We start from the raw sequence: 143682 nt of genomic DNA on the forward strand, positions 1-143682 counted from the left end.
TTCTTTACAAGAGTTATTAACTATTTTAGGTCGAAACGTCAACATTGCATAACTAGACGACATAGATGGCTGCCAGAACACAACACTTACTTTAATGAAGCTATGGACACAACAAATAGCAATGGCTGCATTGCTAAGGCAGGCTTTTCAAAACCTTTATTCGGGGTGATCTTGCAATGGAGAAAAACAATTTTTTTTCATATATATATATATATATATATATATATATATAGCTGAGCTAAACCAGTCAAGAGAGACTAGTATTGACGATATTATTCCCTTTTTTTTTAAGCCCGTGCTCTTTGGAATCTCATTTCCGTTGGAACAGATTAACAGTAATACCTTTGGATCACCGGCAACGAATATACGCCCTTCCACTTCAGCCGAATCCATCACTCTCAGCGAAGAGATGAATCAACTGCGTTGAGGAAACCGAAAGCAACGATAAGAACAACAAAATTAAACCCCTCACCCAAACTAAAATCCTAATCCCTCGAAAACCAGCTTCCAAAATTTTTTTGGGTTAAGAAAGAGCACAACTGCAAATACAAAAGGTATCATCTCAGATCCAAAATCAAAAAGATATTTTTTTAAGCATGAGAAACACGGACAGGAGGGTGCAGGTCCTCCCATGCTCCAGAACCAGAGAAATCCTCGAAAGAAAGAACACCAAGCTCGAAATCTCATAAAGAAAAATTTTTCGGCTAGTCAATCCAAGACCTACCAACAAAATCAGAATGTCCCAATCATCAGCACCGGAACAGTCGACTCCGCTGAATCTCACGCATTGAATGACATGATCGGGATCTCATCTCCTCCACCTCCCTCGTTAGGGAAAGGGTTTCGAGGAACGTACAAAACAAAACAAAAAACAAACGCCCTTTGCGAGGAGGAGGGAGAATCGAGCGATGCAGAGAAGAGTGAGCACAAAGCGAGAGAGATTCCATCAACCATTCCCCCATTTCGCCTCTCTCTCTCTCTAATATATAGCTGATAAACTTATCGCCATTGATTAACACTGCTAATTAATAGAATATATTTATTGATTAAACAATTATTAATCACTTAACTAAATTAAATTCCCATCAGATCTCTTCACCACAACACTACAATTCTTTTCTGACGTCGACTTACTCTACCTGAGTCTTACCTGCACTTCCATTAGGTGAAAAGATGGGCCTCCTTGGTCTGCACGTAGACCACGTGTTGGGTGAGTCGAAATAGGACGTGTCTTGTTTTGATTCATCCTGACCGTCGACTAGCACCGTATATCAATGATTGATGTGGGGACCTGGGAAACTAACGGTCAGGATCGCATGGATGAGCCAATTTCAAAGCACAATTTGCAATTGTCGGTTGGATTTAATCATTTATTACCGCCTTATGTCTCCCACTACTGAACTTGCCGACCTGCTCGTCGTTTTCTCGGCACGAAAATGCCACTTGAGGTTATTATAATAACAGGTGATTTAATATGGTATTACGTATATTTACCAAAAACATATGGGTAAAATTGGAAACTCAATTTCCAATCACTGGGTACGAAGACCCGGAGATTACGCTGTCGGCTGCCATCGGTTCCTTCAAATTGCTCTATCTGCCACGTGGCATCTACCTCGTCGCCTGTTTTGGCGGGGATCGTTCCCTTTCGTCGCCATCGACGCGCGGATTTCGCTGGACGAGTACGGCTTCGATCGGACGGCTGGCGGTGCAAAAAAAGAATCTGCTTCTCTTACGTAATTTTTCCGTACTTACAAGGTTACCCGCATCGTGATTCCCGAACCAAAGTCGGCCTGGGAAACTCAACCAATTCCGAGGCGGGTTTGGCTTCGAGTGATCGGATTTTGTTTACCGTTAATACTTGGACGCTGAATCTCGGCCGTTCATTTCGGAGGTGGGTCCGAGATCCGAACAAGTACATGTGTCCTCCATAAAGGCGCCCTTTGTTTGTGGCTGTGGGAGATTAGTTAGGTTAAACAACATTCATAATTAATTAAGTTGACCCATTAAGATAAATATTATTTTTTATTCTTTGGTGATTTAATAACCATATTAGGGGAGATGTTATGTCAATTCTCGAAAGCAAGATGCCAACAAATCATTTTGAAACATCATGTATTTGAGAGAAACTATAATAATAATAAAACTTGAGCTTGATTTCCTTTCCCTTTTTAGTTAATTTTCCTAAAGAATTAAGTAAAGCATAGTTATTTGCTCTTTTGAAGAAAGATAATAAATTATGGTTAGTAAGCTCTTATCTATCCTCACTTAGCTTATACTTGATTCAAGCATATAAGAAATGAATTTGAGATTGGGGATATGAATTTCTTAAATAAGAAAATTATATATTTACATTGTTTTTTAAATTTATTTGGCCTACTCATGAGGAATGAAGTGGTTTCCTTCACAAAGTGTTTTTGGCATTTTACTTTTGGAGGGAAAAGTAGCATCCATCACATGAAGTGTGAGATTCATGCAATTAAATTTATGGTTTAATTAAAAAGGGTTTGTAATTATTTAGATATGTCACATGGAAGAATTAGGGATTAGGCAACATTTGGTGCCAAATCGGGTCATTGTTCCTAAGTAAGTATGGCACCAAATGTGCCACCACAGTTGTTTTAATGGTTGATACATAAAAACATATTAATTTTGTTTTAATTATTGAGGTTCATGTGAGTGCCAAAAGATTTCATATAATGGTGGTACATGTTAGGCAAATGGAAGGACATCAATAGATTCAAACACAAGTTTATTTTATATCCCAATAGGTCGCTCGAGCCACATGATGACCAAGTTAGAGTAGGAGGCAATAGGCATGACCTTTCTCGTGCATTCCTTCAAGCATTGGAACCGAATGTGGTTGAAGGCGCGAAGTTGGAGAGCTTAGCAATAAACATGAAAATCACTTTATGAGATTTCGGAAAATAGAATAAGTGCTTAGATATCACATTATAGCACACCAACTTATTCATGTTCCATGTGAGTAGCTATAGACCAAGAAGTAATTAAAGATTCATGACATGTGTGTGAGAGAGAGGGAGAGAGCGAGATAGAGGCCAATCAATTTGCGGTTCTTTTAATTTTAGTGTTTGAGGAATTCATTAATGGCTTTGAGCTCCATCACCATGTGATCCATATGATCATGTTCCCCTTGCAATTCATCCATCTCTCCATTTTCTACATGAATGCCCATCTATCTTTCAATCAATTTTATTTTATATTTTTTATTTTTTGAAATAAAACTTTAATCAAGATAAATTAAAGGAATTTCAAGCCTAAATTGTAAATTGCCATATATGTCTTTCCCCAACTCCTTAGGTTACCAAGTATTGGGCCTAAATGGGCTGGGAACGTCGCCGCAGATTGCAACTTGTTTATTTTTATTTTTTCAATTTTTTTACTTTTTAAATTGTATTTAATTGGTTAGCCAGTCTAATATTTATAAATTTAATTATTTATTTTGACAAATTTTTAAATTTATTTATAAACTTAATCAAAGTTTTAGTAATAAATATGATTTATATATATTTTAAATATTATTCCTAAATAATTCATAATATTTGTATACTTTAAATATACTTATGAGTTATGGATATAAAAATTAATTTATCACATGTATAAAATGCCTAAGTATATGAGTATTTTTTTTATTCACTGGGAGATGATGACCCGACTCAAATTTTCTATTAGCCATCGGATAAATCTGAGAAGTACACATGAGTTATGAAGGGCGATCCAACAACCCGAGTGATTTAAGCATGACATGCGTTTATTTAAACTAAGTGGGAATAAAAAAATATTTAATAGCATATAAGATATGATAAATATATAAGATCCAAATGAATGAAATAGGAGAGGTGAATCTCGTTTTAAAATCAATCAGAGGCGCCTCTTGTTGGCACACATTTAGAGTTAGTATATTGTGTTTCTATACACTTTTGTACAACGAAAAATTAAATATATTTTATGATTTAACAATTCAATCAAAGGATTTAATAATTAAATCAGATGAGTGTTCGTATAGAATTTCGAAATAAACACAAGCATGATCTTTAATCAAGGTATGCATTGTCCTCAAGATTGGCTCAGCTAGTGGCTGCATGGGTAATAGTCGTAGAGGTTAGGAGGGTCAAATCTTGACAGGAGATTTCATCACCCTTTGATGGACCTCCGTCCATGCATTTACTAGTTTGAGTTCTTATATTTACCTCCCCCATATCGGAACTGCTCCATAGGGATGTTGATGTGGTAGTTCTGCATTTTTTAACCAAGGTATACATCGTCCCAAGGATTGGCTCAGCTGGTGGGTGCATGAGTAATACTCGTAGAGGTGAGGGGTCAAATCTTGACAAGGGATTTCATCACCCTTTGTTGGACCTCTGTCCATGCATTTATCAGTTTGGGTTCCTGTATTTACCTTCTTCCATATGTATTAGACCAACTTTAAGGGGATGTTGATGTGGAAGTTTCATATTTTTTTTAATCAAGATATGCATATCAATCTAACCATTAAAGGAAAATCATAAAACACATAATAAAGATAAACTATTGTATAATTTATTCATTCAATGCTAATTTAATCATTTTAATTTAGACATACTAAACTATCTAATTTAAATATACTAGATAAATTAAATATAACCTAAATAAACTATGAACACATGCATTCACATGCATATGAATCAACATATATGTGAAGAATCATATATACCTCCTAAACAACTTTTGTTTACAGATGACTCTAACTATTTCAGGTTCAGAAAAATAGCTCTTCGATGTTTTATCTTGAATCCATGCTTCTTTCTTCTAATTCGGTCGATGATCAGATAATCTTTCTTTCAACACTTTATCACACTAATGATCAAGTGTCATTTTTGTTAAGACGATCGTAATGACTTCCTCAAAATTGAAGAAAATGTTGCCCAATTACCCTTTAACAAGGGGTTGTCCAAAGAGCCCTCAATAAAGACGACGACAATAAAATCTGCAAGTAAAGTGGGTGGCAACCGTCCTTCTTTAAGAAGAAAAATAAGAGACAAAGAGATGAATTTCTCTTGATGGAAAAAGGAAGATCTTTTTTTTTTCCTTTTGAGGAAGGGGCGGGCCTAATATGAACCGCCACCAACAAATATGATGAACCCCAAGACAACGATGGATAGAACCCCAGGAACTAGAAGACAAGAGTGTGAGCCTTGACCTGCAACTAAGAATCAGCACGAACCAAGTCTACAAAGGAAAAAGGAAATGCCACATCCAAGGGCGATAAGTTTTGATGAGTTGAACGTCATGAGAGTAAACTCAATAAGTTTAGAAGTTCTTACAAGAACTTAGAGAGCACCTCCCTTATATAATGGGAGTGACCAAGGAAGATTACAAAATGTATACAAACAAGTAAAATCCCAATATCGCATGCTTCATGCAAAAAATCTAGGACTAGGCCATGCCTAGCACTTGGGATTATCTTGGTCTCTCCTTCTTCATAATCTACCTAATATTTTTTAATTATTCCATTTAACTCTTCCTTGAAACGCTTTGCCTGAAGTCTTATAATTGGGTCTTCCGAAAGTGACAAATGATCTCCAGTAGCTTTAGTACTTGGGCATACATCATTCTCCCATTTTTAAAAATGATTTCCCTCAAATCATCACTTGCATCAAATGAGGACAAATTAGCAACATTAAAAGTAGAATGTACACCATACTCACTGATGCGAATGTCTTATATGGCATAAGGGAGATTACATAGAAGGAGGGGGGGGGGATTTTTGTCGTTAGTGTTGGTGCAATCATGCCCTGGAAGTTTCAATGTGTTGACAATTATTTAAGTTTAGGTTAATACGGTGGAACTAACATGCATTGTGAGTTTGTAGGAGGAGTTTCTTGCAGGTCAGAAGACCAGATGAAAGAGAAGACCAAGAAGGTCGAGGACTGGATTCTTGGCAAAAAGATTTCTTGCAGGTCAGAAGACCAGATGCAAGGCAAGAGAAGTCCAAGAAGGTCGGGGACCGGATTCTTGGCAAGAGAAGCTCCTGCAAGTCACAAGATTATGTGTGTGATAGGCTCACTGTCAGAGATCGACTGGTATATCGATTCGGACATGGCTGTGCGAAAGATTGACTCTGAATCGATCAGCCGATCGATTGAAGGTAAGGCAATCGATTGGCTGATCGATTGGTAAAGTTCTGCGCAGCACAGAATGCATCTGGATCGATCAGCCGATCGATTCAAGGTACTGAATCGATCGGCCGATCGATCCGAGAACATTCTGTGCGAAGCACAGAATCGTTCTGAATCGATCAGTCGATCGATTCAAGGGATTGAATCGATCGGCCGATCGATCCGTGAACATTCTGTGCGAAGCACAGAATCACTCTGAATCGATCAGCCGATCGATTCAAGGTATTGAATCGATCGGCCGATCGATTCACGCAGCTGCGAATTCCATGAGCAAGCGCTTGAATCGATTCAAACGCTGCCCCAATCGATCCAAGTCAAATAAGAGAATCTGCACCGTTGATCTTGACGCGATGGCTTCCAACGGATAGTTGTGAATCGATTGGAATAGAACCTCAATCGATCCACGGCGACGGCGGCGTGAGAAACGGCTAGTTTTCTCAACGTATAAGACACGGGAAGAAACTGGCAAACAACAACAACGAAAAACATATTGTTCCATTGCTCTCCAAGCCTTTTCAAAGCTCTCAAGTGATCAAGATTCAAAGCAAAGGGTTCAAGCTCCTCTCCACTACGCACTGAAATCTCACCTGCAAAGAAGAAGCTGGTTAAAGCTTGTAATCCTTCTCTACTTCTTCCTTGTAGCGTTTGTGATATTTATTTTGAAGAAAAGGGAGAGGTGTATTTCTGTTAAGGTTTCTCCACCTTCGGTGTGATTCCGAGAAGGAGGGTTTTTGATAGTGAAAGAGTGTGAGTGGTGTGGATCCTTGGACTAGTCACCTCCTTGAGGAGGTGGATACCAAGTAAATACCGGTGTTAGCATTGCCTTCAGATTTCCGCTGTGCAAAACAAAGTTGGTCAGCAAAAGAAGTGAGCCATTCACCCTCCCCCCTCTAGGTCAACCGATCCTAACAAGTGGTATCAGAGCGTTGGTTTGCTTTTGAGGATTCATTATCAAGAAAGCACAAGTTAAAGAGCTACAAGATGTCAATGAAGGAGGGACATAGTACTTCACGACCACCATTCTATGAAGGCAGCAATTTTGCTTATTGGAAGAGCCGCATGGAACACTATCTCATGACCAAAATTGATATGTGGTTCTCAATCACGGAGGGATTCATGGCGCCAACTGAAAATGGAAAAATGCTTGAGTCATCCAAGTGGACTGTTGAACAAAAAATGAACGCTCAAGCAAATGCAAAGGCGATTGTGACTCTTCAATGTGGATTAAGCTCGGAACAACTCAACAAAGTTGGACCCTTTAAGAGTGCCAAGGAGTTGTGGGATAAGCTTATTGAACTAAATGAAGGCACCAAGGATTCAAGAATTGCAAAGAGGGATTTGTTGATAAATCAACTTCAAAACTTCACCATGAAGGATGGAGAAACGGTAAGCTCACTACATGGGAGATTCAAGGAACTCCTAAATGGTCTTCATTCAGTTGGAGAGAGTGTGGAGAACCGAGATCTCATAAGGTATGCTTTAAAATCTTTCCCAAGAAACTCTTTATGGTCATCCATGGTGGATGCTTATAAGGTTTCAAGGGATTTGTCAATAGTGAAATTGGATGAATTATTTTGTGAACTTGAATTGCATGAGCAAGCTAACACAAGCCATAAGGAGAAAGGTATAGCCTTGGTTGCAGGTGAAAAGAGCAAAAAGAAGCACAAGGAAAAGAAAAAGGAGAAGAAGGAGTCATCTTCAGAATCCGAACAAGATAGTGATAGTGATAGTGATGAAGAGCTATCATTAAGTGAAATGACAAACTTCGTTCGAAGAATGATGAGACATTCAAAGAAGTTTGACAAAAAGGATGTTAAGAAAATCTTCAATGATGAGAAAAGAAAAGGTAAATCTCTTGTGGATTCTAAGAATAAAACTGATGTAATTTGCTATGAATGTAAGAAAAAGGGGCACTACAAAACGGAGTGTCCAAAGTTGAAGAAGCAAGAGGAAAAGATCAAGAAAAAGAAGAAGGCGTTGAAAGCCACATGGGATGACTCATCATCAAGCTCATCGGAAGAAGATGAAAGGAATAGCTCAAAGCACATGGCTCTCATGGCCTTAAGTCATGTAGAAGATAGTGAAGATGAAGATAGTCATGAAGAAGATGTGGAGTCTTCAAGTGAGTCATCTTCTAGTGATGATGAGGTAATTTCTCCCAAGCTTGATAAGATGTATGCCACCATTGCATGCTTAACCAATGCACTAGCTAAATCAAAAGGGAAGGTCAAAAGATTGCAAAATGAATTGAAATCACTCAAAAATGAAATTGTGCCATGTGAAAGTTGCATGCTTCATGAAAATGACAAAAATGATATTGATGATCTTGAAAAAGAAAATGTATCATTGAAATCACAAGTTGATGATCTTAGATGTGCTCTAGTAAAATTTACTTCAAGCTCAAAATACTTAGACATGATTCTAGGAGCTCAAAGAGGCGTGTACAATAAAGCGGGACTAGGTTTTAAATCTCAAGATAAGGAAGTTAAATTCATGTCCTTAATTAGTAGAAACCATGCTTCAAGGGTTAAGGTTGTTCAAGCTTGGGTACCCAAGCAATTTGTTATTGATGCTACCGGACCCAAAGTGTGGGTACCAAAACATTTGGTTCATCGTGTTTAAACAGGCATGCGCAAAGGGAGAGCATCCAACAACATGGTTTGTAGATAGTGGATGCTCTAAGCATATGACGGGAGACTCATCAAAATTTTCATCATTTAGACACAAAAGTAAAGGTACCGTTTCTTTTGATAATAGTGGTGAGCTAAAAGTTATAGGAATTGGAGATATTAGAATTTCCGAGAAATTTGTAATAAAAAATGTGTTACTAGTAAAAGGCATGGCTTTTAATCTCTTGAGTGTTAGCCAACTATGTGACTCAGGGTATAGAGTTGAGTTCAACTCATCTCAATGCCTAGTCAAACATAGTGAACTAAACACCAATGTTCTCATAGGCCATAGAAAAGAAAATATTTATCAAGTTGAACTATTTGGTGCTACTAATGTGTTTGCTAAGTATCTCATGTCCAAAGAAGAGGAGACGTGGCTTTGGCACCGGAGACTCGCTCACACCAACATGAAGAATATCAAAAATCTCTCAAAGAAGGAGTTGGTGCACGGATTGCCAAAGTTGAAGTTTCAAAAGGACAAAATATGTGATGCATGTCAAATGGGTAAGCAAACCAAAGCTACTCATAAAGGTAAAAATGTTGTAAGTACTTCAAACGCTTTAGAGCTCATTCACATGGATTTATTTGATAGTAGCAAATATATTTCTTTAAATGGTAGTAGATATTGCTTTGTGATTGTGGATGATTACACTAGATATACATGGGTGTTTTTCTTGAAACATAAGGATCAAACTCTAGATACCTTGATTGCTTTTTGTAATAGAGTAGAAAATGAAAAGGCTCATAAGATAAACAAAATAAGAAGTGATCATGGAGGTGAGTTTGAAAATGATAGATTCACAAGTTTTTGTATGGAAAAAGGCTACAAACATGAGTTTTCAACCCCTAGAACACCTCAACAAAATGGAGTTGTTGAGAGGAAAAATAGGGTGTTACAAGAGGCCGCTAGGAGCATGTTAAATGAATATTCACTACATAGTTTCCTATGGGCCGAAGCAATCAATACGGCTTGTTATGTCCAAAATCGAACTTTAATACATAGGTTTCTAGGAAAAACACCTCATGAATTGTGGTTTGTTAAACAGCCTACAATTAAGCATCTTAGAGTATTTAGGTGTAAGGTCTATATTCTAAACACCAAGGATCACTTGGGAAAGTTTTCCGCTAAGGCAGATGAGGGGATTCTTGTAGGTTACTCAAGTCATAGCAAGGCATACCGAATTTACAACAAAAGATCAAAATTAGTTGAAGAATCACTAAATGTTGTATTTGAAGAAAATCCCTCTTTAAACTCTATAAGAACAAACGATGACGAATTACAATTTGAGTTAGAAAAACTAACACTAAATGAGGTAAATCATCAAGGAGAAGAAAATCAAGAGAGTGATGGTGAGAAAAATGAACTTTTGCCACTTGAACCCGAAATTATAACAAATCAAGACTCAAGACCTACTAGGACTCATGTAAATCATCCCTTAGATCAAGTAGTAGGAGACATTACTCAAGGAGTGAGAACTCGATCTTACTTTAGAAATGAAGGAAGTCAAGTTGCCTTAATATCTTAAATAGAACCAAAAACCATTGATGATGCCTTGTTTGATCCGGATTGGATTTTAGCAATGCAAGATGAATTATCTCAATTTGAGAGAAGTCAAGTTTGGGATTTAGTTCCTAGGCCTAACAATCAATTATTGATACAAAATGGGTTTTTAGGAACAAACTTGATGATAAAGGGATAGTGGTGAGAAACAAAGCTAGATTGGTCGCTAGGGGTTTCAATCAAGTAGAAGGGTTGGACTATGATGAAACTTATACACCCGTAGCAAGATTGGAGTCAATTAGAATGATGTTGGCCTTTGCCGCCCACAAGGGTTTCAAATTGTACCAAATGGATGTAAAATTAGCATTTTTAAATGATGTAATAAAAGAAGAAGTATATGTTGAGCAACCACCGGGATTTGAAAATTTGGAGTGTCCAACCCATGTATATAAACTTAAAAAGGCCTTATATGGACTAAAACAAGCTCCTCGGGCTTGGTATGAACGATTGTCAACATTTCTAGTATCAAAAGGGTTTCATAGAGGAAAAATTGATCCTACTTTATTCTTGAAAAATAATGGTAATGACTTGTTTGTGGCCCAAGTATATGTAGATGACATTATTTGTGGTTCCACAAATAAATAATTTTTAAATGAATTCATTAATCACATGGAGAGTGAATTCGAAATGAGTTTGGTTGGTGAGTTGACATTTTTCCTAGGATTACAAATTAAGCAAACAAAAGAAGGCATTTACATTCATCAATCCAAATATGTCAAAGTGCTATTTAAGAAATTTGGAATGGAAAATGCAAAGGAAATATCTACCCCCATGGCCACAAATACTAAGTTGGATAAAGACATTGAAGGGAAAGAAGTTGACTTCAAAGTGTATCGTAGTGCTATAGGAAGTCTTCTCTATCTCACGGCTAGTAGACCGGATATACTTTTCGCCGTAGGTATATGTGCTAGGTATCAATCTTGTGCCAAGGAGTCACATTTGAGTGCCGTTAAGCGAATTCTTCGTTATCTCAAGGGGACTCAAAATGTTGGTCTTTGGTATCCTAGAACCGAAACTTTTGACCTAGTGGGCTATACCGATTCCGATTATGCCGGATGCAAGTTGGATCGCAAAAGCACTAGTGGTAGCTGTCAATTTCTAGGGTCCTCTTTAGTAAGTTGGTTAAGTAGAAAACAACATTGTGTAGCCCTCTCCACAACCGAAGCGGAATATATTGCCATGGGAGAGTGTGTATCGCAATTATTATGGATGACTCATACTCTAGAAGACTATAAACTTACCTATAACAATGTTCAAGTACTTTGTGATAATGTGAGTGCAATCAATTTAACGAAAAATCCCGTTCATCATTCAAGAACGAAACACATAGAGGTTAAACATCATTTTATCCGTGATCATGTAACTCGAGGTGATATCATTTTAAATTATGTTGAATCAAAATCAAACTTAGCAGATATCTTCACCAAACCTCTTCCCGAAGTTGAATTTAGCTTTCTTAGAAGAGAATTGGGAATGTGTTGTATTGATTAAATCAAATCCTCCATGGTCACTTTATAGGTAAAGCTTTTAGGTTCTTCACCTAAATTTTTGCCTCTCACAAACACTTAGGGGGTATCCTCTTTGTGTGATTTAGATGGGGGTGAGAGGTTAGGAGCATTTATCTTGGTCATAATGCTTGTTATGATGCATTAAGTTGATCAAGAAAAATGATTTTAACATGAAACATTCATTTGTCCAATCATAGGGAAAGCAAGTGTACAACTCATGTGCTCGTTGCCCTACGATTATGATTGGAAATTTTCATTTAACCATATAACAAACTTCCTCATATCTTTGAAGGTTGAAGTGTGTTATTAGATGGGGATTATTATGAAACAGATAGATACAAACTTCCTCATATCTTTGAAGGTTTCAATAATTTATGGTTTTGTGTAAGTTTTCACTAAGGCGAGTTCATTTTTATTAAACTTTATTTTTCTTATAATTTGGGACATACATATAGTGTCTATGCAAATTTTCGTGATTTTTGGGGAAGTGTACAATTAGTTGTGTTTTTCCAAATCCTAGGTCTGAAAGTTTTTCAGCTGTGCTGAAAAATCAGGCTTCCCAATCGATTGGTCAATCGATTGGGAGGCTCGCGCTTGACCACAGAAGGCATCTGAATCGATCAATGGATCGATTCAGAGCACCTCGATCGATCAATGGATCGATTGAGACGCCCTTTCGGTTTTCACAGAGGGTATCTGAATCGATCAATGGATCGATACAGCGCACCTCGATCGATCAGTGGATCGATTGAGACGCCCTTTTCGGTTTTCCACAGAAGGCGTCTGAATCGATCCATGGATCGATTCAGCCATTTTTTCGACCTTCACAGAAGCATTGTGAATCGATCGACCGATCGATTCAATTACTCTCAATCGATCGGTCGATCGATCGAGACCTTAAAACCCGTCTTAAACCCTTAGATCCGAATCGATTCGCTCACTCTTGTGTTTTCTTCTTTCTCTCTCTCGACGGGTTTTGCCCTAGGCGATTTCCCAGGCGACTGTTTCTGCCTGTCGTGCTCGTTCCCTCCGACGAGTTTCTCCGGCGAAGGGAGCTCTTCCACCTGTCGTCCGGTTCTGTTCCTTCTCTCTCGGAGAGCGGGCAGCATTCTCTCCTGTCTCCGTGACGCAGACCACATGAGGACTCAAAACCCTAACCCTAAGTAAAGCTCTAAACACTGTCTCTAAGTGTTTTTCTTTGGTTATTGCTTTTATACTTGACCTAATCCATGTGTGTCTTGTGTGTTTTTGTTTTCTCCTCATGCATTGCATTCCGTATTCTGTTCTTGCATTTTTCTTGCCCTCTTTGTTCCGCAAAACCCTATCTTTTGTTCTTTTCTATTTCTTTTTCAATAGAAAGAAACGAAAAGTAGGGGAATCGGGCGAAGGATCGTCTGTCCCTTCCTCACGTCCACAACCTCCCACTGATCCTAGGTTTCCAAATGCTGCAATGCAACAAACTTTCACCAAAAACACCTTCAAACTTATTCCCCCTAGATCAGTGGATTTGCAATATTATAGATCATCTTGTTTTGATACCTATAATAGGTTCAAACATTATAAACTTGACTCCTTGTTGACTTGTGAGAGGGACATCAATATAGGTCTAGTCTCCGAGTTTTATAATAATTTACACACTTCAGATGGTGTAAATTATCGTACTCGTGTAGCTAAACGGAGCCTAGACTTCTCTTATGAGATTCTTCAATCTTATCTTGAATGTCTACCTTCAACTAATGATTTTGTCTTCTATCCCACTCTTCCCGATGAGCTCCCTCCACCTTTTGAGCGTATTAGCATCGCATCCATGCATCAGTTCTTCTTTGGTCGTCCTCGTCCGGATGGGCCAGATGCTCATATCACTAAGTTTTCTTCTCTTGAGTTATCGGCTGAAAATGCCGCTTTGTTTAAAGTGATCATCAACTGTCTTTTCCCCATTGCCTCTCGTGCCCTAGCCATTCTACGACCGCCTCATATGTTTGCTCTCTACGCCATTCGTCATTCCCTCGACATCAACATTTCTCTGAATATCTTTCATTGCATCATCCATTTCACCCAACCCGTGCAGCAGACTATACATATGCCTTTCGGGCATCTGATCACGGATTGGCTGGCGTCTCAGAAGGTTGATGTCTCGCGGGGACGTTTGGAGCACATGCCCGTGGCTTATTCTCGGATTTCTTCACGCTCCTTCAAGAAGTCGGGTCTTATTGGTGGTCCAACTGGAGTTAGATGGATCGACGGCCGTGCTTTTGGGGAGGGACCCCGAGCTCGCCACAGGGGGGAGGCACAGGCCTTGGCTCCTGCGGAGGATGAGGCTGAGGAGGAGTTCCATGGGCCAGCTTCTCCGAGTTTTGAGGAGACAGTTTCCACTCGCCTTGAGGAGCTGACCCTGGAGGTAGCCAGCCTGCGTACCACGATAGATACCGTGGTCCAGCAGCAGACTTCGATGCAGCGGACTCTGGATACTGTGGTCCAGCAGCAGACTTCGATGCAGCGGACTCTGGATACTGTGGTCCAGCAGCAGACTTCGATGCAGCGGACTCTGGATACACTGGTGGACTTAGTGGGCTCGTGGGTGACGGTTCACCCGTCTCAGTCTGGTCCATCCACCGCCCTTGTTCCCCCTGCTGAGGATGCCCCTGATCCTGACTCTGCGGCGGTTCCTGCTCCAGCTACTACGTCCGCTCCAGCTGCTGATCCTGATCCCACTCCTCCTGGAGACGAGCTTATCGAGTTTTATGTTCCTATATGATGTATTTTTATCTTGTTGTATGGATGGTTGTTCTGGAGTCCTTTTTGTGAACTCTCTTTTATTTTGAATGTATGATATATTTTTTTTTGCTACACTCTCCTTTTGATTCTACATATCAGTGTTGTTATGTTCTGTTGATATATGTGTATTTTAGGGGGAGCATTCCTTAGATTTATCGTATTTGCTTTGTGCACTTATTGAGGGGGAGTTATTTGCTTTTAATTTTTGACAAAGGGGGAGATCTATGTTGAAGTTCATGCTTATTGCTTATGCTTATCTAAGTAACTTAAAATCAAGTTTACTGCAATTATGCAATTATTATTTCAGCAAGCTACAATCATTATTGGAAATTAGCCTAAACTTAAATAGATTGTCAAACATCAAAAAGGGGGAGATTGTTGGTGCAATCATGCCCTGAAAGTTTCAATGTGTTGACAATTATTTAAGTTTAGGTTAATACGGTGGAACTAACATGCATTGTGAGTTTGTAGGAGGAGTTTCTTGCAGGTCAGAAGACCAGATGCAAGAGAAGACCAAGAAGGTCGAGGACTGGATTCTTGGCAAAAAGATTTCTTGCAGGTCAGAAGACCAGATGCAAGGCAAGAGAAGTCCAAGAAGGTCGGGGACCGGATTCTTGGCAAGAGAAGCTCCTGCAAGTCACAAGATTATGTGTGTGATAGGCTCACTGTCAGAGATCGACTGGTATATCGATTCGGACATGGCTGTGCGAAAGATTGACTCTGAATCGATCAGCCGATCGATTGAAGGTAAGGCAATCGATTGACTGATCGATTGGTAAAGTTCTGCGCAGCACAGAATGCGTCTGGATCGATCAGCCGATCGATCCGTGAACATTCTGTGCGAAGCACAGAATCGTTCTGAATCGATCAGCCGATCGATTCAAGGGATTGAATCGATCGGCCGATCGATCCGTGAACATTCTGTGCGAAGCACAGAATCACTCTGAATCGATCAGCCGATCGATTCAAGGTATTGAATCGATCGGCCGATCGATTCACGCAGCTGCGAATTCCATGAGCAAGCGCTTGAATCGATTCAAACGCTGCCCCAATCGATCCAAGTCAAATAAGAGAATCTGCACCGTTGATCTTGACGCGATGGCTTCCAACGGATAGTTGTGAATCGATTGGAATAGAACCTCAATCGATCCACGGCGACGGCGGCGTGAGAAACGGCTAGTTTTCTCAACGTATAAGACACGGGAAGAAACTGGCAAACAACAACAACGAAAAACATACTGTTCCATTGCTCTCCAAGCCTTTTCAAAGCTCTCAAGTGATCAAGATTCAAAGCAAAGGGTTCAAGCTCCTCTCCACTACGCACTGAAATCTCACCTGCAAAGAAGAAGCTGGTTAAAGCTTGTAATCCTTCTCTACTTCTTCCTTGTAGCGTTTGTGATATTTATTTTGAAGAAAAGGGAGAGGTGTATTTCTGTTAAGGTTTCTCCACCTTCGGTGTGATTCTGAGAAGGAGGGTTTTTGATAGTGAAAGAGTGTGAGTGGTGTGGATCCTTGGACTAGTCACCTCCTTGAGGAGGTGGATACCAAGTAAATACCGGTGTTAGCATTGCCTTCAGATTTCCGCTGTGTAAAACAAAGTTGGTCAGCAAAAGAAGTGAGCCATTCACCCCCCCCCCCCCTCTAGCTCAACCGATCCTAACAGTTAGGGATGGTTAGGTCTGTAAGGGAGGAACACTGTTGAGGGCAAGAGAGGGAGGCACTTCGTGTAGTTCAGGCCGCCGCCACAAAACAGGAGGGTGACTTCGATGGGTGTTAAGGCAGCCGACTCCCATCCTTCTCCTCTTGGCAGCGTCGTTGACTCCTCTTTTCCTCCTCGCAGTGTCGCCAACTCCTCTCCTCCTCCTCGCACCACTGCTGACAGGAACGAGGAGACCTTTCTTCCTCCTTCCCACATTCCTCGTCGGCCGCCGACGTCGGTTGTTGGCCGCCACCTCTTCTCCTCTCGACTCTTGTGCCCTGAGATTGCCTCCTCGCGGTGACGCCACTGGACGGACTCGACGCCCCTTTGCCCTCACGTACACCACCGATCTCCCTTTGCCGATGCTGCCCGGGTTGTCGACGCTGCCAGGTCGCTTCTCACCTCCGACGCCACCAGCGCTGCTTCCTCCAGCGAGCATTGATGCTTCCTCCAGCCGCCTCACGCCGCCACTGCATGCCGCCTCCAGCGGCTGCGGAGGCCCTTGCCGACGCCCCCGGCAGGGCGTCGACACCTCCTCCATCGGGCGTCGGTGCCTCCCGCCGCTGCCACCGACACCTCCAGTAGCTGCTGACACCGCCTCCAACGAGTGTCGCCTTCGGCAACCACCGTCGCCTCCTCTCGCTGTCACAGCCGCCGTCTCCAGTGGGCGTCGTCACCCTCCGGGCAATCGCCGCCTGCATACTGTTTGTTTGCTCCGACCTTCGAGTCGAGATGGGGTTCCGGCCATCGAGTCGTATTGTGTTTCGCTATTCATATTGTTATCACGCTTGTAAGTTACTTGTATCATCCGACCTGCGAGCCGCTATCATGTCCGACCTACGTGCTATGTGCCGGCCTGTGAGTCTTTATCATATCCCGACCTGTGAGCCATTGTAGTATTCCGGCTCAGGAGTCGCCATCATATTTCAATCGACATGCCGCCTCTGGGATCCATGCTGCACCTGATTCCATGTCGTCGCCCTCAAATCCGACTCCTCAGCTAGCTCACACTCATCTACTCGTTCGGGCCACTACGACTCGATCAGCACCGCGATCAGCTCACCGACCCAGCCGAGGGCACCCTCGGGGCCAGGGTACGTCACTATACTCGTCTTGTATTTATTTAGTTATGCTATTATTATTCGGCTGCTTATATATTTGTGGGACCCGCCTCGAGTATCGGGGTACTAGAGACCGGGGCGGCCCGGTCGCTGGCTGCAGGTAGTGTTAATCAGAGGACATCGGACAACTTGGTCAACACAGAAGACAACTCACCATCCGGGTCATGGAGATGCGATCAACATTCCAGACACGTCATTCCGGCAAGTTCATCTTCTCAGTTTCCCGACAGGAACACTCACCTAGTAGTTTAAGTTTGTAGGCATTATTATTGATGTGCTCCAATACTTGAAATGGGTCATCACCTTGCGATAGAAGTTTAGAATGACATCTTTCCGGGAAATCGCTCCTTTTGGAGGTGCAACCAAACTCATTCTCCCGGTTCAAACATAATTTCTTATGCCCCTTATTAGCTTGTTACATGTATTATTAAATTTTTTTCTCAGTATTCATGAAATAAGTAAATGTATAAATCTACTTTAAGAGGTAAAATTCTCAATCAGCATATCCAAATATAAAACCATAGGAGTTGAGTCCTCTGTAGATAAGGTAAACACCACACTCAAACTTGCATGCACACCTAAAGACATGCATCATACAGGCACAAGTCCACAATCAGCATCACACGGACATAAGTCCACGATCGGACTTATATACACACCTCAATCCATGCATCACACGGACACATGTCATCCGTTGTGATGTTTCTTTATAAGTACATCCAATCACAAGCACAAACACAACTACCTCTTGTTGGTGCGGTTAGCATTAACATTTAACCTAGGTTTTGATGAATGACAAATCAGGTTAAGTTAGTTTGTTGTTGTCTGACACTTTGATCAAGTGTGTAGGAGAAGTCCAGACAGGTCGACGGGCTGACCGGATGTCTGGCACGAAGCCCAGCTAGGTCGACGGGCTGACCGGATAGCTGGCGAGAAGACCAAGCGGGTCGACGGGCTGACCGGACGCTTGGCGAGAAGTCCAGCTAGGTCGACGGCGGCCGGATGGGTCGACGGGTCGACGGGCTGACCAGACGTCTGGCAGGTAAGTGAGGTAAGTCACTGGAGGGGAGTGACTGCGAGGACGCGTTCCCGGGAAGGGAACATTAGGCATCGATCCGGCTTAGATCCATTTCGGATATCTAAGTCGAGATCGTGAATAAATTCCGGTCTCGGAAAGACGGAATCTAAGTCATACTCTTTGCTATTACTTTGTTGAACTTTAATTGTACTAACAATCTGTTTTACAGGATATACATTTGCCTCGGACTAACTCTATTTTGCAGGAGAAGGAGTTCTTGGAAATAGGAGGTCCGGGCGCCCGGAGGTAAGTTTTATCCAAACTCGCGCATCGCCACGTGGAGCTTGCTGGTTGGACCTGCCACGTCCCACCAGGGCGCCCGGAAGGGATCCAGGGCACCCTGAGCCTCATATAAAAGGAGGGTCAGAGGGGAGCTTCAAAACAACAACGAAAAGAAAGTCTTCTACTGCTTGCTCTACTGCTCTGCGCTCCAGCGACGCTAACAGAGATCCGACAATACGCTCCTTTCCTTTAATTCTTGTCGGTATTTTCTTTATTTTGCTAGCATTCCTGTACTTTAAATTGTAATCATTTTCGAATTGCTAGTGATTGCCCAACGAAAGTACTCACGGAGTACGGGCCTTCGAGTAGGAGTCGTCACAGGCTTCGAACGAAGTAAAAAACACCGTGTTCAGTTTGTCTAAGTTTTCTATTATTCCGCTGCGCTTAACTCTTATTAACGCTGTTTTTCGAATCGATATTCACCCCCCCTCTATCGACGTTTCACGATCCAACAAGTGGTATTAGAGCAGGTACCGCTCTGATTTGGTGCAACCACCAATCATACAGGGGGTGAAAAGATTTTTTTTTCTTTTTATTTACGCTTAATTCTAAGTTGATATTATTATTAATTTGGGATTGTTTTCTCGTTGCAATTAAATCTAAATTGGTGCAACACCAACTTAGACACAGCTATTATTTTTTCCCGCACTACTAATCCAATACCAAGTCTTGGAATATTTTTTCGTTGTTTACTTGTGTGCAGAATGTCTCAACTAGAAGGCTTCAGCACAGTACGTCCTCCCCTATTCAACGGGGATGACTTCTCCTACTGGAAGAAAAGAATGGAAGTGTACCTAAAGACGGATTACGATCAGTGGTTCAACGTTATAAAGGCCTACCGAGCTCCAACCGACAACTCTGGAAATCCACTAGACACGGAACAATAGACTCCGGACATGAGGAAAAAGGCGTCGACAGAAAACAAAGCAATCAATACGCTACACTGCGGCCTAACACGAGAAGAGCTGAACCGGGTCGAACCGCATCAGAATGCTAAAGAATTGTGGGACAAATTGATCGAGCTGCACGAAGGAACGAGCGATGCAAAGGTAACAAAAAGAGATTTATTTTTAAATAAAATATTTAATATAAAAATGCAGGAAGGGGAAACGGCAAGTCAACTGCACGCAAGAATCAAGGACATCCTCAACGGACTCCACGCGATAGGCCATCAGATGGAAAACAGAGATTTAATAAGGTATGCACTAAATGCCTTTCCTCGTAATAGCTTATGGGCATCAATCGTAGATGCCTACAAAATTTCGAAAAATCTATCTAAGTTAAAATTAGACGAGCTTTTCTGTGAGTTAGAATTACATGAACAAACTAATGCTGGAGCCGAGAAAGGTATTACTTTATTTGCAGGACCATCCAAAGAAAAGAACAGCAAGTCTGAATCTGAAGAGGATTCCGGTCAAGATTCAGAAGACGAAGAATACCTGGTGAACTTGGTAAGAAAAATGTTCACTAGGAGAAAAAAGAGCTTCAGCAAAAAGGACCTTCAAAAGATCAGTCCTCCCACGGAAAAAAAGAATGTGACTTGCTTCGGATGCAACAAAAAGGGGCACTACAAGAGCGAATGTCCAAGACTGAAGTTCGACAAACCGAAGCCAATCAAAAAGAAGGCCCTCAAAGCAACGTGGGCTAACTCCTCGGACGAATCGGAGGTAGAAGAGCAGAAACACCAGAGCCACCTCGCGCTGATGGCCCGCGAAGCTGAAACGGAAGACGAGTCAGGAGATGAATCGGAAGACAGGTCGGAACCCGAATCAAGCCACGAGTCCGTACTCGTTTCCGAAGGCCCGGATGAGGTATATTTTAATTTAAACAAAAAATTCTTTAAAATTATTTCTTGCTTAAATAGTAAGTTAATTAAAATAGAAAATGAAAACAAATCACTCCTTGAGGAAAATCAAGACCTCAAGGAACAAATAAAAATTTCAAATCCAACTCAAGATCTAATACTTGAAGAGAATTCATCATTAAAATCAGAAATTAATAACTTAAAAGAAATACTAGAAAAATTCACTACAAGATCAAAAAATCTAGACTTAATCCTGAACAATCAAAAAGCATGTTATAATAAAACCGGAGTTGGATACAAGTCGAACTCAAATAAAACCTTTAAGTCATTAATAGCCCAATACAAATCAACTAATCAAGCTTAGGTTCCGAAAGCGTGTTTGACCACGCAAGTAGGAATGAATCAATATTACATACCTAAAGAAAAAATATATTATATAAACTCGAATAAACCAAATCAAAAACCAAAATACAAGTCAAAGAAATCAAAAACTCAACAAAATATAAATTATCACCAAGTTAATTATAATTATAAAAGAAATCGACACAAACCTAAAGCGAAAATTTAAATTAAAAGCCAATAATTTAGGGGGAGGCTCCAGAATAGCTGACACCTCCAAAACTAACTTACCCGACAGGGTAACCTAAACAAACTAACCCGGCAGGGTAATTAGGATTAGTTAAAAAGAGACCAAGTTTAACTTGAATCATGGTACTGGTGAAGTTTTTGGATGATAGTACGTTAGGGAAGCTTGGGCATCGCATGTCTAGAAGGATATGGTTTAGATCTGGTGCATTTGGCCAAGTGGAACTGACCGAAGTTACCCTTAAATAGATCCTAACTAGTTAGACCAAGATTTAGTACTAAGCTCCGTGGATAGGACTATTCGGAAAACCTCGAAAGGTTGGTTACTTCTAATGACGTCCATGTGACTCACCAAGCTTAGAAGTTTATCCGAAGAATGCCTATTTGTAGAGACCAAAGCTAAACCTAAATCTAACACAAGTTAAACCAAACTCTATAATTAAAATCCAACCCATCTCACAAAATTATAGGATTCCCTGATTGAAAACTTAAATCGGGTGAGATGACTAAGGATCAAAATTAAATTTCGAATTAAATTAATTAAAATTAAATTTCAAATTTCAAATGAATTAAAATTAAATTTTGAATTTCAAATTAAATTAAAATTAAATTTTGAATTTCAAATTAAATTTCGAATTTCAAATGAATTAAAATTAAATTTTGAATTTCAAATTAAATTAAATTGAAATTAAATTTTGAATTTCAAATTAAATTTCAAATGAATTAAAATTAAATTAAATTAAAATTAAATTTCAAATTTAAATTAAATTTCGAATTAAAACTAAATTTCTTTTAAACTTTAAAAATTATTTTAAAATTATTTTAACTTTAAAAACTATTTTAAGAATTATTAAATTAACTTTAAAAATAAAAGACTAACCTTAATTCCTACTCATTGTAGGAAATCAAGTGGATTTTGGACAGTGGTTGCTCCAAACACATGACTGGAGATCACACCAAGTTCACTCAACTCACTTACAAAAGCTTAGGAACAGTTGCCTTTGGAAACAACGGCAAACTCAAGGTAATCGGAATAGGTAATATTGAATTAAAAATAGATTTATAATTACAAATGTTCTACTTGTCGAGAATTTTAAATACAATCTCCTGAGTATAAGTCAATTGTGTGATACTAGGTAAAAGGTTAAATTTCTATCCACGGAGTGTTCAATCAAACATCTAGATAATCCTACTATAAGTCTAAAAGGTTTTAGAAAAGACAACATCTATGCTATCAACTTAACCACCTCTTCAATTAAGTGTTATTTAACACAAAAAGAAGAAACTTGGTTATGGCATAGGAGAATGTCACACACCAACTTTAGAAATATAAGTAAATTAAATGGACTAGTGAGAGGCTTACCGAAATTACCTAACCTAGATTCAACCATATGTAATGTTTGTCAACAAGGTAAACAAACAAAATCCACTCACAAACCAACCAATCAGCCACAAACCAACTCGATATTAGAACTTCTACATTTAGACCTTTTTGACTCCCATGGAGTCAAATCCATAAATGGAAACTTATACTGCTTAGTAATAATAGATGACTATTCTAGATTTACTTGGGTTAAATTCTTAAAATATAAAGATGAAACTTTTGAAATCTTTGCAAACTTTTGCAAACAAATTGAAAACGAAAAAGATATTAAAATTAAAAGAATTAGGAGTGACAACGGGGGAGAATTTAAAAATCATAATTTCAACAAGTTCTGTCTTGAGAATGGCTACCATCACGAATTTTCGTGTCCTAAAACCCCCCAACAAAATGGAATTGTAGAAAGAAAAAATAGAACTTTATTAGAAGTTTCTAGAACTATGTTAAATGAATATAACTTACCTAAATATTTTTGGGCAGAAGCTGTTAGTACAGCCTGCTATGTGCAAAACATAACAACATTAAATAAAAGACATAATAAAACTTTCTTTGAACTATTTTATAACAAACAACCCAACATAAAATATTTTAAAGTATTTGAGTGTCCAACCTACATCTTAAATACTAGAGAACACTTAGGAAAATTTACCTCTAAAGTAGAAAATGAAATTTTTGTAGGATATTCTCTAAACAGTAGGGGTTACAGAATATATAATAAAATTACATTAAAAATCGAGGAAACCACAAACGTAAAATTTGAAGAAACCCAAGGACAAAATCAACTTCAACCTATTGAAAATAATAATTCTGAAGAAATCAATCAATCCCTAGATCATGAAGAAGATGAACACACTCAAGCAAATCAACCTCCAAGAACTATAAGAATCAACCCTAACCATCCAACTGATCAAATAATTGGTGACCCAGACCTAAGGGTTCAGACCAGATCATCCTTTAGGAACCTAAGTCAAATTTCTCTAATTTCAAAAATTGAACCCAAAACTGTAGCTGAATCCCTACTTGATCCAGATTGGATCATCGCTATGCAAGAGGAACTAGCTCAATTTGAGCGTAATGAAGTTTGGGATCTAGTACCACCACCTAAAGATAAGAAAATAATAGAAACAAAATGGGTATTTAGAAACAAATTAAGTGAATCTGGGGAAATTACTAGGAATAAGGCTAGGCTAGTTGCCAAAGGGTTCAGTCAAGTTGAAGGACTTGACTACGATGAAACCTATGCCCCAGTAGCCAGATTAGAATCCATTAGAATGTTACTATGTTATGCAGCCCATAAGGGATTCAAATTATATCAAATGAATGTTAAGTCAGCCTTTCTCAATGGACTGATAAAAGAAGAAGTTTATGTAGGTCAGCCTCCTGGATTTGAAAATCTAGAACATCCTGATTATGTCTTTAAATTAAAGAAAGCATTATATGGACTTAAACAAGCACCCAGGGCATGGTATGAAAGGCTAACATCTTACTTAACATCCAAAGGATTCAACCAAAGATAAATTGACCCAACCTTGTTTGTTAAATTACTAAATAATGACATATTTATAGCACAAATATATGTAGATAATATAATATTTGGTTCAACTAACTCAGACTTTTTAGAAGAATTTATCAACCTAATGGAACAAGAATTTGAAATGAGTTTAGTAGGAAAATTGACATATTTTCTAGGATTACAAATTAAACAAACAAATGAAGGAAATTACATTTATCAACATAAATACACTAAAGACTTACTTAAAAAATTCAGAATGGAAAATACAAAAGAAATAAAAACACCTATGGCAGTAAACACAATCTTAGACAATGACCCAAATGGAAAACTAGTGGATCTAAAGTATTATAGAAGTGCAATAGGTAGTCTACTTTACTTAACTGCAAGCCGACCTGATATCATATTTGCAGTTAGTATGTGTGTTAGATACCAAACCTGTGCTAAAGAATCCCATTTGACTCAAGTCAAAAGAATTTTTAGATATCTTAAGGGAACAACAAACATAGAAATTTGGTATCCTAGTACCAATGACTTTGAATTAATAGGATATTCTGATTCAGATTATGCTGGATGCAAATTAGACCGTAAAAGCACAAGTGGTGGATGCTAACTACTAGGCCCATCACTTGTTAGCTGGTTTAGTAGAAAGTAATATTGCGTTGCACTATCTACAGCTGAGTCAGAATACATAGCCATAGGAGAATGTGTAGCCCAATTATTATGGATGATGCACACTTTAAAAGATTTCAACTTAAAAATCACAAATGTCAAAGTTTTAATTGACAATATTAGCTCAATAAATTTAACAAAAAATCCAGTGCATCATTCAAGAACCAAACACATTGAAATCAGGCACCACTTTATCAGGGATCATGTTACTAAGGGTGACATTGAACTCAAATACGTTGAATCCAAGTCAAACTTAGCTGACATATTCACTAAACCACTCCCTGAAAATGAATTTAGCAATTTGCGTAGAAATCTAGGAATGTGCTTAATAGACTAGGAGTTTCAAATTTCAAAAATATCTTTCAAAAATGGTTATTCTCAAATTATAGGTTAAAATATATTTCATTTTCAAAACTTTCCTATTTTTAGATTTTTAAATATATTTTTAGCCTTAGACTAGTTCAAAATCCTTAGAAAGCATGTACCCATAGGACTAGTTTTGAGCATCTCACCAAAACTCTAGGCTTAACTTGCTTGTGATTGACGAACATAGAAAGGGGTGAGATGTATATGTCACTTGCCTAAGACTTAAGATGCTTATTTCAGTGCATCGATATAAGTCTGGGCGTTAAATACAAAATATACATTAATCAAGTTAAGATTGAACTTAACTTGACTAACCAGGTGAAAGCTGCTATCTTCTGATAAGTCAGTCAGTAACAAACTGGTTAGACATTTGAGTTAATGTCAGGTTCAAGGGGAGAAATAAAACTACTTCAGTATTTCAAATTGAATTGTTAAACTTATCTTTGAAAATCAAAGTCTAAACTCAACTTGCTTAAAAATGTGCAATTTTTTTTATTTTTGAAAATTTGATTCTGAAAAAAGAATTTAACAAAATTATTTTGAAAACTCCTTTGTTTTAAAAAAAAAAATATTCTACTTTGAATATTTTTAGCAAATACTTTCAACATTTTATGTTAGTGATTGAAAAATATTTTCTTAAATATTTCTTAAACTTATTTTTGAAAACTAACTCTTATAAAACTAAGTTGTTTTGGGTTTTACTTTTTGTTAAAAAATTGATTTTGAAAATTATATCTAACTTAGTTTTGAAAATTTAATTTTTTTCACTTAATTTTGACAATTTGATTTGAAAGTTAAAATTTTACAAAAATTAGTTTTAAAAATTACTTTGTTATTGAAAATTGTGGAAATTAGATTTTTCAAAACTTAAGTTTACAAACTAAGCTTCTCAAAATCATTTTCCTTCATTTTGAAAATTGAATCTTTTACAAACTTAGTGTTGAAAAATAAATTTCAATCAGTTTTGAAAAATAGATTTTTTCAAACTTAGTTTTGGAATTTTGATTTTGAAAACTTATGTTTGAAACCTTGAATTTTTAACTTTGACCTTAAAAACTATTGATCCTGTCCGAAGCAGGAGTCAACGGACGCTGGGGATGTGGCGCTCCCTGCTGGATCCTCAAGTGCTCCGGCGAACCTGCAACAAAACCGAGCCGGGAGGGGTGTCCCGGCGACGGCCCTCCGACGCTCAAGTCATGCGAGGAATAACAAATAGGTGGCTTCAGAGATTCAGACTTGTGTACCTCCGGTGAAGAAATGGAGACCTTATATAGACCTCTCGAAGGAGCCTGAGCGCGCCAATCAAAGCAATCACCTGCTTTCGACCATGCCCAGGTATGGGTCTGTCAGAAGGGCATCCATAAGGTCATACCGCTACTGTATCAACCTCTCCATGATGTGACGGCAAGACCCTCTATCGTGAAATCTTGTGTACGGCATAATCATCAGACATGCCTTTGCTGACATCCCATATCCCGAGCCGAATGAATAGGCCGCTCGGCTAACCTTTGTATCCTCGCCCTTATCCTGGCCGAACGGACCACCCGCTCGGCCCTTCGGTTCCAGCCGGGCAGACACCCGCTCGGCCATTCAGTCCTCCCGCCTTGGCGTCGGAAACCCAAGCCTATGGCTGGGTTATCTCTAGCTCCGCTCGGACCTGTTCAACTGCTTGACGCGGCCATTACCCGCTTAGTCAGCCCTCCATCCGTCCTCAGGTTGGGACCCTTCAGGAAGTGGGTCCCCCATTCTTACCTCCGGCCGATCGGCTCGGGGGCCTTCGCTCTCGAGCTCCCAGCTCGGTTATAAACCTCCCGGCCGATCGGCTCGGGGGCCTTCGTCCTCGAGTGCTTGGCTCCGATAATTTACCTCCGGCCGAGCGGCACGGGGCCTTCGGACTCGAGCTCCCAGCTCGGTTATAAACCTCCCGGCCGATCGGCTCGGGGGCCTTCGCTCTCGAGCTTCCAGCTCGGTTAAAAACCTCCCGGCCGATCGGCTCGGGGGCCTTCGGACTCGAGCTCTCAGCTCGGTTATAAACCTCCCGGCCGATCGGCTCGGGGGCCTTCGCTCTCGAGCTTCCAGCTCGGTTATAAACCTCCCGGCCGATCGGCTCGGGGGCCTTCGGACTCGAGCTCTCAGCTCGGTTATAAACCTCCCGGCCGATCGGCTCGGGGGCCTTCGCTCTCGAGCTCTCAGCTCGGTTATAAACCTCCCGGCCGATCGGCTCGGGGGCCTTCGCTCTCGAGCTCTCAGCTCGGTTATAAACCTCCCGGCCGATCGGCTCGGGGGCCTTCGCTCTCGAGCTTCCAGCTCGGTTATAAACCTCCCAGCCGATCGGCTCGGGGGCCTTCGGACTCGAGCTCCCAGCTCGGTTATAAACCTCCCGGCCGATCGGCTCGGGGGCCTTCGCTCTCGAGCTTCCAGCTCGGTTATAAACCTCCCGGCCGATCGGCTCGGGGGCCTTCGGACTCGAGCTCTCAGCTCGGTTATAAACCTCCCGGCCGATCGGCTCGGGGGCCTTCGCTCTCGAGCTTCCAGCTCGGTTATAAACCTCCCGGCCGATCGGCTCGGGGGCCTTCGGTTACTAAACCTCCGGCTGATCGGCTCGGGGCCTCGCCTCGAGCTCGGCTCGATTATAAACCTCCCGGCCGATCGGCTCGGGGGCCTTCGCTCTCGAGCTCTCAGCTTGGTTATAAACCTCCCGGCCGATCGACTAGGGGGCCTTCACTCTCGAGCTTCCAGCTCGGTTATAAACCTCTCGGCCGATCGGCTCGGGGGCCTTCGCTCTCGAGCTTCCAGCTCGGTTATAAACCTCCCGGCCGATCGGCTCGGGGGCCTTCGGACTCGAGCTCTCAGCTCGGTTATAAACCTCCCGGCCGATCGGCTCGGGGGCCTTCGCTCTCGAGCTCTCAGCTCGGTTATAAACCTCCCGGCCGATCGGCTCGGGGGCCTTCGCTCTCGAGCTCTCAGCTCGGTTATAAACCTCCCGGCCGATCGGCTCGGGGGCCTTCGCTCTCGAGCTCCCAGCTCGGTTAATTTATATGCCCCTGCTGAATCGGCAAGGGGTCTTCACGCAGTAAGCCGTTCGGCGGAGAATGCTCAATGTGTTCATCTTTTTGCTTCCTGCATTACAAGTATATAGGCGACCGAAATGTATATAAATTTACATTTAGCGCACCTTTCAACCAGCTCGGATAACGTACTCCCGGCCGAACGGCTCGGGGTTTACTTCGTCGAGCGCTTGGCTCGGATATTATACCTCCGGCCGAACGACTCGTGGCCTTCTTTATTGAGTCGGTGGCTCGGATCTTCATCCGCTCGACGGCCCGTCCACCCATCTTCCTATGTAGTCAATTCATCGCTTGACATCAAACTCCCGCTCTTGAGGTTCCAGAAGAGGGGCTTGCTACAAGTTGAATTCGGGAGACGAAGCATCTGCTTTTGAGGGAAATGACTGGGGCAGTCGATGCTTCCGCTCGGCCGCTACCTCTTGGACCACCGGGGACTTCGCATGATGTGCCCAGGATGCCTCAACTCTTGGTCCTCTTGGTGGCTGATGGACAGCGGGCTGCTTCCGTTAGGCTTGGGCCGGACGTTCGGCATGAGTTCCCTTCCGTCGGGCAGCCTCCGCCTCTTCCACATTTATATACTCATTCGCCCGGTGTAGCATGTGGTCGTAGTCTCTGGGCGGTTTGCGAATGAGCGCGCGGAAGAAGTCCCCTTCCACGAGGCCTTGCGTGAAGGCGTTCACCATTGTCTCCGAGGTGGCTGTGGGGATGTCCACCGCTACCTGATTAAATCGCTGTATATACGCCCGGAGAGATTCTCTTGGTTCTTGTTTGATAGTGAACAGGCTGACGCTTGTCCTTTGATAACGTTGGCTGCTCGCAAAGTGATGAAGAAATGCCGTTCGGAACTCCTGGAAACTAGTGATAGAGCCGTCCGGCAACCTCCGAAACCACCTATGTGCCGATTCCGATAGAGTGGTGAGAAATACCTGACACTTTACGCCATCAGAGTACTGATGCAAGGTGGCGATGCTGTCGAACTTCCCCAAATGATCGTCGGGGTCGGTCGTCCCATTGTAAGCTCCGATCGGCGGTGGAGTATAGTATTTTGGTAACGGATCCCGATGTATGGCTTCAGAGAACTGTCGGTGAACCTGCTCGGGCGGTGCGTTCGCTCGGGGAGCTTTGCCCTTCCTATGATCCCGAATGGGAGGCTCATCAGATGAAGATCCTTGCTCCCCGTGAGCGGGCGCGATTTCTGGGGGAGTACGGAAGAGTGCCTGAGGGAACCCTCCTGTTGAAACATATTCCGGGCGGTCCGCTTGCGCCGCCCGGCCTGCTGAAGCCGAGGTTGTTTTCTGTTGCGCTCGCTCAGCTTGTGCTTTCTCCTTTTGCTGCGCCACTATCTTGGCTGCCCTCGCCTCGACTATAGCGTCCAACTCTTCTTGTGAGAGTACCACGGTATGTAGTCTTCCAGCCTCGTCCATTGTCTCTGCTCGGATGCAGGTGCGTTCCCACAGACGGCGCCAAATTGATCCTGTCCGAACCAGGAGTCAATGGACGCTGGGGATGTGACGCTCCCTGCTGGATCCTCGAGTGCTCCGGCGAACCTGCAACAAAACCGAGCCGGGAGGGGTGTCCCGGCGACGGCCCTCCGACGCTCAAGTCAGGCGAGGAATAACAAAGAGGTGGCTTCAGAGATTCAGACTTGTGTACCTCCGGTGAAGAAATGGAGACCTTATATAGACCTCTCGAAGGAGTCTGGGCGCGCCAATCAAAGCAATCACCTGCTTTCGACCATGCCCAGGTATGAGTCTGTCAGAAGGGCATCCATAAGGCCATACCGCTACTGTATCAACCTCTCCATAATGTGACGGCAAGACCCTCTATCGTGAAATCTTGTGTACGGCATAATCATCAGACATGCCTTTGCTGACATCCCATATCCCGAGCCGAATGAATAGGCCGCTCGGCTAACCTTTGTATCCTCGCCCTTATCCTGGCTGAACGGACCACCCGCTCGGCCCTTCGGTTCCAGCCGGGCAGACACCCGCTCGGCCATTCAGTCCTCCCGCCTTGGCGTCGGAAACCCAAGCCTATGGCTGGGTTATCTCTAGCTCCGCTCGGACCTGTTCAACTGCTTGACGCGGCCATTACCCGCTTAGTCAGCCCTCCATCCGTCCTCAGGCTGGGACCCTTCAGGAAGTGGGTCCCCCATTCTTACCGCCGGATCAACTATACTTAAAAAAAATTAGCTATCTTTCAAGACTTATTTTTTTCAAAGATTTAAGAAATAAAAGCAAAATAATCTATGTTTTAAACTCCCCCAGATTAACTTGACATTATTTCTTACTTTGTCTGAAGTCTATGTTTATGCTTACTTAATCCATGCTTATTTTTGATGAATGCCAAAGGAGGAGAGTTAGGTGGTTAAGTTAGCTAAACCAATTTGAAAATATAAACTAACATCTAAAACCACATAAATGCATGTTGTTTCTTGCATATGTTTTCACTAATTTAACCAGGTTGTCATTCCATCAAAAAGGGGGAGATTGTTGGTGCGGTTAGCATTAACGATTTAACCTAGGTTTTGATGAATAACGAATCAGGTTAAGTTAGTTTGTTGTTTTCTGACACTTTGATCAAGTGTGTAGGAGAAGTCCAGACAGGTCGACGGGCTGACCGAATGTCTGGCACGAAGCCCAGCTAGGTCAACGGGCTGACCGGATAGCTGGCGAGAAGACCAAGCTAGGTCACGTGGAGCTTGCTGGTTGGACCTGCCACGTCCCACCAGGGCACCCGGAAGGGATCCAGGGCGCCCCGAGCCTCATATAAAAGGAGGGTCAGAGGGGAGCTTCAAAACAACAACGAAAAGAAAGTCTTCTACTGCTTGCTCTACTGCTCTGCCCTCCAGCGACGCTAACAAAGATCCGACAATACGCTCCTTTCCTTTTCTTTAATTCTTGTCGGTATTTTCTTTATTTTGCTAGCATTCCTGTACTTTAAATTGTAATCATTTTCGAACTGCTAGTGATTGCCCAATGAAAGTACTCACGGAGTACGGGCTTTCGAGTAGGAGTCGTCACAGGCTCCGAACGAAGTAAAAAACACCGTGTCCAATTTGTCTAAGTTTTCTATTATTCCGCTGCGCTTAACTCTTATTAACGCTGTTTTTCGAATCGATATTCACCCCCCCTCTATCGACGTTTCACGATCCAACACCTCTCACAACACTTACAAAAACACGGACACAAACTACATCACACGAACTGAAAATATAGTCAACACTTACAACACAAACCAACACAATAGCACAATCAACAACCATGCTATGCACAGACAATTGTTATACCAAATATAAGTCTATGAACCAATGCATATGGATCTGAATTTTATGGAACATCCACTCAACATCTGGAGCTATTCCTTCATAGCGACATCTATTGCAAGCTTCCCACACAAAGTAGATTCTGCTAGATACATCAAAGTACTGGGTCTTCATCTTCTAGCTGTCACCTTTATAGTGCTTTTCAAAATTCTAATGATACTCACCAACTGAAGGGAAATCATTGCCAATATCCAACCATTGCTTCATCTTGCCCCAAAGAGTACAAGCTATGGGGCATTCAAAGAATAAGTGTTGGTTTGATTCCTCTTGATGTTGACAAAGCATACATGTTTTATTTGGTTCATATTCCATCCTATATGTTGTTCTTAATTTTCCATGTGCTAGCATCCATAAGATAAAGCAATGTTTCGGTATAATTTTAGGTCTCCATACCACTAATGTCCATGTTACCTCAGCGCCTTTAGGCTTGAAGAATCAATATGCTTTTGAAGTCCCTTTACTTTCTGACACAAACCAATCAATCAATCTCAGGTTTGCTGCCTCTACTCCACTTGAGGCCTTTAAAATCATGTTTTAGATGTTAATAAGCCTTTTGATCAACGATAAAACCAAAAGTTTAATATCTTATTGTCAAAAAAATCAACCCCTTTAATATAATGTTGGTGTACCCATTTGACCCATAAGGAATCCATATTGGATTATATTTTCCATAGAGTTTTGCTTAATAATGCTTCATTCCATGCTAGAAGGTCTCAGATTCCATATCCTCTATCTTGCTTTGGAAGGTAAATTTTAGCCCATGATATAGGTGGATATCTGAAAGACCATACAGACATAAGGTAAATAATGTTGATCTTCTCAATTACTCCAGCGTATATAGGAAGTATTGAAAGTCAAAAACACTCTATCCCTTGGAGCACTGTATCTACCAACTCTAATTTACTTGCATATGACAAAGTATGCTTTGGCCACACATTTATTCTTCTTGTAATAGTATCAAGGAGGAGGCATAGTTTGCAATCCGTAATTTTTCCGCCACTAATGAGATCTCCAAATATGGAAAAGGAAAGCTTCCTTCTTGAAAGCCAATGAGATTAAGCAATCAATCTTTCCTGCTTGCATGAACCTCTGCCATGTACACTTGTGACTTTGAAAGGTTAGCTTGCAACCCGGATTCCTTACCAAGAGCTCCAAACAATTTGCAAGCCCCTTGATTGAGGATTAATCCGCTCTAGCAAACAACATTAAGTTATCGACATACATTAGGTGTGTGATTCCAACCTCTTTACACATTGGATGAAAGTGGAATGATGTTAAAGAGGAGGCCACCTACAATCTTTGTGATAACACTTCTAAACATAAATAAATAGAAAGGGAGATAGAGGATCACCTTGTCTTAGGCCTCTTCTTCCATTAAAAAAATCCATAAATACCACCGTTAAGGGAGATAGAATAGGATACTGTTGTAACACACTCCTAAATTCATCCATAATATCGTTGGAAAAAATCAAAACCAACGAGGGCAGTTATAAGGAAATCCCAATCTATCATATCAAAAGTCTTTTTTAGATCCACCTTTATCATGTATCTTGGTTAAATTCTCTTACGAGTATATTTGTATAGTAACTTTTGGGTTAGATTGATGTTATCCCCTATAGATCTCCGATGTATACAAGTCGCTTGTGTTGGATCCAACAAGTTCCACAACACCTCTCCTAATCGATCAGCCAATATCTTAGCAATAACCTTATAAAAAATATTGCAGCAAGAGATAGGTCGATAGTCCAATACACTGACAACATGGTCGGCTTTTGGCACAAGTGAGATTAAAGAATGATTCCACTATTTAAGTAGTTTCCCATATTGAAAAAATTCTTGCATAACTATCATAAAATCATCACCAACAATATCCCAAGTAAAAGTAAAAAATTTCAAATCATAATCATCCAGACCTGGCGCTTTACCCCACCTAATATCATATAGGCCATCCTTCATCTCCTCTATCCTAATCGGTTTGCACAAGTCCATAAATTGGCCATTGGTTGGCCTCCTTCCGAATAGTACATTATTGTCCATAGGGTTGCACATATCCTTTTGGTCAAGTAACTCATGAAAGAAGTCAATGAACTCATTCGTCACTTCACCCAATTATGTTGTTTGGTCACCATTTCTTTTTGTGAGTGTAATGATGACATTTTTTTTGTTGTTTATTTTCACCACATCATTAAAGAACTTGGTACATTTATCGGCACTCTGTAACTAGATATTTTTCATCCTTTGTTGGTAAAATTACTTTTCCACTTCGGCTAGTCGAATGACTTACCTTCGGATGTGACTATACTCCATTGGGCTTGGTCCTCCATCCAAGATGCTCCGTTATACCTCCTCTAGATTTTCTTTAACTTTTCTTGTCTTTTTAGAAATGTATCTAAATTATTTTTTGTTTAACTCTCTCAATTGCCCTTTCAATCTATACAACTTAATCTTAAAAATAAATTGAGCGTTGTCAATAGTCAGGGATGCCCATGAGTCATTCACAATCCTTTTGAAATCTTCATGCGACAACCACATGTTCAAGAACTTGAAAGCACAATTTGAAGGCCGATCTTTCACTAACGTGTACACTATAGTACAAGAGTGGTCCGAAAGGCAACCGAGAGCCGTGAACTCCGCATATGCATCAAAATCTATAATTAACCAAAAAGAATTTACTAAAGCTCCATCCAACTTGCAAAAGACATTACCATTGAACCAAGTAAGCCAACATCTGATGTATCGAAGATCCACTAAACCGCATGCTTGTGCAAAAATATACAAATATCTCATTTCAAAAGTTATGATTAGAGACCCTCTTTGCCTTTCATGAATAGATATAAGTAAGTTAAAATCCCCCATAATCATCCATGCATCAGAAATGATACCACCTAAATCAAATAGTGCTTCCTATAATGGTCTTTGTAAAACAATGGAATGCAATCCATAGACAAATGTCACCAAAAAGCTCATATTGGAAATGCAACATCGAACATGACAATGAATATATTGATTCGTAGTCGTAATGATATTATATCCATCTTCTGTAAGTCTCAAAGAAGCAATATACAACCATGGTTAGAAAAGTCAAAGTTGTTTGCATGCTCTATACCTGAAAATCTTCTTTGTAAAATTGACCCTAGAGAATTTTCATTGAGCTTTGTTTCCATTAAATCCATAATTTGAATATCTTTTTGCTTGAGGAGGTGTTGCACCCCTCCATGTTTTAAGCATTTATAGTCTCTAATGTTCCAAGCGACTATCTTCATTGACAACCCACACGGATTGCTCGCACCCGAAGTTGTCGCCTACTTCGAGGGTCATTGCATCACAGATGCTAGTCTCTAACTCGAGCACCTTTTATCCTTATTTATTAAACAACCCAATTTACTAGGACATATTTAGAATATCTAGTGAATATTGATATATTTCATGATGGTCATCATATTGTACCACTATATCTCACTATACTATATTCAAGTATTTTATTTATGCATCTAGCATGAGTATAAAGATAAAATAAATGTCATATTGAATTAAATTATATTAAAATAAATATTATTTATTTAATGAGTCCATAAAGCCTTAACTAATAGTTGGCTTGTAGGTCACCTACTCTAACAACTCGAACACTGCTCATCCAAGTTTCATTTTTTGCTCTAAGTTCTTGCAAAACATGTTAGTCCAAAAATAACAAAGATACTTGCAAAATAGAATTAGCATATATAATTAAATTATAAATTAGATCCTATCTAACATGACTATGATATAGTCTTGATCTCAACTTAGATTTCCAAAATAATATGCATCAAAACCTGAGTTTGATTATTAGTGTTGACTGCATCAACAGAATAGTTATTACATTTATTGCATCACCCGTTTCCATCTAAACATTTGGTTCACTAGATGACAATGGATAGGATTTGGGTCGGATTTCATATCCTTCGTATCCATCCCCATCAATTATATTCATCCTCATACCTATCTCATACCCGTCAATTATTTAACTTTCATCTTCATCCTCATACCCATCAGAGGATCGGGTATCTATACTCTACCCATTATTATATTACTATATACAATTCTTTTTTTTTTTAAAAAAAAAATGAGATACGTGTTGGTGATAGGGAAGTAAGCTAAAGTTATATATATATATATAGAGAGAGAGAGAGAGAGAGAGAGAGAATTGTTATCCTACGGACCTTTTACTACGGAACTATACGGACAAACTCACGTGGCATATCTTTCTCTTATTTTTCCTTATTTTCTTTTCCTCTCGTCGCCGCCGAAGCCTCAAGCCTCGCGATCCTCCTCCTCTCCGCCATAGCAGTCTCTCGCCGCGCTTGCTCTCTCTCTCTCACCGCGATCCTCCTCACCGCCACAGAAGTCTCTCGCCGAAGCTTCGAGATCCTCCTCACCGCGCCTGCTCTCTCTCCCTCGTCGCAGCCTGCTCTCTCTCTCTCTCTCTCGCTTCAGCCTACTCTCTCTCTCTCTCGTCGCAATGCTCACCGCGCGCCCCCCACCCGCCCGGCCGCCGGCCACCTGCCCACCGCCCTCCTTGCCGCCACAGAAGTCTCTCACCGAAGCTTCGAGATCCTCCTCGCCGCGCCTGCTCTCTCTCCCTCGCCGCAGCCTGCTCTCTTTCTCTCACCGCAATGCTCACCGCGCGCCCCCCACCCGCCCGGCCGCCGGCCACTTGCCCACCGCCCTCCTCGCCGCCACAGAAGTCTCTCGCCGAAGTTTCGAGATCCTCCTCGCCGCGCCTGCTCTCTCTCCCTCGCCGCAGCCTGCTCTCTCTCTCTCTTGCCTCAACCTGCTCTCTCTCTCTCTCGCCGCAATGCTCACCGCGCGCCCCCCACCCGCTCGGCCGCCGGCCACCTGCCCACCGCCAGCAGCCTCCGGCCGCCTGGGCCCACCCACACTATAGCCCAGGGGGTGAACCCGTCGGGGATCGCGACATGGATTCTGGCTGTTGCCACCTGCCCACAGTCGAGCTGAGAGGAATCTCGGTGGCGAGCGGATCTAGTCGCACTGGATTCCGGCCACGATCGCGAGGGTGGCTGGCGCGAGGAGGCGCGACGAGCTTCAGTTCAGCGAGCTTCGCTGTGGCAAGAGAGAGAGCGCCTCTGTTAGCTTGTCGCCGCGAGTCTTGGCGGGGAGGAAGATCGCGAGGCTTCGACAAGAGACTGCTGTGGCGGCGAGGAGGATCGCGACGAGAGAGAGAGCAGGCGCTGTGAGAAATTGCAGTGGCGGCGAGGAGAAATGCGAGGCTTCGGCGACGACGAGAGGAAAATAAAATAAGGAAAAACTACTGTGGCGCGATAAGAAATAACGAGAAAGATATGCCACGTGAGTTTGTGCGTATGGTTCCGTAGCAAAAGGTCCGTAGGATAACGATTATATATATATATATATATTGGGGTATCGAGTAGGGTATAAGTAGGATTTTACCACATCTCCTCCATACCTGAACAAAAAAATATCCATACCGGATTATTTAATCGGGTCTAAAAATTTTCTCCATACCTTTCTCAGTTTGGGTTGGATATTAGATTACTCAGTGGATTCGGAGGAATTTGTCATCGTTACTCATAATTTCAAATTTTAGAGGTGTCTCTCAATTTCATCAAAGGAATGCATATATTTTCACAATAATATAATATTAATCGTTTTGGGCCTAAATTTTCATAAATTTATTGTTGGGATCTATACAAAAAGTCTCATACCAATAGAGATATCTTCTATTTTTAAACTCATGATCTTTTTCATATATATCTAATATGGGACTTTAATTGTAGTCTCAATAATCATCCACTTAAACGAATGACCACCATTATTCCCATGATCCAGGCCTCGCATCAAATATTTGGTCACTCTTGATCTATTCCGGACATCCTCTTAATATCCAGCCACTATTGACCAACTCCATGTCTTCCCTCAAGTATCTAGTCACTATTAACATGTTCCGATCCTCTAAAACTTTTTCACAACTTAGGATTCACTCCCTTAGGATTTTCGCTAAATATCCGGTCATCCTTGACCTACTTAAACTTTTCACCACTTCAGGTATGCTCCTCAAGGATTTCGGCCAAGCATCCGATCATCCTTGATTTGCTTAAAATTTTTATCACCTAGGGTTCACTTCCCAAGATTTCCGCTAAGCATATAGTCATTCTTAAGTTTCTTGGACTTTTTATCATCTCAGGTTCATTTTTTCAGGATTTTCGCTAAGCATTTAGTTATCCTTGACCTAATTGGATTTTTCGTTTAGACTTCACTCCTCTAGGAGCTCTCTTTTCCCTTATTCAAGATTACTTTCTACTCACATGACTTAATCTATATCATGATTCTTTTTTTGGATTATATTCAAAAAGTCTAATAAGAAATCATGATTCTAATACCACTTGTAGGACCAAAAGAATTTATATATTTTTATAATATTATAATATTATTTATTTTAAAATTAAATTATCATAAATTTATTTTTAGATTTTATCCGGAAGATGTTATATTAATAAAATATCTTTTATTTTTTTTTGAACATATACTTTTTATTTACATTTTTAATATAAGAGTTTAATTGTATTCCAATAAATTCTGTACTTTTAATTGTCTAATAAAAAACCTTAAATATTTTCCTTATTTTGTCTGTAGTTGTAGCAAGACAAGGAAGAAAATCTTACAAATCTCCTTGACCTTCTAGGCGCCCCATATAAAACATATTATGCTAATTAAAAAAAGGGGTAAAAATCAAAAGAAATCTTCTTACTTTCATTATTGTCTTATATTGAGATATATAATAATAATAATAATAATAATAATAATAATAAGATTATTTTTTTTACCCTAAAATCATTCTACTTAGTGGGTACACCGTGGGTTAGCAAACGGCGAGTGGCGTTCACCGCAGGAGAGGTTTCTGGGCCGTCTCCACCCACGCTGGGAACGGAATGTGGTACGTGTAAACTGGATAGAGATATGCGCCCTTTCTGTCTCTCGAGATGTACTGGAAACCGAGGGACCGTCTCATCTATACATACCTCCTCTCCTCGCTCTCGATCTCCTCCTCCTTTTCCGATTCCGCTTCGCCGGATTGATTGACGAGTTGTTACGGCTTTCGATCCCCTTCGCCCCCTCTCCCCTCTCGATCCAGGTCCACTCTCGATCACGTTCTCGGTTCGTTTTCTTCCCCTGGTTGTTGTTGGGTTCTCGGAGGAGGATTTTTCTGTTTTTTTTGGATGCGTAGGTTGGCTGAACCATCGGGGAGAGGAGATGGCGTCGCCAAAGAATGAGGGGTTCTTGACGGAGGAGCAGAGGGAGACGCTGAGAATAGCGGCGCAGAACGCGGAGTTGCTCTCCTCGTCGCCCAGATCGCCCAGCAAGACGGGGATCCACGAGTTCCACGAAAAGGGCAAGGGCGGAGGCGGTGGCAGGAGTCCGGTCGCCGGCGCGCGTCACGTGCGGCGCACGCATTCGGGGAAGCTTGTGCGAGTGAAGAAGGGTGAGTGATGATATTCTGTCTTCGCTCTCACTTTGTTTGCTGTTAATTTTGGATTAGGCTCGAGGGAGATGGACAAGATCTGAAACTTGAAATTGCTATTAATACAATTTCGATTGCTGTCACTTAATGTCTGAGGTTGGGCGGATGATTGAGGTATATAGTTTAATTTCTGATTCCCTGAAAGACATGTGTTGTTCATATCTTTGCACGAAATCTGGTTATATTGCCTGATCTTTACTTGAAATATTTTGGTGGTGAAGTAGGTCGACAAATTGAGAAATAGGTGGTGCAAAATACAAAATACATCATATTTCATGCATTATGCACTTGGCTCAGTTGTTCAAAGACCATTGCAAATGTTTGATGGTAGTTTTTTGGTGACACTGGTGCATGGTTTTTCTAAAACTCACGAGAGTTGAACTTTGGAACAAACGCAATGAAGAGAGAACCGAGCAAGTGAAGACTGAGAATCACATCATTTTCAACTTATAAGAATTGCATTAACTCTCTTTCAATCTAAAAATTACTAGAAGATATCTATAATATGTAAGTTCAACACTGGAGGACAGTACACACTAGATTTTTGAAGATTTCAACATTTATAAGACACACATATCCAAACAATTGTAGAATTCTATCTTTGTAGCACTAGGTTACTTACTATCATGAACTTTGTCTTATGGGGCACATTAAAGTAGTATCTAATGGTCAAGGAATAAATTATTTGTAGCAGTAGACTACTTCCTATCAACAACATAGTCTTGTAGGGCACCTTAAAGTAGTATATAATGGTTAAGGAATATTATTACATTCGTAAGTATTGTGACTTGGTCTGATAAGGATGAAGAGTGATCTCTGGAGCAAAGAGCTCGGATAAGGTGCAACTCCTGGTAGGCATCTAAGATGTAGAGGGTAGGGACATATTGAACAAAACAAAGATGGAAAATATGACTGAGCCATAAGTGTCTAATTGGTTGGGTAGCAACTTCATGGTTAAGCATGCTTCATGTGGAGCAATTCAGGATTAGTAACTTTTGGGAAGCTTCTCATTTTGAAGTAAAATTTCATCGTGGTTTAATACTATGAAGCTAATGGTATGAGATATCACCCAAAGTATGACAATACCTCAAGCAGGACCGTTCTATAGGTGTGTAGTTTGAGGATGAACCAAACAGAAGCCGGTGGGCTTGTGGCAACTATCTAATGAGGGAGGGGAGTGATTGTTGGGGCATAAAGCCCAAACAAGGTGCGGCTCTTGGCAAACTTTTGAACAAAGAAATTTAACTAGGTTATAAATAGATTTAGTACGTGCTCTAAATAATGAGATGCTTTTTGGTACAATTAGTTTACTATAAGAACTCCATAGTCAAGCATGCTCCACTTGGAGCAATTTGGGATGGGTGATTTTGCGGCTCCTCGCCTTAAAGTTAAATTTCACCATCATACAAAATTGTGAGGATGATAGTATGGGATATTGACCAAAGCTACCCCTGTGCTAGTGAATGCATGGTGTTACGTTATCTAGGTTTAGGGTTTAGGCATGTGATATAGAACCATGTATAACATTTGATTCACAGGCATATATTCTAAGGTTTAGTTTGAAGGACTATGAGATAATGAAGTCAAGATTCATTTGATCGAATCAATATATAAACGTTCAGAAGTTTTTGAAAATATGGCTCTTGGTTAAATCAACTGAATGAATTGTAAATCCACTGTCCTATTGCTACAATGCCTATCTTTGCTATGTTATGATATGCTTCATTCTACTACCCTTTTATTACCTTTGGTTCTTTAGTGCTACATACTTCAAGGATAGGAATAAAAAAGAACCTGCAACCATATAGGCATGCATTAATAGCAATCATTTAAAATTTTTTTTACCCACCATTAAATTCTTATTAACTTGAGTCTAAGTATTAGGTACATCTAAGGTCTCATGTACTTTGTCTTGATTCATTGGAAAATTTACATCATTAATAATACAAGTAACTTGTTCTATTATTTTGCTATCTCAAAATTAATGGTGTAGTCTTATTGTCTGTGTTTGACATCTATATTCTCCATCCCATATTATAGAGGGTGCTGAGGCATTCTCCCAAATTCAAAATGTTGAGCTGGGAATCATACAAGACTACTTGTCATATCCTCTAAAGAATGAGTAATAAATTTTATGAGTTGCTGTCATCATAATAGAAAATCTACTCTCATCTTATGGTGTAGGCATTAATCAAATCTTTTAGCACTCATCCTTTAAATTCTTCAGCTCTGGTATACTCCACATATTCATTTTGTTAATTCAATTTAACATTCCATACAGTGAGCTAGAACTTGACGATCACATCCCTTACAAAGCTTGGGTGTCCTTTGAAGCATGTTTATGAATTGATAGGACATCTTTTAGTACAATTCTATAGGCTGTGTTTTTTCTCCAAAGAATTTCTAAATGACTTCTAGGTTTCTTATTTATAATTAGTCGTTGACATAGTCATTTCCATGTAAAATATATTTGTATTCATCTGTAATAATTGAATTTTGTGTTGTTCTACTGTATTTCAGGAACATATTAATTTCTACATATATTTAGTGCAAAATATGTCATTATGTTTTCATCTACAGTTGATCAAGTGCTATACTTTTGACGATAGCTGTTATATATTTGAAAAACATCTGAGTCACTCAGAAAATATAAATAAAATTATCAAATCCATTTCAACATGGATTTGGATCATTATCGATCCAATTTCCCATCTCAAACCATCTAAAAGCACCAGGCTGGCTAGTTCTTCTATAGGCTGTGGCCAGAAATGGTTTCATGCTGCTTGTATTGGTTCTCAAAAAAAATTCTAATTTTATTAGACAACTTTTAGATCACATTTCAATCATGTTCTTTTCAATGTGAAAAAGGCAGATAACAGTTTTGCAAATTGAGCTAGATCAAAATTGAGTCTGACGTCCATTTTACTTGACAACAGGGTTAGAAAGAACCCTGCTCACCTCCCAAACTTTGTTAAATTTTCCATTAGGCCGAGAATAGTGTCCTAACTCTTTGTTCTAGTTACTTAACATGGTTATAAAGCCCAGAAAACACTAGCCACTTTCATTGGAAAACTCAGACATAACCTTGATCAGATTGGCTGTGGAACAATAATATGCTTCGTTTGTGCCGACCAGCATGGAACATTATTTTAGACTGTGATATAGGCAACCCAAACATCGTAATTGTGATTTATTCAAATCTTTCTTGATTGAACACAAGCTGAACAATATGCTTTGTTTGTGCTGACCAGCATGGAGCATTATTTGAGACTGTGGTATAGGCAACCAAACCATCGTAATTGTGATTTATTCAAATCTTTTTTATTGAACCAAATCAAATAAAATTCTCAACTAATACTTGCCATAGTCCCTTCTCTATAATAAGGACCTTCATGATATATTATTTTCTTCTCCGTGGAGGATTAGTTTTTGTAATTGTAAAACATTTTATAAGATGATTCTTGTGTGTGTGTGTAACTTGTAAGCGCTAATTTAATCACATTTTTTGCAATTTATTCAATTATATGCATGTTGCACTTACACATATGATATGCTCTACAATATTGATTAATGTTAGATTGTTATATATTATGTATTGTACTTTGTATGGTTAATATGTTTTCTATATGAAATTATGATGGGATAACTTGATAATATTGTTTGCTATACATTGTATTTTTATCGACATGAATAATTATTTTATGTTTTTAAAAATGAACTGCATAAGCGCCCACACGCCATGTTTGCACAATCCAATTAGATTGCTAACATAGTGCTTGCATGTGCTTTTAAATTTTTTTTAAGTGCCTAATAATCATTATTGCTAGAACTACTTTTGGTCAATGGAGATGATCTCTAAGATAGCAAGATGTGCATGTGTGTGTGCATGTGCATATATCCATATTGTATTGGCTCTAAATCAAATCTAACTATGGTAGTAGATATTATTTGAGCAATCAATATTCTATTATAATTTCTTCTGAGGAATGTATTGCCATTAGCATTCCACGTTTTGCTCTCAAAATTGCAGTTTTACAATCTGATAAGTTCTTGTCATAGCATACATCCAATTACCTTTAATGCAATGATGTTAGTGCTCATCATTCACCTGCCAAATTAGAGTCTACATGCTGAAAAATTGCCATCATATATATATGTCCAATTACCTTTGAAGATTTTTGATGTTTTTTATAAATGCCGTCCATATCCATAAGAACAGAAACGATAATTTTGGTGTTTAAATTTATCTATAGGTTCATATGCATTATAATATGACTAGTAAGTTATATGCTTACTATTGTTTACCATTATTACTTTATTAATCTATTAGAAGAGATCTAATTTATAGCAATTTTAATTTATAAAAATAATGTGATATCCCTGTTATGTTTTTTGATATGAATCATTCCTGCAGTTTGTTGATTATTCTGCTGTTATATTATATTTATGACAACCATAATTTTGTCATTCGTCCTATGATTTTGTTCTTACAAATTGGAACATTTGTATCTGGGTTATCCTCAGATGGTGCTGGTGGCAAAGGGACTTGGGGCAAGCTCTTGGATTCTGGGCCTGATTCATACATTGACCCAAACGATCCTAATTATGACAGTGGTGAGGTAATGGCTTTTCTTATTCATTCTCTACTTATGTCAATATATACTGATGTAAAGATGTTTAGCAAATGTTTTCGTTTATACCGTATTGTATGATTTTTATGTTCATTTATACTTCTTACGCTTGTGGTTAATTATTTGATACAATTTCAGGAGCCATATCAGCTAGAGGGTGCCACTGTTTTAAATCCTGTACATGACTATAAGAAATCTATATTAACAATCATTAAAGAGTACTTCAGCACTGGTGATGTAGAATTAGCTACAACAGAACTTAGGGACCTTGATTCTGATGAGCATCATCACTTGTTTGTTAAGAAACTCGTTTCCATGGCAATGGACAGGCATAACAAAGAGAAAGAGATGGCGTCTGTTTTGTTATCCGCTTTGTATGCCAATGTGATAAGTTCAGCTCAAATCAGCCATGGTTTTTTCATGCTACTTGAGTCTGTTGATGATTTGGCACTTGACATACTTGATGCTGTTGATGTGCTGGCTTTATTTCTAGCCCGTGCCGTTGTTGATGAAATCCTACCTCCTGCATTTCTCACTAGGGCAAAGAAAATGCTTCCCAAATCTTCTAAAAGCCTCTGTGTTATTCAAACTGCTGAAAAAAGTTATCTCTCAGCTCCCCATCATGCAGAGTTTGTTGAACAAAAATGGGGTGGCACCACCCATAATACTGTTGAAGAGGTCAAAAAGAAGATTTCAGTATTGTTAAGGGAATATGTAGAGAATGGAGACACAGCAGAGGCTTGCAGGTGCATTAGAGAGTTGGGCGTCTCATTCTTCCATCATGAGGTAGTGAAACGTGCTCTAATCCTTGCTGTGGAAATTCAGACAGCAGAGCCTCTCATACTAAAGCTTTTAAAAAAAGCATCAGAAGAATTCCTAATTAGTCCCAGTCAGATGGCCAAGGGTTTCTCTCGGGTCTCTGAGAGCCTCGATGATCTATCTCTAGATGTTCCTGCTGCGAGAGTGTTGTTTGAAAATATAGTAAACAAAGCAATTTCTGACAGATGGCTTGACCCATCGTTCTGCAAGTCAAGTGGCACAGATGATGAGAAGAGAGATGAAGGTTATGATAAGTCAAGAAAGTATAAAGAAGCCATTGCCGATATAATCCGTGAATATTTTCTCTCTGATGACATACCAGAGCTTATTAGAAGTCTTGAAGACTTAGCTGCTCCAGAATACAATCCTATTTTTATCAAGAAACTGATAACACTCGCTATGGACCGTAAGAAAAGGGAGAAGGAGAAGGCATCTGTTCTTCTCTCAGCACTTAGCATGGAAATAATTTCAAGAGATGACGTTGTTAATGGGTTCATAATGTTGCTTGAATCAGCTGAGGACACAGCATTGGACATTTTGGACGCTTCAAATGAGCTAGCTCTATTCTTAGCTAGGGCTGTGATTGACGATGTCTTAGCACCGCTCAACTTGGAGGAGATCAATAGTAAACTTCCAAAAAATTGCAGGGGTAGAGAAACCGTCTCAATGGCTCGCTCGCTTGTTTCTGCTCGACATGCTGGTGAGAGACTTCTGAGATGCTGGGGAGGTGGCACTGGTTGGGCTGTAGAGGATGCAAAGGACAAGATAATAAAGCTTCTGGAAGAGTATGAGAGTGGAGGCGATATAGGAGAAGCCTGTCAATGCATCCGTGATCTGGCAATGCCTTTCTTCATTCATGAAGTCGTAAAGAAAGCATTGGTTATGGCCATGGAAAAGAAGAATGACAGGTTATTGGATTTACTGCAGAAGTGTTTCAGCGAAGGGCTGATCACCATCTACCAAATGACAAAAGGGTTCTCGAGGGTCAAGGAGGGGCTTGACGATATAGCTCTTGATATTCCTAATGCACAGATAAAGTTCCAATTCTACCTGGAGCACGCCAGACAGCTCGGATGGCTTCTCCCCACTTTTTAACACAATGCAGCTACTAGTTACTTACCTGCCTACTTGTTGGAAAAGAGGCAGCTAGTGGATTCCTATTCATGCGGTTTTCTGTTATATGCTCGTTTTATTGCTTTAAGTTGTAGTAGCTGTGTTTGGAATCCGATCTGTTTCCTGCAAGGGGGGTACATGTAATGGCTTTGTTGGGACCTTTGCGTCTTTGGTGTGGGTTAGAATTTCACTTGGTTTTGATTCCGGTAGCATACATTAATTTTTGATAGATTTAAGATAGGGAAAGTTTCATTTGTCCCATGAAATTTCCTGTTATTTTACCCGCTTGAATTTTGGTTTTGTTGCACAACTGACATGTTTGAATTAAACTCATATTCAGAAATTTGTTTGTGCATGAGTCGTGTTTTTAGTTGGTAGGCAAAATGATGGCATAAAGAGAAACTAAGCATCTATATCAATTTCCTGTTTTTTAAGATAAAAAAATTATTTTATTAAATTTAGATATTTACTTTTTCACTATATCATATATATTAAGAAATAGAATTAATTTTTTAAATTTAGAAAAGTATTATTTATAAATATAAAATTTAGGGAATGAATAAGGTAGTTAATATAAAAAAATTTTAATTAATTTATTTAAAATTTAGGATAAAATTTTTAATTAATTTATTTTTGGACCATAGCCTAGTCCCATGATTTCTTCGTGGATAAATATGTATATCCGGTTCAATTTAGTGTTTGTATATCCGGTTCAATTTAGTGTTTGATTGCGATTCAGTTTGCCAATGGATAAGATTTCTCACGACGATATGGCCTCATACCTTGGTCTAATCTTGTTTCGTTAAATATAGATCATAATAAATTAAAAAAATATATATACAATGTAAGACTATTGCCAACAAATTTTGAAACTTGGAGCTCCAATGTCCAGTAAACATATTCAAATCTCCCTACTAATTTAAGATTCTTTGAGATATTCAAATTCACGATCAAGTGTAAAAAAAAAAAAAACGTTGACCAGAAGAAATTTTCTAACAAGAAATAATCGATGAGTTCGTGTTGAATCCGAATCCGGCATATGCGGCTGAAAAGAGAGCTCAGTCCAGCGGTCTGGTAGAAAAATTCCGGTCCGTCCACGAAAAAATTGCGGTCTAAATCGAATCTGGCACCCACCCACCCCCACGCTCGTGACCCTTACGACAATCACGTGATTTTCGATCGCCCACCACCGACGAAATCCGGATAACCAATGCCTTAACGCCACGTGTTCATTAAAAGCCACGTCGGCATTTCCTTACCCGTCCTCGTTTGAAAACCACGTCAGTCTCCTCCGCCGCCGCTTACTCAGCCGGATCCCACCGACATGTCCTCCTCCGCCGCCGCGGCCAAAGGTGAGTGGATAGGTGGCCGACGCCAGCTCGACCTCTTCCCGCTTCAGCCGGATCGCGTCGACCGCGACACCCCCGTTGCCTCCCTCCTCGAAGACTGCGGCGGGGACACGAATCCTACCCTCGCTGCCGTCCTCGGCGGCGGCAGCGGTGGCACATCTTCTTCGTCACCGTCGATTCGCAGTCGATGAACTGGGAGGATGATGTCGGAGGTGACGCGGATGTGCTCGCGAGGCGAGCGCTCCGGGGCCGGGAGCGGTGGGCGTCCTGGCGCTCCTCCTCGTCTGACGAGGAGGTGGCGACCACCGGCGCCGTCGCCGTCGGAGTGGATCTGTGGCAGGGCGCCACGACGCCCTGATTCCTGGCGCTCAAGCTCGACTACCAGGAGATCCTGGCGGCGTGGTCAGACCGGGGCCCGCTCTACACTGACGGCGTCGACAGGCCTCCGGCCGTCGTCCCAGCCCATCGCGTCCCCGTGTCTCACACATCGTTTAGTTCAAATCTCCTGTTCTCAAATTTCTCTGTCCCCGTGTCCCACACATCGTCCCAGTCCATCGTCGACGGTCTCTAGCCGTTGCCCCGATCAACATTATAATCCTTGGAGAAGGTGAACCCAAGGAGGTCGCCATCGGCACGATCGGCGCCGGAATTTGCCCGGATCTGAGCAGGGACTCAGATCGATGGCAGAGAAAAGTTTGCTCAGATCCGGCCGGATTCCGACGTCGATCGTGCTGATGACGACTCCCTTGGGTTCACCTTCCCTAAGGGTTATAGTGTTGATTGAGGGGCGACAGGAGGTGGCCGGTGGTGGGCAGGGACGATGAGTGTGGTACGTGGACAGGTGATATTGGGGACAGAAGATTTGAACTCCAAGTAATTTAGTTCAAATCTTCTATCCCTAAATTTCTCTGTCCCCGTGTTTCACACGTCGTCCCAGCCCATCGCCGACGACCTCCGACCGTCGCTCCGATCAACACTATAATCCTTGGGGAAGGTGAACCCAAGGGGGTCGCCATCGGCACGATCGGCGTCGGAACCGATCGAATCTGAGCAGGGACTCAGATTGACGGCAGAGGAAAGTCTGCTCAAATCCGGCCGGATTCCGACGCCGATCGTGCCGATAACGACTCCCTTGGGTTCACCTTCCCTAAGGGTTATAGTGTTGATTGAGGCGGCGACAGGAGGCCGCCGGTGGTGGGCAGGGACAATGAGTGGGATACGGGGACAGGTGATATTGGTTACAGAAGATTTAAACTCCGAGTAATTTAATATAACATTAACCATGTTAATATTATATTATTGAATAAGTTGGAGGACAAATTTGATTAGGTTGATTAGAACTTTGAAAACAGAGAATGGTTATTATTCAATTCTAGGCTACGCATAACAAGCAGTTTAAGATTTCACTTTGAGCTTAAACCAGGATAAGTAAAAAATAATAATAAGAATTAAAAAGAGGTATTAAGATTAGGAACATCTGGTTCATAATTTTGCTTAGCCACATGTGCAGTTTATTTTCAAAATACCAATACATAAGTGTGCATATGAGTTACAAATACCAGTGGTTTTAACATCAAGTGCTGAGACACTAGTAGCTAGTATCAGTTTCATTGAACCAGAGATGCTTACATCGAGCTCTTTGTAGCAGAACTATCTTTGATCTCATAACCAAAATGGAGGGAAGTCTGATCTTGATGCTGAGAATAGTGAGAGGATCCCTCCATCATGTTGACATGGTAATAGTTCCTCGAATCATAAGTTGGAAGAGTATCAAATTCCGTGCCAGTCGACTCAATAATCTCTTGCTGTGCTCGCTCACTCTCTGCTACTGCTACCTGAGAGTTTCGAAGCAGATCGAGATACAAGATAGACAGAAACATCTCAGTTTTTTTTTTCAGTTACAGCATTTGCTTGATGTTACCTTGGCTCTTAAGTATACATTATCATTCTGAAGCTCCACTTCCTGTATGATTTTGAAAAGAGAAGGAAGAGCAAGAACAGATGAAAGCTTTTGGATTAACTAATTAAGCGTAACAAAGACTGAAAAAGTTTACCCTTTTCCGCATGTACTCAATCTCTGCAAACAACAGCTCGTGCTGACAAGAAAAATTGTACTTGTTAAAACAAGTCATTGAGAGACAACAAATGTTACTGATTTTCTGTAATGCTACTACAGACATGATTTCTTCTTCCAGTCCAAATGTTGCCAAGGGTAAACTGGAATACCTTTTTTGATCTGATCCTTGTGATGCCTCTTTCAAGTCTGTTTTCCAGTTGCTTTAGCTCTTTTACACTGAGTGAGCTCAAGGATTCACTCATCAAGTGCCTGAAGCCAAAGTGGTAGTAAGTTAAATGATATTTTTTTATTGAAGTGTTTGGTCAGCTACAATTTGCAAAATTACAGTCTCTTTGCAATTCTGACTTTAGAAGTTGCACTTTAAATTGGTCGACTCAACTTTATCAGACAAGCCACCCTATCTAGCAACCTACAGCAACGCCCTTTCCATCTCATTTATTGAGCATAACAGAGTTAATCCTCAAAGGCTATGGCAACCATTCAAACTAATATGTTATTCTTCTCTCTATCATCTATCACTCAAAGCTTTTCTTATTTGTGTTTTTTTGCTTTCTCCTTTGAGCCATCAAATTTTATATGGCATTAGAGCTCTAATTAATGATTTTGGAGGAGATGCAATAGATGTCAACAAGAGGAAAGGATGAAAGATATAAAATTATTAATTTTCAAAGTCTGATGGAGAACAAGGAAAGGGCAAGGTATGTGCGACTATTTTGAAAATGGTGGCTCAAGAGGGAGTTAAAGATGGGACAACTACAAACGTTACACTAGCAAGCACAAGTGAACGATGAGATGAGTCGATCAATCTCACTTCACATAAGGAGTGGTATAATGCAAAGTTTTAATAATAGAAAACATTAGATTGAAGGTAAAGTAGTGGATAGTTATATTATAGGCACAAAGAAAACTAAGTATCTTGTCTAATAAAAAAATTGAAGAGTTCTTAACTATCCAATAACGGGTTATTAATCTCATTAGAAAAATCATAACAATTACCTATATTAGAAGATTAGAAGTTAAAGTAGACCTATGGATCTAAGATGTGTCCTATGGCCTTGTTTTCCAATCTAACTTGATAAGTTGATATTCCTTGTAAAGATGCCAAATGATCATACCCTTAATTAATATCATTAATATTCATCAGGGTTAACTTTAGGCATAAGCCATTAAGGTATATATACCTAGGGCCCCAATTTTCATTAGGACATATTATTTTTAATATATTAGATATATTTTTTATGTATTTTTTAAGAGAATGGAAAAGAATATGACTCAATAAAATATTCGCACAATCTCATTCTTTAAAAACTAGGATCATTATTTTAAATATTATATATATATATATATATATATATATATAAAAAGAGAATAGAAAATAATAGGTCCACGTGATTAAATATTTGTATGATCTTATTCTTTAATCAAAGTTTAGAATTTTACAATATCTCATTATGGTTCTAACGGATAGAGTTATAAGAGAATTTTTTTTTAACATTTTAAATTTATTTTTAATTATGTATGTTCTTTTATAAGATATAATCTATTCCTTTTCAATATTTCTCAATCTTAATCTCTTCTCGTTACATTTCTCTTTCATTAGTGACACTTTCTCCTTTGATCAATAAGAACATAAATTATAAATTTTTTTATCTTATTTATATAATGTAAAATAAAAATACTAATTTTTTTTAGTTCCTCTTCTTTCTCTTTTCCAACTCTCCCTCTCTGTGCTTCTCTCGCTCGTTGAGATTGGGAAGAGAAATCCCACCAAACACTATCATGTTGATCTGATTGATGTCACTATGTTTCTTGCTTCATTAAATTTAAATGTTGATGTATTCGTCCGTATTGTGTCTAAAAAAATGAAGGATTTTATTATTTTTGAGCAATAACGAGTTAGATACCTTTACCATTTTACTTCCTTGATAGATATTAAGTTTGGTTTTTATTTAGATGTATTTACAATCATAAATTATTTAATTTTTTCATTGTCTCCATTCTATCATTTACAACTGTTATGATTTAGATAATAAAAAATATGATTTATTTTTTCTTTTGCTTTGTACTTAAAAAAAGACTCTCTTCTAATTTTTGATAAATGATAACGACCCGTTTGGGCTAGTTGCATTCTTTATTTTATAATGATTGTATTGAGCTTTGTCATTTTGTACATGTAATTTTTATTTATTTGTTTTTTATTCTTCGCAGATGATAATGAGTTGAGCACGGGAGCATGATTTTTCTATTATTGTTCTATTTCATTGTTCTTATTTCCTCAATTTTGATCATTTTTGTAATGATTATTTTCTCTATCTTTCATTTAATTAATTAGATATACTTCTATCTTTCTTTATTTTTAAACAATTCTGAATGCAGTTATTTTTGACTAAGTGAATTCTACACTTATTATCTCCTTGAAATGTATTATATTATATCTAATAATAATAATACAGTGTTTAACACTGTATAGGCTATCAAAACTTGAATATGAAAATTTGATTAATAATTTTACATTTCAAAAAATGAGAAAATTAAATTATATAATATTTAATTAATATTTTAATTAATATTTTAATTTGTTAAATTTTTTTAAGCCACCGTTTTTGGTATAAAATGTAGAACATTAAAATAATAAATCATAATTTTATATTAATGTCGGGGCATATATGTTAAATTTGGAGACAAAGTTAAAAATAAATAAATAAAGGAATTCAATATAATATTTGGTGAAATATGATATTTGTGTGGAATTTAGTGGATGAAATTATAAAATAAAAAAAAATTACTAGGACAATTATCGAGCAGACAATTATAAATTTTGAACAATAAAGCATAATAATATAATTTTTGAAGAAAATATAAGGATAAAAATGAGAAAACTTAAAAACTATATATAATACATCATTTGTCATATAAATTGTTTCTAAAACTATAGATGTAAAAAAAATAATAAAGGATCTAAATTGATGATTGAATCTTCATATTAACTTTTTTATTTTTAAGAAAATTAAATTCAAAAAAAAAAAAGAAGAAGAAAAACACAGTTTCCAAATGGCATTAGCTCCTCTCTTTCTTAGTGCTTGAAGCTAATTAATAATTAGGAGACAAGTTTGAGTTAGAGAACTCACTTGTTTGCATTTTGTAGAATCTGTATCTGGTGGCGCAACTTTGCTGATTCCTGCTGAAAGTATTGCTGCAATATCCATGAATAAATCTTGATTTTATTCACTTGATATTTAATCTGATCAATTAAAGATTAATTATTATAAAATGTAACTCATGAGCTATGAATTACGTACCTGAGAGTTGGTGTCAATAGTGCAGGTTGCATTTGAAGTGTTGGCGCATGCCTTCTTGTACCTCTCTATTGTTGTCTTGGTGCTGAGTTTCAGAAGTTGAACAAAGTTAGAATCTATTGCGACCCTCGAGAAGCTTTGAAGTTGGAGCAAACTGTAGAGGGAATGGACAAAAGATCCCTTGGAGAAGTTTGAAATCCCATTAACTAGCATATAGCTAGAGAGGAGAGGTGAGAAGATCGAGCACATATTTCAAGATGAAACACGGCATTTTGAGGTAAATGTAGTCATCATGCAGACATGCCCCTTCTCAAGCAAACTGACACTAGAAACCTGCAGAATATGAATGCTTCAAGGTGCATGGTAGGTATCAATTTAGCACCAGAAAGGAAAACAGGCTGGGAAAAGACTCAGTTACTTTCCATCTAGCTAATTAAAGACCAAGTTGAATTGTAAATGTGGTTGTTAAATTAATTAATCTGTAATGGAAGATAAAGCTATTGCTTGTTAATCATTCTCACTTTGTTTGATGCATGCACTAAAGAAATTTGTTGGAGACAGGAGAAGAGGGAAAGGAAATTAAGAAAAGAGGTAAATCTGCTTACTAACTTTTGATCTTTTTCATTACATTCATGGATATACAGTACATGAATTTATAGAGAAATGCTTTAGAATTATATTGATTGCATGAAAAATATAAACTGCAGCTAAGCTTTAATTAGCCTAGGAAATAAACTTTGACTACCTAGGAAAGGAAAAGATACTTAATACTCAACTCAACTTGACTCTAAAAACCATAAACATAATTAATGCTTCATGCTAATCAATTACAAATTACTATTTAACACCCCCTCTTAATTTGTAATCTTCATCATATCCTTGAACTGTTGGAGCTTTTCAATAGATACTGCTTTGGTAAGAATATCTGCTGGCTGATCTGTGGTCTTGATAAAATCCAAATGAATTTCCTTCTTTTGAACCATATCACGAATGTAATTATGCCGCAATTCTATATGCTTTGATCTTGCATGAAAGACTGAATTTTTTGTCATTGAAATTGCAGATTGGTTATCACAGTAATTTGAGTAGGATATGTTCCTTTTTGCTGTAAATCAACCAAAATTCTTCTTAACCAGATTGCTTCACGTACAGCTTCATTTGCTGCAATATATTCAGCTTCTGCAGATGATAATGCAACTGAACTTTGTTTTTTTGAACTCCAAGAAATGATTTTAGATCCCAAACAAAATACATATGCTGAAGTGCTTCTTCTATTATCAAGACTTCCGGCCCAATCACTATCGCAAAAGCCAACTAACTTATTGTCCTCTTCTTTCAAATATTTGATTCCCAATGTTTTAGTCCCTTGAAGGTAACGAAGTATCCTCTTTGCTGCTACAAAATGAAGCTTACTTGGAGCATTCATAAACCTAGATATTAAGGCAACATGATATACAATATTAGGTCTTGTATTGGCCAAATAAACCAATGAACCCACAAGGCTTCTATAAATATTTGGATCACACTTTTCTACTCCATCATTCAGCTGTAATTTTTCATTGAAGGTCATAGGAGTTGCTGTTGGTTTGCAATTTTCCATTTGAAATCTTTTGAGCAAATCTGCTACATATTTTGTTTGAGAAATGAAAATCTCTCCTTTTGATTGCTTTACTTGAATTCCAAAAAAATATTTCATCAATCCAAGATCTGTCATTTCATAATCTTTCATCATTGTCTCTTTGAATGATTGCACCATTCTAGCATTAGTTCCTGCATAAATCAGATCATCAACGTAGAGACAAACTATTAAAAAATCACCTTCATATTTCTTCACATAAAGCGATGGTTCAGATGGACTTTTCACAAATCCATGTTGTAGGAAATGAGCATCGATTTTGCTATTCCATGCTCTTGGAGCTTGTTTAAGCCCATAAAGTGCTTTGTGTAGCTTATAAACTTTCTCTTCCTTCCCTTTTATTTCATATCCTTGAGGTTGTTTCACATAAACCTCTTCTTCTAACTCTCCATTCAGAAAAGCCGATTTAACATCAAGTTGAAATACTTGTAATTCTAATTGAGCTGCCAAGGCAAGAAAAATTCTAATAGTCTCCATTTGTACTACGGGAGCAAAAGTTTCATTGAAATCCACACCAGGTTGTTGAAAATACCCTTTTGCCACTAGCCTTGCCTTATGTTTTTGCACACTACCATCTTCATTATACTTGGTCTTATAGACTCATTTTAAGCCAATTGCTTTTTTTTTCTTCTGGAAGATCTATTAACTGCCAAGTATGATTCTTCTCAATGCTCCTTACTTCTTCATTCATGGCTTTTCTCCAGACTTCTTCTTTTACAGCATCCTCAAAATATTGTGGTTCGCAAGTAAAAAATGTAACATTACAGGATTCATAAATATCTGCCAAGGAACGATACCTTCTTGGAGGAGTTCCTGAATCTGAATCATCTTCGTAATTACTTCTTAACGAACCAACAATATCTTTAACTGATTCCTTTGGTTCAAGAAATAAGTCTTCCATAGGTACTTCAGTAACTTCTTGAGTTTCCCATTTCCATGATGTTGTTTCATCAAACATCACATCCCTTGAAAGCACTAATTGATTAGTTAATGGATTGAAAAGTCGATAACCTTTGGATTCATTGGCATAACCAATGAAAATAAGTTTTTTCTCCCTTTTCATCAAACTTTTCTCTATTTTGAACAAGAGCATAAGCAACACACCCAAAAACCTTAAATTGACTTACAATTGATTTTCTGTCATGCCATGCTTCAAAAGGAGTTTTATTTTGAACTGCTTTGGTAGGAGAACGATTGAGAATATGCACAGTAGTATTTACAGCTTCAGTCCAAAACTTATTGGGAAGTCCTTTGCCTTTTAATATGCTTCTGGCCATTTCTACAATTGTTCTATTTTTCCTTTCGGCGACACCATTCTGTTGTGGTGTATGTCTGATTGTAAGTTGTCTTTGAATGCCCTGTTCTTTGCAATAATTGAGAAAAGGTTTGTAAATGAACTCTCCTCCACGATTTGTTCTTAAGGTCTTTATAAGACAACCACTTTGCTTTTCAACTAGTGCTTTAAAGTGTAGAAACTTGGTGAAGGCTTCAGATTTCTTCTCAAGAATATACACCCAAATCATTCTAGTGAAATCATCAACAAAGAACAGAAAATACCTTTTGTTGCCAAGAGAAGGAGTTCTAGTTGGACCACAAATATCTGCATGTACTAGCTCAAGAGGGAAATGAGCTCTCCAGGCTGTTTTTGGAAATGGAAACCGATGCATTTTCCCATAAATGCAACCTTCACAAACCTCATGTTGCTGCTTTATTTCTGGAAGTCCAACAACCATATTCTTTTGTTTCAATAACTGTAGGCCTTTAAGATTCAAATGGCCATATCTCAAATGCCAAAGATAAGATTTATCAACACTTTCACTTCTAAAAGCTGTACTTTAAAATGATTTCATATGAAAAGGAAAAAGGTTATTGGAAGTCAACATCACGATAGCTATTTTTTCTTCAGATTTCTTGTCAAAAATTTCACATTTATCATTATCAAAGATTAACTTGTAACCTTTTCTCATCATTTGTCCAATACTCAAAAGATTCTGGGAAATATTAGGAGAATAATGCACATCATGAATAAATATTTTGTTACCTCCACTTGTATGAACTGCAATAACTCCTTTTCCTTCGATCTTAACTTGCCTTCCGTCACCAAGTTCAACATGCGAAGAGTAATTTTTATCCAGCTCTTCAAATGCTGACTGATTTCCAGTTAAGTGATTGCTGCAACCACTATCTAAATACCAGATTTCTCATCATCCATAGTAGAAAAGAACAATTTATTGTTATCATCTTCTGCTGAAAAGTTAACTACCTTTTTCCCTTTTTGATTTTCTCCCTTTTCTTTATACCAGCAATCCTTATATGAATGATTAAGAATTTTGCATCTAGTGCACTTCAAATAACAATTCTTGGACTCATGGCCAGCTTTCTTACAAATGAAACATGAAGAATCAGAATTACCAGTTTTTTGCTGCCATGAAGATTCTCTTCCACTTGAAGAATCTCTTCCTCCTCTTCCTCTACCTTGAAAATACCTTCCACGACTTCTACTGTCAAACTGTCCATGAACTGAGATCCCTCTTCCTTTTGGTTCTGGTTTGAAATTTCTGGAGTTGTTCACTTTTGCTTGAAAAGCATGCTCCATGGGTTGATTGTTGTATCTGCTTACTCTTTTCTCATGTGCTTCTAAAGATCCCATAAGTTCATATTGTGTAAACTTGGTGAGATCTTTTGTTTCTTCAATAACAGCAACTATATGCTCAAATTTTTGAGGAAGACCTCTTAAGATTTTCTCAACAACTTTCTTTTCAAGGAATAGCATCTCCACAACTCTTGATTTGATTGACAATCTCAGCAACTCTAGAGGAAAAATCTTTAACAAGTCTCCTTCTTTCATTGATAAGTTTTCAAATTCACTCCATAAGCTTTGTAATTTGATGGAGATGACTTTTTCTGACCCTTGAAACTCTATTTTTAGAGTTTCCCAAGCTTCTTTGGCCTTCTTGATGCCATAAATTCTGAGATAAATAGTTTTACTTACCCCTTGTTGGATGATCCTCAATGCTGTAGCATTTTTCTTCACATTCTCCTTGTATTCCTTCTCTTTTTCTCCTGCCTGAGAAGAAGAACCTTGTTGGTCTTGTCTCTCCATATAACCTTCTTCAATCATGTCCCATAAATCTTGTAAAAGAAAGATGATCTCCATTTGAGAATTCCAGTAATCATAATGCTCTCCTTTGAAAACTGGAATCTGACTTGCTGTGTATGAGAAAACAGAGTTTGAATTTGATAGAGACATCTTTTCTGATAATTTGTTCTGATACCAAATTTGTTGGAGACAGGAGAAGAGGGAAAGGAAATTAAGAGAAAAAGTAAATCTGCTTACTAACTTTTGATCTTTTTCATTACATTCATGGATATGCGGTACATGAATTTATAGAGAAATGCTTTAGAATTACATTGATTGCATGAAAAATATAAACTGCAGCTAAGCTTTAATTAGCCTAGGAAATAAACTTTGACTACCTAGGAAAGGAAAAGATACTTAATACTCAACTCAACTTGACTCCTAAAAACCATAAACATAATTAATGCTTCATGCTAATTAATTACAAATTACTATTTAACAAAATTATGTAATTGAGTCAGTAGAAAAGTCACTAGCTCAAACAAATGCATGAGACAAAGAGGAAGGGAAGAACAAAAAAAAACCCCTAAACTTTTAGTTTGTAACCTCACAAATATTTGGTACTTAAGGTGGCAAAACCTCACAAATCCACAGTTCATCTTCTCTAACAAAAGGAAAAGCTATATAAATTAAAGTACTACTGTAAAAACAACAACACAGTATGAAATCAAGAAAGAGGAAATTAAACAAACATTGAGAATTCATCACCTATTGTTGGAGTACTCGTACAGGCGGCCGCGGCTGGAGAAGACGATCAGCGCAAGCTCTGCGTCGCAAAGCACAGACAATTCATAGGCTTTCTTGAGCAACCCGTTCCGCCTCTTGCAGAAGGTAACTTGCCGGCTCGTGTTGTTCTCGATACGCTTGATCTCAATCTTCCCTCTCCCCATGATAATTAATGTTGATTCTTCACTTTTCTCCATGGTCATGACATATATCAAACCAATTCATACGACACCATGGATAGTTAGGGTTTCTCATACAACATGTATGTTAGCTAATTTAATTCATGATCGACTCAAAGTTGCAGCAATCCAACAACATCAGAATGAGAAAATGGGGGGAGATCATCATCAGAAACCCAAGCTAGTAAGTTGTGATAGTCAAGAAAAACTATTTTGACAAGATCTAAAGAGGAAAAGCAAGCTCTTTTTACAAAGGATCAAAGCGTCAAAATCGTGAAGCATGCGCATATATAGTTGCCTAAATATTAAGCAACGACTATGAACAACAAATTAAAAGATGGAGTTAAAAATGGTCCAAAAAGGTTCACGAGAAATTAACCACAAGAGATCCCTTTCCCTTTCCTCCGTTAGAAGAACAAAAATAAAGGTATTCATTCAGTATATATTATTATAGCACAAAAACTAGCTAGCAAGGCATGCAACAAACCTACACTTTTCTGAAGAATTAATAACAGATTTCAAGAACCAAATCCAAGAAAAAAGAAAGGGAAAATAAAGAGAAATTAACCATGGAGCAGTCTATCTAGCTTGCTACTTCAAACTACAAGAAGAATATTAATTTGCTACCTTTTTTTTTAACAAAACAAGGGAATTAATTTAAAAAGGAAATTTGTAGCGAAGAAAATTGAAAGGGATTAAATTAATGTAGCATGCATTACCGGAAGCAGAGAAGATGTAGAGCAGTGGGTGGAAGGAGGGAGGGAAGGAGAGAAGGAAATGGCAACTGCATGGATATAGCTTTGGATCTTGTGGTTTTCCTCTTAAAGAAACCGGGCTTCCTTCTCTGCTTAGCTTGTTCCTGCGGCTTATTGTTACCCCGGCAAACGTGTAGAAGCGAATCTAACGAATTCAGGCAGATTGTTTTTTTATTAATCAACATCTTTGTACAAAAATCCTATATCTAGAATTTAAAATATTTAATTTCAAAGATGGTAAATTAAAAAGGAACTCTAAACTCCAAGGAAAAAATATTTTATTAACTTAAATCTATTATAATTCAACTTCAAAAATTTTAAATTTTAAATATATATAATACTCTGTAAGTATTTAACATTTTTAATTTTGAACACAATAACCTAAGAAGTAAGTTTATAAGAGTAATATTTAGATGGTGAGAAATTAATCCCTCAAGTTTTACTAAAATATTTTTATTTTAAAGGTTCCTCTTCTTGTCTTCTCCTTAATTTTTCCTTTTCGCATCAGCTCGTAGAATAATCATTATCTTATTCGGCATCAATACATTCTAACCCAACTTTTAAATCCTAAAATTTTAAACCCTAAATATATAATATACCCTAAAAAAAGAAACAAAAAATTAAAAAAAAATATTATGCTTGAATCCAGGTGCCCGAATTCAACTTTGGGCGTCTGGATTCAATCTAGGCGCGTGAATTCAACTCTCCGAAGACATGTATCTATAAAAATTTATCTCTTATCCCATTGTATAAGTCTGACATTCTTTAATCAACTGCACATTCGGTCAAAACTTCAAAATCTATACGAATGCAGAAGAAGAAAGGTATTAATTACATTTTGTCATTAGATTCGCTTGTAATTAATTTGGCATGACTAAAGATGTTGAATATTCGACATGATCATAATATTTTTGAAGCTCTGTGATATTTCTATCTAATGGATAAACTTTATTGGAGTTTGGACACAAGTTTTTTGATATGCATTGAACAAAATCATATTCAGTAAATATAGATTTATTCTTTCCATAAAGTTCCGAATTAATTTTAATATTAATTTAAAAAATTACAATGAATTTTTCCATTTCAAAATATAAAAAATAAAGACCAAAATGTAATATTTCTAGTAATTAACTTGTTTATATAAAATTTAAGAACCTTAATGTATAATTTTTATATCATACACAAAGAATTTTAAAAATAAATATAAAATTATAAAAGCACAAACAAAATGAAGCACTTTTTTTTAAAAAAAAATATACAAATTTTATTCTACCATTGATATTTTACAAAAATCAAAAACTCTTTTTGAGAATATTATTTAACCAATTTTTAAAAAGCAAAAAAAAATCTACTTTGACTGTTGCAATCATGCTAAACTAAACTTGTTCTTCGTATTAGTTTTTTATTTTCTAAAAAATAAAAACCATTTAAAGAAAAAATCAATTTCCAAATAAGCCTTTATTATGTTGTTCCATACTTGAACAAGGCTTTGATTACAAAAGGGAAGAATTTACTGAACTTCGCTTAATTATCCAACTAATCAAAAACACCAAATTAACTCTGCAATAGCAAAGAATGCATCAGCATTTAGAGCTCCAACACAGCACAACTTCATTTCATTGCAGCCAATCTCTTCTACCAATTGTCAAGCTCAAATTCCCAGTTTCACCAAAGCAGAGTCTGGCCACAGAGAACGAATCGATCTACACAAGGAAACAATGAAAAAGACTTCAAATAATTTAGATGGGTTAGAAGGGCAGTGATCAATAGCTTTTAATTCCAATCTGACAATGGAGTTGGCATTTCAGATTCCACAACAAGTGCAGTTCTCGTGGTGCATTAATGGAAGAAGCTTGAGGGGACCAAGCCCTAACCACTGTCAAGAGATATACCAAGTCTGAAAAAATCTAATGGACCACTGACCAAAAGAATTATGGTGGAGGTTTCACCAGTAGGTGCATGAAGCTGACAGCAATTTGATGTTCCTACTGCAGAACTGGGACTCATCATTGAGATTGATTTTGTTTTTTTTTTTAAGAAACAATTATAACAGTGTTAGTCCATTACAGTGTTCAAAAGATTCAATAGTACTTCTCTCAAAAATGATGTTGTATGTTGAGCAGCTGTCGCCTTTGCGCTCTTACATTATGTCCTCTAGTGTTGTGTTTGGAAAGGAAGTTAATTATGGGGGACTTTTTCCAACAAGAACAACATATGTAAGGAGGGGTTAAGATAATTAGTGAGATATTTCGTACCCGTTGAAAATCCACTTCAGATCTATTGACAATTACATCTTTGTACGAGCCAAATTGCACTAGCATGTAGGCATGGGCGGAGCCATGCATATTATGACCTACTCGGGTTGTAGCCCGGGGGTTGACAACGTGAGTGGGAGAAAAACTTGAATTTATTGTGGGGAAAAAAAGAAAAATATGAAAGAAAGATGAAGGAGTCGGTGATGGTCTATTTCTATAAGCAACACAGGAGAAGAAAAAGACCGTCAAAATCAAGATTGAGCCATCTTAATTTTAATGGAGGAGATATTCATATATGGTGTTTATTTTCTATGTTAATAAGAATGTTAAATTTTAGAATGAAGTTTAATTACAGGTTTTAAATATTACTTTTACTTCCTTATTTTTTTTTGTTTCAGAAATAGCAATACCTATTTAAAGGATAAATTCCCAAAGAATCATACTTAATTAACTATATTGTTCTCTCTTTGCCACAAATCTTTTGTTGGTTGCAAAACACTGATTTTTTAGAGGATAAATTAAGATTTACATGTCGTCCCAAATGCCCATAACCTAGTTACTTCAAATTCATTTTCGCTTAACCAAGCTTATTTATTTATTTAGTAAACTTATTCAACCTTATTTATTAAGAATAATTTATAAAATATCTTATTTTAAAAAATAATATTTATTAAAAATTATATATATAGAAATTGAATAATACTAATTATAGAGCGTTCATAAAAAAAATTAAAAGCATGAATACTTTGCATCATAAAAAATCTAATCAGTCCGCTTTATTTAATTCATAGGAAGTTTTTTTATCATAATGAAATTTATTAGATTTTTGTTAGATAGTTGGTCGACTTAAGGAAAAGGAAAACACAACAAGTAGATCAACCAAGAATTCCAACAAGCGTATGATCCAGAATTCCAAAGCAAAACTTCAAGCACAGATATCGTCTGCAAGCAGATAGAAAGAAAGAAAACCTAGTGCAAAACCTAGGTTTTCCTCTCGATCTTAAGACCCAACACCCCTTGTGATATGGTTTCAAAAACACATTTATCACCTTCTTCAAGCTTGGTCTCTCTCACCAACTGCTTCCATCCCGTGGTTATGGCCATTTGCTTGCCAACCCAGAGCCGAACCGGCCACAGCCTTCCAAGACAATCTAAGGAGATAATCTCCGACTTCACTGCAGATACCAATCCTTGGGGCAGATACGGTAGATACTGCAATGCATGCAACGAAATTGCACGAGTTTAATGCTGTCTAATGAATTAATATTGATAATCACTCACAATTTGGGCCCTGGCTTGATCAACGTTATAAGATCGAAGTATCCATTCAAATCTGGAAAGTTGTTTGTCTTTCTTCCTCACTCTCTTCTGAGACACCTTGGCCTTCACACCTGTGTTCTCCGAATTCTTCTTCCTCTCCTTGTTTGCAATATTTGTTGCTTGCTTAAAACCTGTAGGAATCAAAATCACAAACAAAATTTAATTAACCGCGAACAATTAAAGTGTGTAGATTTGACTTACTTTCATGGTTAACTGTCAGGTCCTGCACAATACACCTTGGAGCAGAATCTAGATCATTGCAATCACACCAGACGCAACATCCGTCGGAGTGAAATAGTTTCACAGAAAATACCGTGTTGCCTTCGTAACGAAACAGAATAGCATCGCCAGGTTTGAGACGGTGAGCTCGCACAAATAACTCCCAACCTCTACCAAATTGCATGTCGAGCTTATCATCCTGATTATGCAGGACCTGGACATGCCAAAATGTGTGACATGGTGAAACCAAAGTGGCTGTTTTCAGTTCACTATTGGCCAGGTGCTTGACGAAATTACGAGGAATAGCCTGCAAAGAGAGATACATGTAACAAAAATGATGTTTACAATAAAGGCGAGCGCAACAGGTTATGTAGAGTAGGATGTTATACTTACAAGCATAATCAAGGACTTAGGAGACAGTATTTTAATGAAATGAGGGTGTGCTGAAGGATTTATGCCATTTCTCTCAAATGATGCAGCCATGGATGAACGAGGATCTCTTTCTCCACCTAATGTAGTTCATATAATGATATCAAGATAAGGAAGAAGAAAAGCATGATGGTGTTGTATAGAAAGGAAAATGATTACTCTAAGTTCAACGGCAAACAACCCCCACGATGGCCCTTGACTAGCGTGACTACGGTTGAACGGAGAAGGGTTAGTCACCCCGGCGAGGCCAGGTTTGGCATGGCAATGGCAATGGCATCATATAATCTAAAACTTTAACAATAAAGAATTATAATATAATTTCAGAAGAAAATATAAGGACAAAAATGAGAAAACTTAAAAACTATATATATTCTCAAAATTTTATAGACTTAATAATAATTATCATTTGTGGTATAAATTACTTGTCAAACCATAAATAGCTAGTTTCTATATCGATGATAATTGCATCCCTATTAACTTTTATTTTTAAGAAAATAAAATTTGAATAAAAGAACACAGTTCCAAATGGCTCTTAGCTTCTCTCTTTCTTTGTGTTTGAAAATCGAGCACATATTTCAAGATGAAACACAGCATTTTGAGGTAAATGTAGTCATCATGCAGACATGCCCGTTCTCAAGCAAACTGACACTAAAAACCTGCAGAATATGAATGCTTCAAGGTGCATGGTAGGTATCAATTTAGCACCAGAAAGGAAAACAGGCTGGGAAAAGACTCAGTTTCCATCTAGCTAATTAAAGACCAAGTTAAATTGTATATGTGGTTGTTAAATAAATTAATCTATAATGGAAGATAAAGCTGTTGCTTGTAATCATTTCTCACTAGAGTACTAATGTAAAAACAACAACATAAAATGAAATCAAGAAAGAGGAAATTAAACAAACAGTGAGAACTCATGATGACCTGTTGTTGGAGTATTCCATGATCACGACATATATCAAACCAATTCATACGACGACACCATGTATAGTTAGGGTTTCTCATACGATCGACATGTTAGCTAATTTAATTTAAGATCGAATCAAAGCTGCAACAATATCAGTATGAGAAAATGGGGCCTAGAAAATTGTGATAGTCAAGAAAAGCACGCAGGAATTTCCTTCCATGAAGTTCATATCCGAGCATCTGCTTACATTTCGAGACGAACAGAGCTCTTTTTCGTTGAATACAACCTAGCTAAGATTTAGACGCACTCAAATTTGTCTCAAAACTTTTCAAATTCCAGCACCAGTTCACTACTCAGTGATTCAAGAAATTTCTCAAAGAAAGGAGGAAAAGAAAATCAAGGATAAAACGACGAGCCAGCAAAATGAAACCCAAACTCCATGAATCACAAAGACGAGAAGAGACCATACTTGCTGCAATTTGACGAAGGTACACTCGGATCCAAGCCTAGGGATTCGAAATCGCTGCAGATTCCTTCGTGAAAAAGGGCACAAAACCCCTTAAAGAAGAAGAACGGGAGCGCAGTGGAATGTGGGAAGAGATGACGACGACCATGTGGGCCTGCCGGAGGACTTTGGAAACGAGCTATTAATAAGGGAGTCGGTGAAAGAAGCGGGAGCAAGAGAGGGGGTAGCAATCTGACCGTCCATTCGGGCGATGCAACGCTCTCTTCCGTCCAATCAGAAGTCAGAAGACCCCACCTCTCTCGGTCTCTTGACGAGACTGCACGTGCCATGCGACATAAAAAATTATAAATAAAATAAATGCTGGAGAAAAAAAAATCTTCTTCCGAATTATAAGGGCATCGGACTCCCACCGTGGACGTAGCGACACAGGAACTCCTCCTTTTCTAACGGGTAATGGATCGGATTCAATTTGGATTTTATATCCTTATATATGATGATATATTCATACCTATTATTAAAGAATTGAATATTTTTTATAATTTTAATTTTCTTTTGTTTCTATTTAATTATTATTATTCAATAAAAATATATTAAAATTATTCTATTAAAAAAATCTATATATAATTAAAAAATAAATTAAACATCTATATAGTATCCTCCTAATATTAACAAAAAATAATAAATTAATTTTAGAATTCTTTTAATATATGTATATATATTATTTAATCGGATATTGAAGTCAGATATCGAGTATTGATAGTCTCTTCATACCTTCCTTCATTAGGATCGAATATCGAATCCTCCATCTAATTCGGTCCATCTAATCCGGATGAAATTGTTATCCCTACCTATTCCTTCGGCCAGAAACGGTTTCGTGATTTTAGAGTCGTTCCTTTTATATATATATTTTTTTAAAATTTTAAAATGGGTGTTTTAATTTAAATTTAGTGGTGGAGAGGTGTTTTAATTAAGTCTCTCCGATCTGTCGACTTATGTGCCGTTTTTTAAGCTATATCGTCACCGAGCGGGGGATTGAGGTGAACCCTGGCAAAGTGAAGACGCTCCAAGATATACCACCACCCCGCAATCTAAAAGAAGTGCAGAGGCTGACCGGAAGAATCACGACTTTGTCAAGGTTCATTTCCAAGTCATCCTACCGAAGCCTGCCGTTCTTCAAGATTCTGCGGCGAGCAACCAAGTTCCAATGGGATGACTGGTGTGACCATGCCTTTGAAGAGCTCAAGCAATATCTTAGCTCCCTGCCCATCTTGGCTAAACCGATCATGGGGGAGCCGCTTTGGATTTATCTATCATCTACCGAATCTGCGATTGGATCGGCATTAATCAGGCAAGAGGGGGGAATACAACAACCAGTGTATTTTTTGAGCCACATATTGAAAGATGTCGAGTCTCGCTACACCGGTCTCGAAAAGCTCACTTATGCATTAGTTCTCGCCGCCCGAAGGCTCCGACCCTATTTCCTGGCTCACTCCATAATCGTAATGACCAACAGCACCTTGGGTCGAGTATTGCTCAACCCCGAGGCGTCCGGTCGGCTAATCAAGTGGACCACTAAACTCAGTGAGTTTGACATCCAATATCAACCCCGGTCGGCCATAAAAGCACAAGCATTGGCGGACTTCGTCACAGAAGTACAAAATCCAGAATCGAAAGCCTCATGGAAGGTATACGTGGATGGGTCGTCCGCTCGTCAGAGAAGTGGAATTGACATCTTACTCATATCTCCGAGAGAAGACTGGATGCAGTTATCCATTCGGTTGGACTACCGAATCACCAACAACGAAGCTGAGTATGAAGCACTCATAGTCGACCTATAAGCAGCTTGGCATGTCCGTACCACCAAGGTACTCCTACATTCAGACTCACAGTTGGCCGCCCAACAACTGAACGGAACGTTCGAGATCAATAGCGCACAACTCAGGCTATATGCGGAGGCCTTCGAGAAGCTCAAGGCGAACTTCCGAGAAGTTGTCATACACAAAATTCCCTGATTGGAGAACCAAACAACAGATGAACTGGCAAAGCTGGCTATGAAGGCGATCACTTTGTCACATTTGGAAGACAAACGTAAAAACGGCAAAAAGAAGAATGTTAAGAAGAAGACGGGTCCCAATTTTGTCTTAAAGTTTACGCCGATCAGATGAAGTCAAACAGAAAGTACAACCAAAAGACCCCCAAACGAGGCATACAAGGAGATGTCAACACTCATACCAAGTAATTCAGAGCATCGTCTGGAATGGAGTCGTTGAGCTGGTCACAGTCAATGATAGTGCCTTCCAGATCGGCGGGCAGGTGTCCCTTCTTTTTGAGTTGGTCAAAAACGTTGTCAATGGCAAGTCCGAAAAGTTGAAGAATTCGGTCTACGAACTTGTTAACGAAGGTATCAGACCGGATGCAGGCCACCTTCATCTCCTCGAAGCAGCTAGGCTCGCTTTCTTTATGTGTCTCTAGAGCCGACCGGGCGCTCTCCAGGTCTGCCTTCACCACCGCAAGATCGGCATCCTTATCGGACAGCTGGCTCCTTAAAGTGGCTTCTTCGGACTCGCGGGCTTGCCGCTCGGACGCTAGCAGGTCCTCTACCTTCTTCAGCTCGTCCTCGGCCTGTTTCAGCTTCCACTCAAGAGCCCGGGCCTCAACATTCTTCTTTTCCAGATCGTCAACGACCCTTTGCTTGCGGTTAGTGGCGAGCATGATTTTGCTCTCGAAGGTAGTATTCTCCTTCTTGAGTCGGTCGATATACCCGGCCTGCTCAGTACTCTTGCCTCGCTCGGCAATGAGCAGCTCTTCACTCTTGGCCAAATCGACCTGCAGTTGAGCCACCTGAGTGTCGTTCAGGCCATGAGTGGTACCCGACTGCCCGGAAGTTTCCTTCAGCCGTCTTAGCTCATCCTCCACAAAAGCGAGCCTCTGGCACATATCGCCGTTTACCCAAAACTATAGAAATCAAAACCCAGATTAGATCAGAGACAAGGCCAGATTAATTGATACAGGAACTGAAAGAGAAACTCACACTGGTAAGTTGCCTAGTGTGGCTATCTGCTAATACACCCGGGGGGCGCGATCGTCGCTCGGGCACATGCATCCTCCCACACCTCGGCCAATTGGCCTCGAATAATGATCCGATGTTCAATCTGGCCTGCCAAGTCCCTCGTTGCTAAAAAGCTCTTCGGTTGGAAGATGGAGGGTTGCAGTGACGCGTCTCCGGCCAGTGGGGGCTGAATGAGAGGAAGCCGACCGGCCAGCGCGAGAAGAAGAGGGCGCAGGATTGATGCTTGATCTTAAGACGCGACCCTGACTCGATAGTAGCGGCAGACTGGTGATGGGAGGGCCGACAAGAGGGTCGGAGGGTGTCCAGTCAGAGGAGACATGAGTGGCCTCCGGCAATGTTGGTCCAGGAGCACCCATCCGATCGGTGATCCTCACCGCTGAAGAAGCTGAGCGAGCAGCTTTCTCCGCTCGGCGTCTCTTGCGTGTATTCTCAAGCGACGTCTCTGATAGTGAGCCCTCCTCGGGAATGGATTGAGTGGCCGGAGGTTCTGCGATCGGCGCACCAATCACCGCTCCTTCAGTCGGCACTTGACCCGACTCCCCACCAGCCTCTTGAATACCTACGGGCCCGTGATCGATGGGTGATGGCTCTGGAAGATCGTCTGATCGGAACCCGCGCTCGGCCAAAACTTTGACCACTACTTTGTCGACGTCAACAGTAGTAAGCTTCGATTGCCCAATCAGTCGTGCCCTCATCATGATGTCGGCTGCGAGATAAAAAAAGAAATAAGTTAGACAAAAAAGAAAAAAAAAAAGCGAGTCAACGGTTTACCTAAGTTGACTGGCTCGGATGGGCCAACTGGGCGGGGATAGCAAACTCATATTCGGGCGTTCCCTCATCTGCCTGCGAAGAAGCATATCCGACCAGAGTGCCAAGTAGGGAGTAATATTTTCGCACCATTTTTTCTAGTCAGTCGGACTTATAATCTCCTTCGACTAGACTTAAAGGGTAGGCATGTGATCCGGTGGTGACTCAGCAAGGCCCACCTCCAAGGAAGATCAGCGCTTTGATGGTCGCCAAAGTCAAGGGGTGGTTAACTAAGGGACTAGCCGATCGGAATGTCATTCGTCCCCGAGTGGTCGAAAAAGTTCAGAGAGGGTTGGCCGAGCCTCCAACACACCAAGGCAAAGGCATTCAAGCCGATCAGCCCAGACATAGGCGTATGAGGTCAAAGAAGTGGTCGGTCGGACCGATCAAGAGGAATCCAGTCGGACTACTAGCCGACAAATAAGACTAAGGACACTTGACAATATCTTTTTGGGAGTCGGTGTCGCCGACTAACGACACAGATGTACAGAAGATCGTACGGAAGAAGATTCCGTCGCCTTGGCAGAGATGTGTTTGCCCCCGTTATGGTAAGATGTCAGGGATCCTTTCCCGATGATAGCTTTTGGAGAAAGTTTGGGAATACGCATCTGCCCGGGAAGCGTGCAGTCTACCCGTCGAAGCTCTATATAAGGAGGAGAGCAGCCATCCGCGGAGGTATGCATAGACGTCTTCTGGAACCACTGCTTGTTGTTTCCTCTTTGCTTCCTTTGTTTTCCTCACTTGTCGGTGTGTGACTTGAGTGTCGGAGGGCCGTCGCTGGAAATTCCCTCTCAGCTTGGCACTAACGACTTATGATTACAGAAACAGAAGACCATCAGTGAAGATAAGGGGCCGCCTCATCATTACTTCTTGATTGCCATCAACTCAGTTTCAAGATAGGATTACTTAATTTTGCATGACTAAAGATGTTGAATATTGGACATGACAATTAATATTATTGAAGCTCTGTGATATTTTTCAATCTGCTCATCAGTCTATCTTTTTAATTGGAGTTTGGACAAGTGTTTTTGTACATTCGTTGAAAAAAATCATATTAATTCAAATAGTTTTTATAAATAAGGATGAGTAGAATAAAAATAAAATAAGTCAAAATTGCTCTATCAAATTAAACTACTTGCACCTAAAATAAGAACTCAATGACTTCTTTTTCATTGTATTTTTTGAAATGAATTTTCTTCCTTATTTTACAAATGTATATATATTTTCGCTATATATATATATATATATATATATATCTATATATATATATATATATATATATATATAGAACTCCTGCACGCCTGCACAATCACCGCACAGTGCATGACTGTGCATGTGCACAAAAGATCACTCATTTTTTTAATTTTTTAATATTTTAAATTATAGAAATTAATTAAAAAAAATAACATTTTCTTATATAAATTTCTAATACATTAATATATTCCCTCAACATATTACAATACTCAATAAATACTTAAATTTATCTTATTTTATTTTTTTTTTAAAACCAAACACTATAACCTAATTAGAAAGTCTGAACCCTAGAGGTAAAATCTAAAAAAAAATAGCTAAAAAATTATAACTCAATTGGGAAGCCTGGACCCTAGAAATAAAATTTAAAAAAAATATTTTAACGCACCCAATTGAATATTGTAATATGTTGAGGGGATATATTAATGCATTAAAAATTTATATAAGAAAATGTTAATTTTTTTAATTGATATATATATATATATATATATATAAATTTTTTTTTAATATTATATGTATTTTGAATTTAAAATTTTAGGATTTAAGAGTTGGGTTATAATAAATTTAAAGGTTCAGACTTCTCTTTGGATTATAGTGTTCAAGATTAAAAATTTTAGATGCTCACGAAGTACATTATATATATTTAGGGTTTAAAATATTTGAATTTAAAAGTTGTGTTATAATAAGTTTAAAGTTTAAACTAATAGGATTTTCCTTGTAGGGTTCAATCTTTCCTCTTCAGTTATACTGTTCAAGATAAAAAATTTTAGATGTTCACAAAATATAGTATCTATCTTTAAGAAAATGTTGATTTAAAATAAAATTAAAAACATTAAATTTAGGTGTCTCGATTGAATCCAAGCACTTGGATCACTATGACATGTACAGGCACTTGGATCACTTGGATCTCGTCTGCCGCATAGCGCAGCTATATATATATATATATATATATATATATAGTAATTAACTTGTTTATGATAGAAAAATGGATTGAGAAATCTCAATGCAAATCTCATGTATTCTATTTAAATTTTAAGAAATTATAAATTGGATAGACAAAAATCACAAAATTATGGAAGTGTATCAGAATCCATAGTATGCAATCAATTCTGAACAAGATCTTCAATTTACAGATTTTTCTTAATATCCAAAGAGTTTTGTCGATTAGGAAATAAAACAAAAATATTGTCGGCAAACTGGGACCATAACCCTTATTTATAGAAACATAAATTTACTTATTTTTAATTTGACCCCTTAACAAATAAAAAATTATGCACGATATCCATATTAATTTATTCATAACAATTAAACTCTTAAGTCATATTTCTTAATCATAAATTTGATTACATTAACTTATGACTTGACATTAGATATTTATAATTATAATTATGACCCCAACATTTTAATAGTTTAAATAAAATTTGAGACCCTTAATGTATAATTTTTATATCATAGACATAGAATTTTTAAAATAAATATAAAATTATAAAAGCACAATCAAAATGAAGCACTTTTGTTTTTTAAGAAAAAAACAATTCTCACTCTACCATTGATATTTTGCAAAAATCAAAAACTCTTTTTGAGAATATTATTTACCAACTTTTAAAAAGTATAAACAAAAATATACTTTGTTGGTTGCAATCATGCTAAACTAATCTTGTTCTTTGGAATTTACTTGTACTTCATCATTTAGTTTGTGTTTTGTTGAACTCATCTTTCTTTCTCTTCTCAAAAGGGCCGACTGGGCTGGGCCCGTCCCTGCGCCTGAAAGGCCCATTTTACGATTCCTAAAGAAATTCTATTCCAAAAGCTTTCTTTAAAAAAAACAGGAGAAAGAATTTCAGAGTTTATCTTTAATTAATAGTACTGATAATTAAAAAAAAGAAACAATTTGAATATGCAAAATGGCATGTTTTGATGCTTTTAATATTTTAATAATTTTAAAATGGAGAAAATTCAGGTGGGCATTGATTTTTTTTTCCTGATAAAAGTGGAGTTCCTGGTTCGGATCGCACATTACTATCCTACCCGTTTTTTAGCCACTGTTTTATCGACACGTGGATTAATTCTTCTGGGCTCCATGGAACAGCATAGCAGGTGAGCCTTGGGCTGGTTTTATCGTTTTATACCATGTAACGTGATTTATTATCGTGAATGTCGGCGATATATTAATTAGAAATAGAAGCGTATCGCTTTGGAGAACACTGGCCATCGCTTAATCCCACGCGAACCAATCACGTTGCGATATTGACGACGACGCGGCGGCGGCGGCGGCGACGACGACTACGAAGGGATGGCGAGGCGAGGGGGATTGCAGGAGGAGTACGATTATCTGTTCAAGATGGTCTTGATCGGCGACTCGGGCGTTGGCAAATCCAACCTCCTCTCCCGCTTCACCAGAAACCAATTTTCCATCGACTCCAAGTCCACCATCGGCGTCGAATTCGCCACCCGCACCCTCCAGGTCTTGTTCCATATCCAATTTACTATACGAGATATTCAAAGATTTGGCCTTGTTGTCTTCGAGTGGCTTTGAGGGATCTCAAGCTACAGTGTCGCTTCGAGTTCATTAGGTGTTCAAATTTTGATATGTCGATTTTGATGAATCACATTCGGATCTTTCTACGTTTTACTTAATCGAAAATTTTCACTTTTGTTGGATTTAGCAAGTTTCTTGATAGAGATCGGCGCCTAATGTTTGGCTGTTTCTTTCATTTCCTTTGCTATCCACTGGAGTTCGAATATACGAGTTTGGTTATGATTTTAAAATTGATTAGTCATACTTATGGGATGAAAATGAGACGCCCGATCGTTCTTTCATGATAACTATATGATGGAATGAGTTTGAAAAACTGTAAGTCACGAGCTAGTTACTTTTGTTCTTCTAGGTTTCAATAGATTTTTATAAGACAAAAAGGATTACTTGAGAAGTAACATAGTTTAATTTTTGGGGCCAATATCTCGCTTCCTAGTGATTTAACTTAAGGAATATGCTAAAATTGATTTTTCTATCTGGATGAATTTCCAGCTAGAAAAATTTAATGTCTGCCGTCAATAAATTTCTACAGTTCGATTCCATTTCAATTTTAAGCCTCACTTTTAGTGTTTGAAAGAAGAGACTAACACCAAGACTTTATAGTTTGCAAAAACCAAAAGTAGCACCATAATTCCCTTTTCAATCTTCAGTAATTAGTTCAACTTGAATGCATGAATTTGACAGAAAGAACTAGATAACTGCCTTCCACACGACACCTATGCATAAATATGACAGAAAGGAGTAGAAAGTTTTCTTGCACTCGGCATCTTCCTTTTCTGAAGGAAATGGAAGGTGGAAAACCTACCTAAATATAATTTAGAAGGTACAATGTACAATTATATGTGTAAGAAAGAAAATGAAAGAAATCTGTCACTATAGGTAAACATCAACTAGAAATTTAATCGGCCCAAAGTGCTACCATCCTTGTAGGCCATTGGGGGTACTTCGTTTGGTTGTTTGATTTCTCATTTAAGGATCCATAAGCTTCTCTTGAACCTAGTAGCCCGTGGTCATTTGAGAGGAAGTCCTTTCATATTTTTATAGACAATCATCCTCCATCTTCACCTGAAGAAGACAATTAAGTTCTAGATGTAAGAGGGGTTCTGATAACAAAGGGATTTATTCATTAACAACCCATAGCGATAAGATAGCATGAAAACAAATTAAGTGATTACCAGTTCGATTCTTGGAGGAAATTATAGATGGGTCCTGGATAATGCCATTTGTTTTAGTAGTCTTTCATGGGGCTTGTCTCTTTCAATGATCCAAGCCAACAGTTGAACTTCTTTTTTTTTTTTTTTTTTTTTGAGGTTTGGCTGTCCTAGTAGACTTTGCCCAAATCCCATAAGAACGTGTTCTAAAAAATAACCCTACCTTTTGGCGGCAATGCTCATAACTAAAAATTTGTTCTAGGCTATAGATACAGCAGCTTGTTGCATTATAGAACAGTCAAGTTTAAGTATGACCTAATAATATCACCCATGGTTGAGGTCTCTTTCATACTTCTTTAGTGAAACTTGGTCTCTTTCTTTTGATTTTCTTTTTTAAGTTTTGTTTAAGGTTCATATGGATTACTTGTATTTAAAAGGTGTTATTACTCGGTATATTTTGCAAGTTAAGTGATTAGGTTTAAAGTTCCTCATATTTTAACACATGTAAACCAAGTTTCATTTTGGGGGTAACCAGTGAATTATACTTGAATCTTGATTTGATTGTGAAATCTGTAGTCGTTGTCAGTTAGTACTCTGTGTATCTCTCCTCTTTTATTGATTGTGTACTATTTCTTTATTCTCTTCTCAGTAATCTTAAAATCTGCATAAAATTTACTCTTCTTGATAAGGCTGGCTGAAAGTACTAGTCAACTAAGAGGTAATTGTTGATGATACTTCTGTTATGTATTGTATGGTAAAAGGTGAAACTACAAATGTAGCCATTGAATGTTTTCATTCATTGCGTATACGCTAAATTTCATAGAAAATCTGATGGAATTTTGAGCCTTCAAAATTATCATGGGTGGGCTCGAACATCAAATTTCAAGAGGGAGAATGATTCTGATGAAGGTGGATCAACTGATAAAGAGTTAAAGAAGGATTTCTTGTGAATGATATAGTATTTTATAGGTCTGTTTGGAAAACCCATGGTAAGAACTTGTACTAATTATGTTATGAGGCAGCTTTTTATATTTATGCACTTTTCTATTTGTTCATACCTCTACCTTATATCGCTTCTCATCATTGTCCCGTCTTTCTCAGGTTGAAGGCAAGACAGTAAAAGCACAGGTATGGGACACAGCAGGTCAAGAACGATACCGAGCAATCACCAGTGCCTACTACCGCGGTGCCCTTGGTGCACTCCTTGTTTATGATGTAACTAAGCCTAAGTCCTTCGAAAATGCCAGTCGTTGGCTCAAGGAGCTCCGTGATCACGCTGATTCAAACATCACAGTCATGCTCATTGGTAATAAAACTGATCTCAAGCATCTCCGTGCCATCGCCACAGAGGATGCTGAAAGCTTTGCTGAGAAGGAAGGCATTTTCTTCATGGAGACCTCTGCCCTCGAGGCTACCAATGTGGAGAAGGCATTTCAGATCATTCTTTCCGAGATATATACCATCATGTGCAAGAAGTCCCTGATCTCTTCCACAGAACCCAGGCTGAAGCCAGGAGCTTCTGAGAACATAAAGGGAGGAAACACCATTGAGGTGACAGAGACTAATGCTACCAACACACAAAGTAGATGCTGTTCAACATAGCTATCGATATACTCCATCCTATATTGCCTTCACATGATGTATTACCCAGGAATGAAAACAAATATAGTTTTTATTGAAATTATGTGCTCAAATGGAAAGCATTTCCCAAGCTCGCAAGCTGTTGACTAAATCTAATTTGAATGTCATGAAGTTCAGTTCAGTTCAGCCCTTTTGTTCACCCATTTGCCTAAGATTCTCAATCATTACTTCTGTATAATTTTGTTTTCATTTGTTTGATTCAGATGAGGCATCATAAAACAATAACTAGATACAGATCTGATGAACCGAGGCTCTCACATGCACAACAGTCTAAAATAAATTCATTTCTTGGCACCACTCGTCCACACGCTGTCCGAGAACATGCAACTGAGCCCACTTCTGCCAGATCTTCAGGAACAACTCATGAAGTAAGATTCAGATACACTGTTTGTCACTTCAATTGAAAAATATACATAATTTTGTCTGTCGGCTGGTTTCTCAAAAGTTTTATAAACCTTAATGTGACAGAAGTTATCTTGTCTCATTGTGATCCTAGTTAAGTAAAAGATTATGTAGTAGACATCTCAATTGTTGTTATTATCGATGGCGTTGACAGTGAGAGATGGCAATCAAGCTAAAGCTGATAAATTTAATGAGTTTATGTACCTCATAGGGCACGTTTCAACTACTCCAATGTTATTTACTAGTTTCTACGCCCAATACTACAATCATGTACATGATTAAATTTGATAAATAATTGATCTACAGTCATAAGACAGTAACACCTGAACTAACTTGTAAGTCTGCATTTCTTAGGAGTTGGTTGCTCTTATTCTCAGCTAAGATTTGAAGCAATGATTGTAGGATCAGAAAACAGAGATAATTCTTTCAAAAACTTGAATGAAAAAGATTGAAACTCAAGGCAAGTTAGATTGGCATGTCAATGTTTTCGTTGTAGGACAAGCAGTACTTTAGAAGCAATTGTTACTAAAAAAAAATTGAAGAAATTTTTTTCCAGCATTTTATTTATTTATGTTCTTTTTTTTATGTTTAATAATTATCTTGAATGGGATGTCGCATAATGGAGAATACGGCGTAATAAATAAGCCACAGTGGCACATGCAGTCCCGTCTAGAGACCGAGAGAGGTGGGGTCCTCTGACTTCTGATCCGACGGACTAGAGCGTAGCATGGTCCGAATGGACGGTCAGATCGGCACCCCCTCTCTCGCTCCCGCCTCTTTCACCGAATCCCTTATTAATAGCTTGCTTCCAAAGTCCACCGGCAGGCTCACATGGTCGTCATCTCTTCCCACATTCCGCTGCGCTCCAGTTCTTCTTCTTCTTCTTTAAGGGGTTTTGTGCCCTTTTTCATGAAGGAATCTGCGGCGATTTCGAATCCCTAGGCTTGGATCCGAGTGTACTTTCCTCAAATTGCAGTAAGTATGGTCTCTTCTCATCTTGGTGATTCATGGAGTTTGGGTTTCATTTTTCTGGCTCGTCGTTTTATCCTTGATTTTCTTTTCCTCCTTTCTTTGAGAAATTTCTTGAATCGCTGAGTGAACTGGTGCTGGAATTGGAAAAGTTTTGGGACAAATTTGAGGATGTGGCATGGGGCTTCGAGGGGGGCGAAATGCGTCTAAATCTTAGGTTGTATTCAACGAAAAAGAGCTCTGTTCGTCTCGAAATGTAAGCAGATGCTCGGATATGGACGTCTGTGAATTTCTCAGCGCCAGGGAAACTCGCTCTAGTCGTGGTGGGTTATCATCTTAGATTTATGTCGTGCCATAAAAGTCCATGGTTGATGGAACCCCGCTTGAATGCTTGATGACTGAACCCCCAACAAATGTACATCCTTATCGGTTGGGGATGGAGACTTGACCCAACGTCTTTCTTTTGCGAATTTATTTAGGTTTTCCCTTTTTCTCTCATAACTTGATGGGAGACAGTAAAAGGAGCGTGCTTGTTTGAGTTTTGATGAACTCACGTGTAATTATTGTCCTTGAAGACTTGGAGAAGAGGGGGCACTGCATGTAAAGTTTCCAGGCGGTTGCATAAGCAAGGTACATTCTTTTTGATCAAATTAAGCAAGGTACATTTATGATGGGGCAATGATATGTTAAGCTTTAACCATGCCCCTTATGTGAACTTGTGACAGAAAAAAGAGGGAAGATGTGCAAAATAAGACGATAGCTTTCTCCTATGTGAGATGTTTATGAGTTTGGGCCGGTGGCTGTTAGGCAAAAGTCTTCCACTAGTCTAAATCATAAAAGAGGTAACTTGGATCTGGTTAGACTGAAACTAAGAAATTTGAGACTTGATATCATTCAAATGTCTACGTCTGAGTAATTAAACACCTTAAAGCGTCACACTGTAAAGTTTGATTTGTATTTGTATTTGTTGTCAATTAATTGCTTTGTTTGTTGTCAATTAATTGCTTGGCTTGTTGTCATCAAAAGTTAGATTGTTTTCCTTTGTTTGCTATGTGCTACCTTCTTACTAATCTTATTCAATTGTATGTTTAATGACTGATGCTGCTAAATTTTTTTGGTGCAGAATGACATTCAGGAACCAGAAGTATCCCCTCCATGGTTAGTTCTGTTGTTTTTCCTGCTTGACAACTAATCAAATGGCAACTGATGTTGATGAAGCTTATCAAGGATGGTCTCAGGAGCTCTCTGATGGATATGAGTCACATGTAATTTTTTTCCATTATCTACATTCTATAATTTCTTTGATTTCCTGTTCTTGTGCCCTTGAGTTGCATACTACTCAAGCCTTTTTTTATTTGTCCACTCAGGTACTAATGCTATTGATTTGTTTATAACAGAATCATAATTCAGGGTTTTGTTATTAGACAATTTGAAGAATGAAGGGAATAATGATTAGCAGTTGCTAATAGAGGCAATTATGTAAATGAACTTAGTTCATGTAATGAAAGAAAAAATGAAAAAAAAGAGTTTAAAACATTGATAAAACATAAATGAACTGCAAGATTCATGTTCCGAAATTCATAATACGTACTAAAGAAAAGAATATGATTTACTTATTTTGAGAGAGAAAGGAATTCCAAAGGCCAAGAAGGTAGTCTACTTAATGGAATTTCACATAGAATGCACAAATATGTTAGTATCTCAAAAAAGGACTAATACAGACGATAAACATAACAAAAAAAATTTCATGATGCTGGAGCAATCAAGCCATGGACTAGGCTAGTATTTGAACTGAAATTGATCAAAACTTATTATTCTCGTCTCTTGTGATAGAAAAAAGTAGTAACTGATAAGTCTATCTTTGCAGCACATGTTTTCCTTTCATTTGGTATTTTAAGATAACCTTGCTATAGTTCTGCTCATTTGATGGAGCTTTTTGTGCAATTTTGTTATTTTTATGGATAGCTGCAAATCTAGCATTTTTGGCTGTGTTAAGTTTGTATAAACTGAGTATGAATTAGTTGGAACATGCTGTACCAGGTAATGGCAGATCCATGCCCTTTCTATATCACATATTTCCCTTTTCAGAATCAGCATAGATTTGTTATGGCTCCCTGTAATTAGTCTTTAAGTTTTCTTTTTCAGTTTTTTAGTAATTGTGTGACATGGTTTTTCATCAGTTTATGGTCCACAAATTGCTATGCTGGTCTATAATAGACAAAGGCTGCCATTCTTAGACAGTTTTTGAGAACTAATGTTGCAAGTCAAAAATCATACTCATGCAGATGATGGTTACTCTTCACTACTATACAAAATTCCCACTCAATTATGGCTAACTTGTTCCTCCAGGAAATTCCAGCATCTCAAATGCTTGATCACGGTTCCATTTCCTTTGGACGATTTCCAATTGAAACATTGTCATGGGAAAGGAGGTCAGTTTTTACTCACAACAGATGTCAGGAGGAACTAGAGAAGTTCAATGGTCTAGTTGCAAAAAAGAAAGCCTATTTTGAAGAGCGTTATAGAAGGATTAGAGCAAGGAAAGCTGAACAGAATCAGCAAACAGAGCTTACACTGGATTATAGTGGTGATTGTAGTATTTCTAGTCAAAGTGGAGAAGAAGATGCAGCAGCTATACAATATGAAAACATTAGAGATGGGAAAGACTACAGTGTTCATTCTTCCACAGAAGAAGCTGAACCTGGAACAACCTATGAACAAGAAATCAGCCATAGTGAGCCACTTCAAGAAAGATGCTTATGTCCAGATTCCACACTGCCTAATCTTACTTTGCGGATAGAAGTTTTGGATAGCCCTAAGCAAACTAAGAACTCTGACAATATGTTGCTGGTGCAACCATTCGAGACTCCATCACCATTGCGTCATACTGATGATTTAGAGGAGAAATCACAGTTTAGGAGCAATCTTGACCATAAAGAGGTCATGCAGAAACCACAGGACAAGGTATTAGATCTGAAGCCCAGAAGAGTTGCACAAGGGACAACACTAGATACGAGCAAATCAAACTCTCATCAGTCACAATCAATTGTCAAATCCCTGGATTATAAATCAATTTCCCACGTTAAGGTATTGCAGCACTTGTTTTTGACCATTTTTTTCAACGTCAAAAGAGAGACATTTTTTCTTGAATTGTTGCTAAAGAGGCTCTAAAAAAATTAAGAAGGTTGTGACTGATCCTTAATCTCAAGTCCTCTTGTTGATTTAATTGCATGTGTTATATATTGCTATTGAATCCTAGGCACCTTTGCTGAAGCATTTCTGAGCGAAACCTTTATTGACTAATTCTGTTATAAAGATTTACCTATCAAAGGTAGCTGATAAGATGTGCGTCCTTTGAACCAAAATGCAACTCTTGATAGTTAACGTGCAACTATCAAAAGTAAAAATAAATATAGAAATTAATGTCTAAAAAAATTAAAACCTCTATTTTATCTTACATAACTAAGACAACCAATCATTTTTTGTGTGTGCTCAGGACCTTGCTTCAGGTAAAAACATCAGAGGAGAAACTAAGGTGAATGTGGTTCAGTCATCAAAGGGAATAAGAACGACATCAAAGATGGCTAGTCAAACTCCAATCAGGGCAACAACTTGTACGGTCAAAAGCTCTACTAGGCCTACCTCGGTCGCTTCAAGTAGACCACATATAGAAACACACACTATATTAACTACCCCAGGTCTGTTTACACTTGTAATGGAAAGAAGAGCAAGCAAAAGAGGAAGTACAGAAAAGCTGACCTCTGGGGGCTCAAACTTGCATGCATCTAAGCCAATTCACCCTAAGGATAGTTCAAGTTCACAGGTGAATAAATTTGTTTTAAAGTACTGCAAAATATGGTGTTCATTTAAAATAGCCTCATCTAGTTTGTCTTATAAATTTTCTTTCAGATTCTGATTATTTTTAATAATTTCCTCAAGGAATATGATGCTGAACCATTTGTTCTTTGTGCATAAAAATTTATCAAAAAGTACTTCTAACATTTACATATTGCTCGTATGGTAATATTTTGACACGAGCCATTTATATTTTGTTTAATTTTCCTCTAGAGTAGAACTTCTTTTTTGATATTTTAGTTGCATAAATAACATTTTTTTTGCTTACTGCTTCATCTTTCTGTTCTCATCCTTCCATTTTTACAGGTCATGATGAACAAAGACGTTGCAACAAATGGATTGACAAAGAGAAGACCAGAAGTTAAAAGGTAAAAACCATATTATTGACATCTTTGCAGTAAGCTGACGTCTTCCAAATATTGTTTCTTAATCTTTCCCTGCGAACTTTAGGGACAAAAAAGGAGTAAGAAGTATTCCCTTGGCAGTTGATAGTCGGTCTAATAGCTTGAAGCGAACTCAGGCACTTGTTGCACCACCCAAGTCAAGGTGATGTTTGTTTAGGATTCTGATTTTATTGTGTATAAATTCACACGTCTGATTTTTTTTTACATATATAATTGTTCTTTCAGTGCTGTTAGCAAGGTTTAATATTGTCTTAAATTGTTGTTGTTATTAATTTATGAATTAATTACGCTTTTTAGAATCTGAATGCATTTTATTTGAATTTTTCAGGTCAGTTAACCTTCCTTCTCGGACCAAGCTTACAACTTGTGTCAGAGTTGAGACCCAGATTCAAACAACCAAAGGAGCTAAACAAAAAGAGGTATTATTTTATGTAAAATGGGTCTGTTGTCTCAAATTGCACCAATTTGATGAATAAGTAGGGATAGTAATGGGTTTAAAGATGCTATCCAAATCTAATATTGATTAACTATCTCCTATGCCAAATCGATTGCTATCTACTATTTGAAACCAATTAATTACTTTGTACGATAAATGGGTACTCAAACTGATTGATACCTTTTATTTTAAGCAATTGTAAACCTGATCCAAACTCGATTATTAAGGATAACAAGGCTAATCATATCTGACTTAAATAGGTCTGGTACTCATACATACCCAATTATTTGATACCCATTCATATCTAGCCAATGAAGGTCCAGATACAACTTGATCTACTTCTTCCTCTCTCTGATATCCAGATATGGAAGTGCAGATCATTTTCTTCTCCCTCTTCTTTTTTCCCTATCCTCTTGGTTCTTCCTATTCCTTCTTCCTTCCTCTTCTATGCTATCTTTGCATGTTGTTGGTGCATTGTGTCGACCATAAGACCCTTGTCGAGTGAGTTCCTTCTCCCTTTTTATCTTCTATATGTTTCATGCTGTTGTAAGTGTCGCCTCATGGAAAGTCTAAGAGTGATTCCAAGATCTCTCTCTCTCTCTAGTCTCTCTCTGCTTATGATGGTTGTTTTAAAATCAAGGAATTAAAACTTTGGTACTAGTCAAAATTTGGTTTCACTTGTATGCCGATTTTATGTTTACTTTCTCATGCTTATGCTTTCATCATTTCATTTGGTAAGAATTGATCTTATGCTCAATCTTGAAGGAGGGTGTTAAGAGCGCTTTCAGCTATGTACCTGCATTTACCTTCCTCCATATCCGTGGGACCGGCTCTAGGGGGGGCTGCTTATGTGGTGGTTTCACATTTTTTGAAGGAGGGTGTTAAGAGTTTTAAATCTGTTGCATTATTAGTCTAATGGATTTAGTCCCACATTAATTGTTTAGGTTAGGATTTCATATTGGGTCCTATATATATGTGCTATACATCTCTTGAATCAGATTGCAATACAATTTTATCATTCCCACTTGTTCAGCTTTTAGGTACTTATTTCATGCACATGAAACAATAAACAATTTTTTCTCATGATATATTCATCTCTGAAAGTTTGCACTTTCTTGTACTTATTCATTTTCGCTGATTAATCTCATTGAATTTCGATCAGGGAAATGCCAAAGACAGACAGTTTCAACAAATCGATGCAAAGATAGCTCCTATGGTATCTAGGAATCTGACAGCAACTAAGAAGGTCAAGGCTTGTATTGTTTAGAAAATTTTAATGTTATGCTTGTAAAAGTATTTTCATACCTTCCATGGAGCAGATGCATGCATTCCATTCACTTTTCATGCGTTTAATCATGTGGTTTCTAGCTTCCCCTTTGATTTTTCTTCTGAAGTGCCTAGCTCTCAATGGGATTGCTCGGATCCACACATCAGTTGGAGTCGAACGCCTCATTCCTGGGCTAAACTTTTCCTCTCTGCCCTTTGCCAGATCTACTGCCACTTTTATGATACCTTATTTCCATTATTGGCCTGTTGATCTACCAACCTTCACCTAAATTTGCAGCCACTCATCACTCAACAGACGCATTTATCTCAAGGAGGGAGGCAATCAAGGATGGTTGATGATCTATCCGTTGACGGGAGAAAGACAAGGTGCATCATCTTTTGCGCTAATTCAAATTCCTACATCAGGACAAATAAATTCTCTCGGCCATGCTTTTGACTCTGCCATCATTTCTTTCTTCCAAACAGGAGATCAGAGACACCAAAATGGCGATAACCTGAATGTTTGTGAGCCACCTGAAGTAAAACATCATCTGTCATGCACGCCTCCTGTTTTAGGGGGGACCTTGTAGTAGCTTAGCTAGTCTATACAACCGTGTACAAATATGTGACATATTTGTCTCCTTGTAGAGGATCTTGTATTCGCACCTAAATTCATGTTCCCCAATATAAAACTTGTTGACAGTCTCTCGTTCGAATCCAGCTTTATGCAAATACCAGCAAATTTCCTTTCTAGGACTAAATATATCCTTAAGGTTTTGGTTTCCAATAGACTCCTCGACCTTATATTTATATTAACTTATTTTCAATCATCCAAGCACACCCATATAGTTTGTACATTTTCTTAAGATGGAGACCATAACAAAGACCTTCATGAATGGAGAACTTGCAATTGAGGATGCATACAAAGTCATCTTCTTACAATTGGATCCTTCGCATTGGAAAAAAATATATATTACATCGTATAACATGCAGCTGAGAGATACATGCATATAAATGCGCTAAAACATGCAAAGCAATCAATCTTGGGGCCTACCATTGACTAGAAATTTGTGCCCCACAAATAGCCATCCTATTCGATATCTTTTACTGCATCCTGCAACAAACGATGGAAAAAAAAATTCAATTTCCTATCATCCAAAGGACAAAGAGGAAATGAAGAATAAACGTCTCAAAAACGAATATAGTTGGCATAGTTCGTCCGAGGTATTTCTATTGTATCAGCATCAAGATGCACAGGAACGATCTAACTAATAAGGTGACGTTTGATTTACTCTTAAAAATCGAAATAAGAATGAGTATCATAGTATTATGAAATAGAAATGATATGAGCTTGGGTATCATTCTTAAAAATAATGTTTGGTTAGTGTAATATTTTCAATCGGAATGAACCTAAATTTTCTTTTTAACCTTTAGAGGAAAATAAGAGAAAAAATTAGATGGAAGAGAAAGTTGAATGTGAGAAAAATATGATGAGAGAGAATGATGAAAGAGAAAGTGTGATGAGAGAAAAAGTATGATGGAAAAAAAATGAAAAGAGTGAAAGTGTGGTGAGAAAAAATGAGTAAAGATTGAGGAGAGAAAATATGAGGAGAGAGAAAATATGATGGGAAAAAAATGAAAACAGTGAAAGTGGTGAGAAAAAATGAGTAGAGATTGAGGAGAGAGAAACTATGATGAGAGAGAAAATATGCTGAGAGAAAAAGCGTGATGAGAAAAATGAAGAGAGGAAAAGTGTGATGAGAGAAAATGAGGAGAGAGAGTGTGATGGGAGAGAATGAAGAGAGGGAAAGCCTGATGCGAGAAAATGAGGAAAGAGAGTATGGTAGGAGAGATTGAGGAGAGAGAAAGTGTGATGAAAAAAATGAGGAGAAAATGTGTAATGGAAGAAAAAGTGTAATGAAAGAGAAAGTGTGATGGAAGATAATGAAGAGAGAGAAAATAAGGAGAGAGAGTGTGTGTGATGGGAGAGAATACAGGGAGAAAATGATAGAGAATGTGTGATGAGAGAGAATGAGGAGAGAGAAAATATGTTGAGAGGAAGTATGATAAAAGAATGAGGAAAGAAAAAGTATGATGAGAGAGAATAAGGAGAGAGAAATTAAAATGAAAGAAAAATTGAACAAAAATATTAGGGTGACGTTTGGTTATATGATGAGAATGACTATGAGTATGAGTTTGATAGGAAGGTGGAATGAGAATGAGAATGAAACCCACCTAGTTATATGAGTTTGGTTGATTCTCATAAATTTGAAAATCATTTCCAAATTATCATTCCCAAACCCACAATTCAAACACTATCTTTTATTATCATTCAATTCCTTCATTCCCAAACCCACCAACCATACACCCCCTAAGAGTATGTTTATCCAAAACTTAATTTTCATTTCCATTCCTATCAAAATCCAAGGGAAGATGTGAGTTTCATCAATACCCAAGTTTTGGGATTTCATTCCAAAATTTTAATTTCATTCCCATCAATCAAACACAAAGTTTGGGAATGAATCCATTCCCTCATTCCCAAACCCGTAAACCAAACGCGAAGAGTCGATACTGATCTCAAAGTAAATTTTAGGAGTATTTGTTAGTCGAAAAAAAAAATGTTAATAGATCATATAAAATACGAAAGTTTGGGCTAGAAGCTCCTCTGCTCTTAACAATCAGTAATCCGTGTCCAAGAAGCATAGTCTCCTGATGTAGCCACATGGTCTCCTTTTGGCATAGCCACTGGCACAACAAGCCCACCTTTGTATTGACACTTTCTCAATCTCTGTCATATTGCAACCTGGGGCCATCAATATTCAGAATCTCTTTCACCAATATCTTGCTGGAACTTTCATATTGCTATCCTATTGATCTCTCCAGTGCGTTGAAGCTGTTAACTATCACTCTGCAAATGGTCACAAAAGGCCACTTCTTTATTCACTCGACTTCACATTTTCATTCATCGAACCTACTCACAAACCATGTGTCAAATACAGCCCAAATTTTCACTTGATTGATGATCCAAAACAAGATTAACACTAGGAACCAGTTGTGTAGAAGATGTTGGTGGAATTTGTGAGATAAGCTTGACTATAGCAATAGCTATGATAAGGAGACTGCAGCTCACATGTTCTTTCAGTGTCTTGGCCTACGCCGATTGGGTGGAAATGCTCTCCTGCCACTGTTTGAGCTGGAGGACCTTTTCAATTAATGCCCGGCGTGAAGAGGTGGGCTCTATCTTTTCAACATTAATGAATTTCAAATATTTTTGGTCAGGATTAAGTATTCATAGTTTGAAAAGCTGTAAGGAAGAACATCTGGGGGCTAAACCACACTCAGTAGGAGTTGCTACGTAAAATGTCTTCACCACCAGGCTTTATGCTCTTGGTTGCTTCCTATGATTCCTACAGGACAGTCAATGTTTGGATTTTATCAATTATAATCCTTCCCTCTTTAGTGTTAGAGTTGAGCTGGATTTTCACTGAGTTGTCTTGTTGTATCACTATCCATTTACCATTCTTTTTTATACATAATTGGGGGAACCTGTCAATCCTTTTATCATTTTTGAAAAAAAAAAAACAAGTGATCTTTTGTTTAGAAGATTTCGTTTTGTTGTATTTTGTGTTTTTCTGTTAATCTTGCTATTGGAATGCATCTACATTTAAACATAAATGATTTTGATGCAATTTTCAAATGGGTTCATACTAGGTGATAGAACAATGCAAACATAACTTCAAATCCTGAAGGGAGTGGAAGTGCTATATTTTCACTTTAGTTATTTTCTTCCAATCCTTTAATTTGCATATTTGCAGGAGGAATGCAACTCCAAATATAAATGCATGTTCAATCACACTTAGAGCCTACTATCTTCGAAAATTAGAAGCAAAGAAAAGAACCAAGTAATGCGCATACCTCGAAAAGATTGCTTGAAGTTATCAAAAGATTAAGTAATAAATAATAAGGTATGCAGTAGACGGTTGTTACCTTTGCAAGACGAGTAACATAAGCTGCAGCAATGGCTGTGAATAGCAGCCCTAAGCCAAGAGTCAGTAACTGACCATTCCCTCCTGGTAACCCCACATCTGACTCCTCTTGCTGTAATAACAAGAAATAATTAAGCTAAGTTCTTTGAAAGCGTATTATAATGATGACAAAGTCCACGCAGAAATCAACAGTATTTATCCTGAAGTAAAAAATGCCAAGAAAGTAAAATTTCAAGGCGGTGACGATGGATATGGCTAAATGTAATTGTTATGAAACTTTGCACCATAAATAAGAGCCCTTGACCAAGTATTCTTATTTTAATTGAAGTGAATATAGCCAAGAAAGAGGTTGTCTCAAGGTTTGCGTACTTCCAAGTTCCTCAGCAAAACTAGGCCCTCCTGTTCCATATGCAAACCATTCGCACTTTCCAGGTAAGGTATCACTATAGCTATGAAGTAACCAAGCTAGCTTCTTTATTAATGGATGTTAATGCTTGTGTCTTTATTTATGAGTCCTGGAGATAGACTCCTAATTCCTCAGTACCTCATGCGACTATAATCATCCAGAAAGAGAAGAGAAAGGTAATGTTAAGGTGGCAATCTTGACTTGCAATCATATCGCCGCCAAGATCACAATGCTCTATTGTGTTTCTAGAAAAAATTCTTTGTGCAATTCAACTTTCAACATGTCATGGCTAGAGGTTACAGCATTGCTTAGAAGGGATACCCTATGAAAAAACTTGGAGAAGCAAGCATACAGTAGGGGGAAAAATGATGAACAAAGAAAAGCATAGTATGCAAAAATATATGATCATATGAAACATGCACATCAAAGAAGTTCTAGCTGCAAAACTTCATAACTCAGAGAAACTCACAATTACAGCTCGCCCAAATGCACCTGCACTAACATAAGCCCATGTCCCTGGAAGCATTCCCAACCAGCTGCAAACCAGAAAGTTAATCATTAAAAGCTAAAAACATAAGCTTCAGAGAGTTCACATATTTGCTACGAAGGTAATGCCAGAATACGGTCTCCCAGAATAGAGCAGAAGACAATGCAAATACCTTTTAAAAAAAGCAGTGGTCTACCACTGGTAGTCTCTAACTGATATTGAGAAACATTCAGAACATTGAAGTTTATTTAAACATATCCCAATCAACAAGCTTAATTATGATGATTTTTTTTGCCTAGTTAGCCAGATTTTGCATAATAGACTAATAATAAATGTAATCATGCATGGGGCAAATCTAAACTTGTAACTAATTCTTCAATAGGTACCCCCTGCTGATAAATACAATTTAACAAAGAAAATATGAACAAATATACAAAGAAGCATCTAAGTGAATAGAGATGGAGTTTCAATCTAGTAGCTATACATCAAACTATTCAATAATTCAGTAAAGAATTAGAAAATAACAAGTTATGAAATCAACAGAAGCCTCTCAAGTAGAATGACCAATGCAGAGCTCTAGGACAAAGACAAGCAGCCACATTAATCTGCTACTTTGAACTATATCATGTGGGCTCTAGGATAACAACTGTCTAACAAGTGAAAAATCACCAGTAAAATAAGAAATAACAATTATTGGACCATTCTTTCCAAATGCTTTCCATATTCATTTTTGATGGTCTTTTCCACCATATTAAATATGCCATCAATTGTCACTCATTAAGAACAATTATCATGAAACTGCATCCAGAGTAAAAGAAAAACATAGCAAAAGGCAGAAAATGCAAGTGTACATTACAAAAGGATGCAAAATAACACAACTAACCTTCCTAGAACATAAGGCACAAAATTCACTGATGTCAAGCCATATAGATAGTTTCCCAAAGAAAATGGGAGCAAAGGACTCAATCGAAGGAGTGTAACAACTCTAAAGCCATTTTCTCCAATTGCCTTATCAATTGCCAAAAATTTCTTATTTCCCTCAACCAATTTGAGAATCCGTTCCCTTGCAAAATACCTAGCAATAAGAAAAGCTACCGAAGCAGCAATCTAGAAAATCAAACAATTGAAGTAAGAACTTGCAGCTAATGTCAGAAGTTAGCTTGAACCAAAAGGTTGACGCAAACAACTTACCGTCCCACTAATCGATACAATGATGGTTCCAGTCACACTACCAAACAGAAGTCCTGCTGACATGGTTAAGGGAATTGCTGGAATTGCCAAAATCTACAATAAAAACATCCAGAGTTGTGAGCATAAGATGTCAAAATTTAAGTGAGATTGATGTAGGTAAATGTTAGCAACATAACATATGCATCTTTACACCTACAAGTAAAGTCTTGCATATAATTTGGTCCCACAATCACGTATGTTGCATAATCACAACCTAATTAGCTTATCAAGGCTCATCCTCACAAAAAAAAACAAGAGTTAAAAAGGGAAAATAACAAAGGATCAAATTCTGCTCTCTGCTCCTAAATTTTCTAACAGTTCTAAATTGACATAATGGTGAAACAGGGAGACAATCAAATAAGTGTCTAATTAGTTTAACTTATATTAAAGGTAGCAACAGTTTCGTTTTTAAATGGTAGTTTTATTTTTATAATTTTCAAACTAGTCCAACACTTCCAATGATGTTGATAGACATGGAATGTCATGAGATTGTTACAGTCAATGCAAATCCAATATAGGGGTTTCTATTGTCCATTAGTAGTAATGTTTTGCAAGAACTAACCAGCATTAATTCTTACCTCGAGTCCAGAATAAACAAGCACAAATAAAGCGTATCCAGCGGGCCCATAACCTAAAGCATAAACGAGTAGTTAGCTTCAAACACTACAAAAAAACAAATTTTGAACAGTTAATTCACTAGAAGTAACAAATAATGCAACAAAAATCAAAGAAAAAAAAAATGTAAAATCAGCATTCATTTTCGTATTCTCAAGTTAGTAGTTATGACCATATATCTGATTATATAAGTCGCGACAAGGTCCTAAAAAACAATGATAATGTTGTTTTGTTGGATAATTCTCTAAATATATCTTGACACTGAAAGAGACAAGAGTTGCAAGCTCCATGACAGCTGCGCACAATGAATTGCCTTTTGGAGATAGGAAGAGGAGGATTCTATACAAAACATAGCATTGCGTAATAAATTTCAACATTTCAACTTTTCAATGTCCGGTGAACTCGATTGAGACAGGAAAATTAACAAGAAATAAAAAAACTCAAATTTCACAGAACCACATGGACCAACCGATCCCCCCCAAATCCAACAAACAAACAAAATCCAATTTTTCCAAAGGGCAAAGGACCTCACCGTCAATGAAACCGGAGAACTGAGTCAAAAAAGCATTAATCTGCTCCCTGTACACGTACCCAACAGTCCCGAACCCTCCGACGACCCCTACCAAAAGAATCCCCGCAAGGATCGTCCCCTTCAGAGCGGAATCCCCGCCGAGCTCCCCCTCGTCGTCCTCCTCCTCCTTGCGGCCTCCATCGCCCCTTCCCTTTCGGTCTTCGAACCTTATATTCCGGGGGACGTTGGTGGCCTTACGAAGAGTGGCCTTCTTGGACTCCCTGAGGGAGGAGAGCGGACGGAAGATAGTGATGCGCCGCCTACTGACGGTGGAGAAGGAAAAGGAGAAGGAGGAGGCGGAAGGAAAGGGAGATGCGAGGAGGGGCGAGGAGAGGCAAGTCCTCGTCGATTGCATTGTTTAGATGCTGAGGACTGCCATGGAGCGGAGACGAAGCGACGACGGATGTGCCGGCTTCAATATTCTTCAGTCCTCCTTTTATCCTCTTTTTATTTTTATATATTTATTTATTTATTTATTTGGCAGATAAGAGATGGTCCTTGAACTGGAGAACGAGATTTCTCCACGTGTCAAGTCCTCCAATTGAAGAAAATAACTTTAATTTTCTTATTGTGGTGAAAATAAGTTTTGAAAAAGAAAAAATAAGAAAAAGAAAAACACTCTCTCGAAGATGCGGATCTTGAATTAATAATATTCTTTCTCCTAAGAATTGGGAGATGATCAGGATTTTCCAGGAGAAATATATATAGCCGGAAAAAGAAAGGGGAACAAACTAGAAGGAACTTCTGGATCTGTTTTGTCAAGTGAAACGAAGCTGACAAGGATTGTGTTTAATTCTTTGTTGGGTCCATGGTCCGTCGTGTCCTGAGATTTATATTATCATACGTTTATAATCTATGTATCTGTATGGATCTTCCTTCATATTCGTGAGATTATTACTAGGAGGACCGCTAAGATAATTGACCTATCTTTTTTTTCTTTAAATGTAGATGATGTTTCACTGAACCATAAGACTGCATTTGGTAGGGGTGATAGGATTAAAATTCAGTTATTAGGATAGGATTAGGGGTAGGATTATTAATCACTCCTCATGCCTAGGGATTGTGAATCTCACTCTTAGTCAATCCTAATCCTATCCCTAATCAATCCTACCAAACGGCATATTAACAACTTTTTAAAAATATAATCCTAATTTTATCACCCCTACCAAACGCAGCCTAAGTATATGTGTGTCTTGAGTAATAGGGAAAGGAGATGTTTGCCTGACTGCATGCCTTTGTATTAGCTATTTACTGATAAGTTGGTTGATGTGGGTCAGATGTTGATATCAGTGGTCGCTAGCATGGTTGAGGTGTCTTAATTAGGGGTGAAATTCAATACTTAATATTTCAAGTAATAATATTTCCTTAGAAAAATGGTTAAGTGAATAGATTAAGTCGTAGGTTTTATAAATATATGATGAAAAGTACAGCGAGGGCTTCTAAATATATAATATTATTATTTGAGTTTTTGCTCGTGTAATCCTTTCTCAAGAAGTTGATACTGATTGATGAGATAAGAGAGTATAAAATTAATATAAATAAAAATGGGGCTGCAAAATATGCAATAAGTGGTCGTGCCGGAGTGGTTATCGGGCATGACTAGAAATCACGTGGGCTCTGCCCGCGCAGGTTCGAATCCTGCCGACCACGTTTTTCAAAACCAGTAATCCCGATTCACATATGCAACTTTTTATAATAAAATTCATTTTTATAAAATGGTGGAAATATTCATCCACCGCATGTCAACATTTGCCCCCAGGACGTAGCGCAGACGGTGGACGCATAATATTTCTGGCGTAATGGCCTATGTACCTGCATGAATCTCCCTCCATATCCGTGGGGCCCTAAGGGGACCGCTAAAATAACGGATCTACCTTTTTTTTTGTAAAGGAAAAAAACCACAATCCAATATTGTTTTAATTTATTAATTGTTGTAAAAAAATCCTGAAAATCCTGATCCTTCCTGAATTTCATCCCATTTTCGACCCGAAAATATTTCGATCCGATATTTTTCCGACACAAAGGTTCAAGATTTTTCCCGTCCCAATCACTCTCGGGAAAGGGATCGGGAAATTTTTTTTCTCTCGACGAGAATCCCGTCCCGACTCAATTATATTATAATATCATTTTTATATTAAAAATTTAATTTAATATTATTAAAGTACAGCGATGGCTTCTAAATATATAATATTATTATTTAAAAAAAATATCAGCGGGAGTTTTTGCTCGTGTTAATCCTTTCTGAAGAAGTTGCTAGATAAGAGAGTATAAATTTAATATAAATGTAAATGGGGCTGCAATACAAACAATAAGTGGTCGTGCCGGAGTGGTTATCGGGCATGACTAGAAATCACGTGGGCTCTGCCCGCGCAGGTTCGAATCCTGCCGACCACGTTTAGGTAATAATCGACACGATTTTAACTTTTCTTTTTTTTTTCAATTTATTGATATTCTTTAAAGAGTTTCTTTTGTATGTGTGTTAGCTTAGCATTATTTTATACATTTCAGCACAAATAGGATATAACGTATCGCGAGTAATCCCGATTCACATATGCAACTTTTTATAATTAAATTCATTTTTATGAAATGGTGGAAATATTCATCCACCTCATGTCAACATTTGTAAAGGAAAAAAACCACAATCCAATATTGATCCGATTTATTAGTTGGATAATCCATTTCAAATAGTGAAAAAGGTATTCGTAATTTTGATCGATTTAAAAATGCCCACTTTTAGTCTTGCAACTTGCAAGGAGAATTCAAGCTTGGTCGAAGTGTTTTGTTGGGGAAAGAATAGAATTAATAAATAGAATCATTATTAAATACACTACATGAAGGATGACACAAACAACACGCACTTGGAATATCCATAGTACACTTGTTTCATTCTCCCACCAAATCACAAACAGCAAAATTAATTAATAGGCATCAACTGTCACATCAAAATTAGTCAATCACAAAGAAACATGTTCGCAACATTCTATTTGGACATCAAGGCCCGGGTTCAGTTAACACACAAAAACAATGCACAGAATTACATGGTAACCTGATAAAATAACCATTGTTCTTCCTGCCATATTATATACAACACTCACCTCCCCAAACAAGAGAAGATAAACTACAATGAATGTAATGGTCAGCATGCAAGAGGGGGGAAACAATTTGCCATAAGCATTGAATCAGGGGCGGGCGCGGGCGCTTATAGTTAGTCTTCTAATTGTTGTCAGTCACGAAAAACATATACATCCCTTTCACTAGAATCAGTGCTGCAACTTCCAGAACTATTACCATCATGGTTGCGCAAGGATAGATCCCTGACATGAGCTGCCAGACCTGAGCTGTCCATGGTTTGGTCGTTGAAGAAGCTCTCCCTCTCTTTGTGTTGAGATGGAGGTGGTGGTAAATTGGTAGTTGAATGATGTTTGGTTCCTAAATCAATTGAATGGCTGCTTGGCGGGCACGGTTTAACATCAGGATCAGATGATTCAATGCATAGTGGTCTGATGATTGGTCGGCTCATCTTTTCCTTGGGAATAGATCTGAAAACGTGTACTGAGTCATCTGAACTATCCTCGGCGCAAGCTTTTCCTTTTGTTATTCTGTAGTTTCAGGAAAATAATATAACTGAACAAATATGTGAAGCACGAGGAAAACAAGAAGACCATCTTGGTTCAAGATTGTCAGGACAATATATAAACTGTATGTGTTAACTGTTAACTAATATTGACTAAGATGATTTGACCAATTAAGCTCTAACATACTGGAAGACCATCTATAAAAACTTGGGAGTTATTTGGTGTCCAGGCAATTCGACGAATTACCAAAGAATCCGAATTGGGGACGGACCTGTCAAATGGCCCAACTCAAATTGGGACGGACAATTCAACAACAGACTTCTCAAATGACCCACTTTGCCTTCTGAATCTTTTCAGCATATGGAACAAAGAAAATATGAAGCTAATTAATATTACCTTCGCCACAGGCTTTCTGCATCCTCTTCCTCCTCCCCTTCCCCATTGACATCCCAAGTTGGACTTGCTGTAGCATTAACTGAGAGAAGTCTATCATGGTGACTTAATACCTGATGTAACTGCTCATTCAACTCAATGGCCTGAGTAACCAAATTTTCATCCCTGAAGGTATCAAAAACACCAGCTTATATTTGAGGTAGCAACATGTAATTTCTTTTGCAGAGGAAACTCTAGAGCTCTATGACAAGCACTATAAATTATTACCTGGGCTCATCAGATTGTAAAAAAGGCATTCATTTTATTATTACAAAAGGAAATATATGTCAGATGATAAAATGACTGTTGGTTTAACCCTTGTATTAACCATGTATTCAGTTAAATCTTTGATGTAGGAGAACAAATTAGTAATGATGGCAATAATTCAAGATACATAAGTCTCCACTTGGTTGAGAAATTCAACTATCTCTTTAGCTTGAATCTCGTTGCATAACTCTCCACCTAGTTTTCCTCCTAATATATCTTCACTCACACCTTTTTTTTGTTCAATAAATTCAAGATATCTAAATCACATAAATGCAAAGGATTTCCTATCCATCCAAGTTAATTATTCCCTTTCATATGCAAATAACTTATGCCAATGAGAAACTTAGTAGCCTTAGCACTACGAATTATATAATTTTCTATGTCTTCTATGTATTAATATAATTAGTAGGTATTCCTTTATTCTCTCAAACTCACTGTAGTAACCATTTAGGGCCTTTATTCCTAAGTTAGCAAAAATCTTAGTCATATCTTTCTTCTTTAATCCATATTGCTCCATTGTGTTATTAATTAAATAAAATCTATTTTAGATCCAAAACACAAAACTTAATTGATTTTATAAATTTTTGTTTCATCGCTTGTTCTTCTCTTGATCACATTTTGTAAAAGTTTTATAGGACAACTCAACTACGTAATCCTTCCAGCATTAATGTTGTAGGCCACCTTTATTCTTATAAGCAGATATTAAAATAGTTGATCCAATAATTAGACATCTCAATTCTTAGCTTAAGCAACTTATAAATTGATCCTATATCTTCCTTTACCTACTTTCATTTACTTCAAGGGTCAATTTTCTATAGGGAAGGGAAATAAGGACAGGAAGAAAACAAGAAGGCAAAAAGTTTGGCAGTCAAGAATAAGATAAGGTGTTCCCTATTTGTGATTCCTTTAAAGGAAACAAAGAGGGAGGAAAGTTTACATTTTCAAAATTAATTGTTTAAAAACATAATAAAAATTTATGTTTAGATTTTTTAAAAATGTTCTTTGATGCAGATTTTGACCGGAAATAAATCTGGCACAATATTGCTTCCCCACAATGTGAGCAGAAGTAATGCATGCATGTGTTGTGGTAATAATTCCCTGGCATGTTGTTCTCGCCCCAATGAAACAGCAGTCAATAGTGCCTCTTCCATCATAGGAATCACAGCATAAAGCTTCTATACTTGATTTAGCATTACAAACACATTTATGATTCCTAAACTTACCATAATTTTCAACATCCAAAACTAAATTATAAGTAGAGCACTTCTAAAATTAAAATTTAATCGTATTTTAATTGCTTTATCGTTCTCACTATATTCTTTCCCTAGTTTTAGCAATAAAGGAAATACCCTTTGTCTTCCCAACTATGGTAAAATCTCTAAAACTAGCTATCCAACATGAAATATTGTTCACAAAGGAATAAGAAATATCTAAACAAATTAGAATAAGAGAAGCAATCAAAAGAGGGAATCATATTGTTTCACTGTGTTTTGCATTTCATAAAAAAGTTTCGAAACTATTTGTCACACACTGTGCAGAAAAAGAAAAGAAAACAGAATAGCCATGCCCAAAGAAGAAGAAAAAAGGAAAACATTAATACAAATAGATAAAAAGGATGGGAATCTTACCGTGAGGTCATCACTAGCTGCATGATTCGCTGTTTCTGAAATGAGCATTGTTCCACCAGATCCAATACAAATTCATCAGACACGCCCTGCACATACAGTATAAGTTTTTATGTGAACATTCATTTTAAATTCGGGAATGCAAAATCTTCCCTCATTTCCTATGGAGCAAGAATGATGATGTCACTCATTGTAATCTAGACTACTAATTTCTTAAATCTTAATTTAGTGGTTAAGTCATGATTGAAATGTCAAACTTCTTGAATACCAGTGATTTCATAGTAATATGCCAACTTAAATCACTTTACATGTTTAATTAAGAAAATCATACATTATATAAGAGATGCACAAGGAAAGCAAGTTAATATAAATGATACCTGTGGAAGCTTGGGATCTAGAGCATTCAACACATCACGTAGGACTTCCAAGACGCTAGAAGCTTTATGTATTGTGCTGAGAAAACAAGCAAGGAAAAGAATAAATAAGAATGAGTTTAATATTATAAGCCTTTGTTGGAAGAATAAGAACAATGGCAACTGATATTCCAAGAAAAACAGTGCCCTCATATAGGGTGAACATTTTCAAACTCAAATATAGTATGAAGTGCTTGACAGAAAAAAAAAGTGTAATCTTCATGCTGTGAAAAAGTTGATGCATCATCATTTCAAACTATATTTAAACTACATGCTTCCCCACCACGAACATCTCAGTTATTTGTGCTCAAACTTAAGATTTCCATTTGTCATTTGCAGCTTTCTACCTTTAAAGAATATCACACAAGCAATACATTGGATCCAGCACATGAGGTGCCAGTGTAGTAGAATAGATGCGGCTCTATATAAACATTGAGGTAGCATCGTGTGGAAACTTCTAAAATTGATGGAATAAAGCTTAAAACAAATTTCCAGACATTCACATTAACTCACGCACACAAAAAAAATGGTTTCTGCCTCCAACTAAAAATGACACAATAAGCCAAATTATCCAAAGCAAAATTACCAGCTCACTGTACCTAGAGTCAGGTATGGACTGAGTGGCTAGCTGGTTGTCGATATTTCTGTGCTTCTGAAATTGTGGTTCTTGAGAATGAATATTTTCTGCTTCCTTTTCTGGAAAAGGTTCTTGAGATATAGTAACATGAGGTTGGTGGGAAAATTGTACTCCAGAAGACTTGTTGAGTAAGAAAAACTAAATTTCAGTAATGCTTCATCTAAACAATCATACTGAACAAGATAGATGAATTAATCAAAATAAGTAGGCACATAAGATAAAAAAAAAAGTAATGAGACATAAAAAGGGACAAAAATATCCAACTATAGCCAGTTCTGCTGTCTGGTCCTGTAAAACACATTTTGTGGAACTTTGTCTTATTTCATCTATTGTGAGGTTGGAAAATGTAATTAAATAAATAGTTGTAGTAAATTTTGTTTTTAGCTCATACATGAGTTAAATCATGTAAAAAGTGAAGGACAAGACTGATAAGAGTGAAGATGAGCTAGATCAAGATAAATCCATCCACCTCCTCCTCCAACAGCAGCTTTTCTTACTATTTTGCTTCCCAAGTATAATTAGCAGCAGACCACTAAAATTTGAACCTTCATTCAAATTCGACATCTCACTGAGAAAGAATGTCTATCACAGAATGAAAAAATATAGAACTGATTTGGACAAAAGCACAAAATCACACTAGCATCTTTGAAAAAATCACTAGGTAAAAGAGTTAGGATTTCTAGATGTGAATCACTTGCAAATGGATAAAGTTCGAGCTTTCATTACTTACCACCAGATCATAGTATGCAGCATAGTACTGTGGGTATTTTCCAGAGGCTCCACCAAGGGCTGTTTGAGTTGCATCAAGAAGAAGAAATATTCTTTCTCGAACAGGCAAGTCCTTCTGGAACCAAATTAGTCAATAGTTATTTGTTTGTTTAAAATGACAAAATATATTATCAGCATTTGCTAGAAGATAAAATTGAGAAATAACCTTTTTCTTCACAATCTTTACTAGAATTGGCAGAAGTTCATTATCAATCACTTGTTTATGAACTTGCTCTCTGCAGTTATTCATTACCATTTCCAGCAACTGCATAGCAATCAAGTAAAATAGACATATAATCCATCTTGTGGAAGAGAAGAAAGCAAATCAATTGTCGATTTTTATAGTTTAGATGAAGTAATATTTGAAAGAAATCAACTTTCAAAAAAGAATATAAAAGGGAACTTACCATAACAGAGAAATATTGTGTATTAACATTTTTATTCTTTAACCGTTTTTTTATTGACTTGATGACATATTTCAATTGCCTGTAAAAGCAACCAATTGTCGTCATAACTACAAGAGAATGGCGCTTTGAGATTAAAAGCATAATGGACAGAGGAAACATATCCACAAAATGGAAAAACTACATGAAAAACAAATAGCTTTTACAACTTCATATTAGTATAGTTATGACAGTGAGAACCGACTTCAAGCACGTAATATAGATAGTTCTAGAAAGGCAATTGGAGAGTTATAAATGACAAGCACAATAACATAAGTAAATATGGTACTCTGGATCGTGTGTAATAAGTTCACAAATCTCAATATTCTTGGCCCAATCCATCTCTTTTAACTTCTCACTTGTTGCCAAATTTACCATATCGGCAACCATTGATGTCCTGCAAGCAATCAAATGATAAGTGGAAGTAAATACCAAATATTTTCTAAAATAAGATACGTACTCCTGAATAAGTTGAAATTTAGGAAAAGATAAAGACGTGAAATTGAGCACCAAAGGTCAGTTAAAACACAAAGATTAAAAATATGATAACAAATCTATCAGTCCCGTTTAAATAAAATTGAACATCACAAGGAACGAACGCAACTCGATCCGTCATAAGAAGATATCTTCTTCTTTCTTTCTTTTTTCTCAAACACCTAAACAACGGGAAAACAGGAAAACGAAGGTGTCTTAGGGGAGAGCCAAGGCAAGGCACAACACGGCAACAAGAACAAGGTATGCGAAGAAGATTTCAGACACGCAAAAAAAAAAACCCTCACAAACGACAACCAATTCAAGCGGGAATTAGGGTGAAGGTCGGAAAATAAAACCGCAATAACCCCCGCATTTCGCCGCTATTGCTGCTCGATCCAAGCCTCGCCCCTTACTGGTTACCGATCGCTGGCTGTGTGAATCACAGACCGGAAGAGAACCAGAGAGAGTGAACTGAGAGACGGAGGGAGGGAGGGAGGGAAAGAGAGAAGAGGGCGAAGAAGGCGACGACAGCTATGAGACAGGGGTGACACCGGTGGGGCCGAAGGCCCGGCGCAACAGTAGCACCTCTCTCTCTCCTCCCTGGCCGCGAGAAGAATCGATCGCGACCGTTCGATGGAGCGGGGGGCGATCTGCCTGCCGACGTGGGAAAAGGGAGACACAGAGAACGAGAGAGGGCACATTCCCTGGACCATGTTCCGGGAGCGACACAAGTGGTGGAGCGCACATGGGATCGGCGGCTGCCCGGGCCCGACCCAGTTGGCTGTCGCCGACTCGTGGGCCACTGTAACAGCTTTAAGAGTCGTGTCCTGTTGATCAAAATCCGATAAGGGAAGGACGGACTGCCTCCGCAAAAGTAGGTACAAAAGTCTACCTACTTTTAGAAAAACGTAGCAAATCTTTTTAAAATGAGCAAAATCACTTCAAAATTTTCTCATTCGTTAATATTTTTTTTTGAAATATAAATTTCCAAATAATCGCTTTTCATTTTATTGAATGACGAGGTTCAGTGTTGGCACATGGACAGCTGACGATTCTCTGTGAATTAAATGAAGGCGTAGGTAGCGTCTCGAAATGATATATAACTGGTTACGTAGGAGTACACTGCACTCGAAAGTTATTGATGGTCCTTGTAATTCATTCTGCTTTCACTGTGCAAAGTGTTCAAGCTTTAAATTAAGTACGGCTTTGACTTTTCGATCGTCCGTTTGAACAATGCAGTTGACGGTGGGAATAAAAAGTCAAGCGATTGGCTTGATCAATTGCTATTGGTTTGGGCTTTTGTATTGGGCCTCTTTCCTGGGGGGTTTTCTAGAGAGACGGGCTTTTATTATGGTAGCATAAATAAAAGCCCATCTTTCTGATAAAAGCCTACTAAAGATGTCCAATACTCACTTTGAGGACATCCGTCTATCAAAAATTGATCATTTATCTCATTATAATAACTTGTCACCCTTTAGGGTATCTTGTGAGATGTCAAAGGCTTATTTATTGTAGTAAAAAATTATTATGCTTATTTCATGCGTCTTTTACAGTCCTTTCCCAGAGTATGTACTTATCCCATTGTAATAAGATTGTCACTCTTTAATCAATTGGATATCCTGTGGGGATGTTATGTGATGTTGGGTTAAACCAAAATTCAAGAATCAAATTACAAATTAATTTTAATGGTCTCTTCTACTTCTAAAAAAAATAAAGTTCAACTTCATCTCAAGCATCATCCAAAAATCTATAAATATGGATGAAGTGTTACGTATGTAAGTGTGTTGTAGCAATAAGAAGTCTCATACAAAGAAAACCATTTTGCTTCATAATCTTCTTCTTTTTCCTTAAATCTCTTGCTTTAGTTCCTAGCCCTTCTTCTTCGTTCAATATGGTATCAGAACTATGGCCAATGGTGTGGATATGTCTTAAGGACAGAGTAGAAATTAGGAGGGGGAGGAGGGGCAATTTCATCATTACACTAAATGCTTTAATTGGGGGAAGGAAGCACTGTTGAAAGGAGGCTGCTTCGTTGGACTTCTCTGCCGCCACCACAAACAGGGGAGAGGGAGCTTCTTCTTGGTCTCTCGTCATCGCCAACGAGCGACGACCGCCTCCGAGCCGCCTCCTTCTTCCCTTTGCCAGCGACACCAGATTAGCGTCGACACTGCATCTCACAGTCAACATTTCAGCCACCTCATCCGGCAGTCCGTCTGACTCAGTTTCCGGATAGGATCAGCTAATAATCTCATTTCTCTTGAACCTTAATTCAATGGTGAAAATTTTGATTATTGGAGTACTCTCATGAGGTTATGTTTTGAATCACAAGACTTATGGTGTGTTATTGAAGAAGGAGTACTGGAGGAAGAAGATCAATTAACCGAACCACAAAGAAATATTTTGAAGAGCAAGAAACAAAAGGATAGAAAAGCTCTTTTCAAATTTATCAAGCCCTTGAAATTTTAGTTTATGTAAGGATTTCAAAAGCATCGAGTGCTCAAAGAGCATGAGAGATTCTACAAACGACCTATTATGGCCAAGACCAAGAGAAAATGATACACTTACAGTCTCTACTAGCATATTTTGAAAAATTAGATATGAAAGATAATGAAAAAGTTTCAGAGTACTTCACACGAACCAGGTCTATTGTGAATCAATGACATCAAATGGAGAAATCATGGAGACCCAAAGGGTGGTGGAGAAAATCTTGCGAAGCCTATCAAGCAAATTTGATCATATGGTAGTCGCTATTGAAGAACCATAAGATCTTTCACTAATATCCTCGGAAAGTTTACAATGAATATTGGAAGCTCATAAGGTTAGAATTCTTCAATGAAGTCCTCTGATTTCTTCTTTAAATCAAGCTTTAAAATCCCAGGTCACATCCATGAGAGGTCGTGGCTCTTATTGTGTACGTGGAGGAGGTCAAAATCAAAGAAGAGGTGGAAGATTTTCTTACCAACAGTCATAAGAAAAAAGGAATGAAGAGTCTCAAAAAGAGGAGAAATAATTTTCTTACAATTTCCAAAGAGGAAGAGGATGTGGAAATTGCAAAGGTACAAAATATTATATTGAATATCATTATTGTCATAAGCCGGGATGATCATGTCCAGAAACTGAGTCAGATAGACCACGGGGTGAGGTGGATGAAATGTTGACCGAATTGCTATGGTCCGGAGGAAGGGGTATGCTAAGCTAACTTCAATGTTGACCAAGTCGTCAGAAGTCCCCTGATCAACACTACCTATAGCCAGTGACCGGATTGTCCCGATCTCTGGTGCCCCGATGCTCGAGGCAGATCCAACGAATGTATAAGGAATAGGTTAATACTAGAATAATAAAATAAATGGAGAATGAGTACGGTAACGTACCCTGGCCCAGGGGCGCTCTCTTGTGGATCGATGAGTTGATCGAGACGCTGCTCAAGTTGTCGTGACCCAAAAGAGTAGATGACTCTGAGTAGGAGAAAGAGCTGGATCTGACTGTACCTAGTCGAGCGCAGCCTACATCCGGAAGATGGCATACATATCGGGATATGACATCGACACACAGGTCGAGAGATGATAGTGGCATGTAGGTTGCGCTGTGACAACAACAAGCAAGCCAAAATACAATAACAGCACATAGGTCGGAAGTAATAACGGCACGAAGGACGGGATACGCCACACAAACTAGATCGACACAGGGGTCAAAACACAATAGTGACACAGAGTCAGAACTGGGATGATGTCAATGCGTGGACTGCCGACACATGAATTGCCGACACATGGAGGCTACTGGCAAGGGAGGTTGCGGCGCATGGTGACTGTAGGCCCCCGCGGTGACACTGAAAAATGGGGAGGAAGGTGATGCCAAGAGCAACGGCGTGCATGAGGGAGAACCGACGTGCGTCGTGGGGCGACGGAGGTAGCGCTGATGCCCTACGTCGACGTCCGAATGCTTGTCTGGTAGTGGAGGCGGTTGCTAGCGCGAGGTGAGGCAACAAAGGCGATATCGGCGTCGGGAGGTAGCGTCACCTGCTTGGCGGCGTTCATCGGAGGCGCGTGAGGTCCTTGCATCGGCAACATCGTCTAGCGAGAGAGTGAAACCAAGAGAGAGAAGAGGAGGGGCCGAGGTGGTGTTGGTTGGTGGGCTCAAGCGGAGGCGGCGTCCCCCCAACGTGAAGCGGCAGTGGCAATGCGAGTCCGACATAGTTGGTGTCTAAGCTAGTAGCCTCAGGAGGAAGAGAAGGGGAGTGGCACCCGACGTCCTCGTGAAGGGGGTTGCGCAGCGTGTAAGAGGCAGCGGAGGAGATGAAGGACAGGGGCAACAGACCTCGGAGGTGGGCAGAGACGACGATGTTGGCATGAAGAAGGAGAGTGTTGTTTGCATCGACGACATCAGGAAGCGATGTGTGTGTCAAGGAGGAAGGGGGTAATGCGGCTGTATTGGCAGCCCTAGTGGTGTCAGCTCGAAGAAGGAAGCAGCCGTGAGAGGCAGTGTCGGCGGTATTCCGGTGTTGCTGTCGTAGAGAAGGAAGGAGGCGGCTCGGAGGCGATCATCGCTGGCGAGCATCGCTCACTGGCGGTGACGAGAGGCCAAGAAGAAGCTCCCTCTCCCTTGTTTATGGTGGCGGTGGAGAAGTCCAACGAAGCAGCCTCCTTTCAACAGTGTTTCCTTCTCCCAATTAAATCCCTAAATAGTGTAATGACAAAATTACCCCTCCTCCCCCTCCGAATTCCTACTCTACCTTTAAGACATATCCACATTACAAGTCTCCCTTCAAGTTTAGTCGAAGGAGGTGTAAGTTTGACTGACTAGACCAAGCTTAACGTAAAACGGAAGCGCTCTTGAATGTAGAGTTAGATCATTGGGCCTATCGTATAATCATCAAACGAATAACAACGAACGACGAGCGTTTGGCAGAATGACGAGAAAAACATGTGTAGACCGAGCGACAAAAAGCAATGCCAAGCGGATGCTAAGTAAACGATCGGTCGAATACCGAGGGAGACTGACTGATATCAAGAAGATGGTCATGCGATGCTAAGCAGAGCGATCAAGCAATTAGGCAAATACAAAGCAAGAAGTAAAAACAGGTGTCGATCGGGTGGCGAATGTGGGGCAGAGAGACGAGTGAGATGTGAGTGGCGAGTGTCGGGCGGAGCGGCGAGTGAGGCATGAGCGATGAATGAGAGGAATGTCGACCAGTCGACGAATGTCAAATAGAGCAACAAATGAGACCAGCACCTGATCAAGGAAAGAACTCGGCCAACTAGTCATTGTGCCCGATCGAGAGGTCGTTGGCCACGTGAGCCCTGCTCGCTTATAACTCGTTCTCAGGCGAGAGTCTAGAAGACCGATCAAGAGAATTAGATCGAACGACCGAATGATACCCAACATATGCCAAGCGAACGGAAGAATGCCGAGCGTGTATATAAACGGAACAAATCGAAAGACTGAGTAGTGTCGAGCAGGTGGAAAGACGACGGGCGAGCGATGTCGAGTGCATGACTGAGAAAATGTCGATCGAGTGATAGTAAACTACAACCTGACGATCGAAAAATGTGACCAGGCTGTCAAAAAATGTCGACCAAGCAATCAGGAGAACGCTGAGCGGGTGGAAAAACGACGGACAAGCGATTCCGAGTGCGCGGTCGAGAAAGTGCCTACCAGGTAATCGAGAGAATCTCGAGCGGGTGGACGTAAGAATGTCAAGCGATACAAGCGAGTGGTTGAACGGATGTTGGGCGATACTGATCGATCGGCTAAGAGAATGCAGACTGGGCGCTTGAAAGAATGTCGATCGATCGGCTATGAGAGAATGTTGATCAAGCGTCCGAGAGAATGCTAGACAAGCGGCAGAGTGGTAGCAGTGAGCGGCCGAGCGAACGGTCAGACAATATTAATCGAGCGGCTATGAAGATGCCGACCGAGTGACCGAAAGAATGCTGAATGAGCGACCGAGATAATGTCGAGTGGGTAGAAAGAGGATGGGTAAGCAGAACCGAGTGCACAATCGAGAAAGTGCTAACCAAGCAACAGAGACAATGCTGAACAGAACCCAGAGGTCGATGGCGAATAAGAGCGGAACCTGTGACCTGAGGGGGAGCAAATCCTGTGAACGGAGCGGGTGTGGAGCCCATGAGATCGAAGGTGAATAGGAGCAGAACCCTTGAGCCGAGTAGGCGCAGAGCTTGTCAGCCGAGTAGGCGTAAAGCTCGTGAGCCAAGTAGGCGCAGAGCTCGTGAGCCGAGCAGGCGTAGAGCTTGTGAACCGAGGAGGAGCGGATCCTGAGAGATTGAAAAGCACAACGTCGATGCACCGAGCAAGTGTGAAGCCCATCGAAGGCGAATGCAAGAGGGGGCAAACCTGGAGATCCGAGTGGGTACGAAGCCTATGAGCCAAGTGGGCACGAAGCCCGCGAGCCTAGCAGCGAGTGGGACATGTGCTGACTGAGCGGCAAGTGCCGAGAAGAGCAGCGAGTGAGCGAAGAGTGCCGACCGAGCGACAACTGAGAAGAGTACCTGATCGGCTAGTAGATGTGCACTTGGACAGCGCACGCTTATAACTCGCACTGGGGTGAGAGTTTAGAAAGCCTACCGGGAGGTTGTTGGTCGTAAGGGCAAGCTCACTTATAACTCGTATTGAGGCGAGAGTCTGGAATGCCAAGCGGGAGGTCGTTGGTCGCGAAAGCAGGCTCGCTTATAACTCGCACTGGGCAAGAGTCTGGAACGCCGACCGGGATGTCATTAGTCGTGAGAGCATGCTCGCTTATAACTCGCACTGGGGCGAGAGTCTGGAACGTCGACTAGGAGGTTTTTGGTCGTGAGAGCATACTTGCTTATAACTCACACTAGGACGAGAGTTTGGAACGTCAACCGGGAGGTCGTTGGTCGCGAGAACAAGCTTAGTTATAACTTGCACTGAGCGAGAGTCTGGAACGCCAACCGGGAGGTTGTTGGTCGCGAGAGCATGCTTGCTTATAACTCGCACTGGGGCGAGAGTCTAGAACGTTGACTGAGAGATCGTTGGTCGTGAGAGCATGCTTGCTTATAACTTGCACTGAGACGAGAGTCTAGAATGTCAACCGGGAGGTTGTTGATCGCAAGAGCAGGCTCACTTATAACTCGCATTGGGGCAAGAGTCTGGAACGTCGACCGGAAGGTTGTTGGTTGCGAGAGCATGCTCTCTTATAGCTTGCACCGAGGCCAGAGTCTGGAGCTCGACAGAGAGGTCATTGGTCGTGAGAGCATGCTCGCTTATAACTCACATTAGGGCGAGAGTCTGGAACACCGACCTGGAGGTCGTTAGTCTTGAGAGCTTGCTCGCTTATAACTCGCACTCGGGCAAGAGTCTGGAACACCGACCGGGAGGTCATTGGACGCGAGAGTAGGCTCGCTTATAACTCGCACTAGAGCGAGAGTTTGGAATGCCGACCGGGAGGTCATTGGTCGCGAGAGCAGGCTCGCTTATAAGTCGCACTATGATGAGAGTCTAGAATGCGGACCAAAAGGTCGTTGGTCGTGATAGCATGATCGTTTATAACTTGCACTGGGACAAGAGTTTGGAACGCTGACCGGGAGGTCGTTGGTCGCAAGAGTATGCTCGCTTATAACTCGCACTAGGGCGAGAGACTGGAACGCCGATCGGGAGGTCGTTGGTCGCGAGAGCAGACTCACTTATAACTCGAACTGGACGAGAGTCTAAAGCCCAATCGAGTGGTTGTTGGCGATACTCAGGTCCGAGACCGGTGACGATACTCCGGTCCGAGACCAGTGACGATACTTTGGTCCAAGACCAGTGGAGATAGTCCGGTCCAAGACTAGTGACGATACTCTGGTCCGAGATCAGTGGTGATAGTTAGTCCGAGACCGGTGGTGATACTCTGGTCCGAGACCAGTGGCGATAGCTCGACCCCGAACGGTGGAGGTGGAGCCCGATATCAAGAAGTAGGAGAAAATCTCTTTCAAAATAAAGTCCGACAAAATTGACAAAATGCCTGAGGTATTTTATATTCTGGGTTTATAGAGTAATCTAATTAGTATTGGTCATTTATTGAGAAAAAAGTTTTGATATTCATTTTGCTGATAAGTATTGCACCATGAAGAAGGAAAATCAGTATGTGGCAAAGATCAGTTTGAGTTCAAATAATTTATTTTCTCTTAAACTTGATATTATAAATGTTCCTTGTTATCTTACTGCTAATGAAGAAATTTTCAAGTTGTGGCATGCTAGATTTGGACACCTGAATTTTCAGAGCTTAAAGCAGTTAGGAAAAAAAATATTGTTCAAGGATTTTCTAAAATTGATGAGATAAGTGAAGTCTATGAAAAATGTCAGCTTGGAAAACAATTAACATCGAGAGACATTCCCATCTAAATCTAAGTGGGAATCACATTCACCATTAAAACTTATCCACACATATCTTTGTGGACTCATGCGTGTACTATCTTTTGGAGGTAACTTATACTTATTATTTGTTGATGATTACACTAGAAAAACTTAGATATATTTTGTTAAAGAAAAATAAGAAGCTCTCTCTTGCTTTAGAGTCTTCAAAAATACTCAAGTGGAATTTTTTTATTATCAAATAAAAAAATCTGAGAAGTGACCGAGGAGATGAATTCCTATCTTCTTTATTTGAAGAATTTTATCAAATCCATGGTATTGGACATGAATTGACAGCTCGGTATACACTGCAACAAAATTGTATCGCGAAAAGAAAAAATAGGACGATCATAAACATGGTTAGATGCATGCTGAAGAAGAAAAAATTTATTAGATAAATTTTGGGGTAAGGCAACTTCTTGTGTCGTCTACCTAATCAATAGATCGCCAACAAAAAGGTTACAAAATTCTACTCCAAATGAGACATGGTATGGAAAGAAATCAAATGCTACTCATTTAAAAATGTTTGGTTGTCTAGTATATTCACATATTCCTGATGCTTTAAGAACAAAACTTGATGACAAGTTTGATAAGTGCATTTTTATTGAATACAATGAAAGAAGTAAAGCTTACAAGCTTTACAATCCCAAAATAAAAAAATGTGATTGGCAGGGACGCCCACTTTGACGAAAAAGCTTCTTATGTTTTATCAGATTTGGCACGTGCTCACGATCCAATAACTGCAACTTGATATTCCTGAAAGAGACATGTCTCCATCACCATAGCAGAGAAGAACAAGAAGTTTGAGAGATATTTATGATGAGACTGAAGAGCTAAATGTGATAGATCAAGTCATTTTTACATTCTTTGCCGGAGAAGATCAAATCACATATAAAGAAGCATCAAAAGAAAAGAATTTGGTTCATGCTATGAATGAAGAAAAAAGCTCCATTGAGAAAAATGGTACATGAGAGCTCACTACTTTACCACTATACAAATCTCCGATTGCTGTGAAATAGATTTTTAAGACTAAAACCAATCCAAATGGCTTCATTAATAAATATAAAGCAAGATTGATTGCAAAGGGATACAAACAGAAAGAAGGTGAAGATTTCAATGAGGTATTTGCTCATGTTTCTAGACTTAATATAATTTGATTAATTATTGCACTTAATTGCTGTTCAAAATGGTTAGAAATTATTACAAATGGATGTCAAATCGACTTTCTTAAATGATTTTCTTCAAGATGAAATTTATCTTGAACAACCACAAGGTTTTGTGAAAAAAGGTGAAGAAGATAAAGTATATAAGCTCAGAAAGACATTATATGAGTTGAAGCAATCACCTTGTCCATGTATGACTAACTTAATTATTATTTTATCAAATATGATTTTGAAAGATGTCTTTTTGAGCATACTTTTTATATTAAGAAAAATTCTGAATGTGATACTATGCTTGTGAGTCTCTATATGGATGATCTTATTTTCACTGGAAATAATCTAAAAATATTGACAGATTTTAAGAACTCTATGATGAGTGAGTTCAAAATGATAGATTTGGATGAGCTGCATCATTTTCTATACATTAATGTCCAACAATCAGGAGAAAGAATTTTTATCTCGCAAGGATACTATGCAACTCAAATTTTTAAGAGGTTCAACATGAAAAATACAAATCCAGTGTCAACCCCATGCATCATGGGTTTGAAGCTAAGTAAGGATGGTGAAGGAAAGATAGTGAATCCAACCATATTTCGAAGCCTAGTTGGGAACTTAATGTATCTCACTGCCACTATACCCGATATTATGTACATAGTAAGTTTGATTAGTAGATTTATGGAAAAATCTTATTTAAATCATTGGGAAGTGACAAAAAGGATTCTTCAATATGTTAAAGGAATTATTAATTATGACATCTTTTATAAATCACATATGTCTATCAATCTTTTTGGCTATACAGACAGTGATTTTGGAGGAAATATTGATGATTCTCAAAGTACTTCCGATTATATTTTCAATCTTGGTAGTGGAGCAATCTTTTGTTGTTTAAAGAAGCAACAAATTGTAGCACTCTCAATTACTGAAGCTGAATACGTAGCAGCTTCTTCAACAGAGGAATTCTTGAAAGTCTCAAATGTAAGCAAAATAATCCAATAATATCATATTGTGATAACCGTTCTACAATTTATGTATCAAAGGATCAAATACTACATGGAAGAACAAAACGTACACATCCGCTCGCGATTTCATTTCCTAAGAGAACTAGTTAATGAAGTTGAAATCAACTTAGAGTATTATCCTAACAAAGAGTATTATCCTAACAACGAACAACTTACTGATATTTTTACAAAGCCGCTTAGAGGATCTATATTCTCAAAGAATCTTGAAGCTCTAGAAGTAAGAAGCATATTTGGTTTACGGGAGGTATCGTTGGATTAAACCAAAATTCAAGAATCAAATTATAAATTGATTTCAAATGTCACTTCTATTTCTATAAAAGCAAAGTCCAATTTCATTTCAAGTACCTCTTCATGGATTCATTTGTACCTCTTCATGGATTCATGAATCTTATTAGTTAAAGCATTTAATGTTGTTAATGTCTTGTTGATTTTCATGTCATCCAAAAATGTATAAATATGGATGAAATGTTAAGCTGTGACAGTGTTATAGCAACAAGAAGTCTAATACAAACAAAATTCATTTTACTTCTTCTTGTCTTTTAAATATCTTGCTTTAGTTCCTAGCTAGCCCATCTTCTTCTTCCTTCATGTGGGGACGACTAAAGATACATGCAAGAAAGAGTGAGAGATATTATTGGGCCACAACTGAATTGCCGTGTTACTCATTATTACGAGGGTGCCTTATCTTGTAAGGCATGGCATTGGCACCGCATGGCTTTGCATTCTAAGGGAAAGTTTAATTTTCTCCTCTTGCAGAAAAGATCTGAAATGTCTGCCTTCCCCCATCAGTTCTGTACGCACCTGAATGACGCTTGAGAGGCCATTTACGTGCCCTGCCTTCACAAGCCAGTGGAACTTCTCTTATCTGATCGATCGATGTTAGCAAAGGTTTTTCATAATAATTAACCAGTGGAGCCAGTTACTGAATTGTCTGCAGTAGAGTCCATCCAAAGCCTCTTGCTTTTTCTTTTTTGTAAATGATCAATGAGGCGAGCGAGCTTTGTCCGGTTCTCCTTGGAACTTGTTGTGCCATCAATTCCATGGTGAATTGACGAGGATGGCAAAAGTGGACAAGGCGAGGCAGCCTTTTTCTGTGGCATTCATTAATAATCTCTTTTCTCGACAGCATTTTCTAATTCTCAATGCAATTTACTCGACTCTATCGAAGGGATGTTTAATTTAGGAAAATAAGAATAGTAATTATTGATTGACATTATTGATATTTTAATTATAAAAATAAAAATATAAATAAGGGAATGAATTCTTATAATTGAGTAATGATTTATTCTCATGTCTCCCTCCTTCAATGAGTCATTACTTTATTTTTAACAATTAAAATATTCCCTTATTCCAAAAATACCCTTGACTCAGAACTAAAATTTTTCCCCTTAATATCAAATATCAAAATATATTTATTTAATTTTTCTTTCATATCACTTTCTCTATCCTTGTTATCTCTCATCATATTTTCTTTCTCCTTATTTTATCATCAATTTTCTCTCTCCTTAATCTCTCTCATCACATTTTTTTTTCTCATTACATTTTTTTTCTCATCATACTTTCTCTCTCCTTAATATATTCCATCACACTCTCTTTCCTCTTTTTTTTTTACATCACACTTTCACTCTCATCATACTTTTTCTCTCATCAATCTATCGCATCACTCTCTTTTCTCTTTCTTCTCATCACACTTTCTCTCTCATCATGCTTTCTATCTCATCACATTTTCTCTCTCCTCAATTTCTACCATTACACTCTCTCCCTTTTTTTCTCAACACACTTTCTCTCTCATCATGTTTTATTTTTCATCATACCTTCTCTCTCCTCAATCTCTCTCATCGCATTCATTTTCCTATTTTTTCTCATCACACTTTCTCTCTTATTATACTTTCTCTCTCCTCAACCTCTCTCATCACACACTCTCTCATCATTTTTTCTCATTACACTTTCTCTCTCTTCATCCTCTCTCATCATATTTTCTCTCTCATCTTCTATCATCATGCTTTCTCTCATCACACTCTCTTTACTCATTTTCTCTCATTACACTTTCTCTCTCTTCATCCTCTCTCATCATATTTTCTCTCTCATCTTCTAGCATCATGTTCTCTCCCATCATACTCTTTTTACTCATTTTCTCTCATCGCACTTTCTCCCTCTTCATCCTCTCTTATCATTTTTTTTTCTCTCATCTTTTATCATCATGCTCTCTCCCATCACACTCTCTTTCCTCATTTTTTCTCATCGCACTTTCTCTCTCTTCATTCTTTCCCATCACACTTTCTCTCTCTTCATATTTTTCTTTCACATTCAACTTTCTCTCACATATAATTTTTTCTCTTATTTTCCTTCAAGGATAAGAAAGAAAATTTTAATTTATTCTGATAGAAAATATTCAACTAACTAAAAATTATTTTTAAGAGTGATATTCATGCTCATATCCATTCCCATTTCATAATACTATGATTCCTATTCCGATTCTTATTCCTAAGAAAGATCCAAACATACCCTAAGAAGTTGTCGATGGGTGTGATATAATTTATTAAACGATTATTAAGTTTTGTAAACAACTTGATAGAAGGTAATATGACATAGGCATCCGTGCAAATGCTACTTTCAGGATTAGTTGGAGTAGACCTATAGAGAACTCCTACTTTCGACTTGCTTCACCATTGCATATGCTAACATGCCAAGCACCATGTTTATGTTAATGAACTTGAAGTATAACGGAGCTTGAAGTATGGAATGTTTATGTTGTTTGTATTCTGATTCAAGTCAATATATGAACTTGCACAGAGGGGACGGCCCCTATTTATGAAGGGTATACGTTAAGGAGTTTTTTGGTTCAATCAGAATATCTCATATATTCAAGTATTATTTGGTCATCAATTGAACGATCGATCAAAGTGACGAAAAACTTTTGACTTTAAGATTTTTTTTCCAAGAGAATGCATTACTAAGCGTGTAAAAGAGTCCCAGGAAAGAGTACGTAGCGTGAGAAAAGAAGCTCATGATCACATCTCCCTTAGGTTATGGACCATGCAGCTATGCCTAGCTATGTGATCTCTTTATCATTTGTATTTTTTAGATCAACTTTATTAATTTTTCATCAGTGCACCAGAACTTTTATTTAAAAAATAATCATATGTGCATTAATTGATGATATATAACAGTATGAGCTGAGGAAAATGTTTCATAAATATTAATATATATGGCACTGAAGTGACTGTTGAAATAAATTAAATTTTGTACTTTAATTTCCATGTGAAGCAAGAAGTCTGATGAAGGGTCTCCTCTTTTAATTACTGTAATTTTTTTTTAGAAAATTCTTCTTTCACTGAGTCAGTAAATTAACTTGCCTTCAATGAACTTTCTCTTAATCAACAGACAATCTACCATAGAATTGCATAACTATCCGTGCATGTAAATTTAATGAATGAGATATATATATATTTTTTAATTGATATCATATATTTAGTTTTTTAAAATTGATCAATCTCAGGAGTCATCAATTTCATCCCATAAAAATTTTTTATACACAAAATAAATTGAGAAATAGGATCAACATTCTTAAACTTATTATATTTTTATAATTATCTAATAGAGGGTTTCATCATTGCACCAATGCTCCAAAGGCAAATGAGATATCATTTTGCCAACAAAAAAATTATATATTGACCTCGGACGCCCCACACAATCTGTTCCATGATCATATGTAGAGAGATAAATCATGAATAATTCACTGCTATCAGAAATTGACCTCTAAATTTCTTGATAGTAATATCTCATATATTAACCATCTACCTAATCTGTGGGACAAAATAAATAATATCTTCCAGAAATAAAATGAGATAGCATTTTGTGTGACAAAAGACGATTCATTCATATCCCTAGCGTCCCTGTCAATTCGTCTCTAGACCAATATGGAGAAGATAAATTACGAATAACTACTAACTATTAATATAGATGATCAAAATATATAAAAAAAAATATAGTCTGATATACTTAGTTTCGACCCTAAAATTTTATGAGGCAACATCCAAATAAAATGAGATATCAGTTTGATGGCATGCGAAGTGGATTTGTCTGTGCCTATTCCTAATTTGATTTATCACTTTTTTTCCCATTTAATCGGAATTTATATTCACTGATCATTCATCCAGTACAATATAATATTCAATAATCTCCTGTGCATACTGATCAATCAATATGTGTCAATCAACATTACTGACCAAGTACAATGCATTTAAAGGTGTCATCCTTCTTGCACCAAGTAGCTCATTAATTAAGGAGCTAATTAAACTCTTAAATATATTGGGTTAAACGTGCATTAGTGATCAAATAATTGACATACACACCTCCAATGAAATATACTTTCACATTGTAATGCATATTATTGTGTGTGTGTTAATGAGTGAACTTTTATATGCACATCCTTATCCTTATGTGAGCGATCGTAGACAACTTCTAACGTAGCTATCCGACGTGATTTTGATCAAATTTTTTTAATTTCTCAAGTCTCGTCTACATGTAAAAAATTCTTTCTCCTTTGATTACATGCAACATACAAGACCACTGCTATGGTGTTAATATTTAAAAATCAACATCAACACTACATGATGCTGATTTTAACCTAGTGTTGTTCTTATTGGTCTTTAAAAATTAACATCACAGTTTAAATACATTAGCCATAGACCAACACCAAGATAGTACTAATTTTTAAAAACTAGCACTTGGTTAAAAACCAACACCAAGGGTTTGTAAAAATTAGCACTTGGTTCGTAAACCATTGGCGCTATTTTATAGCCTTGGTGTTGGTTTCTACAATCAGTCTTGGTGCTGGTTTCTACAAACCAATCTTAGTGTTGATTTATAGAAATGAGCATTACCTTGGTGCTCATTTCTACAAACTAACACTAAAATGGTGCTGGTTTATAACTTGATACTGGTTTATAACCTTGCTATTGGTTTCGACAAACCAACCTCAAGGTGGTGCTTATTTGCCTTGTGTTGGTTTTTACAAATTACCAATACTACTCTAGTATTGATTTCTACAAACTAGTATCATCTTGCATGTAATTAGAAAGAAAGAAGGTTTGTTACATGCAGATGAGAGTGATTATAATAAAATTAGGTAACGTTTGATTTGTAATTTTTTTTAAATTTTTTTAGAAAATAAAAAATATTGTTAGGTTAGTATTTTACATTTATTTTTTTAGAGAAGAAGATATCATTTTATGAAAAAAATAGAGAAGATCTAAAAATTATCTTTTGAGAAAATGAAAATAGAAACCAAACGCTCTTTTAGATTTTAGTTGTGTCAGATCGTCAATGTCGAATGCCATCCACCTCTATTTTATACATATATAAAAAGCAAAACAGGTTGAATTTCACTTTTATATAGATACATAAATCTCATGCAACTCGCATCACATGATATTTAGCCAAATGGAGCACCTCCACGCTAGGCTTTTGGATTCAAAGAAACCTAAGTCTGGTTTTTCTTTTTCTGGAACTGGAAACCTACATAAATTGAATTTGAATGCTCTGCATGCCTCAATATATATGAGGTCACATTGATTGACAAAATAAAGGAATTAAAGAGAGGTTGATCTCTCTCTAGCCATATGCAAAAGCCTGCCATCTTGATCACGAGAATTCACAGCCGTTTGCCTTCGATCCATCCTCTGATGGCTTCCTGATCAGACTTCGATTCCTCGAGGTGGAGGAGGGTTTTCAGAGCGGAGAGAATGTTCTTGAGGTTGATTGAAATGATACCATTTATTTAACCTAAACACAGTTGAAACTTAATTTAGTGAATATATATATATCTTACAAAAGTAGGCAACGCTTTCGGTAAAGTGATCCTTGATTTCATGTTTAATAAACATTAATAATTCGTCGTCGTTCGTGTGTATATATATATATATATATATTTGTTTACTCTCTCGTGGCTACCCATCGATCACTATTTCCAATTCCTCTTCGCCCATACTCATCGCCTTTTCCTTTTCTTTATGGATAACATCAGCAGCAGCAACAGCAGCAGCGGCTTATGGGATTGCGAGATCATGATGATGATGAGTATGGGGAATCAGTTCCCTCTCGATGCCGCCTCCCAATTCCTTCAGCCCTCCGAGACAGAGCACCGGCGGGCCGCCACGGAGTCCGGCCGGGAAGACGACGACTACGAGGATGAGGAAGATGTGGCTGAGGAGGAGGAGGAGGAGGAGAGTTTGGGCGCGGTGAAGGAGATGATGTACCGGATGGCGGCGATGCAGCCGGTGGACATCGACCCGGCCAGCATCAAGAAGCCCCGCCGCCGCAACGTGCGCATCAGCGACGACCCGCAGAGCGTGGCGGCGCGACTGCGGCGGGAGAGGATCAGCGAGCGGATCCGCATCCTGCAGCGCCTGGTCCCAGGAGGCACCAAGTTGGACACCGCCTCCATGCTCGACGAGGCCATCCGCTACGTCAAGTTTCTCAAGAGACAGGTCCACCAGCTGCAGTCCTTCACTCATAACAACCCCCCTCCGTTCCTCGTCGGAGGCGGCGGCGCCTCCTCTTCCTCCTCCTCCATAGCACTGCCTCCTCCTCCTCCTCCTCCTCCCCCCGGGTTAGGCGGCTTTGCCTTCCATGATCCCACCCACTAAGGACTGATCAATATAGATTATCTAGTAATTTTACGAATATTATTTGTGTTACAAATTAATGTACAAGAATCAACCAACACATGAAATAAGGATTTGGGTAATATAATCAAATCAACTAGTTGTAGAGCTACCTTCTATTGTATGTCTTTTATATTTATATGTTGCTTAGAAGAGATAAATACATAAATATATTTTATTACAACATCTCGTTGACTTAGATAACAGTTCCTTACCAAATTGGCTCACGTTATAGGTTATTGATTCATACGTGATAGATTGAGCACGTTTTATGAAGTTTAAATTTCTGCCCTGTCCTACACCAAATTGATCAGAAACTAAACAGACAGTAATGTTTATCTTATAGGAATCAAAAACTCAGTTCAATACGAGCTATGATTAATTAATTGGTTTCTGAGGATCGATCAATAAAGATATATAAACATTTAAACCGATCGGTAGATACAGTGGAAGTGATAGAGAGGGCGAGTCAATTGCATGCACAAAGAAGGAAGCTCATCATTTTCTGGCAGGTAAAGGAAAAGGAAATGCATTCCGACCATTTGGGTTGCAGGAAAGAGACCAATGGCTGGAATCGAGAACGGTGGAAGGGTGGCTTCAAGTCCCAAAGTAAACGCCAACTCAAAGGCTGCCGTGAAGACTGAACTGGCACGTACAGCAACAGGAAGTGTCAGGTTTGCAACCACTTCCTGCCAATCAGAGCAGCGAGTTCGGGACTCTCCTTCCTTATCGTTAGGAAGCAGAAGGCTCTGCAGAGCCAGCTTTACTAGCGTCTGTCGAACCCCCGAGGAAGGTAACAGACAGCCATAATGAGCAGGCAAATTTGGGGAGGAAAAACAATGAAAGGGCATTAATTAATTAAAAGTTAATAAAATGATTATATATGGAGTTTTTTTTTTATAAAGATATATATTTATTAATTTTAAAATTATACAGCCATTAGCGTATAATTATCTAGTAAATTAATGTGTTTTCAACAGGAGGTAACTTGTGAAGGGATAACATGATCTTTATCATCGTATTCATTGTAGAGGTACGTTTGGGATAATCTACAGTGAAGTGTTTATTATCATTAGTATCATTATTTCTATTATCATGAAATAGATTAAAACTCATTTCTTGATTTGTATAGCCAGCCTCTAAATCATGACTCTCAACATCATGTTCTAAATGTTCGTCACGTGCAAGACGTTTCTCAAGTCATCCAATTCGATGTCATGAAGGTCTCTTTGACAAACTACATGATCATCATCATTTGACCTTTGTCTTCTACAACCAACTATTGGGAACCTGACTCTAATACCAATTTTACATTGAAAAGTGTAGGAGAAATGGGAGGTAATACAAGACATTCTTCTAATAAAGAATCTATCAAAATGTTGAGAGAAATAATCAAGAAGATAATTCTTCTAATAAACTTAAAAGCTTAAATATATTTTAATTTCAAAAACATTCTCTCCCCTAGCAATACAAACTAAAGCCTTTATAGGTGAGACTTGGAAGAATCTTCTAAGATAAGTCAAAATGTATTAAATACTATTTATATTTCCTAAGGCCTCATTAAACTAGGTTTATATTTCCTAAACTTTGAGAATAAAAGTGAGTTTAATAATGAAAAAATATGTAAAGGTATTAGAATATCCACATCAACTTTCCTAAACATAGAAATCTACTTTAAATTTTACATTTTATGTAAATTTATCTTTTTTATAAAATACCCTATCCATTCCCTAAATTTAGATTTCATAAATAGTACTTCTCTAAATTTAGAGAAAAAAAAATCTATTCTCTAAATATTAAAATATCATTTAATTTTGAAGAGAGAAAAAAAATAAAGGGAATAAATTGGGCAATGAAAAGTAGCTAGATATTACATAAGGATAGAGAAAAAATAATTAAAAATTAAAGTGGAAGAAAGAATAAAATAATAAAAAAATAAAGATAACACAAATTTTAGGGTAGATTATGTAGTGCGTAGTGAAAAATGATTGACTAAATTTAATAAAGTGGATGATTCACCCTAAATTTTAGAAATATTATAGAGAAACTGATGTGTATGCTCTCTCATCAACCTTTTCAAGTTCCAAGAATACCAAAAACGTAAATATAAACTCTTCCAATTTTGTAGCAAGATGTCTTTCCCGAGCAATATATCTTTCCTCGAGCAATCTTTTCTTTTCTGAGCAATATACCTTTCTTGAGCAATATATCTTTCCTTGAGGAATCTTTCCCGAGCAATATATATATTCTTCTCGACAAATCTGTCCCAAGCAATTTTTTCAGCCTAACAAACTTCGATCAAAATGGTTATTATTTTTTGTAGGAATATTATTTTTGAGAACTATTTTTTTGTCTGAAACTAGACATTCATAGCTTTCCAATGATATATGGCTAATGGCTTGCCCTATAATTTGTTCCCCATAAAAGCAGATTGGCACAAAAATTTAATGGCTTCTAAAACTTTTCTATGTTAGATATGGAGATAAATAAGAGTGCACATGATAGGTCCTTAACTTGGTCAATATAGACTTCTTAACCGTCGAGCCAACTCAACTAGTGACGCCGAGCGGAATAAAGATTGTTCTAGGGCGTGAAGTTACAGAGGGATTAAGAAGAAACAAGAGAGAAATAACGAAATAAGAAGTAGCTCAAAATAGTTTTTTTTTTAAAAAAAACCTTCTTGAGAAAATAAGAGCGGAAAATAAAGAACAAAAGAGATGTAGCCATAACGTGGTTTAAGCGAAACCAATTGATTCAATATCAAAATAACTTGTCTCTAAACATCATCTAAGCATAGGTTTATATAGCTTTCAAAATCCTCAAAAAAAATCTAAACAGAAAAATAATTAACTAGACTTATTCCCTAAGATTTAGGATAAATTAACTATCAAGACTCGGTTCCTAAGATTTAGGACAAAATTAAATATAAAAAATAAACTAAACTTAATTAACGGATAACTACTTAAAAATTCCCAATTTTGGATTCTCTCCTACATCAGTCGCCTGAAGTTGAAGAGAACTCGTCCTCGAGTTTAGGGTGGGTGTACCCGGTTCCAGAGTACAATGACTTAGGTGTTTTACATTAAAAATATCAGAAGTTTTTAAATGGCTAGGAAGTCGCAACATGTAGGCATTGTCATTAATCTTTTCTAGTATCTCGCAAGGTCCAATCTTTCGATCTTTAAGCTTGTTGTATTCACCAATAGGAAAACGCTTACGAGTTAATACAACCCAAACCATATCACTAATGTCAAAAAGAACCTGACGTCGATGCCGATCTCCCCTGATTTTATATTTAGTGTTGATTTCTTGAATAGCTTGCTTAACCTGCTCATGAATAACTCGAAGATGCTTGGCCATATCCTCAGCCTTGGGGTTAGCTTATCTGAGACGCAAAATAGAGACTAAATCCAGTACCCCGGATGAGTTTCGTCCATAAACAACTTCGAAAGGACTCAAACCAGTGGTCATGTTCTTTGATTTGTTGTATGCGAATTATGCTTGTGGTAAAACTAGATCCCATTGCTTCAGTTTGGTTCCTGTGAGACATCTCAAAAGATTTCCTAAGCTCTGATTCAATACCTCGGTTTGACCATCTGTCTGAGGGTGATAGACGCTGCTAAAGTTTTGCTTCGTCCCTAGCTTTTCCCATAAATTCTTCCAAAATTGACTAACAAATTTAGTATCACGATCCGAACTAATAATTCGAGAAATACTGTGTAAACACACAATCTCTTTAAAGAAGAAGGTGGCAATCCAAACAGTATCTATCGTTTTTCTGCACGCCACAAAGTGAACCATCTTGGAGAATCTGTCCACCACAACTAGAATAGAATCAACATTGGTGAGGGTTCCCTTAGATTGCTGACAAACAAAGCAACGGTCTATGAAATGAGCTACGTCACTAGTTAGCTTGGTCCAATAGAAGTCGGAAGAGATGAGGGCTAATGTCTTGTCTCGGCCAAAGTGTCCTTCGTTATGCAATTCAATGATAATATGCCGCCTTAAGGAACAGTCTGGAATGCACAATCGTAGTCCACGAAATAGATAACCATTGTGCAAAATAAAGTCGTTGTGAAGTCCATTAGTTACCTCCTGAAATATCTTGCCAAAGGAGGGATCATCAACATACATATATGAGAAAGATCCAAAGCCAGTAACCTTAATACTCATGGTAGTAAGTAGGGAAGAGACTACACAAGGGCTCATACTCTCACGAGTATAACCTTGTCTCAATAGCTCCACAACTTGTCGTTATAGTTTTTCAGCATCTTTAGGGCTAACACGGTATGCCGGCCAGTTAGGTAAGATTGACCCTAAAACGAGGTCAATTGGGTGTTGAATGTCTCTCCTAAAGTAAAGTCTTGGAGGAAGGTCTTCAACCATTAAATTAGCAAAGTCGGATAGGAGTCCTCAGCTGGTAGATCCAAGTCTAGGTCTATTTTATCGCTTTTGTAAGGAAGCAAAGTATAGACCATATCTTCGTGCTTCATCTTGTTCAAAAATCTGGGCATAGAAAGTAGTGTAGAGTTATTAGTTACTAAATCTGAAGGGATTCCATCTCGTCCAGACTCCGAATAGAGTGCAACCACGTCAGAAGACCATAAACTCATCATCTTCCTTGTAAGTAGCCTCGATCGTCCTTCTTCTAGATTCAAAAGGAAATTTGGTAGCTTTATTCTCTTCTCGTAACAACTCTAAGGGGAACATAGCCATGTTGGATGGTACAAGATGATTGTGTCACTGGATACTCCTGCATCAGACGCATCAGGTTGAAAAGAACTCGTCCTCGAGTTTAAAATAATGTCTTCAACATCCATAGTCTCCCTTTTCTTCGTATTGTCTTCCAATATGACACAAATTGCATCCTCAAATAAGACCAAAATCTCAAGGTCATCACCATAGAGTACCTCATCAACTTCATCATCAAATATCAGTTCACCTAGTGCTTCGACCTCGTCTTTGTCATAAATTGGATCACCGAATAATTCGATCTTGTCGTCATCTTCGCTGCCTCCTGAAATTAGATGATCAAGAGAGTAGGACTGGTCGTATTCGATGTTGTCGAGGTCCGCATCCTCATGGTTGTCTCCGCCGCCGTGAGAGGAAGGGGGGACGTAGAGGCACTGGGGAGTTGGTGTTCTCTCGAAGTTGTAGGTGGTGGGGTGGTTGAACTCGTATTTCTCGAAACCAAACTTGTGCTTGGACAACTCTTCTCGATTGGAAATTAGAGATTTTTCAAAAGGAGAATAATGGAACTTACGATATTTATGTTCTCGTGTCGCTAGAAGTTGAGATAATTTTTTGACTTGTTTCTGTAGATACTGAATCTCGTCTTGGGTGCCACGACCACAATGTGAGGCTTCCTCAGCCAGAACCTGCATTTCACGATCATGACCACGTCCACGATGACCCTCTATTGGATCTTAATGAGCTCTGATACCAACTGACGCCGAGTAGAATAAAGATTATTTTGGGGCGTGAAGTTACAGAGGGATTAAGAAGAAACAAGAGAGAAATAACGAAATAAGAAGTAGCTCAAGATAGGTTTTAAAAAAAACCTTCTTGAGAAAATAAAAGCAAAAAATAAAGAACAAAAGAGATGTAGCCGTAACGTGACTTAAGCGAAACCAATTGATTTAATATCAAAATAACTTATCTCCAAACATCATCTATGTATAGGTTTATATAGTTCTCAAAACCCTAAAAAAATCTAAACAGAAAAATAATCAACTAGACTTATTATCTAAGTTTAGGATAAATTAACTATTAAGACTCAGTTCCTAAGATTTAAGATAAAATTAAATATAAAAAATAAACTAAACTTAATTAACGGATATCTACTTAAAAAAACCCCAATTTTGGATTCTCTCCTGTATCAACTAGCCAAGTCGTTGACCTCTCCCGAAGAGTCTTCCTAACAAAGGCCTATTCACACATTCGTCAGCTTTGCCTGTACTAGAGACTGGAGGAGGATAGCCAATGTCTACAGGAGGTGATTGTTTGCCATTAATGTCATAGTTTGGTCAATACCTAATCTCCAGTAAAAATAATAATCCCAGTTAGCCTCATTGACTATTTCTGAGGGTGACCGGTCTAGTCCCACGGAAGTTTCCCACCGACCACCAGGGTAAATCGGGAAGCGCATTCAGTGGCTAGTCCAGAAGCCCAACATCCTTTTGGTTACGCCCCCCATTTAGAGGAAAAATTCCTACAAATACGCCGTAACTGGGGTTCAAACCGCGAGTGTCTGGGTGACAATTTGGATGTGGAAGATGAGCAATTGACCATAGTACATTTGATGGTTGATACACAGAGAGAGTGTTGGTATCCATGTGAGCATATGTACGTTACACTTTGATACCTTCTTAGATATAACACTTCGTCAGACATGCCATAAGCATAGACCCCTGGTTATTGTATAGTTATGCATTATTTTAATAATATATATATACTCTTTCATCAAAATTAAAAAACAAAAAACAAAGGCCTACCTATCCCAAGGAGTCTTCCCAATGAAGGTCGACCCGACGCTCTTGTTCATCTCCTCTTGACCTTATTGACCCGATGCTCTTGCTCATCTTCTCTGGTACTCGTTGAATCGACACTCTTGCTCATTTCGTCTCGGCCTCGCTAACCTGACACGCTTGCTCATCTCCTCTCCACCCCGCCAATATGACGCTCTCACTCATCTCCTCTCGACCTAACTCGATGCTCTTGCTCATCTTCTCTCATCCCCGATCGACCTGACACTCTTTTTCATCTCCTCTTGGCCCTGACGATCCGACACTCTTACTCATCTCCTCTTGACCTTGATCGACCGACGCACTTTCTCATCTCCTTTCAGCCCCACTGACCCACGCTCTTGCTCATCTTCTCTCGGCCCCTCCGACTTGACTCTCTTGTGTTGGTTGCTACTCGGAACACCATTCTATTTTCCCTGTACAAAAATTTGTACAAGTACAGAACTTAACCTAGCTACCCATGTGCTCTACTAAAGTTAAACTTGGATTGCAAACGATGCTTAACATTATTAATCCAAGTTACTCTTCAGAAGTTAAACTTGGATTGGAAAAGATACTTAACATTTTTACTTCAAGTTTAACCGATATGATCTTCCTAAGTTAAACCATATTATAGAAGTTGATTAAATATCTATTTCAAAGATTGACTTCCAGCTTAAACATGGCGAGACACTAGGCCTTCTTAGTTATGAGATCATCCACCACTTCCTAGACAAAGCTTTTCAAAAAGATTAGATATTTAACTTCTTACAGTAACCCTAGGTTTAACTACAGAGACCACAATAGAAACACAAGATCGAAACGTAAAATCGAAATATAAAATCGATAGAACGAAATCGAAACATAAAATCGCTAGCCTCTTGTGTTGGTATTTCAGAATCCATCCAAAGAAAACTAACTAATTAATTTGAAGCGGAAACCATTAATTAGTTATACCTTTCTTTGTAGTTAAAGTCCTCTTGATCTTCTGTTATATTCCTCTCCTCCTTTTAGATGTTGTGTGGGCAATGATCTACCAAGATGAAATCCACCCGAACCACTTCTTCTCCTCCAAGACTCTCGAGCCACCAAGGGATGCCAAAATAGGAAATTCCTTCTCTTCTTCTTCCCCTCCAAGCAACCGGCCACCTAGGTACTTCTTGTCTTCTCATTCTTCTTCTTCAAGCTCTAGCCTTAGAAGGAAGAAAAGGAGGAAGAAGGGAATATACATGCCGCCGGCCTTAAGGGAAGAGAGAAGAAAAGGGTCGGCCACAAGCAAGGAGAAGACGAGAATAATAATATGTGTTACACCATAAGACATCACCTCCTCTTCTTTTATAATCCTTGCTCATGGGAAAAAAAGGAAAGTTTTAAACATAATTAAAACTTCCTTATTTGTGGCATTCCTTTAAAAAATTTTTTTTTTACAACAATTAAAATTTCTCTTTTCTAAATTTCCTATTGTACATGGCAATAAAGGAAAGTTTTAAAATTAATCTCTCTCTTTTATGTCATGTAGACATCTACAAAAAAAGGAAAGATTAAAATTAAAACTTCTCTTTTAAATCATGGTTACCAAAAAGGAAAGTTTTGTCAAAAATTAAAATCTCTCTTTTAAGGAAAGATTTTAAAATTTAAAACTTTCTTTTAAAACCATGTGGATAGCTATAAAAGGAAAGATTAAAATCTCTCTTTTAAATTCCCTTAGTAGATGACTATAAAAGGAAAAGTTTTAAACAAAATTAAAATATTTGTTTTAACCATTGTAGATAACTACAAAAAAGGAAAGATTTTAACAAAAATAAAATCTCTCTTTTAACCATTGTAGATAACTACAAATAAGGAAAGATTTTAACAAAATTTTATTTTTAATAAAAAACTTCCTTTTCCTTTTACTTTGGTCGACCCCATGCTTGGTCACCAAGCATGGCTTGGCCGACCCCTACTTGGGCTCCATGAAGGACTTGGACGGCCACATCTTGGACACCAATATGTGCTTGGCCGGCCACAACATGGACTAGAAGATGGGCTTAGGGTGGATACAAGGCTTTATAGAGGCTATAACAGGGACCGAGAGGAAAAATTAGTTTTGGTCTCCCGATGAGCTTGAGCTTCCTGTGTTCGTCCCGAACACCCAACTCAAGTTCATCAATAATAACTCATATCACTAAAGAGTTATTGTTGAACTACCGCACCATTATTGAACTACCACATCAATTCCAAATTACATTATTGACTCCTTCTTAACATGAGTGCGTTAGTCTCCTTGTGTTTAAGATATTGAATGTTTACTAATTAAATGTGTTACTGACAACTCACTTAATTAATATCTAGCTCCAAGAGTAGTACCACTCAACATCATTGTTATGCCAGACTAAGTCCACCTGCAGGGTTTACATGACAATCCTTATGAGCTCCTCAAGGAGACATCATCAACCTAGATTACTAGGACACAGTTTCCTTCTATAATCAACAAGACACCATATAAATAATATCATTTCCCAACTTATCGGGCCTATTGATTTAACGAACTAAATCTCACCCATTGATAAATTAAAGAAATAAATACTAAGTATATGTGCTTGTTATTATATCGGGATTAAGAGTACGTATATCCATAATAATAGAGGTTTTGTTCTTTTATGCAGTCAGTATAAAAATAAACAACCTCAAATGCTCCTGCTCAATACACACATAGTGTACTAGTGTAACTTTATAGTCAAGATAAACTAATACCAAATTACACTACAACCATTCCAATGGTTTGTCCCAATCCATCTTGGTTATGAGTTACTATTTATAATTTATAAAGAACTGATAACATGATCTTCTGTGTTGCACCACACACCATGTTATCTATAATAAAAATTAAATGGATAACTGTATTTAACATAAATGCAGACATTTGACCAATGTGATTCTTATTTCAAAATAAATGTTTACAAAAGCTAAGCTTTTAGTATACATCCTAACAATCTCCCACTTATACTAAAAGACTATGCTACCATATATACTGCCATAGATCTGATTTCCATCCTCTCAACATACCCATCAAAAGCTCTCGCTTGGAAATGCCTTAGAGAAAGGATCTGCCAGATTATCTACTGATGTAATCTTGGCGACAACAACCTCTCCTCGTATTAGGTGGTACCTGCGCTCTATATGTTTACTTGCCTTATGGGCTCGTGGTTCCTTCGAGTTTGCTACTGCACCACTATTATCACAATAAACTGTAATAATTTTGGGTAAACCAGGAATCACATTTAAGTCCATCATGAAGTTTCTGAGCCATACAGCTTCTATGGCTGCCTCAGAGGATGCCGCATACTCAGCTTCCATGGTGAAGTCTGAAACGCATTTATGCTTAACACTCCTCCATTATTATGGCTCCACCTGCTAAAGTAACACAAAACCCCGAGGTCGACTTACTATTGTTCCATTCAGTCCGAATCTGTGTAACCCATAGGGAGCAAATCATTTGCCTTGTAAACTAGCATATAATCTCTAGTCTTTCTCAGGTACTTTAATATATGCTTTATGACAGTTCAGTGTCCTAGTCCTGGGTGACTTTGATATCTACTAACTATACCCACGGTAAAACAGATATCCAGTCTCATACATAGCATTGCATACATTAAGCTTCCTACAATTGAAGCATAAGGAACCACCTTCATCTCCTCTATCTCCTTTGATGTCTGAGGAGACATCTCTTTAAATAAGGGTACTCCATACCGTAAAGTTAAGAAACCTTTCTTGGAGTTTTGCACGCTAAAACGAGCAAGGATAGTATTGATGTATGAAGCTTGGGATAAGGAAAATATCCTTTTCTTACGATCCCTTATTACTTTGATCCCAAGAATATGTCCATATTCTCCCAAGTTCTTCATATCAAAACACTTGAACAACCATACCTTTACGTTTGACAATCACTTTGACATTGTTGCCAATGAGCAAAATGTCATCTACGTATAGTACAAGAAATACCACCACGTTTTCGTCACTTTTCTTGTATACACAAGACACATCCGGTCACTGAATAAATCCATAAGACTGGATCACTTCATTAAACCGGATGTTCCAAGATCTCTTGCTTCATCATATGTCGAGGGATCAAGTTCATGTTCACCAGGGATCAAGTCCAAAGACTTTCCTGAAAACAACCCTCCCACTACGATGAGGCATTACTTGTGCATCATTTGTGACACGTGTTGCAGTTTCTTGTGGTATCTCATCTTGTACCATTGGTACTAAAGTAGACGTGTTTTCTCTAATTTCATCAAAGATAATTTTACTCATGGGCTTGTGGTTTATTACATAGTCACCTTCTAAAATTCGGGCATTGGTGCTAACAATGATCTTCTGATTTTTTAGGACTATAAAATAAACCTTCTTTCGTTCCTTTAGGATAACCCACAAACAGGAAAACTTCTGTATGTGATTCCAACTTATCATTGTCTCCCTTCAGCACATGTGCTGGACTATCCCAGGTCCGAATATGTTTCAGACTAGGCTTAAGCCCATTCCACAATTCTGTGGGAGTAAAGGGTACTGACTTAGAAGATATCAAGTTCAGAATGTACACTGCAATTTCTAGAGCATATCCCTAAAACAAATTTTATTGTATCGTGGGAGTTATTGGATTTAGAGTATGCAAATTGTCAGCCAATGTACCATAACAGATAACTACTCTATTTTCTTTACCAAAAGAAACAGAATATCCATTCATAATTTTTAGAAACTGAATTCAAATTCTTTCTAAAACTTGGTACATAAAGATAATTTCTCAAAATCAATATTTTATTCCTATCTAAAGATAGATAAACATCTCCCACTGCAATAGCCGTTACTTTCGTAGCATTGCCCATGTAGACGGTAATCTCCTCTTCATGTAGTCGAGTTTCCTGGAACCCCTGCAATGAATTGCAGACATGATCAGTGGCTCCCGTATCTACACACCAGGTACCGGTAGATAATGTTGGAGTGTATACTAAAAGCCTAGCTTTTGTAAACATTTATTTTTGAAATAAAAGAATCACATTTGGTCAAAATCTACATTTATTTATTAAATGTAATTGTTCAATTAATTTATATAGTAGATAACATGGAGTGTGGTGTCACACTCAGAAGATCATGTTGTCGGTTCTTTATAAATTATAAACAGTTGCTCACGACTAAGATGGAAAGAAACAAACCATCGGAATAGTCGTAGTGTAATTAAGTATTAGTTTGTCTTGATTAATAAATTACACTGATACACTCTAAGTGTATTGAGTAGGACCATTTAGGTAAGTTCTTTTTGTACTGACTTAATAAAAGAACTAAACCTTAGTTATTATGGAAGTGTGTGCTCTTAATCCTAATATAATAACAAGCACATATATTTAATATTTATTTCTTTGACTTATCAAAGGGTGAGGTTTAGCTCGATAAATCAATATGCCTGATAAGTTGGGAAATAATATTATTTATAGTGTGTGTTGTTGATTATAGAAGAAATCTTTGTCCTAGTTATCTAGGTTGAGAATGTCCCTAAGAGGAGATCATAAGGATTGCCATGTTAAATTCTGCAGGTGGATTTAGTCCGACATGACAATGAAGTTGAGTGATACTACTCTTGGAGCTTGATATTAATTAAGTGAGTTGTCAGTAACTTACTTAATTAGTGGGCATTCGTAATCTTAAACACAGGGAGACTAACACACTCATGATAAGAAGGAGCCCATAATGTAATTTGGGATTGGTCCAGTAGTGCGATAATAACTCTCTAATGGAATGAGTTATTATCGATGAACTTGAGTTGTGTGTTCGGGGCGAACACGGGATACTCAAGCTCATCGGAAGGTCAAAACCAATTTCTCCTCTAGGTCCCTGTCGTAGCCTCATTAAAGCCTCAAGTCCATCCAAAGAAAGGCCCATCTTGGTGTCCAAGAAAGGGGCCGGTCCATTGCTTGGTGACCAAGCAATGGCCGACCACATCTCCTCTTAAAGGGTCGACCCTATTGCTTGGTGATCAAGCATGTAGGGGCCGACCACAATAATTCAAACAAGGAGGGGTGTTTTGAATTTTTAAAATCTTCTCTTTGTAGAAAACTATAAGTTTTAAAAGAGAGATTTTAATTTCAAAAACTTTCCTTATTTAAATTAGGTCACATGTTTTAAAAGAAAGTTTAAAAGATTTTAAAACTTTTCTTTTTAACCATCCTCATGGTTTAAGAAAAAAAAAAAGAAGATAAGTTTTAAAATTTAAATTTTCTATCACCATGTTAAAAAAGAAAATTTTATAAGAGAAATTTTAAATTTTAAAACATGGTTTTAATTTTTAGAACTTTCCTTTTTTAACTCCTACTTTAGGAAAGAGAGCTTATAAAATTTTATAAGAATTTTTCTTCTTGTAAAATTTTATTAAAAAAAGTATTTCCTTCCTCTTATAGGGGCCGGCCACCCTTGCTTGGTGCCCAAGCAAGGTGGCCGGCTGATCCTGTCCGAACGCTGAATCAACGGACGCTGGGCACGTGGCGCTCTCCGGGTCGCCGATGTAGATCTCCGGCTAGTCTCACGAAGCTCCGGCGAACCTGCACAGAAGTCGGGCCGGGAAGGGGTTCCCGGCGGCGACCCTCCGACGCTCAAGTCAGGTAAGCAAGTGGTGGTGGAAAAAGTAGCTCCAAAGTTTGTAGAACGCGTACCTCCGGCGAAGTCTGCAGCTCTTTATATAGAGCGGTGAAAAAGCTTCTACACGCCTACCGAGGCACGTACGTGTCCGCAGCCCATACCTCGGTATGTGTTTGTCAGAAAGCTTACCTGACGCCATACTGCAACAGTCCCATCGCGCCTTCGATGGGACAACAGGACACCCCGTTGTCAGATTAGGAGTATGGCTTAGCCATACGACTTGACGGCTGTCAACAGATGTTCCTGTCCCTATTTACCCACCGCCGGCCAGGACGTCCATCCGGCCGGCTAGACGAAGAGAGCCGTCCGGAAGGCTTTAATTCCCTGCGCCGGCCGGGCGGCGCGCCCATTTCGTCCTGCCTTCTCTTAGGCCTTCCGCTCGGCCACTACTTACTGTTTCATTGAGCGTCGGAACCCCGATCCCTGTCAGGGCGCTTTTTTACTATCAGATGCTTACTGGCAGACCGATCGGCTTGCCCTTTTTTCATGAGTCCGGTTGGCTCACCTTTCTTCGACGGACCACCTGGCCTTTTGACCTCCACGTGGCGTTGACCCCTCGTTAGGGGCCCCTGGCTCTTACCACCGGATCACTTGCCTTCCCCTCGAGTCTAGTCGAAGGAGGCAAAGTCCGACTGACTGGACTGCCGATCTGACTGAGCAATGATCACTGCATTAGTCCGCTCGGCCAGGCATAGGTATACTCATCTGTTCGGCGGTATCTTGTCCGTGCCTTGTGTTCTCTTGGAATCCACGTCCGATGCTCTCCCCTACTACCCGTCACGTGCGCTGCGCACGGTAAAGGGAGCTCATTAAATGCGGCCAGTATCCTGCTGACACGTGGCGATCGTGCGTTTGTCAGCGTATGGCGGTGGCGTCACTTCCGATGGGACAGCCGCCGTTTGAAATGAACGGCTAGATGACGACCTCGATATCGGCGACCTGGATCGGACGACTGAAATTAATAGCGACCGCCCTTATAAAGTGCCGACTTCCGCTTTCCGCCGCATTTCGGCCTCATCTTCTCCCAACGTTTCGCTGCTCCTTTCTTCTCCGGCGACCTTGCGTTCCGGCTCTCCGGCGACCCTACAGCCCCCTTCGATCATCTTCTTCGCCCGTAAGGATTCCTCTTCCTTGCCGCCTCTCCTTTTTTCTCTCTATTAGCTATTTCTTTCATCATCCCGCATTCTTTCCCTGTTTTTATTTCTCCCTCCTTCCATCGCGCGTCCCTCCCTAGCCTTATACCATGACCAACACCTCACAGTCGACCGGCGGTGCTCCGGGTCTTTGGTATTCGACCATGGAAAGCCGGTTCGACGAGGAGGACGCCTTGCGCCTCACTCGAACCTATGATTTGCCGACCGACCACCAAATAGTGTTAGCCTCACCGACCGATCGCCCTCATGAACCGCCGCCCGGCACCGTTTTATTCTTCCGAGACCAATTTTTGGCCGGGCTACGCTTTCCACCCCACAAGTTCTTCTTACAAATCTACAATTATTTTCGCATTCCGCTCGGCCAGGTAGTCCCTAACTCCATTAGGCTGTTGAGCGGAGTGATAGTCCTTTTTAAACTGAACAACATCCCCCTCGACCCTAAGATTTTTCACTACTTTTTTTATCCCAAGCAAGCCGAGTGGGGTACCTTTATTTTCCAATCTAGGATAGGCTTCGTCCTTTTTGATAATATGCCGAGCTCCAACAAACATTGGAAGGAGCACTTTTTCTATGTGCGCTTTCCCGAGCGGCTAACTTTTCGCACCAAATGGCAGACTGCGATGTCGGCGCAACCGGAGCTCGGCAAATTTAGAGGCGATGCGGCCTACCTTCATGCGGCCGAGCGGTTGGTGGGTCAGCGCTATCACATTGATAAGCTGCTCCTCCCAGGAGTAATGTATATATTCGGCTTGTCTTCCACCCCAGCCGATCTGCCCTGCAGCATGAGTAAGCGATTCTCATCTCTCCTTTTTCTTTTGTTCTAATTGATTTAATCTTTGTTTCTGCAGTTGAAGTTATGTGGCGTGCTAAGGCGACCGAGAAACTCAAATTGAAAGCCGCTCAGATTGAGGCGGTGAAGAACAAGGAGGTCGCCGAGCGGGGCCTTGATCCAGCCGATCCGACCGGCGAATTAAGCGAGGGGACTCAGGATGCCCCTGAAGCCTTAGCGGCCACTACCTCTCATGACGAGGCAGCGGGCGACACAGAACCTTCCACCCAAGCCGAGGTGGAGGGTCGTTAGGCCGATAATGTTCCGCTAGTCACTCGGAAGCGCCGACGACCGGAATCTGCATCTGCCTCAATTCCACTTAATGATCCACAGCCGCTTTGATCGCCTCTTCAAAGGTGAGGGAGATCTTGTCAGTAAATTTCTCCCCAAAGGCATCCGAGCGGACGAATGCCTTCCTCACCTCGTCGGAGCGAGCCGACTCCCCTTCTTGATACTCTTTGAGCTCGGCGTTGGCAGCGTCGCTGGCGGCTTGAAGATCCTTCAAATCTCCATCAAATCTTTGAAGATCGGCCGAGCGGCCCTCCTTCTCGGTGGCCAGAAGGGCATCCAGATCCTTGATGCGTTGCTCTAGCCCTCTGATCTCCACCTTCATTCGGTCCATGTCATCGATGGCCTGGCGCTTCCGGGTGATCGCCGTCTTGATCTCCTTATCTCGTTGTTTGACCATTGCTTCGAGCCGAACGACCTTGACCATCCCTCCCGAGGACCTTGCGACCGTGATGGGCGCCATCCTTGATGCTCTTTTTGATTTCGACGCATGAGGCGTGTTTCTTATGAACTTTTTTGTATCCCCGCCGTTCGGCCAAACTTATTTTTGCTGTAACTTTTTTGGTTAGCCCTGTGCTTAATAGATAATCTTTTCCTTTCCTTCAACTTTTGTTTTGGCAAAAAAATTTTCTCTCGTCATAACTAAAGTGTTCTTTAAAACTCCTCCGGTCGGCTCCACGCTCTAACATGGACCCAAGCCGCCTGCCTTCAATAACGCCTTTCGCCACGCAATTAAGCAGCCGCTCGACGCGCGAACGTCACTTGTTCACTTGCTCGCTATTTTAATTCTGATTAACCATCTCTTACTTCGCGCCTTACCTCAAAGGGGTTTTCGCTAGATTTTCGCAATGCGAGCCGCTCGGACGTTTATAGACGCCGGCTTGTCTCTCGATATTTAACGTCGGAGCTCGACGGTCTTTCGCTCGGACGTTTATAGACGCCGGCTCGTCTCTCGATATTTAATCTTCTGAGCTCAACGGTCTTCCGCTCGGACATTTATAGACGCCGGCTCGTCTCTCGATATTTAACGTCGGAGCTTGACGGTCTTCCGCTCAGACGTTTATAGACGCCGGCTCGTCTCTCGATATTTAACGTCGGAGCTCGACGGTCTTCCGCTCGGACGTTTATAGACGCCGGCTCGTCTCTCGATATTTAACGTCGGAGCTCGACGGTCTTCCGCTCGGACGTTTATAGACGCCGGCTCGTCTCTCGATATTTAACGTCGGAGCTCGACGGTCTTTCGCTCGGACGTTTATAGACGCCGGCTCGTCTCTCGATATTTAATCTTCTGAGCTCAACGGTCTTCCGCTCGGACGTTTATAGACGCCGGCTCGTCTCTCAATATTTAACGTCGGAGCTGGACGGTCTTCCGCTCAGACGTTTATAGACGCCGGCTCTTCTCTCGATATTTAACGTCGGAGCTCGACGGTCTTCCGCTCGGATGTTTATAGACGCCGGCTCGTCTCTCGATATTTAACGTCGGAGCTCGACGGTCTTCCGCTCGGACGTTTATAGACGCCGGCTTGTCTCTCGATATTTAACGTCGGAGCTCGACGGTCTCCCGCTCGGACGTTTATAGACGCCGGCTCGTCTCTCGATATTTAACGTCGGAGCTCGACGGTCTTCCGCTCGGACGTTTATAGACGTCGGCTCGTCTCTCGATATTTAATCTTCGGAGCTCGACGGATGTTTATAGACGCCGTCTCGTCTCTCGATATTTAACGTCGGAGCTCGACGGTCTTCCGCTCGGACGTTTATAGACGCTGGCTCGTCTCTCGATATTTAACGTCGGAGCTCGACGGTCTTCCGCTCGGACGTTTATAGACGCCGGCTCGTCTCTCGATATTTAACGTCGGAGCTCGACGGTCTTCCGCTCGGCCACTACTTACTGTTTCATTGAGCGTCGGAACCCCGATCCCTGTCAGGGCGCTTTTTTACTATCAGATGCTTACTGGCAGACCGATCGGCTTGCCCTTTTTTCATGAGTCCGGCCGGCTCACCTTTCTTCGACGGACCACCTGGCCTTTTGACCTCCACGTGGCGTTGACCCCTCGTTAGGGGCCCCTGGCTCTTACCACCGGATCACCGGCCATATTAAAAAAATAAAATCATCATCAATTAATTTTGGTGATTGATTCAATCAAGAGGAAAGAAAAGGAAAAATAAAAGGGAAAAGGAAAAACTCTTGGAAGATTTGAATTTTTGTAAAAAATCTTCCCTTATTTGCCTTGGGCAAGTATTATAAAAGAAGGGGTGAGGAGGCTTCATGAGACACAATTCTTATTCTCTTGCTTGGAGATCATTAAGTGGTCGACCCTCCCTCTCCCCTCTCTTTTCCCTTTTGCTCTATTCTCCTTAGTGGTGGTGGTGACCGGTTTTAGATGAAGAGGAAGGAAGCTTTTGGGTGGTGTTCATCTTGGAAGATCGTCGCCCACACGACGTCCAAGGTGAGGCGAGGAATACGGCAGAAGATCTCGAGGTCATTAGCTTGCAAAGAGAAGGTATAACTAGTAATTTTCTTCTGCATCATACTAGTTATTTTCTTTGTAAGAATTCCTAACACAAGAGGCATTAGATCTAGTTTTTCGAATTAGTTTTTCAAGTTTGTGTTTTCTTATTTTTCAAACTTATGATTCGATTGTTCTTTTTGGTTAACCTAGAGTTATTTAAGGAAATTAAATATTAGCTTTCCTTAAAAGGCTTTGTCTAGGCGGTGGTGGTTGCTCCCATATCCAAGAAGGCCATGTGCCTCGCTATGCAGTCCTGAAAGCCAATTTTGGAAATTAATATTTAATAAAATTAATAACATAGGTGGATTTGAATCAATAGTGTTAAGTTCCGCTTGTGATTCAAATCTAAACCATTAAGAACAGATAAGTTAAATTTGGAATCAATGATGTTAAGTTCCGTCTGCGATTCCTAATTTAACTTCTAAAGAACACAATAGGTTATTTAAGTAAAGGTTCGACACTTATATAAAATTTTTGTACAGTGGAACCGGTACGTTTTCCTAGGACTAACCAACAGATAATACCACTAAACATGTTTTAACTACTAGAGAATAAGATATACCTTTATTATTCTTCTTTCTAAGAGGACAGTCCACCTTCCAATGTCCAGATTGCTTGCATGTGAAGCACTTGCCCTTCGACTTCTTCACACCTGCTTTCTGTCCAATTCTTAGAGATCGATTCACTTTCTTTACTTGTTTCTTCTTCTTCATGCCTTTCGGTTTGGAAGGAGAAACGTTCTCAGCAATGTGAATTTGAGAACTTTGATGAAATAGCCCTTCTGCTGCTTGAAGTTCTGTCAGAAGTTTCGCCAACGAATAAACCTTTTTGTTCATGTTATAGTTCAGACAGAACTGCTCAAAACTTTTTGGCAGCGTTTGGAGAATGATATTGACCTGAGTTTCCCCATCTATTTCTTCTCCAAGGACTTCTATCTCATTCAAAAGAGCCATCATTTTGAGATATGATCCCTCACGGGTGTCCCCTCAGTCATGGTGATCGTCATCAAGTTTCTCATAGCCTCTTGCCTAGCATGTAACAACCCAAATTTCCTCAATTAGAGTCCTAAAAGTAATTTAAAAATATTTAAAAATGCTATAGAAATATTCTAGGGATTTTTAAAAAATTTTAGAGTATTTTTATGTAATTTTTGGAGGTCGTTTGATATTTTTACTAAACGAAAGAAGTTCCGACAATAAAATGTTCAAGTCGGGATTTGAACCGTGGACCTCGGACCTGAACCGAGCCTTAACCGAATCCAGCTAGCCAACTGTTCCAGCGGACGTTTCTTATTAAAGAAGGAGAAATATTCTATTTAAGCAGTAGTTAATGAATAGGAAATAAATTGGAATAAGAAGGGATGCAGCTGAGAATCGAACCCGCGATCAGGGGGTTCGACGGAATCCGGCTAACCAAGTGGGCAAGCGGTCATTACTGATCAAATAAAGGACAAATTTTATTTAAGCAGTAGTTGGCTAATAGAATACATAGTTATAAAAGAAAACTTAAGTATTATCCCGAAAACCTAATTATTTCTCCCGAAACCTCTCTTCCCTCTCGCGTCGGCGCTTCTCGTCGGGCGAAACCGCAGCAGCAAGCAAGGGGCGTTTCCGGCGGCCAGCGAGGGTGTTCTCTGAAGATTTCTTCACCGTCGCGATCCTTGCGTCGAGGAGAAGCCGGGAGCACGAAGAGGGGGCCAAAATCGCCGAGATTTAGAGCTCACCCGAAACCCTAGAGCCTTCCCCTTCGGCTGTAAGTCCAAGAAAACCTAGGGTAAGTGCTTACTCACCTGCGGTAAGATAGTTTCGAGCCTTTGATTTAGAGTTTCTCTTGTTTTGTGAATGTGCCGTGAGGAATTTTGGATTTCTAGGAATTTGGTTTCGTTTTGTTTCCGAATTTTGTTATGGAGATTGTTGTTTAGGGCTTGCTGTCGTGAGCCTCAAAGAAAGAACAAGAAAGGGGTTAAGTATGTTGAGCAAATTGTTTTTTTTAGTCTTATTGCCGTGGCACAGAACAGGGGGGGTTGGTTTTGTGGTTACTGCTACGAACAAGAATAGCTATATGTTTGTAATACCTCAGAATTTAATTTCCTGGCTATTGTGTAATTTCAATTCAGTTATTAGATTGAGGAAAGTGAATGAATTGATTAGATTGGCATGTGGTTGGTAGTTTAGTTGTGTGGGAAATTTTTATACCTGTAGTTTCATGAAGAACAGCTATTTTGTAGGTTCTGTTGCGGCTTTGTTTTGGTATAGCGGTTTTGATTTCTATAGAATAGATTTGAGAAGTTTTGAATCTGAATTATGTTCCTTGCATGGCTTCCATTGGATTGTTGGTTTGAGTTAGTTTCAATAGTTAGGAATGGTTTGAGTTAGTTCTGATGTAGCAAGCTTAAGAAGATTTGTTTGCTCCTTTATGTTCTGTTGTAACATGGTTAAAGAGGCTTTGCTTGTCCTATGAAACCATTGGATTAGTTGGTCTATGTGACACTTATCATGCTAAGTTGGGTAGTATATTTATATATCTCATCTATTGGTTTTTAGGGCTGCCGTGTATTAAAAATGGTTCTATAGGGCTGCCATGTATCCCAACCACTTTAGCTTAATTTGAATATGCAAAAGGGATAAGTTAATACCCTTTAATCTTGGTTTAGGGTTGACGTGTATTAATAGTGGTTCTTTAGGGCTGCTATAGCATAAGGTTGAAGATTTTGTTAAAGATGGGTGCTTTATGTATAGAATTAGGTTTTGGAAGAGGTTAAGAATATCATGCATGTTTATAATAAGCTTGCACAACCTTTTAATATTAAGCATATAGTTTATAGTCTTTCTATTACTGCCGTGGGCATAAACAACATGCATATCACGAAGATGCAGTCCTCCACTTTTAGAGTGCAGATTTGAAGTTTGCTACTTCCTTAATGAGTAAGAATAGTTCTTTAATTTAAAGCATGTGTTCCATTTAATCTTTTTAGAAGATTATGAGTAGTTATAAGTAAAGGGAGACCAAGGTCTTGATAGGAAAAGATTAATATTTTAAAGTATAAGAAGTATAAGTTTTATATAGTTTCAAGTTTTAACTAGTTTAGACCTTTTTAGTGTTATTTAATGGGCAAGGGCAACCCTTTCTGTTTAAAGTATAAGTATTAGTTTTCTCGCTATGAAATGGGCACAAACAACCCCACTTTAAGTTTCGAGGAAGTCTTTAATGAAGATCTTATCCCAGTAGCTGGGGTTTAGCTTGTTTTTCCTTGCTTCCGGATCAGATTGGCCTTCTTCTTTTAGTTGTTTTGGAGATCTTTGTGAAGGGGTAAGCTTTGAATAAGATTACATAGGTTTGCTTTAAAAGTTATAGTGCAGATTCTGAATCTTTAGCATTTTAGATGTCGAACTGATTAGAAATTTCAGTTTTCTCAATTGTATAACATGTAGAGCTATTGGTTTATTAGGCTGATTGGAGGTTGATCCGACAGTGATTTTGGTTTATTTTATGATGAAGTAGGTAGTGTAATCTCTTTGGTGCAGAAGTGTGGATGAAGGGTGAAGATGAGCATATGTAATATGTTGTTTTGGTGAGTATCATGTGTTAAGACTAAAGATGATTTGAATTGATGAAATGAATTTAACAGGTGAGAAGTATGTGAATAATTTAGATATGCAAGTAGTAAGTTCAGAGTAGAAGTTTAGTTTAGAAGATGAGAAAAGAGATGTATATGTTGATCAATATGGATTTTATACGGAGAATTCCTTTCTGACCATAAGTTTAATGGCATAATTGATGTTCAGAATTAAAGTACTTGGATGTGTCGATATCAAGGATTCCATTTGGTCTCAGCCGGTTACTAGAATATGAAATTCTAGGTTTATAATTGCCATGTGAGAATTTTGGTGCAGTTTAGATCTCCTTGAAGTGCAGAATTTTAGTGTAGTTTAGATCCCCTTGTAGTGCAGAATTTTAGTGCAGTTTAGATCCCCTTGTGTGCAGATTTTTAGTTAACATTGAAATGCAAATTTCTGTTAAGCATTGCAGTACAGAATGTTGTTAAGCATTGTAGTGTAGATTTGCTTTAAGTATTTAGTTTCTTTAGCAGTGCAGATTTGCTAATAGATAGTTTATGGATAGCATTGTAGAACAAGGTTTTAGATTTTCCCTTAAATATGCATGATTGTGTGTTACCTAGTTGATTTCACTTATAGATGCATATGGAAAAATATCCTAACAGTATTTTGAGTTTAAGAAAAGTATAAGAAAGATAAAGAAAAGAAAGAAAAATGCCAACACCTTAAGTAGATCCCAAAATCAAGACTTTAGGGATTTTGGCACATAAGGTGCTTGTTAAAATGTCAAGACATTTAAAGAAAAAGTAATTAAGATATTTTACTTTGAAGAGGCTAGTACCCGACTTCGAAGGTTGTCGTTAAAAAAATCCAGGTGACCAATTTCAAAGTCTTGACCCTGGTAAGACCGAGGTCTTTACCCTCGTAGGACTAGTGACTAGCTACCACAGTCTCTATTAGGGAGCGCGCATAAGATGGTACTACGCCTGGGCCCAAGAAGAAGTTTATTATTATTTTGAAGTATTAAAGTATAAGTTTTTTTTTAACAAATGAAACAAGCTTCAAAGATGCTCAGAATCTGTAAGTTTAGTTCTTTAGAATTCTAAGCATTCAGTATTAGTTTTATTTATTTTCCTTATTAGTTTATTGAGCATGATTAGTCTTATTTCTAGCATGCGGTTTAGACTTCCCTATGCTGTTTAGACTTTCCTTTGTTGTTTAGTCTTTCCTTTCTTGTTAGGCTTTTCTTTTCTATTTCGAGCATGAGCAGTATTGAGTTCTTAGTTCTATTTCATTTGCTATTGTATTTACATGCGCATATTTGAGTTTTTGTGAGTTAGATAGCGCTTACTAAGCATTTTTCTTATAGATTGCATTTCCTCTTACTGCAGATACAAAAAAGGAAAAGATTTAGCAAAGGAAGACGACAAGGTGGCGCGGATGGTGTGTGATGCCAGGACTATGGGAGAGACTTGGGATGTTATTGAGTTTTCCGCATTTTAGTGATTAAGATACATTTGAAGTTGTACTTTAAGATTCATGTTATTTGGGATTATTGTTGTTTTAGGTTGCATGCTAAGATGTACTTAGTTTAGTATGTATGTACTTTTGGATTATTTTTTATGTGAGTAGTGTTTGATACTTATTTAACTACGTGAGAGTTTGTTATATGTTCTAGCCATCTGTGGCTGATGTATATTATGTTTGTATCTAAGTTTATGGTCACCGGTATAGGGGAGACTCTGTCAAAATTTTTCGGTAAGGACTCCTTGTGGTTTCGATCATACCGGTTAAGTGGAGTTAGTAGTTAAGTAACAGTCATCCTTAGAGTATAGTAGTAGTAAGAAGGATGGTTGTTACATAGCAGCCCGATTCTGGTGTCCAAAGAGTTTCTTGAGATTGCGCATCATGTCATAAGCAGTAGGCATAGCCTGATGCTGATGTTGCAACACATTTGACATAGAAGCCAAAATATAACACCGCGCCATCTCATCTGCCTTGACCCATTTCTTATGACACTCAATATCCTCTTCACTAGAATCACTATTAGGCAAGCTTGGACAGATCTCAAAAGTACGAACTTATAGCCTTCAGCAGTTAAGACAATGTCCATGTTTCGTTTCCAATTAATTTAATTGGGACCAGTAATTTTGTTCTCTTTCAATATAACATCAAGGGGATTGAAGGTCATCCTAAGAATCACAAAACATTTGGTTAAGACTTTAGAATTTCAAATAATATTGATTTCTCAAACAATATCATTTAAATTCACCAACACCTTAAACACCGTGAATTTTGTATGCCAGATAGTGTGGACGTATACAAAATCAAACATTTGTAAGATGAGGGTTTTACCCATTAATTATCTTGTCAACCTAACTTTATGACAAATAAAATTAACTCAAACACCGTGAATTTTGTATGCCACGATAATGTGGATGTATACAAATTTAAACATTTGTAAGAGGGGGTTTTACCCATTAATTTTATTATCTTGTCAATATGACAAATAAAATTACCTCAAATACCGTGAATTTTGTATGTCACGATAGTGTGGACATATATAAATTTAAACATTTGTAAGAGGAGATTTTACCCATTAATTTTATTATCTTGTCAACCTAACTTTATGACAAATTAATAGTTAGTTTTTCTTCGGTCACACAAATAATAGCAGTGACTCCGATGGGGAGGATACTATTAAATGCGCCTAAGTGTATACCATTACTTGATATTAAGTCCATTAAATATGATTGTGCCCCTTCAGATGGAGAAGATCACACGCTCCTAAATAATTTCCTATAATCATCCATTAAGGAAGTTTGATCTAGTGATCCACAAACAAACTCATCCGATGTGGAGGAAGACACTCAGAGCCAACGCGCAAGTTTTAATGCATCACTTACAAACCAGTAATGGAGACCGTTGAATTTAAATAAAATTCCTCTCCCACTTAGTTATTTAGAGACGAGGAATTTTAACATGCACACAAGCACACAAACACAAGCACACACAGCACAAAAGGCAATAAATAAGAAAAATAATTTTCCAACTATTATGGTCTCATTGAATGCTATCCTCCGTATGCCACCAACCCTAGCCGCCGCCAAAGAGTTTACGTCGTCGCGTCCATCATGCTTCCTTTTTCCGCTACACCTTTGGTCTCAAATAACACCACACCTAGCAAAGATATGATCAGCAACAAAAAATTAAAATTTTACATTTATCGATCCTATATCCCACGAAGGAATGTACATGTAATCTAGATCGAACAGAGTATAAAATCCTAAAACTAATACAGCTCCTGCTGTATTTAATAATTACAATCATGCACACATATAAAATGCTCTCGACATGTCCGAGGGTCCAATCACATACAATCACAATAGGTCATAATAGTTGGAGCCTTCAACCACAGAATTAATCTATTTGCACATTCTACTATTATCCTGCCTAAACTTATGTATGAAAAGTGCATAATTAACTGAAAACCAAACACACAGAGACAAAAAACTAGTTCAGATACCAGTTGTTGGTTGCTACTCGGAACACCGTTCTGTTTCCCCTGTACAAAAATTTGTACAAGGATAGAACTTAACCTAGCTACCCATGTGCTCTACTGAAGTTAAACTTGGATTGCAAACAATGCTTAACATTATTAATTCAAGTTGCTCTTCAGAAGTTAAACTTGGATTGGAAATGATACTTAACATTTTTACTCCAAGTTTAACCAATGTGATCTTCCTAAGTTAAACCATAATACAAAAGTTGATTAAATATCTATTTCAAAGATTGACTTCCAGGTTAAACATGGCGAGGAACTAGACCTTCTTGGTTATGGGATCATCCACCACTTCCTAGACAAAGTCTTTCAAAAAAATTGGATATTTAACTTCTTACAGTAACCCTAGGTTTAACTACAGAGACCATAATAAAAATACAAGATCGAAACACAAAATCGAAATACAAAATCGATAAAACGAAATCGAAACATAAAATCGCTAGCATCTTGTGTTGGTCTTTCAGAATCTATGCAAAGAAAACTGACTAATTAATTTGAAGCGGAAACCATTAATTAGTTATACCTTTCTTTGTAGCTAAAGACCTCTTGATCTTCTGTTGTATTCCTCTCCTCCTCTTGGACGTTGTGTGGGCAACGATCTACCAAGATGAAATCCACCCGAACCACTTCTTCTCCTCCAAGACTCTCGAGCCACCAATGGATGCCAAAATAGGAAACTCCTTCTCTTCTTCTTCCCCTCCAAGCAACCGACCACCTAGGTACTTCTTGTCTTCTCCTCCTTCTTCTTTAAGCTCCGACCTTAGAAGGAAGAAAAGGAGGAAGAAGGGAATATAGATGCCGCTGACCTTAAGGGAAGAGAGAAGGAAAGGCCCGGCCACAAGTAAGGAGAAGAGGAGAATAATAATATGTGTTACATCATAAGACATCACCTCCTCTTCTTTTATAATCCTTGCTTATGGAATAAAAGAAAAGTTTTAAACATAATTAAAACTTCCTTATTTGTGACCTCCCTTTAAAAAAAATAAATTTTAACAATAATTAAAATATCTCTTTTCTAAATTTCCTATTGTACATGGCAATAAAGGAAAGTTTTAAAATTAATCTCTTTCTTTTATGTCATGTAGACATCTACAAAATAGGAAAGATTAAAATTAAAACTTCTCTTTTAAATCATGGTTACCAAAAAGGAAAGTTTTGTCAAAAATTAAAATCTCTCTTTTAAGGAAAGATTTTAAAATTTAAAACTTTCTTTTAAAACCATGTGAATAGCTATAAAAAGAAAGATTAAAATATCTCTTTTAAATTCCCTTAGTAGATGACTATAAAAGGAAAAGTTTTAAACAAAATTAAAATATTTGTTTTAACCATTGTAGATAACTACAAAAAAGGAAAGATTTTAACAAAAATAAAATATCTCTTTTAACCATTGTAGATAACTACAAATAAGGAAAGATTTTAACAAAATTTTATTTTTAATCAAAAACTTCCTTTTCCTTTTACTTTGGCCGACCCCATGCTTGGTCACCAAGCATGGCTTGGCTGGCCCCTACTTGGGCTCCATGAAGGACTTGACCGGCCACATCTTGGATACCAAGATGTGCTTGGCCGGCCACAACATGGACTAGAAGATGGGCTTAGGGTGGATACAAGACTTTATAGAGGCTACGACAGGGACCTAGAGGAGAAATTGGTTTTGGCCTTCCGATGAGCTTGAGTATCCCGTGTTCGCCCCGAACACACAACTCAAGTTCATCGATAATAACTCATTCCACTAGAGAGTTATTATCGTACTACCGGATCAATCCCAAATTACATTATTGGCTCCTTCTTATCATGAGTGTGTTAGTCTCCCTGTGTTTAAGATTACGAATGCCCACTAATTAAGTAAGTTACTGACAACTCACTTAATTAATATCTAGCTCCAAGAGTAGTACCACTCAACTTCATTGTCATATCGGACTAAATCCACCTGCAGGATTTAACATGACAATCCTTATGAGCTCCTCAAGGGGACATCGTCAACCTAGATTACTAAGACACAGTTTCCTTCTATAATCAACAACACACATATAAATAATATTATTTCCCAACTTATCGGGCTTATTGATTTAACAAAATAAATCTCACCCATTGATAAATTAAAGAAATAAATACTAAGTATATGTGTTTGTTATTATATCGGGATTAAGAGTACGCACATCCATAATAACAGAAGTTTTGTTCTTTTATGCAGTCAATATAAAAAGAAACAACCTCAAATGGTTCTGCTCAATACACATATAGTGTATTAGTGTAACTTTATAGTCAAAATAAACTAATACCAAATTACACTACAACCATTCCAATGGGTTTTCCTAATCCATCTTGGTTGTGAGCTACTATTTATAATTTATAAGGAACTCATAACATGATCTTCTGTGTGACACCACACACCATGTTATCTACAATATAAATTAAATGGACAACTGCATTTAACATAAATACAGACATTTGACCAATGTGATTCTTATTTCAAAATAAATGTTTATAAAAAGCTAGGCTTTTAGTATACATCCTAACATCTTGCTCATCTCCCCTCGGCCCCAACTGACCCGATGCTCTTGCTCATCTCCTCTCGGCCCTGTTGACCCGACGCTCTTGCTAAAATGATTAATAAAATTAATATATTTGATCTTGTTTGGAATTTGAATAAGACGGATCACCGGGTGAGGTGGATGGAATGTTGACCGAATCACGATGTCCCAGAGAGGGAGTATGCTGAGATGACTTTTATGTTGACCAAGTCGTCAGAAGTCCTCTGGTCAATGCTACCTGCAGCCCTCGGTCCCTGGTACCCCGATACTCGAGACAGATCCAACGAATATGTAAGGAACAGACTAATATTAGAATAATGAAATGAATGTAAAGTGAGTACGATAACATACCCTGGCCCAAGGGGGCGTCCACAGGTGGATCGGTGAACTGGTCGAGATGTTGCTCGAGTTGTCATGACCTAGAAGAGTAGATGACTCTGAGCAGGATAAAGAGCTGGATCTGACAGCACCTAGTTAAGCACAGTCTGAATTCAGAAGACGACATGCAGGCCGGAACCTAGCCGCGCCACGTTGGCCGGGATATGACATCGGCACGCAAGCTGAGATATGAGATCGACACGTAGACCGAGATATGAGATGAGTACGTAGGCCAAGATAGGATATCATCACGCAGTCCGAGATAGGACATTGGCACGTAGTCCGGGATATAACAACAACTCGAAGGCTAGACACAAATCAGACAGTCCGGAAT

General features: G+C 38.6%; 9 protein-coding genes, 1 long non-coding RNA gene and 2 other non-coding genes across 20 annotated transcripts in view; 7 read left to right on the forward strand and 5 right to left on the reverse strand.

The window, feature by feature from the left end:
* The window catches only part of LOC121969250 (U-box domain-containing protein 45-like), a 5912-nt gene extending 4924 nt beyond the window's left edge, over positions 1 to 988 (reverse strand). Inside the window, exons 1-2 of one of the 2 annotated variants that reach the window (XM_042519236.1) lie at positions 725 to 987; positions 343 to 418 (exon numbers count right to left, since the gene is read on the reverse strand). In XM_042519236.1, coding sequence (XP_042375170.1) covers positions 343 to 393 — 51 coding nt within the window. In that variant the 5' untranslated portion in view covers positions 394 to 418; positions 725 to 987. Of the gene's footprint in view, positions 1 to 342; positions 419 to 724 lie in introns of both variants that reach the window. The other variant, XM_042519237.1, reaches the window with a different exon arrangement.
* A 37506-nt stretch (positions 989 to 38494) lies between these two features.
* LOC121969251 (MA3 DOMAIN-CONTAINING TRANSLATION REGULATORY FACTOR 1-like) lies at positions 38495 to 45946 on the forward strand. Its single transcript, XM_042519238.1, has 4 exons — positions 38495 to 38730; positions 38824 to 39078; positions 43642 to 43736; positions 43887 to 45946. Exons 2-4 carry the CDS (start codon positions 38850 to 38852, stop codon positions 45660 to 45662), a joined length of 2100 nt encoding a protein of 699 aa, XP_042375172.1. The 5' UTR covers positions 38495 to 38730; positions 38824 to 38849; the 3' UTR covers positions 45663 to 45946.
* Positions 45947 to 46941: 995 nt separating this feature from the next.
* On the forward strand, positions 46942 to 49049 carry LOC121969253. Its single transcript, XR_006108534.1, has 2 exons — positions 46942 to 47032; positions 48678 to 49049. It is a non-coding gene; the product is annotated as an uncharacterized LOC121969253 (long non-coding RNA).
* Positions 49050 to 49053: 4 nt separating this feature from the next.
* On the reverse strand, positions 49054 to 58497 carry LOC121969252 (agamous-like MADS-box protein AGL11). The gene is made up of 5 exons (XM_042519239.1): positions 57886 to 58497; positions 52406 to 52487; positions 52235 to 52299; positions 49256 to 49355; positions 49054 to 49125 (listed from the first exon to the last, which is right to left on the reverse strand). Exons 1-5 carry the CDS (start codon positions 58104 to 58106, stop codon positions 49054 to 49056), a joined length of 540 nt encoding a protein of 179 aa, XP_042375173.1. The 5' UTR covers positions 58107 to 58497.
* Positions 58498 to 61963: 3466 nt separating this feature from the next.
* Positions 61964 to 64588, reverse strand: LOC121969254 (putative B3 domain-containing protein Os04g0347400). 4 transcript variants are annotated; one of them, XM_042519242.1, is made up of 6 exons: positions 64434 to 64588; positions 63220 to 63268; positions 63025 to 63140; positions 62614 to 62938; positions 62374 to 62543; positions 61964 to 62304 (listed from the first exon to the last, which is right to left on the reverse strand). In XM_042519242.1, the coding sequence occupies exons 3-6, from the start codon at positions 63112 to 63114 to the stop codon at positions 62074 to 62076; spliced, it is 816 nt and encodes a 271-aa protein (XP_042375176.1). In that variant the 5' UTR covers positions 63115 to 63140; positions 63220 to 63268; positions 64434 to 64588; the 3' UTR covers positions 61964 to 62073. The 4 variants fall into 4 exon arrangements, with proteins under 4 accessions (XP_042375176.1, XP_042375175.1, XP_042375174.1 ...); XM_042519241.1 differs by having other exon boundaries at positions 63220 to 63345; XM_042519240.1 differs by having other exon boundaries at positions 63220 to 63351.
* Positions 64589 to 71736: 7148 nt separating this feature from the next.
* On the forward strand, positions 71737 to 75012 carry LOC121969255 (ras-related protein RABA2a-like). Its single transcript, XM_042519244.1, has 2 exons — positions 71737 to 72022; positions 74347 to 75012. Exons 1-2 carry the CDS (start codon positions 71852 to 71854, stop codon positions 74845 to 74847), a joined length of 672 nt encoding a protein of 223 aa, XP_042375178.1. The 5' UTR covers positions 71737 to 71851; the 3' UTR covers positions 74848 to 75012.
* A 1091-nt stretch (positions 75013 to 76103) lies between these two features.
* LOC121969256 (protein WVD2-like 7) lies at positions 76104 to 82923 on the forward strand. 4 transcript variants are annotated; one of them, XM_042519245.1, is made up of 12 exons: positions 76104 to 76263; positions 76365 to 76887; positions 76983 to 77099; positions 77381 to 77522; positions 78607 to 79344; positions 79754 to 80080; positions 80419 to 80480; positions 80563 to 80658; positions 80845 to 80935; positions 82115 to 82198; positions 82517 to 82605; positions 82705 to 82923. In XM_042519245.1, the coding sequence occupies exons 4-12, from the start codon at positions 77454 to 77456 to the stop codon at positions 82730 to 82732; spliced, it is 1584 nt and encodes a 527-aa protein (XP_042375179.1). In that variant the 5' UTR covers positions 76104 to 76263; positions 76365 to 76887; positions 76983 to 77099; positions 77381 to 77453; the 3' UTR covers positions 82733 to 82923. The 4 variants fall into 4 exon arrangements, with proteins under 4 accessions (XP_042375179.1, XP_042375181.1, XP_042375180.1 ...); XM_042519246.1 differs by having other exon boundaries at positions 76105 to 76263; positions 76833 to 76887; XM_042519247.1 differs by lacking the exons at positions 76365 to 76887; positions 76983 to 77099.
* A 183-nt stretch (positions 82924 to 83106) lies between these two features.
* LOC121969257 (TVP38/TMEM64 family membrane protein slr0305-like) lies at positions 83107 to 89933 on the reverse strand. Of its 2 annotated transcripts, none has more exons than XM_042519249.1 (7): positions 89475 to 89933; positions 88906 to 88958; positions 88289 to 88381; positions 87981 to 88204; positions 87080 to 87146; positions 86206 to 86316; positions 83107 to 83332 (listed from the first exon to the last, which is right to left on the reverse strand). In XM_042519249.1, the coding sequence occupies exons 1-7, from the start codon at positions 89866 to 89868 to the stop codon at positions 83309 to 83311; spliced, it is 966 nt and encodes a 321-aa protein (XP_042375183.1). In that variant the 5' UTR covers positions 89869 to 89933; the 3' UTR covers positions 83107 to 83308. The 2 variants fall into 2 exon arrangements, with proteins under 2 accessions (XP_042375183.1, XP_042375184.1); XM_042519250.1 differs by lacking the exon at positions 83107 to 83332 and adding an exon at positions 84898 to 85126.
* Positions 89934 to 91081: 1148 nt separating this feature from the next.
* Positions 91082 to 91163, forward strand: TRNAS-AGA. Its single transcript has one exon. It is a non-coding gene; the product is annotated as a tRNA-Ser (tRNA).
* A 662-nt stretch (positions 91164 to 91825) lies between these two features.
* On the forward strand, positions 91826 to 91907 carry TRNAS-AGA. The gene has a single exon. It is a non-coding gene; the product is annotated as a tRNA-Ser (tRNA).
* A 520-nt stretch (positions 91908 to 92427) lies between these two features.
* On the reverse strand, positions 92428 to 98661 carry LOC121969258 (TOM1-like protein 5). Its single transcript, XM_042519251.1, has 10 exons — positions 98504 to 98661; positions 97963 to 98070; positions 97638 to 97716; positions 97397 to 97495; positions 97193 to 97306; positions 96425 to 96582; positions 95790 to 95865; positions 95416 to 95501; positions 93485 to 93646; positions 92428 to 93112 (listed from the first exon to the last, which is right to left on the reverse strand). The coding sequence occupies exons 1-10, from the start codon at positions 98518 to 98520 to the stop codon at positions 92737 to 92739; spliced, it is 1275 nt and encodes a 424-aa protein (XP_042375185.1). The 5' UTR covers positions 98521 to 98661; the 3' UTR covers positions 92428 to 92736.
* A 16080-nt stretch (positions 98662 to 114741) lies between these two features.
* Positions 114742 to 115453, forward strand: LOC121973054 (transcription factor HEC3-like). Its single transcript, XM_042524654.1, has one exon. It carries the CDS (start codon positions 114765 to 114767, stop codon positions 115344 to 115346), a length of 582 nt encoding a protein of 193 aa, XP_042380588.1. The 5' UTR covers positions 114742 to 114764; the 3' UTR covers positions 115347 to 115453.
* Positions 115454 to 143682: the final 28229 nt, after the last annotated feature.

This window comes from Zingiber officinale, chromosome 4A (genome assembly GCF_018446385.1).
Source record: "Zingiber officinale cultivar Zhangliang chromosome 4A, Zo_v1.1, whole genome shotgun sequence".
Taxonomy (NCBI): domain Eukaryota; kingdom Viridiplantae; phylum Streptophyta; class Magnoliopsida; order Zingiberales; family Zingiberaceae; genus Zingiber; species Zingiber officinale.

Bases quoted from the DNA above. Each gene is read 5' to 3' on its own strand.
- LOC121969251 (XM_042519238.1), top strand. From the start codon at position 38,850: ATGGCGTCGCCAAAGAATGAGGGGTTCTTGACGGAGGAGCAGAGGGAG. The intron at 39,079-43,641 runs GTGAGTGATGAT...GGTTATCCTCAG, and splicing joins GCTTGTGCGAGTGAAGAAGG to ATGGTGCTGGTGGCAAAGGG. The intron at 43,737-43,886 runs GTAATGGCTTTT...ATACAATTTCAG, and splicing joins CTAATTATGACAGTGGTGAG to GAGCCATATCAGCTAGAGGG.
- LOC121969252 (XM_042519239.1), bottom strand. From the start codon at position 58,106: ATGACCATGGAGAAAAGTGAAGAATCAACATTAATTATCATGGGGAGA. The intron at 49,356-52,234 runs GTGAGTTCTCTA...CTTTGGCTTCAG, and splicing joins ATTCTACAAAATGCAAACAA to GCACTTGATGAGTGAATCCT. The intron at 49,126-49,255 runs GTATTCCAGTTT...TTTTCTTGTCAG, and splicing joins CAAGGATCAGATCAAAAAAG to CACGAGCTGTTGTTTGCAGA.
- LOC121969254 (XM_042519243.1), bottom strand. From the start codon at position 63,114: ATGGCTGCATCATTTGAGAGAAATGGCATAAATCCTTCAGCACACCCT. The intron at 62,939-63,024 runs GTAAGTATAACA...CTCTCTTTGCAG, and splicing joins CTAAGTCCTTGATTATGCTT to GCTATTCCTCGTAATTTCGT. The intron at 62,305-62,373 runs GTGAGTGATTAT...CATGCATTGCAG, and splicing joins ATCAAGCCAGGGCCCAAATT to TATCTACCGTATCTGCCCCA.
- LOC121969255 (XM_042519244.1), top strand. From the start codon at position 71,852: ATGGCGAGGCGAGGGGGATTGCAGGAGGAGTACGATTATCTGTTCAAG. The intron at 72,023-74,346 runs GTCTTGTTCCAT...CGTCTTTCTCAG, and splicing joins TCGCCACCCGCACCCTCCAG to GTTGAAGGCAAGACAGTAAA.
- LOC121969256 (XM_042519245.1), top strand. From the start codon at position 77,454: ATGGCAACTGATGTTGATGAAGCTTATCAAGGATGGTCTCAGGAGCTC. The intron at 82,199-82,516 runs GTCAAGGCTTGT...CTAAATTTGCAG, and splicing joins ATCTGACAGCAACTAAGAAG to CCACTCATCACTCAACAGAC. The intron at 82,606-82,704 runs GTGCATCATCTT...TCTTCCAAACAG, and splicing joins GTTGACGGGAGAAAGACAAG to GAGATCAGAGACACCAAAAT.
- LOC121969257 (XM_042519249.1), bottom strand. From the start codon at position 89,868: ATGCAATCGACGAGGACTTGCCTCTCCTCGCCCCTCCTCGCATCTCCC. The intron at 88,959-89,474 runs GTGAGGTCCTTT...TTTATGCTTTAG, and splicing joins GTTCTCCGGTTTCATTGACG to GTTATGGGCCCGCTGGATAC. The intron at 87,147-87,980 runs GTTAGTTGTGTT...TCTGGTTTGCAG, and splicing joins GTGCCTTATGTTCTAGGAAG to CTGGTTGGGAATGCTTCCAG.
- LOC121969258 (XM_042519251.1), bottom strand. The intron at 97,307-97,396 runs GTTATTTCTCAA...ATTTGGTTCCAG, and splicing joins TAAAGATTGTGAAGAAAAAG to AAGGACTTGCCTGTTCGAGA. The intron at 96,583-97,192 runs GTAAGTAATGAA...TTACTCAACAAG, and splicing joins CTGCATACTATGATCTGGTG to TCTTCTGGAGTACAATTTTC.
- LOC121973054 (XM_042524654.1), top strand. From the start codon at position 114,765: ATGATGATGATGAGTATGGGGAATCAGTTCCCTCTCGATGCCGCCTCC.